Source organism: Aegilops tauschii, chromosome 7 (genome assembly GCF_002575655.3).
Source record: "Aegilops tauschii subsp. strangulata cultivar AL8/78 chromosome 7, Aet v6.0, whole genome shotgun sequence".
In the NCBI taxonomy this organism is placed as follows: Eukaryota; Viridiplantae; Streptophyta; class Magnoliopsida; order Poales; family Poaceae; genus Aegilops; species Aegilops tauschii.
In genome coordinates, this window is record NC_053041.3 from 453475776 (window position 1) to 453619954 (window position 144179).

The 144179-nt window shown below is 47.8% G+C and overlaps 1 pseudogene; it reads right to left on the minus strand.

The window, feature by feature from the left end:
* Positions 1-19842: 19842 nt before the first annotated feature.
* On the minus strand, positions 19843-85928 carry LOC141027257 (uncharacterized; annotated as a pseudogene).
* Positions 85929-144179: the final 58251 nt, after the last annotated feature.

A 144179-nucleotide genomic window follows, 5' to 3' on the forward strand; every position in this document is an offset into this window, starting at 1 on the left:
TCGACTCCCCTAGGGTTTCTAGAATATTGGGGTATTAATAGAGCAAAGAGGCGGTCCGGGGGGCACCCGAGATGGGCACAATCCACCAGGGGCGCCTGGGCCTCCTGGCGCGCCCTGGTGGGTTGTGCTATCCTCGGAGCACCCCCAAGCACAGCTAGGGCCCATTACGTGTCTTCTGGTCCATAAACAATCTTCACAAAGTTTCGTGGCATTTGGACTCCTTCTGATATTGATTTCCTGCGATGTAAAAAACATGCAGAACACAGCAACTGGCACTTGGCACTATGTCAATAGGTTAGTACCAAAAAAGATATAGAACGACAATAAAATGATTATAAAGCATCCAAGATTGATAATATAACAGCATGGAACAATCAAAAATTATAGATACGTTGGAGACGTATCAGCATCCCCAAGCTTAACTCCTACTCGTCCTCGAGTAGGTAAGTGATAAAAACATAATTTTTTATGTGGAATGCTGCCTAACATGTCATATCATATTCTTTCTTTATAGCATGGACATTTGGACTTTTATGTGATTCAAAGCAATAGTCTAGTTTTGACATAATTATTTAGATACTCAAGCATATCAACAAGCAACCATGTCTTTCTAAATATCAACACTAAGATAAGTTATCCCTAGCCCATCATGCTCAACAATTGATCCATTCATGAAACACACTTGAATATTAGCTACACCCAATACTTAAGTACGATCATATTGCCTCCTAGTTGGTGCTTTTATAAGAGAAGATGGAGACTCAAATTCAAAAATAAAAATTTCATAAAGTAAAAGAAAGGCCCTTCACAAAGGGAAGTAGGGATTTGTAGAGGTGCCAGAGCTCAAAGCAAAAAATTAGAGATAAAAACATTTTGGGAGGTGTATCCATCCCACCAACGAAAACGACCTAGAGATCCCAACACTTTCCATGCTAGATATATCATAGGCGGTTCCCAAACATAAAATAAAGTTTGTTCCTTTTTCCACCATACTTTCACTTTCCATGGCTAGCCGGATCCACGGTTGCCCTCCATACAAACACTTTCCAAGGAATTTATTATTTGACAACATAAAGAAAATTCATTTTTGCATTTTGGGACTGGGTATCCTTAAAACCTTTACCTTACTCTCGTGCAATGACAAGTCAATAAACACTCATCGTGAGAATAACACATCCAGCATGGGAAATATTAGCCACCCCTCACCGCTCTGCGAGCGAAACGAACACACAAAAGAGAAGTTTATTTTGAAAATTAGAGATGGCACATGCAAATTTTCTTAGAACGGCAAAAGAATACCTCATATAGGTAGATATAGTGGACTCATGTGGCAAAACTGGTTTATAGTAGAGATCATACTTGGTGCAAAATGAAGGCTAGCAAAAGATTGAGAAGAGACCAACCAAAAAACATATAATCTCATAAGCAAGCATTAAGCATAATTAACACCAAATAATGCACCACAAGTAGGATATAATTTCATTGCATGACTATTGGCTTTCGGGCTTGCATAGGCAATCACAAACCTTAACACCAATATTCTTACTAAAGCATAATTACTCATCAACACAACTCACATATCACATCATCATATCTCAAAACTATTACTAAGAATCAAGTTTATTTTGTCCAATGATCTTCATGAAAGTTTTTATTATATCCTTCTTGGATATCTATCACTTTGGGACTAATTTTCATGTGTTGCTTTTCATAAGCTCAAACAAATATAAGTGAAGATCATGAGCATAAAAATTTCTTTCTCTCAAAATAATTTAAGTGAAGCAAGAGAGGATTTCTTGAAAATTTTACTAACTCTCAAACAAATCCAAGTGAAGCAAGAGAGCATTTCTTCAAAAATACTAAGCACATCGTGCTCAAAAGATATAAGTGAAGCACTAGAGCAAGTCCATAGCTCATAAAATTTAAGTGAAGCATAAAGCGCAATTCTAACAAGTCATGACATAATTTTGGCTCTCTCAAATAAGTGTGTCCAGCAAGGATTGATGACTTAAAACAAAAAATAAAACAAGCAAAGACTCATATCATACAAGACGCTCCAAGCAAAACACATATTATGTGACGAATAAAAATATAGCTTCGAGTAAAATACCGATGGTCGTTGGAAGAAAGAGGGGATGCCACTCGGGGGCATCCCCAAGCTTAGTTGGTTGCTCAGCTTTGGATAATAGCTTGGGATGCCTGGGCATCCCCAAGCTTAGGCTCTTCTATCCTTCCTTCATCCATCCTAAGATAAGCCAAAACATGAAAACTTCAATCACACAAAACTCAACAAAACCTTTGTGAGATCCGTTAGTATAAGAAAGCAAACCACTACTATTAGTACTGTATCAAACCAATTCATATTTTATTTTTGTATTATATCTACTGTCTTCCAACTTTTCTACGGCAAAAACTCATCAAAGAAAACCATAGAGCCATCAAAATAAGCACACAACACAAAGAAAACAAAATCTGTCAAAACAGAACAGTCTGTAGCAATCTGACTATTCGAATACTTCTGTAACTCCAAAAATTCTAACAAATTAGGACGACCAGGGTAATTTGTATATTAATCTTCTTCAAGAAGAATCAGGGCAAAAGCACTTTTCTATGATTTATGAAAATTATTTTCGTGAGTGCATAAGTTTCTGTTTTTCAGCAAGATCAAACAACTATCACCCAAGAAGATCCTAAAGGCTTTACTTGGCACAAACACTAATTAAAACACAAAAAAGACAATCACACAAGTAGCATAATTGTGCAAACACACAAAAACAGAAAGCAAAAAGCAAAAATAAATTTTATTCATTGGGTTGCCTCCCAACAAGCGCTATAGTTTTACGCCCTTAGCTAGGCATAAAGCAAGGATCTAAGTTTTGTCATCCTTCATCTTCTTAGTTTTCTTAAAAGTGTTTGTCGGATTTCGGGTTCCGGCAAACCCTTGAGGTTCGAACACTGGGGTGCGCATGAAGAACTCTTTCTCTCCCTAGCTCGCTCACTCAATGATCCACGGCCTAGCTCGACGAACTCAAGGAACAAGAGACACGAGGGTTTATACTGGTTCGGGCCACCGTTGTGGTGTAATACCCTAGTCCAGTGTGCGGTGGTGGATTGCCTCGCGGGCTCAGGATGAACTAGTACAAGGGACGAACAACCTCAGGAGGAGAGGTGTTCTTGGGCTCAATGAGCTGGTGCCGGTCCGGAGCTCTCTCCCTTGCTATGGCCGTGGCTAGTCCTATTTATAGAGGCCCTGGTCCTCTTCCCAAATATTAGGCGGGAAGGGATCCCACAACGGCCAGATTTGAAGGGGGTCAACTAGTACAAGCTATCCTGACAAAAGTAGTCTTCGCCTGCCAAAGGCTCTGGTGGTGACGCCGCCCTGGGCTCCACGATGACCTCCGTCCTGTCGTCCTGCTGGTCTTGGTCTTGTTGCACCGATATGGAAACCTTGTCCTGATGCCTCGAGACCCCGCGCCTGCGCTTGCCCCCTTGGCACCAAAGGGGAAACTGCTACACTGCGCCCGCCTGGCCTTGGTCGTCATGGCTCACGTCATGTGAACCTCGCGAGGTGCTCCTTGCATAGATGTTTCTGCTCCTCGGGAGCCAGCCTAGTGAGGCTGCCCCTGGGGAGGTCTTGGTGTTGTCCGCCTCGCGAGGCTTGGCCCCTCGCGAGGGTCTTGAGTTGCTGCTGTCGATCTTGGGCCGTAACAGGCCGTTGGTGGGGCCACGTAGTGGGCCGCAGGCAGGTAAGTCTAGGGACCCCCGTTCCCAGGACACCGACAGTAGCCCCCGGGCCCAAGGCGCACCCGGACTTGGCTTCGAGGCGAAGCCAAGGGGCAAGTGCGGAGCGCCGCGGGCCCCAACCGCATGCGGCCCTGGTCGATGCATGGCGATTGATAGGACGTGGGCATTTCTGCTTCCCCACGCAGCCTCGGCAACCGTTCGACTAGACGAGTCCCTGTTGCGTGCAGAAAGAAACCATCATTACCTTCAATCATGGAGGCTGACGGTTGGCCTCCTTCTGGCTATAAATGGGGGAGGGGCGGAGCCCCCGTTGCTCACCTCCTCCTTCTTGCCGCGTGCTCTTTCTTCTTCCTTGCCGTCTTGCCACAGCACCCATGGCTCCAACGAAGAGGCTTTCGGCCGCAGAGAAAGGGAAGGCTCGCCAGGAGGGGCCCGGCTCACCACCGCCCAAGAGGGAGCGCGGCCGCCCCCGTAAGCATGCTGTGACTCCTGTTGTGGCCCCTCGGGGGCACGGACGTAGTCCTTCAGGGCCCGGCATCATCCTTGGCGGCCGCATCGGCGCCTCCTCTTGCGGCGGGCTACGCTTTGGGCGGAGCAGCCCATGCGCCAAGGGGGGCGCGACGTGGTTGCCCGGCCTCCTCGGTCACGCTTCCATTCGGCGGAGGTGCTTCCGGAGTTTGTTGTGTGGTCGGAGCAGTCGGCCGACACTTGGCTCCAGCTCTCGCGCTCCTTTGCCAGCAAGCTGCCATTCGCAGGTCTCGACGGCCTCTGGCTACAAGCCGATGGCTGCTGCAGCAAGTCCTCGTGGGTCACGGAGGAGGTTTCCACCACGGGCAATGCGGTCCTGGCCCGCGGCTGGCAGACATTCGCCCGCCCGCGGCCTGAGCAGGAGGTGCACCCTCTGTCGGTGTCAAAACCAGTAGATCTCGGGTAGGGGGTCCCGAACTGTGCATCTAAGGATCAAAGGTAACCGGAGGCAGGGACACAATGTTTTACCCAGGTTTGGGCCCTCTTGATGCAGGTAATACCCTACTTCCTGCTTGATTGACTTTGATGAGTATAGGGATTACAAGAGTTGATCCACATCGAGATCGTAATGGCTAAACCCTAGATGTCTAGCCTGTATGATTATGATTGCCTCTACAGACTAAACCCTCAAGTTATATAGACACCGGAGGGGGCTAGGGTTGTACAGAGTCAGTTTACAGTGAAAGGACTCTTCATATCCGAGCGCCAAGCTTGCCTTCCACGCCAAGGGGAGTCCCATCCGGACATGGGGGAACGCCCTTCATCTTGTATCTTCACGGCCCATGAGTCCGGCCCATGTCACATAGCCTGGACGCCCAAGGACCCCCTAATCCAGGACTCCCTCACTAGCCCCCGAACCAGTCTTCAATGACAATGTGTCCGGCGCGCACATTGTCTTCGGCATTGCAAGGCGGGTTCCTCCTTCGAGTACTTCAAAGGATCTGAACCAAAGGACTATATTCGGCTTTTACATCTTCGGTCTTGGTATGGTGAATTCTTCGAACAACTCAGCTTTACATTAAATGTTATACCCTTCGGCTTCTGCGCCATCGTTGCCCCGGCTTCCACGTGTCAAACGAATACGAGGGGCCCAAGCATTTTTACACATAACACCCGGGGCTATGTCGGGAAGGCCTCTATTTAAGGAGATTGAATCTCAGATGCCATTCCACACCAGGCGGAAAATCCTTAGAGCTTGCCACAAGAAACCACACAAACATGGCTAGCGTCCCCAGTTCCTCCTCCCGCCCCATGGCCCTGAAAAGGCGATTGGGAGAGCTGCTTAGTATGCCACGCTCAACTGACCAAGCTCAAGATGCAGGGATATCTCCCCCTCGTGGATCTAGACCCCGTTCGGGCGGGATTGGCTTCCATCAACGGCGAAGCCCTAGCGGAAAACTTCCCCAATCCTACCGAGGGGGAGCGAGTGTGCTTCGTTTCCTTCCTATTAAGAGGCGTTGGATTTCCAATCCATCCTTTCCTCCGAGGTCTCCTAGAGTACTATGGCCTCCAACTGCACAATCTCACGCCGGGCTCCATTCTACACATCGCGGGCTTCGTCGCTCTTTGCGAGTTGTTCCTAGGCTGCGAGGCCCATTTTGAGTTATGGAGGAAACTTTTCTGCCTCGTCCCTCGCTCCCAAAAGGGATCCATATTCGAGGTGGGCGGCGCCAAAGTGTGGTGCATAGCTGGGACAGGATACCTGTCCGGCACTCCGAAGAAGGCATCCAAAGAGTGGCCCTCGGAGTGGTTTTATATTGAAGATGTCGTTCTCTCAGACCCAATCCAACGAGGCCTACCCGAATTTTCTAATGCTCCATTAAAGAAACGCCACAGCTGGCGCCCCCGGAGCCTTGAGGAAGAAGATAGTGCGGAGGTTAAGGAGTTAATGGACAAAATAAAGATACTCGCCCGATCTGGACTGTCCATAATTGAGGTCATGGCAATTTCCATAACGCGAGGTGTTCGACCACTTCAATCCAGAGGACTCCCCATGTGGAACTACAACGGGGAGGATGACACATCTTGCTACGGGCGCAAGGGTCCAGACAACTTCGCGGCCCTGGCCGCCATGTTGGCTGATCTTTATAAAGGGGAGAAAGAAGAGTTCGCTCGCCTTAAATGTTGAGAAGGCTTTTCCATGTACAGTCCTCCCAGCTGGGTGAGCTTTTGCTTCGTAACTTTACTCAATCTCCTTCTTGAGTCATACTTATCCGAACTTTAATCCGACTATCTTTAACAGGAATGGAGGAAAGCCGTCGTGGGGATTTATAGCCCTGCTCCGCAGCCAGAGGATCATGTTTGGGACCTGGATCCCGGATTTGAGGAGGATCCAGATATATTTGTGGAGCTTAAGGAGGGGGTCTTCTATCAGGCGAGCTACGATGGCACAGAAGTGGCCATTGTAGCCGATTACCCCGGCCTTATCCCTTCTTCCCACGTAAGTACCTCGAGGGTGTCTTCTCAAAAAGAGTTTGCCCATTGCGCCTCACCCACCGCACTATCTCGTGCTTCAAAGGGGCAACGCTCGTCTCGCCATGTTGCATCAGGATCGTCCCTTAAGAGGGCGTCGCCCACACAGGGTGGGTCTTCGAAAAGAAAGGCGGACGCCGATACTGCCCGGCCTTCATCAAAGAGGTATGGTTTTAAATATGCCCCATGGGAATCATACCGTTCCTTACCGCACCATATTTCAGGAGGAGCGTTCGCCGGACTATATCCGCAGATCTCATCGGACATGCGTCCACCAATCCGACCCTGGACCCTGCCTCTAGGGCTAGAGTTGATACGGGTGCAATGCCGGATTGTCCTCTCTCCGAAGATTCAGATAACGTATCCGTCCAACTCCGAAGTGAAGAGTGCAATAAACCATCGGCATTCAATGCCTTCAGCTCGACGGATGCATACCTCCGAGCTACTCGAGATGGGCTTGCTGGAGCCACTTACCAGCTTTCAAAGGATATGCAGGTAAGATCGTACAGTGTAGATTTAATGATCATATACCAGTAGCCCCCGAGACTTGAAACAGTTGAAGCAACTGATTTAAGGATCGTTGTATAATCAGGTACTCACGGAGAAGAACAATATGCTGTCTCAGGAGCTGGAAAAGTGTCGGACCCAGCTAACTGATGTCACCGTCGAACTGGAGAAGTCCAAGGAGGCACCGACTGGTAAGGTCCCCTTTTTCCAGAAAATATAATCATGTGCCAGTAATGTTTATTCAAATAAATACTGTTGTATTTACGATGGCAGGATCATCGGATCAGCCAGAAAAGAAACTAAAGGCCGCGCAGGCGGACAAACAACATGCCGAAAGGCTTGAGGCCGCTGGTCAACGTATACTGACATGGACCAGGGATGAGAAGAACAAGCTACATGATGCCAACACCCAGCTAGGTGAAGAGCTGAAGGACGTGCGAGCCTAACTGGCGGACGCCTTGAAGGAGAATAGAAAGCTGAGAGGCGCCATATTCAGTATGCCTTTTAACTTATTTTCGTACAGCTCGGTAAAGCGAATCGTAACAAGTTTATTTCTATAGGTGTGCTGATAGGGCGGCCCGAACAAAAGGTGTCCGGATTTCAAGGCGACGTGCTACAAGAGCCGTCCAAGATGCATGAGCGAGCTCGGAAGGCAATGAGGAACATTGCTAAGGCTTTATGGCCAGCCGATTCTCCTCCAGGAAGTATGGAGGAACTCGTCAATTTATTCAAGGGAGATCGGCGCTGTTTTGTGCTATGGAAGATATCAGCATGCCGAGAAGGTGCTCGGGAAGCCCGGGCCATGGTAAAAACACGGAACACCAAACTTGATCCCAATCATATGGCGCGGGTCGGACCTCGAGGATCCGATGGACAAGAAATTCCGGTCAGCCTGGTGTACGACCAAGTGAAGATGGCCGCCAAGTATTCACAACAGGATTGTGAACTAGACAAGCTGTTAGAGGGTCTAGAGGAAGAAAAAGTTTTTGATTCCAAGTAGGAATGTACTTTCATCGACAAACTTGTCTCCAACCGAATTTGTAAAACTATTGTCATGGCAGACTTTCTGCTTCGACCTCCGAAGACCCGAGGGTTGGAGTGTCTCCGAATACTATACCGTAGGTAAACACCAAAGTATGTTCGGAAACCAGGCAGTCTGGTCATAGTTGCTTGAACAGACAAGTTGTGTTCGGGGAGTTATGTTATATTACATTTAATTGTAAGAAACATCTTCCAGGGAGAATAGTTCCGTTAAGGGTTCCTTTCCCTGGGCCAGCATGCGTTTTTTGTTTGCATGCCGAAGTTGTGATGCTAAAGATCACAATGTACGTTATAGGCTGGGGGTTGTGTATTGCAACGAGGGCAATTCGTCTTTTGCCCGCCGACCATTTATTCTCTTGAGAACGCTAGCTTTATGCCCTTGCCGAACAAGCGGGAACGTAGGGCATAAGCACAGGAGCCAGGCAACCAAGCTTGGCAAAATCTTAAATCATAAAAGGTGCATATAATGGCGAAGGAAAGACATATATGAGTGGACAACACATATATACGGTGAGCTTGATGCTCGAAAAATGAAAATAAGCTTCTGTGAAAAGAAGCCCCCAGGTATTGTGGGGTATGTACATTTAAAGATGTATGCCCCTCAAGTGTACGGTTTATCCGATCACAAGCTAGAAGTCGCATAAAAACGAAAAAGGAGGAAAAAGTGGAAGAGAGGAAAAAAGAAAAGGGTACATGTGCGGACTTAGGCATAGAATCTTTGGAGCCGGGCAGCATTCCATGTGTTTGGTTCCAAGCGATTATCCGAAGCATTGCGAAGGCGATGGGCTCCACCAGTGAGAAATTCATCTATAATGAAGGGACCCTCCCATTTGGGCTTGAGCTTGTCCTTTTTCTTCTCTGGTAGGCGTAGAACGAGTTCACCGAAATTATAAGTCGTTGCCCGTACTTCCCTGCTTTGATATCGCCGAGCCTGCTGTTGATAGAATGTGGAACGGGCCTTCGCGACATCGCGCGCCTCTTCCAGGCCGTCCAGATCGTCCTGCCGATCGAGCTCGGCTTCTCTCTCTTCGTACATGCGCACTCGAGGTGAGTCATGAATAATGTCGCAAGGCAAAACTGCCTCCATGCCGTACACCATGAAGAAAGATGTATATCTGGTCGTGCGATTGGACATGGTCCACAGCCCCCAGAGTACGGAATCGAGTTCCTCAACCCAGTGCTTGTTTGATTCTTTCAGAGATCGCACTAGTCTGGGTTTGATGCCGCTCATTATTAGGCCGTTAGCCCGTTCGACCTGACCATTTGTCTGAGGGTGGTATACGGAGGCGTAATCGAGCTTAATGCCCAAATTAGTGCACCAAGTTTTCACCTCATCGGCCGTAAAGTTAGAGCCGTTGTCGGTAATAATACTGTGCGGGACACCATAACGGTGTACGACACCGGATATAAAGTCTATCACCGGTCTGGCCTCGGCCGTTTTGATTGGTTTGGCTTCTATCCATTTAGTGAACTTGTTGACCATAACCAGTAAATATTTATTCTTATGGCTTCCCCCATTAAGGGGTCCGACCATGTCTAGCCCCCAGACCGCAAAAGGCCAAGTAATGGGGATTGTTCGTAGGGCAGTGGGCGGCATATGGCTTTGATTGGCAAAAGGCTCGCATCCAACGCAGCGCTGCACGAGGTCCTGAGCGTCTGCTCGGGCCGTGGGCCAATAGAAACCCGTACGGAAGGCTTTACTTACAAGGGCCCGAGCCCCGGCATGATGGCCACCAAGACTAGCGTGTATTTCAGCCAAGAGCTTCCGCCCCACCTCTTCGGAGATACATCTTTGAAGGACTTCGGTAGTACTTTTCTTGTATAGTTCTCCTTCATGGACTTTGTAGGCCTTTGAGCGTCGAATGATACGACGGGCCTCAGTCTGATCGTTAGGGGGCTCATTCCTAGTAAGGTAGGTGAGGAAAGGTTCAGTCCATGGGGCAATTATAGCCATGATTTCATGGGCCGAGGGCGTTATTTCGGCGTCCGAGCCCCCGATGATATCGGAGCTGTGTTCGGAACCTGGGGGTGTGATCGGCTCCGGACCAGGGTTGCCGCTCTCGTCCTGCCACACCACTGATGGCTTGAAGAGCCTTTCCACAAAGGTGTTAGGTGGGACGGGATCGCGTTTAGCGCCCATGCGAGCAAGGATGTCCGCGGCCTGATTACTCTCTCGAGCCACGTGATGAAACTCAAGCCCCTCGAACCGAGCTGATATTTTGAGTACGGCGTTGCGGTAAGCCGCCATCTTTGGATCCTTTGCGCCGAATTCTCCGTTTATCTGGGATATTGCGAGGTTGGAGTCCCCGCGCACCTCGAGGCGTTGTATGCCCATGGAGGCGGCCATCCGGAGACCGTGCAGTAGGGCCTCGTATTCGTCTGCATTGTTAGAGTCCATGTATAATATTTGTAGCACATAGCGGACTGTGTCTCCAGTGGGGGATGTCATGATGACACCAGCCCCAAGTCCAGCTAGCATTTTGGAGCCGTCGAAGTGCATCACCCAGTTGGAATATGTGCCGTACTCTTTAGGGAGTTCGGCTTCTGTCCATTCGGCGCCGAAGTCAGCCAACACCTAATATTTAATGGCTCGGCGTGGCTTGTATGTTATTTCAAATGGTAAGAGCTCAATGGCCCATTTGGCAATTCGGCCGGTGGCGTCCTGGTTGTTCATAATATCATTGAGTGGTACTTCGGAAGCCACCGTGATCGAGCACTATTGAAAGTAGTGTCGCAGCTTGCGGGATGCCATAAAGACCGCATAGGCTATCTTTTGATAATGTGGGTATCTGGATTTGCACGGTGTAAGGACCGTCGATACATAGTATACTGGTTTTTGGAGTGGGAATTTATGTCCATCTCCCTCTCGTTCGATGACGAGCACCGCACTCACCACCTGGTGAGTTGCAGATATGTAGAGCAACATTGGCTCGCCGATGTTTGGTGCGGCCAGGATTGGGTTGCTTGCTAACAGAGTTTTTATTTCTTCCAATCCGGCTGTGGCAGCATCCGTCCACGTGAAGTGGTCGGTGCGTTGGAGCATGTGATACAATGGCAATGCCTTTTCTCCTAGTCTGGAGATAAAATGGCTCAAAGCTGCCACGCACCCGGCTAGTTTTTGGACCTGCTTGAGGTCTGTTGGTGTTGCCAATTGTGACAAGGCCCGGATTTTGGCTGGGTTTGCTTCGATTCCTCTATTGGAGACAATGAACCCAAGCAGTTTTCCGGCGGGGACGCCGAAAACACACTTTTCCGGATTGAGTCGTATGTCATATGTTCGAAGGTTGTCGAATGTGAGGTGTAAGTCATCCACCAAGGATTCAACATGCTTGGTTTTGATAACTACGTCATCGACATATGCCTCCACAGTCTTGCCGATTTGATTTTCCAGGCATGTTTGAATCATGCGCTGGTAAGTGGCGCCGGCGTTCTTGAGCCCGAAAGGCATAGTGTTGAAACGGAAGGGCCCATACGGGGTGATGAATGCCGTTGCGGCCTGGTCGGATTCCTTCATCTTAATTTGATGGTATCCGGAGTATGCGTCAAAGAAACACAATGAATCGTGTCCTGCAGTTGCGTCGATAATCTGGTCGATGTGAGGTAGTGGGAAGGGGTCCTTAGGGCAGTCCTTATTAAGGTCTTTGAAATCGACATACAGGCGCCAGGATTTATCCTTCTTTGGAACCATGACCAGGTTTGCTAGCCAGTCCGGATGTTTAATCTCTCTGATAAACCCGGCTTCAAGTAGCTTGGCTAGTTCCTCTCCCATAGCCTGTCGTTTGGGTTCGGAAAATCGCCGCAGCATTTGCTTGACTGGTTTATACCCCTTCAATATGTTGACACTATGTTCGGCCAGTCGGCGTGGGATTCCTGGCATATCCGAAGGGTGCCAGGCGAAGATGTCCCAATTCTCTCGCAAAAACGCGCGTAATGAGGCATCGACCATTGGATCCAGCTGCGCCCCAACGGAAGCTGTCTTCTTGGGGTCCGTCGGGTGGACTTGAAATTTGACTATTTCGTCTGCTGGCTTGAAAGAAGTGGACTTAGGTCTCTTATCGAGGATTACGTCGTCCCTGTCCACTATGGAACGTAGGGTGGTCAATTCTTTGGCCGCGAGGGCCTCGGATAGTGCGTCAAGGGCCAAAGAGGCGGTTTTATTTCGGCGCGGAGTGCTATGTCCGGATCACTGATGATAGTGATAACTCCGTTGGGCCCGGGCATTTTGAGCTTCATATACCCGTAATGGGGTATAGCTTGAAAGCGTGTGAATGCGTCTCGCCCCAGCAGGGCGTGATACCCGCTGTTGAAAGGTGCCACATGGAAGAGTAACTCTTCGGACCTATAGTTCTCCGGCGTGCCGAATACCACGTCGAGTTTGATTTTCCTCGAGCATCTTGCTTCCCGACTGGGTATAATGCCTCGAAAGGTTGTATTACTCTGCTCAATGCGACTCCTGTCCATTTGCATTTTATTGAGCATGTCCTCATAGATGAGGTTTAGTCCGCTGCCACCGTCCATTAGCACTTTAGTGAGCCGAAAGCCATCCACGATTGGGTTTAGGACCAAAGCGGCTGGTGCCTGGACTAAGCGGGACCTTGGTTCGTCGTCAGTGTTGAAAGTAATCGCCTGTCATTCCAAGGGTTTACTATTGCTACTTGGCAGACTTCTGCGAGGTCGCGGAGCGCCCTTCTACGCCGATTATTTGATGAGAAGGTCTCGAAGACCGTGAATACATTGAGATCGTCGTCCTCTGAAGATTACTTCTCTGGGGTAGTGTTGGTGAGGATACCCTCGCCGCTCTTGGCCACTTGCTGGAGTATCCAACATGCGCGTAGGCTATGCATTGGTTCGGTATTCGGCGTCGTGTGTATTTGACAGGGCCTATCGAACCATTCCTCAAAAATGGTTCTGTGTCCCGTAAAGGGCTTAATTTTCTTGTCCACGGGACGATGGCAGGTGCCCCGTGAGGGTGCATCTTTTTTGCTCGTCGGGGAGATGGCTTAAAGGCATGCGGTTCCCAGCGGGTTGTCTGAGTTTTCCAAGCGCTTTCCATTGTGCAGTACTTCTGTACTATGTGTGTCAAATCCGCAAAGTTCAGTACGCGACGGTAGTTGAGGGCATTAAGTATTCCCTCATCAGTACAGTTGTTGCGGAATACTGAGATCGCGTCGTCGTCGCAGCAATCTTTGATCTTTTTTTTTAACAAGGAGGAATCTGGCCCAAAAGTGATGGACGGTTTCCTGAGGCTGCTGCCGCACATACATTAGATCGCATATGTCCGGTGGACAAGAATTGCTTGGGGAATATTATCTGTGGTGGGTGGGCGGGCTTAAATTCGTGCTCTGACCCACGGCGGAATCCAGAGTTTGATGAATTTCCGAGGTCACCAGCTCGCGCTCCAGAGTGTCCGGTGAGTTTTCGGACTGAACGTCCGATTCAATGTTCGGGAACAGGGAGTGTCCTGCAGGACAAGGGTGTCCGGCCCTCCGAGCTCGGAAACCTGAACATAGCTCGTTCTCAATGTAGGAGAAGAGTTATTGTTGGCCTGTTCCTCCACAATCGCTACTAGATGGGTGATCAGCGGAGATTTAATTTCTCTCTGATCGGGTTTAAGCCCAATCCGATCATAGTCAGTTGCGACTCCCAAGGTGGCGATGCGATCTAGCAGCTCGTTCAAAGATGCTACGTATGTTGGATCTATCTTGTCGGAGTATTCGGGGCCGATGCGGAGATGATTTTTGGCGGCTTGGGGGGCCGCCTTCGGCTTAACAGCCAAACGGGCGCCCATGGTGAAGCTGCCAAGCCGGAGGGTCTGCCCTAAATCTAGGGCTCCTCCAGAAGTGATGCTATCATTGATGACAAGGCGAGCCATCAATCCTTCTATCGACGACACAGAGGAACTCTCAATGAAAGCACCAATGTCGGTGTCAAAACCGGCAGATCTCGGGTAGGGGGTCCCGAACTGTGCGTCTAAGGATCAAAGGTAATAGGAGGGAGGGACACGATGTTTTACCCAGGTTCAGGCCCTCTTGATGGAGGTAATACCCTACTTCCTACTTGATTGACTTTGATGAGTATAGGGGTTACAAGAGTTGATCTACCTCGACATCGTAATGGCTAAACCCTAGATGTCTAGCCTGTATGATTATGATTGCCTCTAAGGACTAAACCCTCCAGTTTATATGGACACCGGAGGGGGCTAGGGTTGTACAGAGTCGGTTTACAGAGAAAGGAATCTTCATATCCGAGCGCCAAGCTTGCCTTCCATGCCAAGGGGAGTCCCATCCGGACACGGGGGAACACCCTTCATCTTGTATCTTCATGGCCCATGAGTCCAGCCCATGTCACATAGCCTGGACGCCCGAGGACCCCCTAATCCAGGACTCCCTCACCCTCCACTTCAAGTACGACGGCGTGGCGACCCTCTTCGTGAGGGTATTCCGGGAAGATGGTCGCCGCGCTGGGTGCCGCCCCGAGGACAGTAGCGGCGACGACGAGCTTTGCCTTGACGATGGCCGCGTCGACGCCGAGGGCGAGCTCACCCTCGGTGACGGCCGCGGCTTGTCCAGCAGCGTTGGTGCCTCCTCCGGTGACAGCTCCAGCAGCGACAGCTATGACCAGCTGCCACGTCGTCGGGCTCGCTTCGAGGACGGTGGCGGGTCACACCGTCGCCACGCCCCGGTGAAGTGCGAGGAGAGCTCCAACTGAGTCCGGGGTGGGGCGCCGAGGGCCAACCCTCGCGAGCCCCTGCGGGTGCGCACGCCACTTTTGCTCGTCCTTTCCTTTCTCCCTACACTTCAAGAAACAAGCATGGGGCCCTGCGGGGGCGTGTAATGATTCGTGATTTTCAAGTCGCTATGTTATGTTTATTGTTCTTGTGTTGTTATGTGGCACTCGTGTTTCATGTAGACGTAGGAGGATAACTTAGCTTGGTGCGCCCGGAGTAGTTTCATGTCTCGTGGTGCGCCTTCTGGGACCTGGTGACGCCTCCTTGTTGCTGGCTCAGGAGCCGTTGACCTCAGGAGTCGTCACAGAGCTGCAGAATTCGTTAGGTCGTCCATCGGGGGCTTTATCCTTCCCTGCGCGAGGCCTCAGTCATGGGCTAATCATGGCCTGGCGCACCATGTCGCGGTACCCGTGGTGCACAGACTTAGGAGGGTGCGCCAAGCACGAGCTCAATCGAGGGCGCCTTGCGAAGATTAGGAGAGCCGAAGCTTTGGAGCGACAGAGCTTTGGCGAGGTGTGTCCGTGGTTTAGGCTAGCCCAGCGCACGCACACACCTGCCCAGCCCCTGAACAAGGTGCGCGAGGGAGAGCGTCGGGCAACTGCCGCGCTCCTTGGCGTAAAACAAAGGACGAGCGAAGAAACAGAGAAAGAAGGGGAAACCCAGCCAAGCAATCGGCAGAGAACACCAGAACTCCAAATTCCATAAAAAGGGGCTGCAAACCAACTACAGAAAGCAAATGAACAGCCGCGTCCGGCACCTAGTCTAGTATTCTCACCAGCGCGAAGCTAAGTGCTGCCACTAGGACGTGGGAGGGAGCCCCCGAGGCCCGAGGGTGGCACTCCGGAGACTCCGGGGCGTGTACAACCCCACTCATTATTACGTGAGAGTGTCACGAGCGGAGACCTTCACATGCACTGGGCCTTGGTTCATGGGTAGAACTTCCGGAGGTGCTGGATGTTCCAGGCGTTCTGGATGGGGATCACGTCCTGCGTCACCACGCGCGCGGCGCCAGGCCTGGAGATGCGGGCAATCATAAACGGGCCCTCCCACATGGGTGAGAGCTTATGCAGCCCTTCCCTGGAGAGCACCCGCCTCAGGACGAGATCGCCCACTTCGAGCGTCCTGGAGCGAACGCTGCGGCAGTGGTACCAACGCAGCGCCAGCTGGTACCTTGCCGCTCGGGGCGAGGCTTGGCGGCGGCGTTCCTCCCCCAGCACAAGGTCCATTCCCGCGTGGCGTCCTGGCGTGCCTCGTCAAACGCCAAGACCCGTGCGGAGTGATGTTTGACCTTGTGAGGGAGAACCGCTTCGGCTCCGTAGACGAGGAAGAACGGATTCTCGCCCGTTGGCTTGGTGGCGGTGGTGCAGATGGACCACAGCACGGACTGGAGCTTGTCGCACCAACCCCTGCCGCAGGCCTCGAGCTTCTTCTTGAAGGTTCTCGTCTTGAGGCCTCTCAGGACCTCCGCATTAGCGCATTCAGCTTGACTGTTGCTCCTAGGGTGTGCCACTGAGGCGTAGCATATCTGCGTTCCAAGGTTAGCACAGTATGCTTTGATGAGATTGCTAGTGAACTGCGAGCCTTTGTCGGTGATGATGCGATTAGGGACTCCAAAACGGCTCACTAGGCCCTTGATGAACTTGACTGTGGAGCCGGCGGGGATGGTGCGGACTGCTTCCACCTCCGCCCACTTGGTGAACTTGTCGATGGCGACGTAGAGGTAGGGATAGCCCCCGGGTGCTCGGGGGAACGGGCCCAGGATATCCAGCCGCCAGACTGCGAACGGCCACGAGAGTGGGATAGTCTGGAGGCCCTGAGCAGGCTGGTGGATTTGCCTGGCATGGAACTGGCAGGCCTCACAGGATCTCACCAGCTCAGTTGCGTCATTGGGTGCCGTGGGCCAGTAGAAGCCGCTGTGGAATGCCTTGCCCACCAGGGTGCGCGACGACGAGTGATGCCCGCAGTCCCCGCCATGTATGTCAGCTAACAGCTCGCACCCTTGCCCCCTGGAGACATATCGCAAAGAAACATCATTCGACCGTTTTCGATACAGGTCACCATCCTGAATGCAGTACGCTGTAGCCTGCCGGGCCACACGCTCAGCGTCCTCCTCCTTCTATGGCAGTGTTCCTTGCGTCAGGTATGTCCTGAACTCTTCGGTACACACCCCCCTGGGGCTCTAGTGCCAGGAGCAGGCGGGCTCCAGAGGTTGGACCGCAGGCTGGAGCTCCTGAGGCTGGTGGTGGGGGAGGCCCCTCCTGAGGCAGCGCTGGGTTTGCTGCCGGTGGGGCTACCGAAGGCTTGAAGAGCCGCTCTTCGAAGACGCCAGGCTCCTGAGGTAGGCGCCTGGACGCCCTCTTGGCGATCTCGTCGGCTTCCTTGTTTGTGCCTCGGGGCACATGCTGCAGTTCCAGGCCCAAGAATTGTTTGTCCATTTTGCGTACCTCCGCGAGGTATGCCTCCATGTGCTCGTCCTTCGGCTCGTATACCTTGTTGGAGAAGTTGACGTGGAGCTGCGAGTCACCCCTGATGGTGAGGCATTTCACTCCCAAGGCCGCCTCAGCCTTGTGGCGGGCGATGAGGCCCTCGTACTCCGCGATGTTGTTGGAGACCTTCTCGCCTGCTGGAAGCAGAGCTGCACGGCGTAGTAGAGCTTGTCCTGGGTGGGCGAGGCGAGCACAGCTCCAGCCCCCGCGCCCTGACGCGTGAATGCGCCGTCGAAGTACATGACCCAGCCATCAGGCGCTTCACTTTCTGACGAGAGGGATCGGTCCTCGCCCGCTTCGGGTTCCAGAGCGTCGGTCCATTCCGCCATGAAGTCAGCGAGGGCGGCTCCCTTGATGACCCTGGTTGTGCTGAACTCCAGCTGGAATGCCTGCAGTTCGATGTTCCACTCGGTGACTCTCCCACTGCGTTGGGGCTCTGAAGCACCCTCTCCAGTGGGTAAGCTGCGACGACCTTAATGGGGTGGCCTTGAAAGTAGTGACGCAGCTTGCGCGAGGCCACTAGGAGTGCGAGTAGAAGTTTCTGTGGCATGGGGTAATGTGTTGTTGCGTCTCGTAACACCGTGCTGACAAAGTACACTGGGTGCTCAACGAGGGAGGGGGCGTCAATGGAGTCCGAGGCCTCCGGAGGTTGGGACGCCTCCCGAAGCCGGGGCACCTCTGGAGCTTGGTCGCCCATCAGGGCCTCCGTTGTCCCAGGAGCACTGTCTTGTGGGACTTGACCGTCTGCTGATGCCGCTGCAGCCTTAGGGGTGCCGTCTTGGTGTCGCATCGCCTCCACCAAAGATGCGGCGTCGCGTGGTAGGTCCTTGGTCTAGCGCTCCTCCCGGACAGCCACCATCGCCGCCCTGGTGGAATGAGGCATGGCGGCAAGGTAGAGCACCAGGGGCTCGAGGGGACGAGGCGCTACCATCACCGGTGGGCTGGTCAGGTTCCTCTTGAGGTCTTGAAACGCCAGGTCGGCCTCCAGGGTCCACTCGAATGGGCCCTTCTTTTTCATCAGCTTGAAGAATGGCAGGGCGCGCTCCCCCAGCTTGGAGATAAAGAGCCCCAGTAAGGTCACGCAGCCCGCGAGCTTTTGCATTTCCTTGAGAGTTTGCGGTGGGCTCATGTCTTCTATTGCCTTGACTTTCTCCGGATTTGCCTCGATCCCCTTGTGCGACACGAGGAAGCCTAGCAGCTTGCCGGAGGGGACGCCGAACACGCACTTCTCCGGGTTGAGCCGCAGATCCAGCTGGCGCAGGCTGGCAAAAGTCTCCTCCAGGTCCTGAATGAGGGTCTTCGCCTCCTGAGACTTTACCACGATGTCGTCGACGTAGGCTTCAGCGTTCGTCCCGAGCTGCTAGCCCAGGGCAATGTGCATCAGTCGTTGGAAGGTCGCCCCTGCGTTGCGCAGTCCGAACGGCATGCAGGTGTAGCAGTACACCCCACACGGGGTCATGAAGGCCGTCTTTTCCACGTCCTCCGCCGCCATCTTGATCTGGTGGTAACCTGAGAAAGCATCTAGAAAGCATAGTAGGTCGCACTCAGCGGTGGAGTCGACGATCTGGTCGATGCGCAGAAGCGGGAACGGGTCTTGAGGGCAGGACTTGTTGGGGTTGGTGAATACGACGCACATGCGTTCCTTCTCGCCCTTCCTGGGCAGGACGACGGGGTTTGCCAGCCACTCCGGGTACCGGACTTCGCGGATGACACTCGTTGCTTCCAGCTTGCGGGTTTCTTGGACGATGAAGGATTGCTTCTCCGTAGACCGTCGTCGCGCCTTCTGCTTCACAGGGCGCACATTGGGGCACACTCTGAAGTGATGTTCGATTACCCCCGTTGGGACCCTCACTAGCTGCTTGGGCTCCCAGGCAAATACTTCCCTGTTCGCGGTTAGGAATTTCACCAGTGCCTCTTCTTGGTCCCGGTCGAGGCCGGCGCCTATGGTGAAGGTGGCACCCGAGGCCCTGTCCTCCTCGACCGGTACTTGCTTCGTCTTGGCCCGATCTTGAGTGAACATCTGTTTCTTCTTCGCTGGTGCAGCCCCTTTAGCCCCCGGGGCGGCTCCATCGGCCTGGAGTGCCGCCGCGGCGGCCCTGAAGGCGAGCCTAAGGGCTGTAAGGGCTTCTTTGGTGTCCCCGGCTACGGTGAGTAAGCCTCTGCTTGTCGGCATCTTCATGAGGTTGTAGGCCGGATGGGTCGCTGCCATGAACTGAGCCAAGGCAGGGTACCCAAGGATGGCGTTGTACGGGAGACCGATGCAAGCAATGTCGAAGTTGATGAGCTCAGTTCGGTAGATGTCGCGGGTACCGAGGGTGACTGGAAGGCGGATCTTCCCTAGAGGGCAGGTGGAACGGCTGCTGACTCCGGAGAAGGGATGGTGGGGCGCAACCGTTCGTGCAGCACATGGAGCAAGCTAGAAGCTTCCACCGAGAGCACGTTGAGGCCAGCTCCACCGTTGATGACGGTCTTGGTGACCGCCATGTTGCAGATGGTGGGCGTGGCAAAGCATCGGGGGAGCACCCGAGCCCGCAGTGGTTGCTGGATGGTCCCTCGAGTCGAAGTGAGGTCGGCCTGGGGTGCCGCCCATCCCGGAGGAGCCCCCTGCTGCACACGGGCGGCACCTATTTGGTGGAAGAGCTCCTTGATGTGTCGATCTGAGGGCGGCGCTTGCGAGCCACCGAGGAGGGCTGCGACGGCGAGGGGCGCTGGTCCCACGAAGCACGCGACGAAGAGGTCACGCAGCTCCTTCCAGGAGGCCACAGAGGATCCCGGCAGGTTGAAACAGCCAGGCGTGCGGCACGCCAGTGAGGGCCATGGGGAACCAGTTGGCCATGACCTCGTCGTCGCCCCCGGCCTCCAGAATGGCCTCCTCGTACGCCAGCAGGAAGGCCACAGGATCCGCCAAGCTGTCATAGCGAGGCGTCATCTCCGGCTTGAACTTGTGCGGCCAACACACTTGCCGCTGAGTGCATCCGTCGATCCAGTTGGAGAAGCGGCGCCGTCCATGGGAGCATGTCGGGGAGGCGAAACGGGCGGAGAGATGAAGCTTTGGCGCACCCCTACCTGGCGCGCCAAATGTCGGATTTCAGGTTCTGGCAAACCCTTGAGGTTTGAACACTGGGGTGCGGACGAAGAACTCTCTCTCTCCCTAGCTCGCTCACTCAACGATCCACGGCCTAGATCGACAAACTCAAGGAACAAGAGACACGAGGGTTTATACTGGTTCGGGCCACCGTTGTGGTGTAATACCCTACTCCAGTGTGCGGTGGTGGATTGCCTCGCGGGCTGAGGATGAACTAGTAAAAGGGATGAACAGCCTTAGCAGGAGAGGTGTTATTGGGCTCAATGAGCTGGTGCCGGTCCGGATCTCTCTCCCTTGCTATGGAGGTGGCTAGTCCTATTTATAGAGGCCCTGGTCCTCTTCCCAAATATTAGGCGGGAAGGGATCCCTCAACGGCCAGATTTGAAGGGGGGCAGCTAGTACAAGCTATCCTAACAAAATTAGTCTTCGCCTACCAAAGGCTATGGTGGTCACGCCGCCCTGGGCTCCACGATGACCTCCATCCTGCCGTCCTGCTGGTCTTGGTCTTGTTGCACCGATATGGAAACCTTGGCCTGATGCCTCAGAACCCCGCGCCTGCGCTTGCCCCCTTGGCACCAAAGGGGAAACCGGTACACTGCGCCCGCCTGGCCTTGGTTGTCATGGCTCACGTCACGTGAACCTCGCGAGGTGCTCCTTGCATAGATGTCTCCGCCCCTCGGGAGCCAGCCTAGTGAGGCTACCCCTGGGGAGGTCTTGGTGTCGTCCGCCTCGCGAGGCTTGGCCGCTCGCGAGGGTCTTGAGTTGCTGTTGTCGATCTTGGGCCGTACCAGGCCATTGGTGGGGCCATGTCGTGGGCCGCAGGCAAGCAAGTCGAGGGACCCCCGTTCCTAGGACGCCGACAGTGTTTCCATGATGGGGTTTTGTAAACACAACATAAAACATATTATCCATGGAAACCTTAGCATTCCTTAGTTGGTTTTCATCATACCCTTTGATTTCCCGCAACAATCCAAGAGTAGTGTTGATTAACATTGTTGAAAACTTGTTCGATTATATCTAGAACGGGGACTTCTTTTTTAAGATTCTCATCAAAGATTTTATTATCCCCAAGCAAATGCCTTAGAGCATAGTCACTATTGTAAGGAATTTCATCTATCACAGGCTTTTGCTGATACATACCATAAAAATCAAAGATTTCCCTAGCTTGCCGTATTATGTAGTCAAACTCATTCATAAGAACGAGAGTGGCCAACTTTTTAGCCCTAGGATTCTTTATTTCGGGAAGCTCAAAAAACAATCTTTGCAAAGTAGGATGAGTACGAATAAATTTACTTTCAAATTTCAGAACTAGTGCTGAAATAGCATCCGCATAAGATCTAGTAGTTTTCAAGTATAGGAGCATCATCAAGACTTAGATTTCCAACACAATTGAAAAATTCTTCGATACGTTCTTTTCCCATAACGTTCCCTTGCCCTAAGATAAAAGTTTTAGCATCCAGACTACCTGTGCGTCCTATCTTAGGAGTCAAGCCATCATTTGTTGGTGCCTTACCAAAATCACTCATGATTGCAAGCAAAGAATAGATCTAGGGAGAAAACGGCGAACGGAAAAGAGGAGCGAATAAAACGGCAAATTTTTGTGAAGTGGGGGAGAGGAAAACGAGAGGCGAATGGCAAATAATGTAAATTGCAAGGAGATGAGATTTGTGATTAGGAACCTGGTATATGTTGAAGATCCTCCCCGGCAACGGCGCTAGAAATTGGCACATGGCCAGGAGACTATCTTGACTTGATCCTCCTCGGCAACAGCGCTAGAAATTCCTTTTGATGTTGCTTGAAGCTACGTCGGTATTTCCCCAACGAGGAAGGGATGATGCAGCACAACGGTGGTAGGTATTTCCCTCAGATATGAAACCAAGGTTATAGAACCAGTAGGAGAACCGAGCAACACAACGTAAACAACCCCTGCACACAAATAACAAATCCTCGCAACCCGACGTGTTAAAGGGGTTGTCAATCCCTTCCGGGGTACTGCGCCTCAAGATAGGCAAACAGACGTGAGATAATTTGTAGTAGATTGTTAGATCGAACGCCAAACAAAATAAATAGAAATAAAACACAGCAAGGTATTTTTGTATTTTTGGTTTAATAGATCTGAAAATAAATGCAAGAGAAAAGTATATCGCAAAGGCAAATATATGAGAAAGAAGACCCGAGGGCCGTAGGTTTCACTAGTGGCTTCTCTCGAGAAAAATAGCAAACGGTGGGTAAACAAATTTTTGTTGGGCAATTGATAGAACTTCAAATAATCATGACGATATATAGGCAATGATCATTATATAGGCATCACGTCCAAGATTAGTAGACCGACTCCTGCCTGCATCTACTACTATTACTCCACACATCGACCGCTATCCAGCATGCATCTAGTGTATTAAGTTCATGGAAAAACGGAGTAATGCAATAAGAATGATGACATGATGTAGACAAGATCTATCTATGTAGAGATAGACCCCATCATTTTATCCTTAGTAGCAATCATACATACGTGCTGTTTCCCTTTCTATCACTGGGATCAAGCACTGTAAGATCGAACCCACTACAAAGCACCTCTTCCCATTGCAAGATAAATATATCAAGTTGGCCAAACAAAACCCAAATATCGGAGAAGAAATACGAGGCTATAAGCAATCATGCATATAAGAGATCAAAGAAACTCAAATAACTTTCATGGATATAAAAAGATATAACTGATCATAAACTCAAAGTTCATCAGATCCCAACAAACACACCGCAAAAGAGTTACATCATATGGATCTCCAAGAGACCATTGTACTGAGAATTCAGAGAGAGAGATGAAGCCATCTAACTACTAACTACGGACCCGAAGGTCTACAAAGAACTACTCACACATCATCGGAGAGGCACCAATGGAGGTGGTGAACCCCATCCGAGATGGTGTCTAGATTGGATCTGGTGGTTCTGGACCCTGCGGCGGCTGGATGAATATTTCGTCGACTCCCCTAGGGTTTCTGGAATATTGGGGTATTTATAGAGCAAAGAGGCAGTCCAGGGGGCACCCGAGGTGGGCACAACCCACCAAGGCGTGCCTGGGCCTCCTCGCGCGCCTTGGTGGGTTGTGCTCTCCTCGGAGCACCCCCGGCGCAGCCAAGGCCCATTATGTGTCTTCTGGTCCATAAAAATTCTCCGTAAAGTTTCGTGGCATTTGGACTCTGTCTGATATTGATTTCCTGCGATGTAAAAAAACATGCAAAAAACAACAACTGGCACTTGGCACTATGTCAATAGGTTAGTACCAAAAAATGATATAAAATGACTATAAAATGATTATAAAACATCCAAGATTGATAATATAATAGCATGGAACAATAAAAAATTATAGATACGTTGGAGACGTATCAGCATGCAACACTGAAACGTACACATGCACGCATGCAACACTCGCACGCCTGCATGCACACAACACACGACGCAAGACACACGCTCAACCTATACGTGCATGCACCCTTTGTTAAGGACATGGATTGTTACGGGTATTAATCAATCTTATCTGTGATAAGAAGAACATTGATGTTTGCAGCGGTCTTTATGAATCACAATGTATCGAACGGGCTATCAAAGTATATATAAAATTTTTAAAATTCTCTTACATTATATAGTTGGCTTATCTACATGAAATAGATGACGTCACAGTCAATGAACAATCATCGGTTTATGAAATGCCCACAACTGACCGCCTTGGCCCACCAAAAGTTCCTCTGCCGTGCGCTGCCTGTGTTGGGTCACTGACATGCAGGCCATGTACCCAAAGATCCCACACATCAGTGGAAGAACGATGCGGTGTCATACGTCAGAGTCGAGGGCGCCACTCGCTACACGCCCGGCTGAACACGCCTCCTTGCCGCATTCAAACGCCTCGATGAAACCCGTGTGGAAGCCGAGAAACCCACTCTGGACACACGTCCGTTCATGACCGGGCCGGCATTAAATGCAACGCCGGCCGAGCTCCTCCCATCCGCCGTCTATTTAATCTCCTATTTAAACGAGGCCAGACGCCAGCCAAGAATCGCACACCTTCGCCGCTCCTTATCTCCTCCTTCACCATTTTGTCCACTCTTACAATGGCTTATGAAGAGTAGTTATCCCGCATCCAAGCCGGCTGGGCGGCCCGCCGAGCCCGCCGGATACGAGCTATGCAGCTCGCTGATCCACCTCCCTCCCCTCGCTTGACGGAGCCAGTTGTCGCCCGAAGCCGGTGCGCGGTTCAGCAACTCGCCGCTCTAGGCCAGCTCGTCGCCCCAAGCCGGTGCACGGGTGTCATCGCTTCCGTCCACGCCGCCGCCTTGTACCGCGCCTCCCGTGTCTGTGACCGCGTCTCCCATTTCTGTGGCCGAGACTCCCATGCCGGCGGTCGCGCCATGCAAGCAGAGACAGAAGCCGGGTGCGCGGAGAATGACGAGTCGGTGGACAGCGCCTCCGCGTCCGCCGCCATCATCGAGGAGAAGTAGAACACGGGAGACCGTCGCCGCTTGGGTCCCATGAAGGCCACCGCGAGGGCGACGCCGGCGTACACATCAAGTATCTTGCCGGATCCTTTTGTTTCGAGGTCCTTCGTCGACCCCGCATGGGCTCCACAGAAGCAGAGAAGCCCCCATCCACCTTTATCTTGGGCATCAGCCAACGATATCAGTTGGGCAGTGGGGAAGCAAGCCGTCCTTTGCGCTGAAGCATATACCTCCGGGGCTCCCGGTAGTCCGGTGATCATGCTGCCGGACATGAGTGACGGTGTCCTGGACTAGGGGGTACTCACCATGTCGTCTCCCAATCAGTTAGATTGGGCCGAGGACCCCCACGGCCGTATACTCATGGGCCAGTTTGGACAGCCCCTGCCGCATACAAGGAAGACTCCACAAGACTTGGCGCCCAAGACAAGGACTCTCCTAAACCCTAGGCCTCTGGTGTGTTATATAAACCGAGGCCAGGCTAGTCCATAGACAATCTCATATTCATTACTACAATCTCGTGGTAGATACATGTACTCTGTACTACACCCATATGAAAACAATCAAAAGCAGCATCTAGGGTATTATCTCTTCAAGAGAGCCCGAAGCTGGGTAAAACCCCATGTCCATGTTACCATCGCTCCAAGACGCCTTGCTTAGGACCCCTACTACGAGATACGCCGGATATTGAACCGACATTGGTGCTTTCATTGAGAGCCTGCTAGGTGATCGCCGTGGATCGATGGGATGATCAGGTTATATCTTTTAGTTGAATTCACACGGAATAAATTGATTCCTTTGTGAATAGTTTCTTCAGCCTTGCTATTCTATTTTCAGATCAGCTTTTGCCTCGCTGGTGGCGGCAATTTTCGCGCAAGATCGGACGAAGGCAGGCTGGGGTGCGCGCACAGTTCGGATGGCGCTCCTCAATCCTCATGGATTAGTTGTTAGCAACTGCCTATGTCTTCGGACAAATGCCCAAGGGCAGCATCGAGCAAGACCATACGGAAGCACGTGCGTGCACGGATCCAAGGGCATGTTGGCTGGTAAAAGCTACCCAGGCTAAGTATCCAACGCGTTTTTCTTTTTTCTCCATAGTACTCTCTCCTGCTTGAAGTAGAGATCAATTTAACCCTAGTACTGGTTCTATTAAGTACTACTTGATCTGTCCAAGTGTCGTCTGAAGTTCTAACGGCTGCGACCACGTTCGTGGGCAATCTAATTAAGTTTGTTTGAGATTGATTTTAGATCAGATCAGGAATTTCCTTTGCACTGGTGGCGGTTAAGCACTAAAAATCTGCATGGCCGAGGACCATGTGGCGGCAACGTACGAACACCAGCAATATACTGGTCTGCTGAGCGCTGGCTTCACCCGCACACGTTCTGAGGAGCCTGGAACAATCTAGTTCAGACGGCGCGACACACAGGGAGATATTCCATCCTTCCTTTTGTCTTTATACTATTGTTTAATGGCAGTCCTTCGGTTAGTGGTCTGTCTTTCGTGCAGGCATACTGCACGTATTAGAATGATTGGTTTTACCCTGCCGTGAGTAGTAGTACTACTACTTGGACTATTTGCTAACACTCGCGTGAGATGCTAGAACTCCACCGCCTTGTTTGATTTGGATTTGATGTTGATTACTACATCATCTGCTAATTGCCTCACGAGACATCTATCGCAGTACGACCTATGTTCGCATCCGCAGCCTGGCGATACATCGGATCCGGACTCAATCCAGCCCACGGTGATCCGGCCGAAGAGATAGTGCGGCGCAGTGCATCGATCAGAGCTCGGCTCGATGGCAGCACACCACAGGGGGATTTGTTTCTTCTCCTTTTTAATTCAATACCTACGTAATCGATCGCTGGTTCTCTTCTACTAACAAATACATAGAATAAATGTGCTACTAAGCACATCGAGGACTGGCTTTGCAGCATGTTCGGCACGGACCAGTTCGTCCGTTGCTTCGGTCTGCTATAGTTATCGCTGCTGGTGTTCAGGTTTTATTTTTCCAAATTATTCATTTAGCATTATTATACCCAGAATATTTTCTGTTGGCATGTACTGCATTATTTTGGTAGATACATTCTATCGACGTTTGTACCTGCCATCGGTCCGGCCAGCCTCTCGTTGTCGCCTGGGCAGGCCGACCTTCGTCGACATCACCGTGCCACGACGCCATCGCACCGTCGAGATAGCCTCAGCGCTCAGGCCATATTTACCAGACCTTTTCACTTCACATAAATTAATTATGCACCTTTCTTTTCATTATTATTATTTCTTGGTTGCACTACTTTGTGTGTGCAGGCCAACTATTTAGGTTGGGCCGTGCTAACACCTCGGCAAGACAATGTCGTCGTCCTGCCCGCGTCAATCAAGTTGTGGCGTCGCCTCGCCGCGCATTTTCGTGTCAGCATCTTCGCGCGGCCACTCTGTTGGGACGACCCCGGCGCTCAAGCCATACTTCACTTAAATGAATTAAGTAGAAGAATTTTTATTTATTTATTATTTTTTGCTATTACTTCTGGCTCGCACCATCTTATGTGTGCAGACAGAGGATTTGTGTCGGGCAGCGCTATCACCACGCCGTACCGACCTGGCATGTTGATGTCACCTCTCCGATCTACCGCGTCAACTCGGCTGGACCTGGGGCTCCGCCACCGCTTTATTAATCCACTCGGGGGACTTTGGCCTCACACTGCTGTCCTGCTCCATCACCTCGGCTAGACTGGGGCCTTCACCTCTTCGGAGTGCCGAGCTCTTTGCTCGGCCACATCGGGCTTAGGGGCTGAGACCTTGTCCCGCACCAAGCTCGGACCACGTCATCAACACCGAGCACATTAACCAGCTAAGTCGCTTTCATGCTCAAAAACCTTCAGTTTTAAATTTTGTTTGGTTCGACCAAGCATTATACTTTTTTGGCAAAAAGTTGTTTGTGAAAAACTCCCTTGTCAAAACTTCATTTGTGACACACAAATTCAAATACCCCGTTTACTTGGGGTCTTCCATTATGAAGCTTTTCCTCTTGCATATGATTATACTTGTATGGCTTCGTTCCTTGTTCGTGTATTATGCCACAATATGCACCATATTGACTTAAGTGTTCCGCAAGCTGGGTTGCCTGGCTCCTGTGTTTATCCCTACGTTCCCGATTGTTCGGCTAGGGAGTAAAGGGAGCACCTCTGCGATTGTCACGATCGGGTCATCCGAGCTCGGACCTCAGACTGGGTGAATAGCACTCTTATTGTTTTCAATTATGGTCGGTGCACAACGGAACTCATGAATACAAAAAATCTATTGCACAAGTCTCATAGTAACAATGAGCAAACGAAGAAAGGTATCGGTGGGGGTACTATTTTCTTCGAAGATGCTTCTTACACTTCGTCAGTAATATAGCATAAGTTCCCTGAGCACGCTTTGTCTGTTACAGCCTTATGGCCTGATTGCCTGGTTATCAGAAACACCGTCGATATTCTCGACAGGTGGAGTACATAACACTTTTCGGCCCTTGACCGAAGAGGGAGAAGCCGACGGTCGGTTAAGACGCGTTTAAAGTTTGGCTGAACACATATATGATATAATACTTTGGTACATACAATCATTATACATAAAATTCTTTTACCCAAGTCAATTGGGGGCTCTTAAATTTATATGAGCTGTTTTATAGTAAATGTGTTTTCTTCTTGGTCGTCGCAAAGTCTTTTTCTACCGCTCCTTTTTCCACTCGAATATATGGTCAATAGCCGGATAGCCTGTCTTCTTCTCTAAAAGCCGCTCAAGTGTAGTTCGCTAAACTGGCTTCAGAGAAGTACTCCGCCTTTGGGATAAGGAGTTTAAAGCCGTAGGCTGACCCGCGTGAAGTCTTGAGATCAGATGTGTCATGTTAAAGCACGACAGAAGCACAATTTTTTCCCAACTTTCGGATTGGCACCGAACACTTGATCTTGTTCGGACGTCAAGTTTTTACTGACGTTTTTTGGTTTTACAAGCTTATGGCACTTTTAAACTATTTGTGTGTTTCCAGCATAAGTCTCGCAGTACAACGCCGGACACCTTTAGAGATTCGGCAAAAACATTCTCGGATATTGCTATATATGCATCGGTTTTGAATTGTGTCTACGGTCAATAGTTGGGTTGCCCGGCTCCTGTGCTTGCCTCCTACGTTCTGCTTTGTTCGGCTAGGTGTGCAAAGGGAGAACCACTGCGATTGTGCTTCTAGCTCGCATGGTTAAGCACCTCAGTGGAGAAAGCCGAAAACTGACTGTCACGATAAGCATAAACTGGTCAGCGATCCGATGACTATGTCAAATGACGGGCCATTCATAACATTAGCCGAAGTGTTTACGGCTTGACCTCAGCTGTCGTCGAACACTAACCGGGGGCTCGTAGATAGCTTCCCCAGTTTAAAGCTCCTATGACTAATTGAAAGTTATAAAGCCCGGATATCTGATTGCCTCGTTTCCGCTAACACAACCGCCTTCGGGCACCGAGACGTCGGCTAAGGGTTGTCTTGTTATTGCGGAAACACCCTGTGTAGTAGCTACAAAGGGGTCGAAGCCGACGATGGGCCACTTTCAACTGATAAACGGTCGCAATGGAGTCAAAATAAGTATATATCATCAGCGTTTGCATTCGTTATACAAGCGTTGCCTTCCATAATTATCATTACATAAAGCCATAAATATGCATCAATTTGACTTAAGATTTTGGCCAAGCTGGGTTGCCTGGCTCCTGTGCTTACCCCTGCGTTCGCGATTGTTCGGCTAGGTGGTAAAGGGAGCACCTCTGTGATTGTTACTACTGGGTCATCCAAGTTAGTACTGGGTGAAGCCGAAAGCTAGCAATCTTAAAGGATCACATTGGTCGGCAACGATGGAAGTGAAAATTTTGGTTCATTAATACCCTAGAGTTTGGGAACTTTCCCCGAACTAAATCCTCAATATTTTCCTCCCACATTGATCGAAGGTGAGGTTTCATGGTCATGATAAGCATGATGACCCAAGGAAAGGAACCGATAGCGGGACTATTTTCTTTCGAAGATGTTTCTTACGTTAAAAAGTAATATAAATATCTCTCTGCGTACCTTTATTTATAAAACCGTATGGCTGGATTGCCTTGTTTGCCGTAAATCTTTGCCCTCATAAAGGCTTTATAAAGTAGGATAAACACTCCTCGGCTGCTGGCAGAGGAGGTTTAAGCCGATGGTTGGTCAACATAGTTTTGTACAATGCGGATCCGAGCATTAATGATGTAAAGTACTTGTATACATAGAATCATTGCAAATAATTTGTGATTTTACTCTGGATATCGATCCTTAATTCGGCCACTCGCGCCCACATTAAGGCTCGGGAGCTACTGGGCTTCGTGCTTATCATTTACAAATATTAAAGGGGTACATCAATCCCCTGATCTGGTGTTGCCACCCGACCAGTGTCTCGGGGGCTACTACATTGCCTATTCAATGCAGAAAATTCAAAGTGCTCAGTGTTCGCCTTGACCGAACTATGCGCAAACGCGTCTTCGAACAACAATAGGTACCATATGGACCTATCCGGCATCAAGCTGGTATATTACGATGACTTCTCAAAACCCTCTTCAAGGGTCCAACCGCCGATCACTATCTCCTCTAAAGTGCATCTCGGAATTTTAGGCCGACACATACCTTGAGGGCTACTGGCTACATATCTTGTCAGTAATTAAATTGCATCAATCGGAAATAAAATCCGCATACAATCAGCCCAAGCCCAAGGTGGTGCGTCACGTCTGAATCAGTCCGGCATAAAGCTCGGGCGCCAATGGCTGGCTCCATAGAGGGCATTTCCGACATTAAGTTCGGCTAAACTCCTTCAACTTTTTTGAACCAAGGTGATCTATGACACCTCGGATGCAGTTTGGCGTTGGAGCTCGACTGTAACAATACTCTTCGAATACATTCCGGTGGTGGAGCTCGGATACATTCCGGCGTTGGAGCTCGGAAGCGGTCCGGCGTTGGTGCTCGGATGCAAAAGATACCTCGAATGTAGTCCGGTGTTGGAGCTCGGACGCAGGAGGACACTGCCGCCCGGGAACAACTTCAAACCCGAGGTGTGGCATAAAAATAATAAGGCATTAATAAAGGCCGGAAACTTAAATGGGCTCCTCGGATACCCGATGTGTAAACTCTTCGGATTGACTTCGGCGATCCTCAAGATCGAAGATAGAAAGATTTGTTGAACCAGTTTTCAAGACCGGCGACCGAAGATGAAGAATAGTTCGGAAGAATCGAGGAGCGTCCCCAACTTGAAGACCGGTTCAGGGGGCTACTGACGGTGTCCTGGACTAGGGGGTACTGACCATGTCGTCTCCCGATCAGTTAGATTGGGCCGAGGACCCCCACGGCCGTATACTCATGGGCCAGTTTGGATAGCCCCTGCCGCATACAAGGAAGACTCCACAAGACTTGGCGCCCAAGACAAGGACTCTCCTAAACCCTAGGCCTCCGGTGTGTTATATAAACCGAGGCCAGGCTAGTCAATAGACAATCTCATATTCATTACTACAATCTCGTGGTAGATACATGTACTCTGTACTACACCCATATGAAAACAATCAAAAGCAGCATGTAGGGTATTATCTCTTCAAAAGAGCCCGAAGCTGGGTAAAACCCCATGTCCATGTTACCATCGCTCCAAGACGCCTAGCTTAGGACCCCTACTACGAGATACGCCGGATATTGAACCGACAATGAGGAACACAAATGGATCGGCGGGCGACCATTTAGGCCAGGTATTATATACCTGTGCTGTCTAGAACTAGCACCGCTTAGTTGATTTGAATGTAATGAAATCATTCAAGTTTGTATGAAAATCCGGTATTTTATATGAATTTCATCATTGTTTATATGAAATATCGCCGTGTTTGCATGAATTTCGTCCGGTTGGTTGAGTTTCTATCAGAATGTGTGCGGCAACAGTTGGATGGCGTAATTTGCGGGTCGCCGGTCGGTCTACGGCCGGCTCGGGCGGCGTGGTGGGACAAAAAAAAGCACAGCTCATGCGAGCTCATCTCCAACGTGCGCGCTGGAGGATGCATGAGCACCCGAGCCATTCCTCGTTCATCGGTGGCAAAGGCAACGGGCGACAAAAGGGTCGCCAATATTTGGGCTACCCCGGGCAAGATCCAAATAGCCCCTCCCAGCACATTCAAATCCCTCATTCGCCGTGAAATTTTACCATGGTTTGTTTTCATGGACTAGCAAGATGCCCGTGCATTGCACGGAACATCAAGATGCATTTTTTTACAAAACACTTGTTGTGATTGACCCATGCAGGAGTAATCCCATGTCTAAAAACTAATGATATCTCGAGAATTTTATCGGAAAAATGGTATCTCGAGAATTTCATCAAAAAAATGATATCTCGGGAAAGATGAGAGATAAGGTGATGAGGAGTGGGGCGTGGTGGTGACTGGTGGTCGGACTGGGCGGAGGCATGGGGATGGACGAAGCATTATGTCTAGGTTTGTATCTCTCTCACACACACCCACATAGGTGGGGGACGTGCACGAAGAGAAGAGGTGCACGCACGGCGCACATACTCCCGTCTCTTTCCCAACCACACCCGCGCAGGTACACGGTGGGGCTCATTTCTGTATGAAAAGGCAGCCCACATGGTAATTTGAAACGTGTACTGGTTGTCCACTTGATGGAGGATCATGTACCACGGGTGAACAAACAAATTGCGACTTGACGTGTTATGTTAAAAAAGAGGCAAACCATGTGGGGCCTATGTTAGAGGCAAGGCTCTATACATTGGAGTACTTTTGATGTGTCCCGTCAACTCGCAGAACGACGAGATGCTTGCTTTAGTACGCCATCTCCCCCACCCACGGGCGCAGTGGCTCGCAAAGCGAGGTGAAGCTTTCTTACTACTCCCTCCGTTTACTCCTCGCCCCTACCTTGGTTAGAGAGATTATCATATTGTTTGAAATATATGTCTTTTAGTAGTAGGAGTAGTACAGTGGTACATAGGAGTAGTACTACAGCAATTTCCTTGGAGTCCGTGGCGCAGCAAACTACCCTAGGCTATGTTACTACTCCCTTCTTTCCGGTTTATGGCTCAATTTCAAAATCTCTCCAACCAAGGTAGACGGTGAGTGGTGGAATTAATTTCGTAGTTTGCACAAGTAATTAGTACGCTCGTCTTTCTCAAGAAGTTATGTTTACCAAGGCATTAATTAGAACGAATGCATGCATGACCACTAAATTTCCATGAACTTCTACATGCATTGGTGAGTTTTCTCTTGACACTGCTTGCATCGGGTGATTTAACGCACCTCGAAATCCAAACATGTGATGGTACTACTATTACTAGTAGAATTGAGACTTATAAAACAGAAAAACGAATTTTTTTAGATGAGCCCTATAAACCGGAAAGGAGGGAGTAGATTGCTTCATTTATTAGTTCATAGACTCATTTTGCCTTGGAAAGCGCTATGTTACAGTAACATATTATGTTACCACAAGCACCTCTTTCCTCATTAAATACTTTCCACATGAGCAAAATTGTCTTGGGATATGTTAAGTTACTGGCTAAGTTATCCCCACTATGACTAGCCTAAGTAGTACTACCTCCATAGTGGGTACGTACTCCGTAAAATCAGATTTTACCAAAACTAAGTCGCTCAACCTTTATTTTCTTGTTTCCTTCCTGCCTCATTGCCTCGAACAGACAACGCCAAACTCCCCTGCCTGACGCACGGGAAAAGACCCGCCCTCGCCTTTTTTAGTCCGGGTTTGTCTTGATGGATCGCGCGAAGCAGCAAAAACCAAGCCGTTTTTTGTACTCCTCCGTCGATGCTCGCTTTTATGAATTTTGTACTTCCTGCCGCCGACATGTGGGACATATAGCAACCGGGTTGATGTGTCATGCACCAAATAACAGTGCAGAACAGCAGGGGGACGCACCCAAGTCATACCGCCCAGTAGTAGTAATGAGCAATGAGACGTCAAATCACAATGCCGCACCTTCCCAGACAGACGAAGCAACCATTATTTCACACTTTGCTTCGCCATCATCTCCTTCAAGAAAACCACGTATTTCTTCTGCCATTGTTCTGCCTCAAGAGGGACGCGCATCGCCTTGGTACATCATGACACGTGGGACCGCATGACAGGCCATGCTCCCACGCCCATTGCTCGGTAAAATCACCTCATTTTACTACTTCCTCCGTATCGGTTTACAGGGCATGCACGTCGTTCTAGGTTGAGAATTTAACTGGCTATATATGTGATGAACAGTATATGTTTAGAAACTACATCCGCTTAAGAATCCAATGATATACTTTTTGTGAGATAGTAACTCATATTTAGTTAGTCAAATAGATGGCCTAGAACTACGTGCATGCCCTATAAACCGAGACGGAGAGGGTAGTACAGTATCTTTTTAGATCATAGTCGGGATTCACCAAGGAGCAAAACCAAGTGGTAGGCTGCTCCTTTCGTGTTGGCGTAGCAACTCAAGTAGGGTCAGTCCGCACACGAAATGGCGACACACTTAAAAGGACCCCTTTGGCCGACATGTGGCTCATCCATCATCTTGTTCCATGTGCGATGCATCAAATTACAGTTCGGAGCAGCGGTTGGACTTTGAGGCACCCCGGTCGTAGTGCCGCAGTAGTAGTAAATGAGCGATGAGGGGTCAAATCACAAAGCCCCACCTTTCCCGCATTAAGCTGGACGGATGAAGCAACCATCATTTCACTCTAGGGCGCAAGAGCATAAAGAAAAGAGAAAACCAATGATGCGTGTGGTACCTACCTAGGGTAGGGGCCTCCACTACAAATCCTTTTTTTAAAGCGCCTCCACTACAAATCCGCTTCTCCCTCGTCCTCTTGAAGAAAACCAATGATGCGTGCGGCGGTAGGGTTTGTACGAGTACTACAGCGTGCGTGGCCACATCGTAGTAAACTGGAGAGGGATTGAGTTCGAGTCGACACCTTAATATGTGTGGGCCACTTGGTTTACGGGAACGAGGCAGCATTTTGGGTTCGGGGACCAGTGGAGATATACGTACAAAAATTTGTGGACGTAGGTTCGACCGAAAGTCAATGATGCATGGGCCCTGCATTTTGATATACCTGCGGCCGCGTGAAATTTGCTACTCTACTCAAAATAATGCATAAAAGTTCCTCCAAAAACATCTATAACTAATGGGAAGTGGATGTATGCTTAAAATGAAAATGTAATACTCCCTCCGTCTAGGTGTATAAGTCATCTTAGGTTCTTTTGCTAGTTAATAACATTCCATGCAATGAATTAACCACTGCATGTCATGCTTGAAAGTCTCAAGCCATTGAAAGCATGCACGACCCACATCTCTTATTGGTTGATATGTCACGAAACAAGCAACGAGGAGGGAGTTAATGTACCGTGCCTAAGTGTTTTGGGGTTATTTGGTTTTTGGAAGATGACTTACACACCTAGACGGAGGGAGTACAAAGGGAAAAAGGAATTGCAGTTAAAAGAATGACATTTCTAACAAAAATGTGAATGTGAACTACATATGTGTGCACGTGACCAACACATACATTGTCAATACAAAATCTAATGCAAGAAATAACTTATGAGTAACATGCATGAATTGATGATGTGGCGCTTGCATGCATAGAGTACAAATACAATGTGATTTATGACTTGCATGCATGACGTGTTCTTTTGCCATAGTTGCATGTCTAGGAAAAAGCTACTAGTGGGTTGTACTAGCTATTTAGGAATAGAAGATGTATGCATGGAAGTTGTAGGGAAAGAGATGACATGTATCTCAATTCCTATGAGTAGGGATTGGAAAAGAGATGTCATTTGGTTCACATCATTGGAACTTTTCTATTGAATCTAGAGATGACATGTATCTCAACTCCTATGAGGAGGGATTAGAAAAGAGATGTCATTTGGTTCACATCATCGGAACTTTTCTATTGAATATACACTAATGTTTATTTTCCTTTGAAATTATGGGAGTATAGGAATCCATTCATATGAATCAAGTGGCTCTAAAGCTATAAAAATGATATCATGTTTATTTACTTTGAAATGTGGAGTATATGAATCTATTCCTATGAACCAATTGGCTCTAAAGGAAAAAATCCTATAAAAATCATATCATATAGAGTTCCTATGATATTCCTCCACACCAAAGGATGGTTGAAATTGCTGCAGGTGATACAACGGTCTTTCATTGTAGACTCTTCCCCCATCTTTATAGTTACCTCTCGAAGATAAATGAAATGATATATACTAGGTATTCTATATGTTCATTTTGGTACAGGAAAACTCGGTAAAAGTTTGCGAGGTTCGAATTTTCAATAAAGCTATATGCACTGCATTTTGGAATGGAGGGAGGAGCATACGGCAGTTGCTAACATTCACATGGAAGATTTAAGTGTAGGAGGAGTGGTTGTTGTTAAATGACATGGCAAAGCTGATACTATCGGATGCCGATCTAACGGTTCTTACGGCGTTCGTAAGGAAACGGCTTGTGGCGAACGTTTGTCGGATAATGATTTATGGACACATGCATTGCATTGATACGTGCCCCCTCTCTCTCACGCACAGACGCACCCTCACGAGTCACGACTCTCCCGAGTCCTCTCGCACCCACCATCTATCTGCAGGTAGACGTCACACACATATGTTCTCTTCACACCCTACCCTCAGAACTTCTAAAAAACAAAAGACATCGTGCGCCTTTTATTTTAACTCACACGTCACACACTTATACTATTACTCTTGTGGCGAACGTTCATTGGGCATAGTATATTGTACTCTCACAAAGAGAAGCGGTGCACGTATGCACTAGTTCTCTCACAACCACTCACGATTACACATAGGAGCGCATTTTTTTGAAGCTGGTACAACAAAATCACTCCACTATATATATAAGCAGGAGCCTTAGAGCTTGCTTTACTAGGGTTCCTCTCTTTCACTCTATCATGCTCTCCAGATCTAAGCAAGACATAGGTGGCCACACTCTCCCTCTGCTCACGGCTGGTCACAAATCCGGCCGGACCACCTCGACCGGGGCAGGGGTGTAGGTGCATCGTTCACGCTGTCGTCGGCGGCGAGGGAGGGCCTCTGACCCCTTCTTCCTCCCTGCAATATTGGGGCCAAGATGCGGCCTCCCGACACCGTCTTTGCCTCATGCCTTCGACCCTCGGGATATATTCCTTCGAAACCTGCCTTGCTCTACTGCCCCAGCTCCCCACGTGGCTCCATGTGGATCTTTTTCTACTTCTGTTGGCCGTTCCAAAGCCACCTAGACTTTTACTATTCTTAGAGGTAAAGCTAGTTCATACAGTCGAATCTAGGACTTGGTTCTAAGAGGAAACGGGGGAAAGTAGTAGATACTGGCTACCCAACCGGTCTCTTGGTTGAAAAGGCGAAGAGTGCATGGTGGATGGCGAAGGGTGGGGGGAAGTGGACCTGTCAATTGGTCGAAAAAGGAAAGAAAGTGAGGGGTGTTGGGAGACAACGCAAATGAGAATGAGCAGGTCTAGATTTCCTGTGCTCACATAGGAAAATGTCGCCGGGGAGATAAAATGGGACAAATGCAGACATGATCCCTGAGTGTTTGCCTCTCTCGACAACCACATCTGCCTCACCACTTTATGCCCTTGCTGTCCCTACGCCCGTATCGCTACCATTAATGTGAAATCACATGAAGCATTCAGCAATGCCACCTAATGTCACTATAAGTAATGGTCTAGTGACGTCGATAAATTGAAGCAATGCCACCACCATTTTATAAAGTGCTTCCGTCTTGCTTTATTTCCCATGAATTGTGTTTTTGCAGTTACACTTAAATCTCACGCCGCTAACATTGCTTCATCCTAGTGGAACAACACAAATTTGTTTGCACATTTACTGACCATGTGCTACTCTCATGACAGTAATACTAATGCTATTGTTCTGCATGTTAATCAAGTGGCAGTATTGATGTGATGTGATGCTACTTACTTAAGGGCACTTTCATACTGTCAGTGTAGTGCCAATTATAACACAATAGATGCTGTTGTTAATCATACGCCACTGCAAATAACTGTCACTGTTGAAATAACCGTATTTCGTATTTGCGCAAACAGGGATGTCTGTCTCCATATCGTTTCTATCTGCGCAATCAAAAGTACACACCTCAGTTTTAGTACAACTGCACAAAATGAGATGGCTATTCCTAGCTGCCGTCCTCTAACCACCCGTCTTCCAGGTATTCCTACATTGGTAGTAACTAGGTAGAATGACCAACGCAATCTAAAAGAAGCTAATTCGTATGTTTTACTTCCTGATTGCAGTGCAGGGATGAGCAAAAACAACTGCATCCTAGTCCGGAATGCACTTTCTACCAGTTCATCGATGGACCAAGGACTAGCTGGCACGGATGCACGGAGGTTTTTGGGATAGGTGCACGGACAAGAGGCATTGTGGTTTGCTTATTTCTGCAAATAACGGTGCTTAAATTTATTGGAATGCACAAGAATTTCAAATGGTCAGTACACTACATGGTTCAGTTCAGCCTTCCAGCTGAGAACACAATTATAATTGGTTATTCTGGAATGAGAGAACCTAACCCTGTGTGGTGGCAACAAGAAAAAACCAGAGTGAGCTCCAGGAAATTTAAGCCTGCCAGGAGGCCCTTTGCTCAGAGAAGCCTTGCTTGATTTTTCCTGATTTGTAAACCTTCTCACAACTTTGTCTTTTGCTATGAACTAGTATATGTTTGTTATGTTCTATCAATCATTGAGATCTATAAAATTGCTTAACTTATGCTTTTCAAGTTTTTTATGAAGCCGAGTTTAATGTGAGTGTTCCACATGAACGCTGGACTAGCGTGTGAACGTTTGGAATTTACATTATGGCCTCGGTTAACTGCATGAACCACTGTAACAAGATATGTAGTTGCTTATATGTCAGACATCAGATTATTGATTGTTAGTTGGTCGATAGCCTAGTGTTGAAGCGAGCTGAGCCAATGTGCCGTGTTTTGCACAACTGCTTACAAGTGGGGTAGCACCAACAATGTTTACAAGTACTTATGTATACGTCGGCGCAAAGTTCTCAAACGAGTACTCTATTTCATCAAACACACACTGCTCGTATGATAAACCGTGACAACTTATGTATTACCATGCCATATTCATGAAAAAACTAGTGAGGACACATCTGTTTCGGCAACAATTATGATGGTTCTCACATGATTCACATGCACACAAAAGTAGCAGCAGTTCCCATAGACGGATTCAAACAGAGTACTAGCCCAGAGGGCTCGATAATAGGCAAGGTTCGGATAATTAGACACAATCCAAACTACTATTAAACACTAGCTGGGGCAACTACTTCATGCCTCGATCTAATTTGGGTTGGACACAAGAGGGACCTTGCCATGAACAGCATCGAGGACGTCTGGCAGCAGCACAATCCTGTGAACCTTCATGAAGATAACCTTGTGGCCTTGCCACTCATAAACTTGTTCGTGGAGGCATGCCACATCATCTTCATGCGTAAGCTTGACAAGAACAGTATGCCTCACAAACGAAGAAGTAGCTTTGAACTTCTTGTGCTTCAGTCCACCCTGGACAACACACCTGACAACAGTGAGGCTGGAATACAACTTGACATTGGTATAAGCGCAAATGGCTTCCAGGATCCAACAGCCTAAGAACTATGTTTTCCTAGTGCGTATATTCAGGTCATCTGCCTGATAGCGAGTGACATGTACAACCACACAATCCTTGTCTGCATCAGGGCTCTAATTGAAACAGAAACAAATTCTGAATTACTTTCCAGTATAAGAAACACAAGTTATTTAAACCACTATGTATAGCATGGCATTGAAGCTAATAGAATTTTGCATTATTCATCACCACATACCTAGATGAAAAACCACAATCGAGATCGGCAAAGAAGAAAATCACCTTGGGCAGCTCAGCGGGGGGGGGGGGAGGGAGGGGAGGGGGACACATCCTCGAAGGGGGAAAACTGCTCCTGCAGGGCCACGGGGGCTGTAACCTCAAACGGGGCGTCGACCATCTCAGTAGTGGCCGTGAGCGTATCTGGGGTCGGCTCGGTGTCTGCCTCCATCTTCTTGGAGCTCTCTGTCTCATGGGAATCAGCATCCCACGTCTGCGCCAATATTGGCAGATCTTTGCCTGGTTCTCCTTGGTCCATCATGAAACCGACGAATACTAGGAGACCACTGAAAGGAAAACACAATCGCAATGACAATGAAACAAAAAGGAGAGTGAGGATCAGTTACTGCTTTGCAAAAGTTCTTTCTTTTTCTCTGAACGAAAATATACCAACATCACAGATCCGCTTACCTTCCCTTCGTTGGGAGAGAAGAACAGTGGAAGATGCGAGTGTTGGCTTTCTTGAAGAAGGTGAGGGCGAAGGGGATTCAGTGAAGAGTGAAATGATGGTTGCTTCGTCCCTCAAACTTAGACTGCGGGCAGGTGGGGTTTTGTGATACGACGGCTCATTATTGCCGCGCTACGACCATGGTGACTCTCCGCCTGCATACTGCCTTCTAATTTGGTGGATGGCATTTGGGCCCGCGCGCTGCATGGCCCGCATGTCGCTGAACAAAAGTAAAACGACATTTAGTAGAGGGAGACGTTTCGATGACCTAGGAGGATCCAGAAGCGGTAGTGTATCCAGTGTACTAATAGTAATTGCTTTTCTGGGTAGTTGTAGAGTGTCTCCACTGTACTAGTAGTAATTGTTTCTCTAGGCCCAAGACAAAACAGCCCATCCACCCTAGTAAATAATAAAATAAATTCAAAAGCCCATATATTTACTTAATGAGAGGCGCTACCCACACCCAGCACACCTCCCCCCCCAAAAACCCTGGGTGCTCTTATTCCTCCTCACTCCCACCCACCTCACGTCAGCTCGCTCCACTCGTACCCCCAAATTCCTCACCTCACTCCTACATAAAAACCCAGCTCCCCTTCTTCGTCACTACTACAGAAAAACCCCAGCTCCCCTTATTCTTTACTCGCACTACAACTGGGCTCGTCATTCATTACTCTGCTCAAATTCGTGAGTGCGACGCGACGCCCTCGAGGAAAATGGAGTCGGCTGACCCCAGCGCCAAGAAGATGAGGCTCCTGCCAGCGGCGATGCCTGTTGTAGATCCCGCACCCGGCAGCGCGGGGTGAAGCGGCGACCCCGCCCCCACCGGATCCCAGGAACTCGTAGAATCTCGGGTGGATCGCATTAGCGATCTCCCGGACGCCGTCCTTGGGGAGATCATCTCGCTTCTCCCCACCAAGGATTGTTGCCACACCCAAGTCCTCTCAATTCGATGGCGCCCTCTATGGCGCACCATGCCCCTTAATCTCAACTGTCGTCAGCTATCTCTCTTCAATGATTTTGAAATCCCCAGAGCCATCATGTCCTCCCACCAGGGCTCCGTTCAAAGCCTCTGCATCCTGTCATGCTACCTGAGCAAGCATACCATGCCCTGCACGGTGGACGCCTGGCTGAAATCCCCTGAATTCACAGAACTACAGCTGCTTGAGTTCTACCATTCCCCTGGAAATCACCTACCAGATATCGAACGCCATGTACTTGTGCCCTCAACACCGATGTCCATCTCGTGGTTTTCCTCCTCTCTCCACACCGCCACCTTTGTGCTGTGCTACCTACCAGACAATCTGGTACTAAACCTTCGACTCCCATTTCTCAAGGAACTTTCACTTGTGTGGGTTCGTATATCGGAGGCCTCATTGCACAGCATCATCCACTCCAGTTGCCCTGCCCTGGAGTGCTTGGTGCTTGTTTTCATTGTTAGAATCGGTTATCTCCAAATAAAGTCGCCCAACCTTGTAAGAATTGGAATTTCTTTTGACGGAAGGCATCTCATCATCCAAGATGCCCCTTCACTTCAAAGGTTGATCCTTGATTCTAGTTATTCACTGGCGCAAATAACCATCCTCTCTGCGCCTAAACTAGATACCTTGGGTGTAATACATGATCTCTGTGTTCATTTCAAGATGGTGTTTGGCTCCACAGTTGTTTAGGTACTTTATACTATCATCTACACTTGTAACCATAAGCTGCATTTTAAATTTCCGCGCATAAGTTATATATCATCTTGGAGTACACATTTTGTACTAATATTATCTTCTATGCTCAATGAAGAGTTTGTCCATGTATAGCCTATCAATGGTGCTGGATTCTGTCAAGATCTTATATATCCAAATGAATAGTTTTGATCTAAACAAGATTATTGGCTTGCTGCAATGCTTTCCATGTCTGGAGAAGTTGTATATAAAGGTGATAATTTCACGCACATTGGAAGCCCGCATATAGTGTACTAGAATTAATCGTTCTGCTGTTGCTCTTTCGACACTCTTTTTTTAGACCTTAACTGTTTTCAATCTTCATGTCTATTTAGGCAACAAGATGGGGTAAGAAAGTTATAACCAATCGGTGGATTCGTAAGCACCGGGATTTTCTCACTTCTCATGACATTCGATTGAAGACAATAACGCTAGAACGATATGTAGCCAACCATGCAAACACTAGATTTGTCACATTCTTCCTACTGAATGCGAGGTTACTATTGTCCATCAGGCTTAAGTTTATCAGCAGCATGGTTTTGACGGATGGGTATGTCGAAGAGCAAAAAAAGGAGTTTCAGGTGGACAAAAGAGCTTCTGAACATGCCAGGCTTCTATTTACAACATATTGTGGTCATAATCCAGTAAATTTTACGACCCAGGATGTTCATTCTATGGACCTGATCAATCCATTTGACTGTGACTGCCGAAAACAGTGCTGGACTTAGATGTTGTTGCCCTTTCCAACCTGGGTTTTGTCTAAACCTTATGAATAATTAACCCTCGTGCTTTTGTACAGTTTGTAAGCTGGAGTTAGATGTTCTTGCCCTTTTCAACTCGGCTGCGACTGTCATATTTTCTTTGAAACAAGGCAAATGCCTTGCCATCCGTTTAATTTAGAGTGAAATATTGTAAAAAATTCCCAACCAAGGGAAATAACATCACTCTCGCCGGCTGCTTGAGCTCACTGTGCATTACAGAAGCCAAGTGATTAGCCCCCACCAGCACCCACAAACTTATTTTGAACTAGCACACCAAATGGGCTGTAAATTTTCATAGGAAAGGCTGCATGACCGTGATAGATTTGGATTATGACATTTGGGACCCACGAGGAAATAGCCTATCCAAGGTGGTGTCGACTTACTAGCTAGTCAACAAACGATTCTGCCTACCAGTCGTTGGATTGACATCCAACATCTGTCGTGTATCTTCTTTCTCTTGTCTTCTTCCTCCAGCCGCCTGGACCAAACCACCCCGTCGGCTCCGCCTGCTCCCGCCTCACATGGCTGGCTGCGCCTCTGCAACCCTACCGTACCCTCCAACGTTGGCCAGTCCCTCCCTCTATTCCCCCACACGTCCTATTATTCTCCGGCGACGTCAGCTCCAACACGCACCCGCACCCGAACCAGTCAACCCTCGTACCCCCCTCCGCCTGCGACTGGACCGACGCATCTTCCACGGCTCCTGTTCATTCCGTCCGAAGCCTCGCCATCGTCCTCCGCCTTGGTTTGCTCGCCATGCGCGGTGCGCCACCCTCTTGCGTTGTCAACGTCGTCAACAACCGAGAGGAACAAGGAGATGGATGTACGTGGAGAGGATGGCAGTAGGGACCCACCATCTGTCGGTGTCCTGCGAACGGGGGTCCCCAGACTTGCCTACCTGCGGCCCACGACGTGGCTCCACCAGCGGCCCTGTACGACCCATCTTCACCAGCAAACACTCAAGACCCTCGCGAGGGGCCAAGCCTCGCGAGGCAGACGACACAAGACCTCCTCAGGGGCGGCCTCGCTAGGCTGGCTCGTGAGGAGCGGAGAGATCAAGGTAAGGGGTACCTCGTGAGGTTCCCGTGACGCAAGACATGACGACCAAGGCCAGGCGGGCGCCAGGCGGGTGCCAGGACGCACAGTGTACTGGTTTCCTCTTTGGTGCTAAAGAAGCAGGCACAGGCGAGGAGTCCCGAGGCATCAGGCAAAAGTTTCCATACGTTGCAACAAGACCAAGACCAGTAGGACGGCAGGACGGAGGTCAGCATGGAGCCCAGGACAGCGTCACCGCCAGGACCTTTGGCAGGCGAAGACCACCTTTAGTCAGGATAACTTGTACAAGTTGTTTCCCTTCAAAATTGGCTGTTGTTGGATCCCTTCCCGCCTACATTTGGGAAGAGGACCAGGGCTTCTATAAATAGGCCTAGCCACCACCGTAGTCAGGAGGAGAGGGAAGTTCCACCAAGACCACCTCACAAGCTCACAGAGCTCAAGAACACCTCTCCTCGGGAGGCTATTCATCCCTTGTACTTGTTCATCCTCAGCCTACAAGGCAATCCACCACACCACACACTGGAGTAGGGTATTACACCACAACGGTGGCCCGAACCAACATAATCTCTTGTGTCTCTTGTTCTTTGGGTTCGGCGAGCTGAGCTTTGGGATCACAGTGAGAGTGCGAGCCAGGGAGGGAGAGATCTTCGTGCGCACCCCAAAGTTCGAACCTTAAGGGTTTTGCCGGAACCCGTGATCCGACATTTGGCGCGCCAGGTAGGGGTGCGCTGAAGATTTCCTTCCGTCGATCCGTGCTCCACCGCGTCTATGGCTGATGCCCGTCGACCCCGTGCTGAGCGCCGGGCTGCCCTTGCTGCCCGCGTCTCTGAGACAGCTCCCGTCGGTGGGCCTCCCCGTCGTTCTTCATCACCCGCTGCCAACGCCGCCACCAGCCCGGCGGGAAACGAGTAGCAAGCATCCTCGCTGCACCCCTCTGTGCGGAGGGACAGCCGCACCGCCACCCCATCGCTAACTCCGGCCGGCTCATCGTCTCACGCTCGTCGCGCCCCCATGGACACGCAAGCCGCACTGCTCACGGCACGCGAGTTCCTGCGGTACCGCCCGGTCGACGGCCTCTACTACGACTGGCTGGACCGCATCGCCGAGCTCGTAAGCGCCGCTGGGGGCTCTCCCGCACCGTCCCTCTCGTTGCCTCGCCCTCCGCCAGCTGCGGGCGACGTAGCTCACGGAGCGCCTCCGCCACCTCCTCACCAAGACGACGCCCTGGCACCAAGACGCGCGGCTCCCCGGTGCGACCCGCTGCGCCGGGCGCCCGCACGAGAAGAAGGAAGCTGCCAAGAAGTTCCCTGGCTACAAGAAAACGCTCCACCTCTACCAGCGCCGCCACGTCAGGATCGCCTGCCACGGCAAGACCGTGCAGCGCTCGCCGTAGCAGCACAAGGGCACCAAGACCAAGCTCCGCCCCACGACGGGCCCCGGTGGCCACGGCCGGCTGCCGCGCCTTCACTCCGGAACTGCATAGCGTCGTCTGGCCGGGCAAGTTCAAGCCCAACCTGCCTCCGCGCTACGACGGCACCCCTGACCCTACGGAGTTCCTGCAGCTCTACGAGTTGAGCATCGAAGCGGCCAACGGCGATGAGAAGGTCATGGCGAACTGGTTCCCCATGGCTCTCAAGGACGGCGCTCGCTCGTGGCTCCTGAACCTGCTCGTGGCATCAATCTCCTCCTAGGGCGAGATGCGCGAACGCTTCGTCGCCAACTTCCATGGCACTCGCGATCGCCCAGCGGCCGCGGGTGACCTGCGGCACATCAAGCAGCAGCCAGGAGAGACCCTGCTGAAGTACATCCAGCGCTTCAACAGAGTCGGCCTCAAGACCCCAAGCTAACAGACGAGGTCATCATCTCCGCGTTCTCTGATGGTGTCCGCGACGTCAAGATGAAGGAAGAGCTCGCTATCCACAAGGAGCTATGCACTGCGCTGGAGATGTTCAACCTGGCGACCAAGTGTGCTAGAGCCAAGGAGGGGCGCTTCTCCCTCCTCGAGCTCCCAGCTGCCGACCCAGAAGAGAAGAAGGCCAAGCCCAAGGACTCGAAGCGCAAGGGGGCAGCCGTGCTCGCGATTGAGCCCGAGACGAAGCACGGCCGGGACCAACCCAAGTTGTCCAAGAGCAGCCGTCTGTTCTGCGCCTTCCACAATGTGCACAGCCATAACACCAACGACCGTCAAGAGGTCAGGGCCACCCGCGATAGGCGCTTTGGCCGGCGCCCCGAGCGCAACGACCGGGGCTATGGCCGAGGAGGAGGATGAAATGGAGGACCCTGGGACGACCACGGCCCCCGCCAGGAGTGGCACGACCGACCTCGGGAGGACCACTGGCAGGGCCAGCCTCGTGAGGGTGCATGGAGGGACCAGCCTCGTGAGGACCGCCCTCAGGGCAACGCTGGCCTCCCTTCGCTGCCGCCACCACCAAGAAGGAACGACGACCACCATCATGACGAGGGGGCTGGGGGCTTCTAGGAGCCGCGCACCGTGGCCTGCATCTTGGGTGGCGCTTAGGCCCCAGCCTCCCAGCGCATCTTCAAGCAGTTCGCCCGAGAGGTGAATGCGACTCTCCCCAAGCTTGAGGCCACACACCCGCTCAGGTGGTCCAAGTACGCCATTACTTTCAGCTCATCCGACCAGCTCAAGTGTGCAGCGACCGCTGGCGCTCTCCCTATGCTCTGCTCACCCGTCATCAGCAACGTCCAAGTCACCAAGACCCTCGTCGATGGCGGCGCGGGGTCAATGTTCTGTCCGTCGATATGTTCGACCGCCTTCAAGTACCTTATGATCAGCTACAACCAACCAAGCCCTTCTCAGGAGTGACGATGGCTTCACCACCCCGATAGGGCAGATCCGCCTCCCTGTCATCTTCGGTGGACGCGACAACTACCACACCGAGCTCATTGACTTTGACGTCGCCCACATTCGCTTGCCGTACAACGCCATCCTTGGGTATCCGGCTCTGGCCAAGTTCATGGCGGCGACCCACCACGGGTACAATGTCCTCAAGATGCCAGGGACCGGCGGTATCATCGTGGTCGCTTGTGAAGAGAAGGATGCGGTGTGCTCCCTCGAGCGCGCCTTCCAGGCCGCTACGATCGAGGACCCCGACAACGAAGGAATCATGTACCCTCCTGAGGCCATCCCCAAGAAGAAGAAGCAGCTGCTTCGCCAAGGGCCTTAGGAGAGTGGCGTCACCAGCGGCACCACCTCAAGATTTGCGCCCTTAGATGGGGCGCCTCCCTCCCTCGCATAGGAAGGCGCGCCTGGCACCCTCCTCGGGCAAGGCTCGGGGGCTCTCTTCTGGAGGGCCTCAGACCTTGCCAACATCATGAGGGAGGCGCTCGGGAACCATGTGGAGGCATGCTTTGCTGCATGCTTCCCCCAAGCGGGCACTAGGAAAGGAGCGCCTGGTGCTCAGGAGTTCATCGCCAAGACCACCCAGGAGCTTCAGGAGGCAAGGCCCATTCGCGGCGACCGTCGACCACCACCCGGCGCAGCTCCCCATCCTGGCGAGGACGGCGGGCTGCGCGTCTGCGTTGACATTCCAGGGCTCAACAGAGCCGCATCTCAGGAGCGTTTCTGGCCTTCGCAAGTTGGCCGGTGCGAGGGCCCACCTCACAGCTATGTTCACATGCCATTTGGCCTGCTGAGCGCGGTTGTCTCCTTCCAGCGTCGCTTACAGAGCATCCTGGCGGCTCAGGAGGCCAGGCATCACGCAGTCCTGGCGGAGATGGCGACGGTCCTCAAGGAACCACCCGGGCCCCCAGAGCCTCCCGAGGCTCAGGGTCCCGGTGGCTCATGAGGAGCGACTTCTTCATCACGCACCTTCGGCTACTTCAACATCCCTTCGACAATGGTACCAGGTGACATTTCCCGGTTTTACTCAGCTGGGAGCGCCCCTCGGGCTACATCATTCCCAGGCCGCACGGGCCTGTCCCCTGCGGCATGTAGCCTTTTGCGTCTCTAGCTCACTCTGTTGGGGGCGCCCCTCGGGCTGCATCATCCCCAGGCCGCTCGGGTCCGTCCTAGTGGCATGTATCGTTCTCGCATTTCTCTAAGCTAGCTTGTCTTTTTGCGTGAGTTGCTTATGATTATCACTTACCTGATTGAGCCTCGCGGCATTCCACATTGCTAACCAATTTCCTATCCGCCTCGCGGCGAGAGCCACACACTTTGGCACGATGCTTATGCTCGGGTCCATCCCTGCAACGCTGATAAATCTGAGAGATCGAGCTCTGGCTCGCGACCTGCTCCGTGCACGTCACCTCACCGGGTCCTCAGTGCCCCTGTCTCTATACGGGACAATCTACCCCTGGGTAGCCGGCTCGGTCGCAGGCTATGTTCCTCTTCAGTTAACTTGCAGGAACCCCTGGAGCACTAACCGCAGGTGGCCCCGTTAGCTCGTTCCTCCTCTTGGGAAATTCACTTGCGCGTGAAAGGGGGGGCTCCTGAGCATCGCGCCCCAGGAGCTGTTACTAACTCTCCAGCCCTCACCCCCTGGCCTCGACTACTGCATCGCGACCTGGCTTACCAGCGGCGGCTGAGCCTTGCTCGAGGGTCGAGACCCGAGAACACAGAGCACTCAGGAGGGCATGGGATAAGGAAGAATCTAACGTGAGCCCGACCTGGTACCATCGCCATCGCCACAGATGTGCCGACGGGGAGCCGCACAAGGAATAGCCCCAGGCCCGCTAAGATAAGTAATATATGCGTGCTGGCGAGTCGCCACGGCATGGAGTTGTCAGCTTCTGTGGCCTCGCTTCGGCTGTGTCGTTCTCCTTTTCAGCCTTAGGAAGCTGCTTGCACGCCAAGGGGGACCTCTTGAGCATCGCGTCTCGGGAGCTCTTAGCGGACCTCGGGCCGCTCACCTCCTGGCCTTGACCACGGCATCACGACCTGGCATACCAGCGACAGCTGAAGCCTGCCTGAGGACTGGGACCTGTTGGCGTATTGCGCTAAGCTACTGCGAGAATGAAAGGGAGGGGGAACAAGGCCGAAGCGAGACGGGCAACTTCACCACCCTCACTAATGTGTTTCCGCATGGGCGACCTCGCCTCCCTTTCGGCCTTTGGGTAGCTGCTTGAGCGCTAAAGGGGACCCCCCGAGCATCGCGCCTCGGGAGCTCTCACCGGACCTCGGGCCGCTCACCTCCTGGCCTTGACCACGGTATCGCGACCTAGCATACCAGCGACGGCTGCAGCCTGCCTGGGGACTGGGACCTGTCAGCGTAGAGCACCAAGCTACCGCAAGGGACGCAAAGGAGCGACTAGCCGAAGCGGAACAGGCGACCACCACACTGGATAAAGGATTATATTGCATCAAGCCAAAGGCGCTACAAGATCTTTACACACCCCTATGGGGTTCATCCTGATTCCTCGCAGGGAGAAAAAGGAGAAGGCTATCGGAAGCTGTATCTACGGGCGTTGCCGCCGACGCCATCATTAACAGTGGGCCACGGGAGGCCGGCGCCGACCCCATCCAGATCAGCGGTGATGACGGGCCAATGCCGTTGTGGCCTTCCGCGCGCAGCGGGAGCTCAGGGGCATGTAGCTGTCGTCGCTCGTCTCCGGAGTCTCATCGAGCTCAGGAGAACTACGGGATTCCCAGGCTCCATCACTGCTGCTGGAGGAGCCGCCGGTGCTGAACACCTCACCGACTTGGCGGCTTCCTCCCGAGCAACACCCTTGCCGGCGGCCTTCCCCATCGAAGACCTTGAAGAATAGCGTGGAGGCGCCATCGTACACGAAGTGGATGGCGAGGGCCCCTTCCGCGTGGCAGACGTGGGCGACCTCGCCCCAACTGCGGGTCATGAAGATCTTGCCCGGGGAAACGACTTCAACCTCCGCTCCCGTCGCCGGGGCGTTGCAGTCGGCGTGCTGCAGCCACAGCTCGAGTGGCCCCCTCGGTGGCATCTCTGCGGTGAAGAACTGCGGAAATCGGATCCAGGTGCGCGGTGGCATCGCCACCCACACCACAACTTCGTGCGAGGAGCCCTCTGCGTGGGTTCATGGGATAGCAGCGCTCGTCGCCATAGTATGCCAACCGCGGCCATGGCGCGAGCGGCGTGAGCCGCCGCCTCTCTCTCCGATGCCTTGCGCCTGGTTGTACAAGGGAAGCTGGTAGCCGGGGGGAGGCCGCTCGTGCCAGGGCCTCGTCACCTCCGGCCTTGAGGCGACATCGTGAGGTTGGGCCAGACTCTTCTTCGGCTGAAGTGGCCCGAGCTCTTCGCAGGGGGACTTTCCCTTCTTAGCGGCGGAGAACCGTTGTATCGGTGCCATGGATACCACAGTGGAGCGAGGAGGAAGAAGCATGAGGAATGGAGGAAGATATGAGCAGCGGGGGCTCCACCCCTCACCTCATTTATAGCCAGGAGGAGACCAACCGTCGACCTCCACGATCGCAGGTAATGATGACCTTTTTGCATGCAGCAGGGACTCGTCAAGTCGGGCAGTTGCCGAGGCAGCATGGGGAAGCGGAGACGCCCACGTCCCGCCAGTCGCCACACGTCAATCGAGGCTGCAGGCTGTTGGGGTCCGCGGCGCTCCGCACTTGCCCTTTGGCTTCGCCTCGAAGCCAAGTCTGAGCGCGCCTTGGGCTCGGGGGCTATTGTCGGCGTCCTGGGAACGGGGGTCCCCAGACTTGCCTGCCTGCAGCCCACGACGTGGAGCCACCAGCGGCCCTGTACGGCCCATCTTCACCACCAAGACCCTCGCGAGGGGCCAAGCCTCGCGAGGCGGACGACACAAGACCTCCTCAGGGGCGGCCTCGCTAGGCTGGCTCGTGAGGAGCAGAGAGATCATGGCAAGGGGTACCTCGTGAGGTTCCCGTGACCCAAGCCATGACGACCAAGGCTAGGCGGGCACCAGCGTGCATAGTGTACTGGTTTCCTCTTTGGTGCTAAAGAAGTAGGCATGGGCGAGGAGTCCTGAGGCATCAGGCAAAGGTTTCCATATCGGTGCAACAAGACCAAGACCAGCAGGACAGCAGGACGGAGGTCACCATGGAGCCCAGGACGGCGTCACCGCCAGGACCTTTGGCAGGCGAAGACCACCTTTAGTCAGGAAAACTTATACTGGTTGTCTCCCTTCAAAATTGGCCGTTGTTGGATCCCTTCCCGCCTACATTTGGGAAGAGGACCAGGGCCTCTATAAATAGGCCTAGCCACCACCGTAGCCAGGAGGAGAGGGAAATTCCACCAAGACCACCTCACCAGCTCATAGAGCTCAAGAACACCTCTCCTCAGGAGGCTGTTCATCCCTTGTACTTGTTCATCCTCAGCCTACAAGGCAATCCACCACACCACACACTGGAGTAGGGTATTACACCACAATGGTGGCCCGAACCAGTATAAACTCTTGTGTCTCTTGTCCTTCGGGTTCGGCGAGCTGAGCTTTGGGATCGCGGTGAGAGTGCAAGCCAGGGACGGAGAGATCTTCGTGCACACCCCAGAGTTCGAAACTTAAGGGTTTTTCCGGAACCCGTGATCCGACACCAGCGTCATGGCAGTACGCAAGCAAGTGCCTAGTTATTACAAGCCCAAAAAATGGTTCCTCCTAATGGTTGGACATCTGAGGCTCACGCCATTGTTAACGTAGTCAATAAACAAGAGAATTACACAACGAGTGGCTGACATGAGGGACCCAGCAGGTCGCGCAGTTGTTATTTACTTTTTTTGGAGGAACAAGCAGTTGTTATTTATACTAGTTTTAGCGACGCATCAGGGTAACAACAGGGTTGTGCGGGGGCTGTGGCCCATCTAGCCAGGGTTTTATTTATGTTTACCACATCATAAGCCCAGTTGTGTTTTTTTCTTGCTGAAAATGGCTAGCCTAGTTCTATTTTTTTAAAGAAATACCCAAATGAGGCCTACTTGCTTTATCAGCCCTGCTGGGCTTCAAATCTTTCAAGACGAGGAGAGGTTCATTTGGTTTGCCCAGAAAATGGGCTATCAATAATGAGAAATGGGCTGTACATTTTTAAAACACATCAAACCGGGAATTAGTTTCAAATTTTTTTCACAAGATCTTAAATTCCATTGATTTTTATGCATGGACAATTATTTGGATTTTATATTTATATAAATTATTTTTCAAAATAGTTTGAATGTGACTCGATATTTCGGGATTAAAAATAGTTGACCGCACCGAAATATGCAAAATTTCGTATAATTTTTAACCGTGCCCACAATATGGGGTGTAATGCTAACAAAAATAAGATGGGCTCCAAAAAAATTCTTAAGAATTAGCAAATGGGTTGTAAATCATTAGAAATAATGGCAGATGGGCTGTATGCTGTTTTCCACAGATTTGAGGCTGACTTATGTGCCTACTACAGATTGACGCGTATGCTTTCCTAAAAAAAGGTTGACGCACATGCAACGTTGTGTCAACTTAGTCAACACACGAGAGCAGTGATTGTTGGATGTCCATCCAACGGCCGTCGTGCTTCTTCAATCTCTGCTCTTCCTGCTCCAGCCGCTCAAACAAGCGCCAGCGAGACTGCCTGCTCCCTCCTCCCGCGGCCGGCTGTGCTGCCGCACAGGCCTCACCGCCCCACCGTACTCCCATCGCTGGCCTAGCCATCCCTCTACTCACCCACACCTGCTGTTATTCTCCAGCGACTGCAGATGAACCAGTAAACCCTCGTACTCCCCTCCGCGTGGGAAACAACTGTCGAGTCTACCCTGGCTCCGTGTTGTTCCCTCCCTGGTGCTCTCGTCGCGGCGTGGTCAACGTGGTCAATAAACGACATCCATCGGAAGTGGACTATATGTGGAGAGGCTGATAGCTGGGTCCGCGGCCACAGGCAAGGAAATGCCTCCTTATTACGCGCAAAATAATGATTCCTCCACCTGACAGCTGGGACCCACCGGAAGGGCCTCTGTATTTCATGAAAAAATGTTCCCCCCGCTGACAGGTCGGACCCACCGGTTATATCTTCGCATGCAAGGAAGTGCCTCCTTATTACGCACAAAAAAATGAATACTCCCCCTGCGAGCTGGGACCCACCATAGTGAGAGTCTGACTTGTGAGCCTACTAAGTTGACGGGGACGGAGGGCTTTGTCAACTTAGTCAATATGAACGATTCTAGCTCCAGTGACTGTACGATGTGCATACAACGACCGTAGTGCTTCTTCAACCTCTGGTCTTCATGCTCCAGCCGCCCAAACCAGCGCCGGTCGTGCCCCGTGCTCCTGCCTCCCGTGGCCGATTGTGTTGCTGCGGAGGCCTCACTGCCACCTACTACTCCCACCGTTGGCCAGGCCATCCCTCTACTCACCCACACCCCCTGTTATTCTGCGGTGACGACAGCCTCACACCGCAGCCGAACCAGTGAACCCTCTTACTCCTCTCGGCGTGGGCGTACACGCCACGTCTTCCCTAGCTCCGCGTCGTCCCCTTCCTAGGCCTCGCCTTCGTCCACCGCCCTGGTGCTTTGGGCGTGGCGTGGTCAACGTGGTCAAGGAATGACTTCCATTGGAAGAGTATTGTACGTGGAGAGGCTGACAGCTGGGTCCACGGCCGCAGCAAGGAAGTGCCTCCTTATTACGCGGAAAATAATGATTCCTCCACCTGACAGTAGGGACCCACCGGATGAGCCACCGTATTTCGTGAAAAAAAATTTCCCACCTGACTACTGGGACCCACCAGCTACATATTCGCACGCAAGGAAGTGCCTGACAGTCGGGACCCACCTGGTCGAAGTGTACATAGCGTTGTCATTCTGGTCGCAAACGTGTACGTACATACTGGTCGATCGGTCTGTTTACAAGCTGCAGCGATGAACCGTGGCCGAGTAAGGAAGGGCACGTGTCGTAGTAGAGGCGCGCACGTAGCATGTACATGTACGTACAGCCAGGGTGCAAGAAAGTAAATACGACCACGTACATACATACGGGCGGGGTCTCGAACACCTACTCGCGCATACGTACAGCCAGGGCTTGTGTACATGGCTGGGTCGAAACAGAGAAACTGCGTCGTCCTGTTCATCGGGAGCCAACCGGCTTGGATAGAACAACCGATTGAAATGAGGCCTGGCATACCATAGAACGGAAGAAACGGCCTTGTGTTCGACCGGCCACGGTCGTAACGGGATCCTGTTCAACGGGAGGGGTCTGGCGTACCGCAAAACGGAGGAAACGAACTTCTCTTGGACCTCCTACGGTCGAAGCGGGGTCCTGTTGATCGGGAGGCATGTGGCGTACCACAACACGGAGGAAACGGACTTGTGTTGGAGCGCTACGGTCGAAATGGGGGTCCTGTTCATCGGGAGGGGTGTGGCGTACCGCAAAACGGGACTCCACGGGCTACTGTTCATCTCCACCGTCGACCTCCTCCAGCCTCCACGGGCTACTGTTCATCCACCGTCGACCTCCTCCAGCCTCCACCTGTGACTGTTCATCCACGGGCTCGTATTCATCTAGCCTCCACCGCTCCTCCACCGGCTACTGTTCAACCAGCCCTCTCCACGGGGTCCTGTTCAACCACCCCTCCACGGGCTACTGTTCATCCAGTCCTCCACCGACTACTGTTCAACCAGCCCTCCACGGGGTCGTCCTGTTCATCCAGCCCTCCACGGGGTCCTGTTCATCCACCCCCAACCAGCTCGATCGATCTGGGTCCTGTTCATCCAGCGGCAACACCACGGGGTCCTATTCATCCAACCCCCAACAACACTCACTGTTCATCAAGGGAAGGAGGCAACGGGTTCGATCGGCTTCAGTTAGCAGTAGTAGCAAAGGAATCGCTCGATCGGGTTCAGTTAACAGCCAGATCGATCGATCGCTCGGGTTCAGTAACCCGTAGCCTGCAGTGCAATCACTCGGGTTCAGTAGGCGAACGCCTCGCTCGGGTTCAGTTAGAGCGCAATGCCTCGCACACACGCCCGTACGTGTACGAGAGAAACACGCAAACCTCCGTGCATCGCTCGGCCCCGACCACCCACCGTACCCGGGAACTCCCCGATATTTTCCTCGCCCTCGCTTCTACCATGTTTTTTTCTGTCATGGACGGCCCAAAGAATGTCATGCAGCTGCGTCTCCGGCCCGCCCAGGATGAAAAGCCCATTTTCTGTCATGATTTTCTGGCATAGAAGTAGGAGCCCACCACATCTATGATGATACCGGGTTTTGTCACAATTATCGTCATAGAAGTGTCATAAGCATGACAGAAAAAAATTCGTTCGGCCCAAAATGTCACGGATGTGTCTTTTTTTTGGTAGTGTTTAGAGTGTAGATTCACTCATTTTGCTTTGTATGTAGTCCATATTGAAAAAGGCATAGTAGTATGCACTCTCTCTCGCCCCTCGCCCACGTGGTGGACGTGTAGCAATTCATTCGGTGTCAGATAGCCAGAACCATATATTTTAGTACCATCATTGCTCGACTTCTCGTAGAGGCGAAGAGCCATGCGCAAGGTTAGTATTTTTGAGATGCCAAGCTCAAGGTTTATAGGAGAACGAGTAGTAGTACTACTAGTAGTACATACTCTATGAGGAAGAAGGCAACAAGAATGTATGTTTTGCGTGACAGTCTCTTCTTACAGGACGTGCTAGACCTAGTGGACCTCATTGTTGCAATGGGAGTATCATAGATGGCACGATTCAGAGTGGTGGGCAACAGGAATAATATTCGGAGCTGCTTAGTCTTAAACCCCATGAAGAAGTCCCATCGAAAGGAATAGCCACCCTATACACGTCCTCCTATGTAAAGTGAGTAAATGAGAGAAAAAGAGAAAGAGACAAAGTTAAAAAAAATTACCAGCCTTAGATCCAGCCCTATTGTATCAGTGAATGATATTTCTACGTCGTGATTGACATAGCTATATTATTAACCATGCTGCAGAGGTAGCAGCGGAATTTTATTTATTTGCGGAGGTAGCAGCGGATGGATATTCAACGAGGACTGAAATAATGGCTGCTTCCTCGGTCAAACATAGGGAAAGGTGGGCCTCGTGATTTGACGACTCATTACTCATTATTACTGCCTATACTCTTTGCCCATATAATAACCGCGAGGTAGAGTAGTTGGCTATACTTTTAATAACCATGCTCGAAGAGAAGAGGTGCACTCACCCACGCACGTAGCACTCTTTGAGTCTTCCCCAACCACACGTGACACGGTGGAGCTCATTTCTGTACGATGATGCATCCCACGTGATAATTTGACGCGTCTAGTAGTAGTTACTCACTTAATGGAGGGTCGGGAACCACGCATCAACGGTGCCGCGTTATTTATAAATAAATTTTTTTCTTCAGTGGCACGTACGCAATATAAATAGGTTCATATGGAGAGAAAAAGAAACCGCTCCACTATATACATAGCAAGGAGCCTACACGGTTGCTTGCTGGGGTTGCTCTCTTCACACACTCTCGCACAAAATGACTGTGGCCACATCTGTAGTCACACATCCGGGCGGATCACGTCCGCCGGGGCAAGGGGTGGTTGCGTTGTGTAGACGCGGTCGCTGTCCTCGACGGTGAAAACCCACTGTCGGCGCGTGCCGATCTGGGGTCCCTGTCGTTCTCTCTCACAAAGCCGATGTGGTTGCCTTCATCTCTTGCACACTGTCGCGACGTGGGCAGTTGCCGCCTCCCGCCTCCCTCCTCTAGCTACATCCCGACATCCCTCAGGTACAAATTCCTTTACAGTCGGCTTGCGCCACTGCCCCAGCTTCCCACATCGCTCCATGTGGATATTTTGATACTTCTTTGCCCCGACGTACCTCTACTGGATTCTACTATATTTGTGATGAGTTTATGTCTCATCAACTAGTCCCACTAGTCTTATTCTAATCACACTTCTTCAATTTCTTTGCCATAGGGATGCTCAACTCGATTTTAGTGAAACTGCACAAAATGATCCGATGGTCAAAGGGTTGCAAACTTCATTTCTTCGGAAGGTTCGACGTCGCCATCAAATTAAAGCCTGGTTAGGGTTTTGGGTTCAAGGCCTAGGGACTGCATGGATCATTTTTTTCTTTAGTTGTCTCTATTCCAAAATAAGTGCCAACTTTAGTACAACTTTGTACTAAAGTTGGGATAAAGTTGAGACACTTATTTTGGAATGGAGGGAGTACATATTGGCTATGATCTGTGAATCATTGAGATGCAATAGCATGCATGTTAGTCTCCTTTGTATTTGATGGAATGTTGTAACGGGGAAACCTTGGATGCAAGATACATGAAACAGAAGCTGAAAGAATCATAGCATTGTACAATTTTATCTTGCTGAGAAATTATAGTACTGTGTACCAAAGAGTTAGGTGTCGCATGGTGTCCAAAAAATATTGTGATAGTGTGAGGTGGGTGCTACTTCTTGAGCTTGTGTTGGTTTTTCCCTTGAAGAGGTAAGGGTGATGAAGCAAAGTAGAGATAAGTATTTCCCTCAGTTTGAGAACCAAGGTATCAATCCAGTAGGGGGTACAAGCAAGTCTCCAATCTATGCACCTGCACAGACAATCAAACACTTGCACCCAACGCGATAAAGGGGTTGTCAATCCCTTCACGGTCACTTGCAAGGATGAGATCTGATAGAGATAGATATAAAAGATTACTAAAACACAAAACAAAGTAAAAGTAAATAAATTGCAAGAAGGTATTTTTGGGTTTTTTGGTTTATAGATATGAAAATATATGATGGAAAATAGACCCGGGGACCATAGGTTTCACTAGAGGCTTCTCTCTAGAAGAAAGCATACGGTGGGTAAACAAATTACTGTTGAGCAATTGATAGAAAAGCGCAAAGTGATGACGATATCTAAGGCAATGATCATGAATATAGGCATCACGTCCGGGACAAGTAGACCCACTCCTGCCTGCATCTACTACTATTACTCCACACATCGACTGCTATACAGCATGCATCTAGAGTATTAAGTTCATAAGAACGGAGTAACACCTTAAGTAAGATGACATGATGTAGAGGGATAAACTCAAGCAATATGATATAAACTCCATCTTTTTATCCTTGATGGCAACAATACAATACGTGTCTCGCTACCCTACTATGTCACTGGGTGAGGACACCACAAGATTGAACCCAAAACTAAGCACCTCTCCCATTGCAAGAAATACCAATCTAGTTGGCTAAACCAAACTGATAGTTCGAAGAGAAATACAAAGATATCTTAATCATGCATAAAAGATGTCGTGGGAGAACACAATCACCTATGGGGCCATCGGCCCCTTGTGGTTCGGCAAGGGGGAAGATCACGTTGCACCAAGAGCGAAGGCCATGAAACCACACGACGGTAGTGACACTAGAGGTTTTTACCCAGGTTCGGGCCACTGGGAAGCATAAAACCCTACTCCTGCTTTGGTGGATTGGATGGGGGAACATGATGAACACGCAGCACTCAAGCCCAGCAAGATGGCCTCAGGGAGAGATGCTACACGGGTACAAGTGTGCAAGGGTCCCGAATCCTTTTCTAGGTAGCCTTGGTCCTCCTTTTATAGCTGAAGGGGTTACCATAGTGGCAAAACAGTCTTTATCTAGTGATTAGATAGCTAACAGTGCTATCATACCTAACTCTGGTAGTTAGGACAAAGTGCATTAAGCGCACTGCTAGGTGTCGAGCTGACGGCGAAGCCTGGCAAGCCTGCCGTGCCGCTTAATCATCTTTTGCTTATCTGTTTGACACACCTCTGGACGGGTGTCATATGAGGGTAATTAGTCTTCAACGGGCTACCACGTGCTTAGTGGAGGCCACTTAATCACTTATGGGCTCGACACTGCACCAATAAGTGACTTGCGTCGCTGTGCGGTGGAGCGGTGGTGCTTTGGCGGGATTCCTTGCTCTTGGCGGACCCGGCAAGCTTGCCGGGGAAATCTTGGACTTGTCCTTGGGGTGGCCTCGATCTGGCCAGGTTCTCCTACCCGGCAAGGGAGGCCCTCCCAAGGTGGCATTCTTCTATCTTGCTTGGTGACTTGGTCTTCTTGATCCACTCCTTGGTCTCACAAAGAGTGGTTTCTTTGGCTTGGTCTTGCTTTGCACGTTGGTGCTAGACATGTGACACCAGCACGAATGTGGGTAAGTCTGGGCAACGAACGTGAATGTTTGCACCGACAGGAACCCCCGGGCCTGGCCCATACGTGCTGCCAAGCATCGTAGGGGTAGGCCCCAACAACTACACATGCCAGCACCTGAGCCATGCCACTATGGGATTTAAGTCTCTCTTGACGTTCTCCTTCCTTCTTCATTAACCTGTGATTGAATCAGTTTCCCGTTTTTTCGTGAGTCACGCGGAACGACGTGGGGCTATCCACGTAGTGACCCGCGAGCCGCCCACGTTCACGGGGAGGTAACTACCATTTTACTCATCCCATTACTCCTGCATGCATTGCATAGAGTTGTTGGCAGACGCGTAGGGCACGGAAATGAGTGCCATGGCAGAAAGCCCAGCGCCGTGGATAGGCGTAGGTGGGCGGTCGTTGATTCTGGATGTCGTCAGCGACACAGAGGGACTCGATTGGTGGGGTGCGGCAGTTGCCTTTTGGTGGTGAGGAGCCAGCCCCCGGCCATGCTCCCCTCTAAAAGGAGGCGCGGGCGGAGGGCTCACCCACACACATCTCCTCCTTCTTTTTGCATCTCTTCCACTATGGTGAGGGGAAGAGGACATGGTCGTGCTACACTGGCGGCGACAAGGGTCTCTTCTCGGCAGCGCCCCTGCCCCAACTGAAGATGTAGGGGCAGAATCCAGCGCACGAAGTGGTGCCGCAGGACATGGGCACGGCCGCAGCAGCACTCGGGGCTCGGGAGAATGCGGTGGCGCTCTGGTCGCTCCTCCCCTGGTCGCCCTTGTTCCGATGGAAGGCCACGTCGAGGACCAGCCATTGGATTTCATCGTCAAACTGCACGGGCCCCCGCGCAGCCGTCTTTGGCTTCCTACCCCTTTCGCAAGGGTGATGGAGGTAGAACAGTCGCCAGGGTTGAAGCTGCACATGTGGGGTTGTTGTGATGGCAACATGCGGGCAGACGTGGAGTTCACCGCACCTCATGTCATGCTCCTCCAACGTGGCTGGAAAACCTTTGCACGTACCCATAGCTCAGCAGTGGGGCACATTCTCCATTTCAAGTCAATGGAGGTAGACCTGCTCTCCATCAAGGGCTTCGGGCGTTCGGGTGCTCGCTTAGGGTGCTACGTGGAGAGCTCGACTGACGATGAAAGCTCCTCCTCGAGCGATAGCGACAAAGAGGACAGTGACGGTCATGATGACGGCACCAAGCGGGAGGATGGCGGCTCGGACTCTAGCTGAGCGCCGGCCGCACCGTCACCGTCCGCAAGGTGCCGACTGCACCATCATCTGCACCTGGTCTTCTCCCCGGCAGAGCGATTTGCCGGGGTGCTGGGTGTGGATGTCTCCGCCTCCTCCAGCTAGACTTCGGCAAGCTTCTCCGTGGACTCCGGCTTCATCTTCCCTGCTGGTGTCCCTCCTGCCGTGTTCCGGTGGTCCTGGCGATGGTGACCAGGGCATCGCCTAGTCACTCCTTCTGTCCATCGTCTTCGCCCCCGCCCTCCCGATTTTGTCAGGCTGCGTCCCACGGGCCCTGACGGGGTCAGGCTGGGATTTTGCCCAGGCGCTCCTTTTGTCCTCTTCACCTCCCCTATAGATCCTAGGAGGAGAGGGACAAGAAAGGCATTACGGGGCACTTATCTTTTTTCAACTCAAAAGATGAAGGCATCCACCAAACTTTAGTTTAAATAGTGTACCCTCCCACCCATGTTTGTACTTTGTATGATCCATACTTGTATATTCGTGTATTAATGAAAAAGAAATGCTTGCCTGGCGCTTGTGCATGTAGTATATCCATGCTGAGGAATGAATCCTCTATACTCCTAAGTAAACAAGGTTTTCCGGCAAGACATACTGTCGGTCCCTTCCGTTGCTGCCGTAGGGCTCAGCTTGACGAGTTAGGAGCGTGGAAGAGAACCGGCCCCTTGTCAACCCTTTCTCCAATTGCTACTGCAAACATCCTGATTGAAGTAATCTTTGAATCCGAGGATGGGAGCACAAATGTTTAAGGGTGACAAGGTTTTTCTACGCACAAGTTTTTCACACAGAGGTACACTATGGGGAACTTATCTGATTTATGTTTTTTTACTGTGTAGTGCAAGGCAACAGCCTCACATTTCTTTATTAAAAAAGAACCAGAGAAGTTACAAGGTTACAAATTACAAGTAAAAGAATAAAGAGGATACTTACAAAGAGAAACTAAGGGAGGGCAGCTATCCAGGAGGTTAGGCTATCCTTATATTTACATTTGATTCTATGAGCTAAAAGAGAAATGTCATGGACAAAATTTCTCCTCCAAGATCTAAAGGAAGGCAGCTCATTTCTGAAGATCTTCCCATTCCTTTGAGTCCAAATATTCCATGTGGCAGTGAAGACTACCTCTGTGAAAAATGGGAAACCAAAATCCTTTCTAGCAGATAAAGCCATCTCATAGGTAGTCTGGTTTGGTTGAAGAATCCATGAAATGCCAAGGTAATTCCAGACCCTTTGACTGAAGTTGCATGCAAAGAAAAGGTGGGCACGGTCCTCATGACAGGCAGAAATACACATTACGCATGTGTCATTTTGGATATTCCAATGACATCGCTGCATCATGTCTCTAGTGTTTAGCCGATCCATCAAAAGGAGCCATCCAAAAACCTTTAATTAGAGAGTGCATGAACATTTCCAGATCCACTTAAATATGGGATCAACCACCATATGTGAGAAGCAAGACACATAGTAGATCCTTGACTGATATCCTCCAGACTTGAATGGACATTCCCAAATGTCCTTCTCTTCCTCCAGAAGGTTGATCAGCGGCAGCAAAGATTGGAGTTGGGTGAATTCCTAGAAAGCTTCAGCTGACAGGGGCAGGTGGAAATTGTCGGTGAGGTCAGGCAGCTCCATAAGTTCCTTAATGGTGATTGTATCATCAATCACATAGGAATGAAGCCTTGGGAACCGACGATGCTTATCTGATTTATGTTGCCGGGGGTCGATACGCAAGCCTGTTCTCACTTCTCCTCCTTGGGATTTTTTCCACGGCAGGGGCCCTGTAGTTAGCACAGGGGAAAATCAGCAGCATATGACCCTTCCTAAATGATCATGGCAGAGTTATGCTAAAATAAACATGCATGCAAGTTTTAGGTGCCAACGCTATGTTTTATTATCTTTGCATAGGGTCTGTGCCTGGCTTTGTACAAAGGGTTACATGCACATCGATGATGTCTACTATGCAACTTTATTCTTGTAGACTCGTGTTGGGCCTCCAAGCGCAGAGTTTTGTAGGACAGTAGCAATTTTCCCTCAAGTGGATGACCTAAGGTTTATCAATCCGTGGGAGGTGTAGGATGAAAATGGTCTCTCTCAAACAACCCTGCAACCAAATAATAAAAAGTCTCTTGTGTCCCCAACACACCAAATACAAGGGTAAATTGTATAGGTGCACTAGTTCGGCGAAGAGATGGTGATAAAAGTGTAGTAATGATTGTAGATATTGATTTTTGTAATAGGAACAATAAAAAACAGCAAGGTAGCAAGTAACAAAAGTGAGCACAAACGGTATTGCAATGCTTGAAAACAAGGCCTAGGGTCCGCACTTTCGCTAGTGCAATCTCTCAACAATGCTAATCTAATTGGATCATATAACCATCCCTCAACGTGCGATGAAGAATCACTCCAAAGTTCTTATCTAGCGGAGAATATAAGAAGAAATTGTTTGTAGGGTAGGAAACTACCTTAAAGTTATTCTTTCCGTTCGATATATTTAAGAGTTCGTACTAAAATAACCTAAAGTTATTCTTTCCGTTCGATCTATCTAAGAGTTCGTACTAAAATAACACCATATGATACGCATCAACCAACTCTAATGTCACCTAGATACTCCAATGTCACCACAAGTATCCATGAGTTAATTTTACGATATGCATCAAACAATTACGGATTCATAATACTCGGTCCAACACAAAGAACCTCAAAGAGTGCCCCAAGATTTCTAACGGAGAAACAAGGACGAAAAGGAGTATCAACCCCTATGCATAGATTACCCCAATGACACCTCGGGAATCCGCGAGTTGAGTGCCAAAACATATATGAAGTGAAACAATATATTGCAAGACATATATCAAGTGATCTCAAATCCATAAAAGTATTCAATCTGATAAAACAAAATCTCAAAGGGAGAACACCATATGATCCAACTATATTAACAAAGCCCGTGATACATCAAGATCGTGACATCAAGAACACGAGAGAGAGAGAGAGAGAGAGATTAAACACATAGCTACTAGTACAAACCCTCAGCCCCGAGGGTGGACTACTCCTTCCTCATCATGGTGTCCGACGGGATGATGAAGATGGCCATCGATGATGATTTCCCCATCCAGCAAGTGCCAAAACGGGGTCTTGATTGGTTTTTCGTGGCTACAGAGGCTTGTGGCGGCGGAACTTCTGATATAGGATTATTTTTGGGGGTTCTTGAATATTTGGGAATTTATAGGGCGAAGAGGCGGTGCGGGAGGCCACCGAGGTGGGCACTACCCACCAGGGCGCGCTTGGGCCCCCAGGCGTGCCCAGGTGGGTTGTGCCCCCCTCGGGGCACCCCTCTGGTACTTCTTTGGCCCAAGTTGTGTCTTCTGCTCCATTAAAATACTCCAAAAAGTTTTGCTGCGTTTGGACTCCGTTTGGTACTGATATTCTGCAAAGTAAAAAACAAGCAAACAACAGCAACTGGCACTAGGCACTATGTCAATAGGTTAGTCCCAAAAAATGATATAAAGTTGCTATAAAATGATTGTAAAACATCCAAGAATGATAATATACAACATGGAAGAAGCAAAAATAATAGATACGTTGGAGACGTATCAGCATCCCCAAGCTTAATTCCTACTCGTCCTCGAGTAGGTAAATGGTAAAAACAAAATTTTTGATGTGAATGCTGCCTAACATGTTCATCACATATTGTTTTCTTTTGTAGCATGGACATTGGACTTTTATATGATTCAAAGCAATAGTCTAGTTTTGACATGAAGATTTCAATACTCAAGCATATCAACAAGCAACCATGTCTTTCGAAATATCAACACTAAAGAAAGTTATCCCTAGCCCATCATGCTCAATCATTGATCCATTCATGAAACACACTCGCATATTAGCTACATCCAATGCTCAAGTACGATCATAGTGCCCCTTAGTTGGTGCTTTATAAGAGAAGATGGAGACTCAAATAAAAATTGCATAAAATAAATAGATAGGCCCTTCGCAGAGGGAAGTAGGGATTTGTAGAGGTGCCAGAGCCCATAGCTTAAATTGAGAGATAATTATTTTAGAGGCATACTTTTCCCGTCAACAAAAATGACCGAGTAATTCCGAACTCTTTCCATGCTAGATATATCATAGGCGGTTCCCAAACAGAAAATAAAGTTTATTCCTTTTTCCACCATTCTTTCACAATCCATGGCTAGCCGTATCCACGGGTGCCTTCCATACTGATGACCCACAAGTGTAGGGGATCAATTGTAGCTCTTTTCAATAAGTAAGAGTGTCGAACCCAACGAGGAGCAGAAGGAAATGACAAGTGGTTTTCAGCAAGGTAATGTCTACAAGTGCTGAAATTGTAAGTAATAGAGTAGTTTGATAGCTAGATAATTTGTAATGGGCAAGTAATGATAGTAGTAACAAAAGTGCAGCAAGGTAGACCAATCCTTTTGAGGCAAAGGACAGGCCAAAACGGTCTCTTATAGTAAGCAAAGCGTTCTTGAGGGTACAGGGGAATTTCATCTAGTCACTTTCATCACATTGATTCGATTTGTGTTCGCTACTTTGATAATTTGATATGTGGGTGGACTGGTGCTTAGGTTCTATTCTTAGTTGAACAAACCTCCTACTTATGATTAACCCCCTCGGAAGCATCCGCAACTACGAGAAAAGTATTAAGAATAAATTCTAACCATAGCATTAAACTTTTGGATCCAATCGGTCCCTCACGGAATAGCGCATAAACTAGGGTTTAAGCTTCTGTCACTCTCGCAACCCATCATCTAATAACTACTCCACAATGCATTCCCTTAGGCCCAAATATGGTGAAGTGTCATGTAGTTGATGTTCACATGACACCACTAAGGGAATCACAACATACGTACTATCAAAATATCGAACACATATCAAGTTCACATGATTACTTGCAACATGATTTCTCCCATGACCTCATGAACAAAAGTAACTACTCACGAATAATAATCATGCTCAAGATAAGAGGGGTATTAAATAGCATATTGGATCTGAACATATAATCTTCCACCAAATAAACCATATAGTAATCAACTACAAGATGTAATCAACACTACTAGTCACCCACAAGCATCAATCTATAGTTACGGTATAAAGATTGAACACAATAGATGAACTAGGGTTTGAGAGGAGATGGTGTTGTTGAAGATGTTGATGGAGATTTCCCTCTCCAAGATGGGAGAGTTGTTGGTGATGATGATGACGATGATTCCCCCCTCCGAGAGGGAAGTTCCCCCGGCGGAATCGCTCCGCCGGAGGGCAAAAGTGCTCCTGCCCAAGTTCCGCCTCGAGACGGCGGCGCTCTGTCCCGAAAGTCCTCTCCCTATTTCTTCTTGGTCAAAATGACTTATATACTAGAAGATGAGCAACGTAGGTGGGCCTGGGTGAGCACAACCCACCAGGGCGCGCCTGGGCTCCCTAGCGTGCCCAGGTGGGTTGTGCCCACCTGGTGGGCCCCCTCTGGTACTTATTGGCTCCAATATTCCTCAAATATTCCATTAAAAATCTCTGTAAAGTTTCAACTTGTTTGGAGTTGTGCAGAATAGGTGGCCTGATGTAGCTTTTCCAGGTCCAGATTTCCAGCTGCCGGAATTCTCCCTCTTTGTGTGTACCTTGCATATTAGGAGAGAAAATGCATTAGGATTACTCCAAAAAGCATTATTATGCATAAAAACATCATAAATAACAGTAGGAAAACATGATGCAAATTGGACGTATCAACTCCCCCAAGCTTAGACCTCGCTTGTCCTCAAGCGAAAACCGAAATCGAAAAACATGTCCACATGCTTAGAGGGAGAGGTGTCGATAAAAACAAAATACGGACATAGAAGCATCATGTAGATTATTATAACAGCAACAAAATTAAACATAAAACTTCTATGATAGAACTTTTATCATAGACTTCTCACGAATAAGTGATAATTCATCACACAATCTATTATATAATTAAGACAGAAGCCAAATAAGACACCACGTTCTTCCACATTAGCTAAAATAATATACACCGTTGATTAGTAATATCTATGGCTGAGAATTAACGATATTACATTACATACAAATATTCTGGACATGCACTATTTTGCATATGTTGTCACGTACAACTACCTATGATGGAAACAATGAAAAAAAAAGAAATACGTATAGGAGAAGGACAACTGAAAGTTTGAGAAGCCAAACATCACGCAGTACACGGCCAGGCTAATCAATTCTGATTTGGATTCTATTATAAGAGGAAAAGCCTAACTTTCATAGCAATCCAGGCTACGCAAGGAACCTGACACCTTTTATTTATTCGAAGGAAGCTGCCATATTTTGGCCCAGTTTCACGCTCTAGCAAATCAAAAAAGCTAATGGGCAAATAGTACGCAGTGTCTCCAGCAAATCAAAAAAACTTATGGCTAATAGAACAAGCGAGTTGACAAAAGATTAGAAGCATGAAACACGTAGATTCGTCCAATCTATAAATGACGCCTACCAGATAAATAAATAATATATTCTAAAAAAAGATAAATACATAAAACTACTTTGTTTTATAGTACTCCATCCCATCAAAAATAAGTGTCATGGTTTTAGACCAAATTTGAATTAAAACCACAACACTAATTTTGCAGAGGGAGTACTATATATGATATTATTATAAAAAACTAGCATTTTTTATTTTATAAAATAATATTAGAAATATGTATAAAATATAATATTAAATCCGTGTAACATTTATGAATATTATATATGAATTCCATTGTAATATTAGAAACACTTGGTGAATGGATAATGATAGAACTACATTGTGTCGTGTTAAAAATGGTAACCGAAAAGGATAGTGATTTGGTAACCAAAACGGAACGATAAATAACTAGATATGAAATAGTAAGTAAATTAATAAAAACCCTGAAATTGCAGGTAAAGAATAAAAATATATGTTTATTAAATGAAATAAAAGAAAATTTTGCAAATTTCTTTTTGCTGAAACTACAAGTAAAATCCTTGGACGATAGAAGCAAAATAAATGTCTATATCAAGAAGACTTATTAGGAGTATTGTGATTACAACTCTATAGGTGTATGAATTTAGGAATAAAGGAAATCAGAGAAATTATTTTCATAAAAAATCCAAAGATAGTCTATAAATGCATGACAAACTTTTTAGTTTTAAAAAATTGGATTAATCAAGTAGCATAGTAGTATATTTTTCATTACTATTTTTTGTAATACTATCATTTATTAATTTATACTGTAACAGCGATATGAAAAACACAGCTTAATGTTGTGTAAAGATGATCATGTGAAGACCTAAGCTGACATGCACAAATTGTAACAGTTATGGTTGTAGTAATCCGCGAGTCAACACAGCCAAAAAAGTAGGGGCAACTACAAGCTATATGATGCAATTTGTGTTCATATGTAAAATGAAAGTACAATTTAGATTCCTAAATTTCCCAATATCTAATTCTATTTAGAGCAGATTAAAAAGATAATGTGAAGTGGATTTGTAAGTTGTGTTTTTCTTGCCATGGCCGCATTAACAACAAAACTTAAAATTTTCATGTGCTATCAATCTAGCCATTAGTTATAGTCACTCCTAATTATTACTACTGTTGTGAGATTTATGAACAAAAAGCTAGACGGATAGTCAAACTTAACACAAATTTTAAGAAATGAGGTCTACATGTATTATCTTGGTACAAAGAACGACAAAAAACTAGACGTACATCTCTAACAACTTAGAAATAATAGTAAATAAATTACAGACGCCAATTTCAAGAAAACACTATAAGTGTATGTAGCTAGAATATATATATATGATCTTGGTACAAAGAGCGATAACTAATGGTGTTCAATGACAAATTCAAGATGGGAATTTTTGCATCCTCTATGTTAAAGCTGGTGTTCATATATAATTAGTTGATGCTTATTTGTTAGTTACTATCATTGTATCTCCTATGACATTTTTATTGACAATCCTTGGACCTTCCAGTTCCATGTGGAAATTATCCTATGAGCTCTTTCCCATTACCAAAAACTGATGGTTCTCACAACCCAAATTATGTATTTTCTATTCCTGGCTAATGGGAGTTAGGCATATGTAAGTCGTTTGACCTTCTAGGATGGAGATAAAAAACACACCTAAATAAGTATTCACCACTAACTCAACTTACATGACCACACTGATACACTGGGTGTCGACCCACAACAGTATTCTTAGATCTGAGGTGAGTGGACAGAAAGCACAGATGATTTTGGCATGAGCAATTGATGATTAGATTTAGTTCATGTTGGAAAGCAGATGGTCATGGAGCTCGCACAAAGAAATAGTATAACAATGTGTAACCATTCTAGCCGCGCAAATGCGCGGGTGACTCTGCTAGTTGAAGTATAAAGCATAAACTCTATTATGAACCAACAAACTATGTTCTCAGTCAACTCTGCAACTACAATTCATCATCTTTTCAGGAAGGGTCACGTATCGGAGCCTTTAGGCAAGTCCACATACTGAACCATCATATAGTCTTCTATGATTGCTAACACTCACCGCATTCACATGAGTAAAACGTTTCAACCAGACGAATAGAAAGATAGGGGCTTATAGTTTCGCCTCCCAACGTACTCACCTCAAGGGTGATGTCAACAATAATAACTCATGCCACCATATTCAACTGGACATATGTGCCTAGATCTTTTCTCACCACATGATGCTTGCCAAAGGAGAAAAATAAAAAGGAATAGATAGAAGAAACTTTGACTCTTGTATAAAAGTAAGAGATAGGCCCTTCGCAGAGGTTGCCATGCGCTTATTTGTTTGTATGCTCAACCCCTTAGTGCAAATGAAAGTCACGTTATATTGCCCCTTGTGATGGCAACCTTTATTATCTAGTTTGTCGCTTTTATTCTCCACCATCACAAGTTCGTACAACGCTCAATTTTCTCTTACACTAAATGATCTCACACTTTTAGAAGCAATTTTTATTGCCTTATTGCACCGATGACAACTTACTTGAGGGATCTTGCTTGATCCCTAGGTAGGTATGGTGGACTCTTGAAAATAAGATTTGGGTTTAAGGGTTTTTGGATGCACAAGTAGTATCTCTACTTAGTGCAGAATTTTTGGCTAGCAAAGATAGGGGCAAGCACCACATGTTGAAGGATCTATGACAATATAACTTCTATGTGAATATGAACAAAATAAATCATTACGTTGTCTTCCTTGTCCAACGTCAACAATTTTGGCATATAATATTTTGATGGGAGCTCACAATCACAAAAGATCTATAGGATAGTGTATTTATATGTGAATCTTCTCTTCCCTTATTAATTCTTTCATGAGTTGCATCATTGACCAATGCTATGTTTGTCAATCTCTAATAAAATTTCCTACTTATACTTTTCCTTATGTGGTGTCATCACCTACCATAAGATTAGCATATGATCTTTTTAATTTATTTCCTTTCTATTTATTGCAACATGAAAAGTAAAGAAAGCAAAAACTCAAACTAAACTTTATTATATACCTTGCACACGATTACAAGGTAAATCACTAAGCAAACTCTCGAAAAGAAAGGATCGAACTAAACTTTTATTCATCTAAAGCAAAATATAACTATGGATTGAACTAAAATAAGTAAATGCAAAAGATAATGGGGTGATACGATACCGGGGCACCTCCCCCAAGCTTGGCGGAAGCCAAGGGGAGTGCCCATACCCGATACTCAATTTTATTTTGGTGATGAAGAAGAAGGTGGTGGTGATGAAGCAGAGGCGATCCTGTCCTTCAAGATCAAGAGGTTCTCCAATCTACGGATGACGCTCCGGAGGAAGATGATGTGCTCTTGATGCAGGATATTTTCACGAGTGAGATATTTATTTTGCACACGAACCGTTTCAATGATCCGAAAGGCTTCAATCTCAGTGGGGATAAGATGAGCATAGTAAGGTTTAAGGATATCTTTTTCTTCCTCCTCGGCCGGTAGTGCTTGCTCGACCACCGGAGCTTGATCTACGGTAGCCTCCTTCCTCTTGTCTCCCTTGATGGCTTCTACGGGCTCTTCTCTCTTCAGCTCGATCTTCATCAAGCAAGCAACCTCTTCCACGTGGTTGAAGGAGGAGGAAGACATGATGCCTGGCTTGACAGATCTGACCGAAAATAGCAAGAAAAGAGAACAGAAGATTTCTCCGCGATACGGTGGTCAATAGGTTCGGGGGGTATATAAAGATTTTTTATCTTGGGAAATAAGCAAACAGTAGAAAAACAGAGTCCGGAAGGTACCCGAGGTGGGCACAACCCACCTGGGTGCGCCTGGCAAGCCAGGCACGCCCTGGTGTCTTGTGCCCACCAGGGTGACCTTCCTGGTAGTTTTTTATTTTCCTAATTTTCTAAATATTCCAAAACTGACAAAATATATTTTTGCGGATTTTTTGGAGTCCATTTACTTACCTTATCATGTACCTCCTCTTTTTTCATGATTCTGGAGTGTTCCGGAAGGACTCTTTTATTTGTTCTTCCGGTGTCAGTGTTTGGATGATATTAGTTTCAACATTAATGGGCGTACCTGAGATATAATGTTTTATTCATTGCCCATTGACAACCTTCGGGTTAGTACCTTCGGCATTATTTATTTTGATAGCTCCAGACCGATAAACCTCCTCGATAACATAGGGTCCTTCCCATTTGGAGAGGAGTTTTCCTGCAAAGAACCTGAAACAAGAGTTGTACAAAAGAACATATTCTCCGACTTTGAACTCACGCTTTTGGATTCTTTTATCATGCCATCTTTCAACTTTTTCTTTAAATAATTTGGCATTTTCATAAGCTTGGGTTCTCCATTCATCTAATGAGCTAATATCAAATAACCTCTTTTCACCGACAAGTTTGAAATCATAATTGAGTTCTTTGACTGCCCAATATGCTTTATGTTCCAACTCAAGAGGGAAATGACAAGCCTTTCCATAAACCATTTTATAAGGAGACGTGCCCATAGGATTTTTATATGCTGTTCTATAAGCCCAAAGTGCATCATCTAATTTCTTAGACCAATTCTTCCGGGACCTACTATCAGTCTTTTGCAAAATTAATTTCATTTCTCTATTGCTAAGTTCAACTTGACCACTAGACTGAGGATGATAAGGTGATGCAATTCTATGGTTAACATCATACTTGGCAAGCATTTTGCGGAAAGCACCATGAATAAAGTGTGAACCACCATCAGTCATTAAATATCTAGGGACTCCAAACCTTGGGAAAATAACTTCCTTAAGTATTTTAATAGAGGTGTTGTGATCAGCACTACTGGATGGAATAGCTTCTACCCATTTAGTAACATACTCAACAGCAACCAAAATATGTGTATACCCATTAGAGGAAGGAAAAGGTCCCATGTAATCAAATCCCCAAACATCAAATGGTTCAACAGCAAGTGAATAATTCATAGGCATTTCTTGATGCTTACCGATATTACCTATTCTTTGACATTCATCACAAGATAAGACGAACTTACGGGGATCCTTGAAGAGAGTAGGCCAATAAAATCCAGATTGCAATACCTTGTGAGCAGTTCTGTCTCCAGCATCATGCCCTCCATAAGCTTCGGAGTGACATTTCTGTAGGATTTGTCCCTGTTCATGCTCAGGTACACAACGTCTAATAATACCATCTACTCCTTCTTTATAAAGATGTGGGTCATCCCAAAAGTAGTGTCTTAAATCATAGAAGATTTTTTCTTTTGTTCGTAAGTAAAGCTAGGTGGTAAATATTTAGCAACAATGTAATTAGCATAATCAGCATACCAAGGAGTATTATTAGAAACATTTGTTGTAGCTAACTGCTCATCAGGGAAACTATCATCAATAGGTAGTGGGTCATCAAGCACATTTTCAAGCCTAGACAAGTTAACATCTACTGGGTTCTCAGCTCCTTTCCTATCAGTAATATGTAAATCAAATTCTTGTAGCAAGAAAACACATCGAATAAGTCTAGGTTTAGCATCTTTCTTTTCCATAAGATATTTAATATCAGCATGGTCGGTGTGAACGATAACTTTAGAGTCAACAATGTAAGATCTAAATTTGTCACAAGCAAACACCACTGCTAGAAATTATTTTTCAGTAGTTGCATAATTCCGTTGTGCACTGTCTAGAGTTTTACTAGCATAATGAATAACATTCAGTTTCTTATCAACTCTTTGTCCTAGAACAACACGAACAACATAATCACTAGCATCACACATAATTTCAAAAGGCAAGTTCCAATCAGGTGGTTGCACAATAGGTGCAGAAATTAAGGCTTTCTTGAGTGTTTCGAAGGCTTCTAAACAATCATCATCAAAAACAAAAGGAACATCCTTTTGCAAAAGATTTGTAAGAGGCCTAGAAATTTTAGAAAAGTCTTTGATAAATCTCCTATAGAAACCAGCATGACCTAGGAAACTATGAATACCTTTGATGTATTTAGGACATGGAATTTTCTCAATTGCATCAACCTTAGCTTTGTCCACTTCAATACCTCTTTGAGAAATTTTATGGCCCAAAAAAATACCTTCATTAACCATAAAGTGGCACTTCTCCCAATTCAAGACAAGATTTGTTTGCTCACATCTCTGCAAAACTCGATCAAGATTGCTTAAACAATCATCAAAAGACTTCCCATAAACAGAGAAGTCATCCATGAAAACCTCAACAATCTTTTCACAAAAGTCAGAGAATATAGCAGTCATACATCTTTGAAAGGTAGCACGTGCAATGCATAAATCAAAAGCCATACGTCTATAAGCATAAGTTCCAAAGGGACAAGTGAAAGTGGTCTTTTCTTGATCATGTTGAGAAACATGTATTTGTGAAAAACCAGAATATCCATCAAGGAAGCAAAAGTGTGTGTGCTTAGATAATCTTTCTAGCATTTGATCAATAAAAGGCAGAGGGTAATGATCTTTTCTAGTTGATTTGTTTAATTTTCTAAAATCAATTACCATTCTATAGCATGTAACAATTCTTTGTGGAATAAGTTCATTCTTATCATTAGGAACAACAGTAATACCTCCTTTCTTTGGAACACAATGAACAGGGCTTACCCATCTACTATCAATTATAGAATAGATTATACCTGCTTCCAGAAGTTTTAATATTTCCATTCTTACCACTTCTTTCATCTTCAGATTTAACCGACGCTGGTGATCAACAACAGGTTTAGCATCAGGTTCCATATTAATATTGTGCTGACAGAGAGTGGGACTAATGCCCTTTAAATCATCAAGAGTATATCCAATAGCAGCTCAGTGCTACCTTAGAACTTGCAATAATCTTTCTTCTTCATGTTCTGAAAGGTTAGCACTAGTAATAACAGGGTATATCTTCTTTTCATCAAGATAAGCATATTTCAAAGTGTTTGGCAATTGTTTTAATTCAAACACAGGATCACCTTTAGGTGGAGGAGGACCTCCTAGAGTTTCAATAGGCAAATTGTGTTTAAGCAGAGGACGTTGTTCAAAGAAAATATTATCCATTTCATTTCCCTCATGCATATGTAAATCATTTCCATGGTCTAGAAAATATTGTTCTAGAGTATCAGTAGGAGGAACAGCAATAGAAGCAAGACCAATCATTTCATCCTTACTAGGCAATTCTTTATCATGAAGCTTTCTACTAAACTTGGAAAAATTAAACTCATTAGACTCATCGCCAAAACTGACACCGACAGTTTGTTTCTTACAATCTATTTGAGCATTAATGGTGTTCAAGAAAGTTCTACCAAAGATAATGGGATAGAAGTCATCTTGTGGAGAACGAAGAACAAGAAAATCAGTAGGGTATTTATTTTTTCACACAAGACTTCAACATCTCTAACAATCCCAATTTGTGAAATAGTATCTCCATTAGCAAGTTTAATAGTAACATCTATGTCTTCTATCTCTGCGGGTGCTATGTCATTCATAATTTCTTGATATAAGGTGTAAGGAATTGCACTTACGGTTGCACCTATGTCGCACAAACCATGATAACAGTGATCTCCTATTTTAACTGAGACAACGGGCATGCCAACAACGGGTCTATGATTATCTGTTTTATCGGGTTTGACAATTCTAGTAGCTTCATTAGAAAAGTAAATAACATGCCCATCTATATCTTCTTCCAAGATATCTTTGACCATAGCAACACTAGGCTCTACTTTAATTTGTTCATCAGGTTTAGGTGTTCTAATATAACTTTTGTTGACCACAGTCGATACTTTAGCATGTTCCTTTAGGTTTCTCAATATAAGTAGTAGGAACAACTGGATCAACATTATAAAGTATAGTTTCCTCCTTGACCGATACCGGTTTTTTAATTTCTTCTTTAATAGGTGGGTGATATTTAAACCACTTCTCTTTAAGGAGATCAACATGAGCAGCAAATGATTCACAAAAGGAGGCTACCATCTCAGAGTCAAGTCCATATTTAGTACTAAACTTTTGAAAAGCATCGGTATTCATAAAAGATTTAACATAATCATACTTAAGCTTAATACTTGACTCTTTACCTTCATCGAGTTCCCAATCTTCAGAGTTGCATTTAATTCTTTCCAAAAGATCCCACCAGAATTCAATAGTCTTCTTCATAAAAGAACCAGCACAATAAGTATCAAGCATGGATCGATCATTATGAGAAAGCCGATCATAAAAATTCTGGATAATAATTTCTCTTGGGAGCTCATGATTGGGGCACGAATATAACATGACTTAAGCCTCTCCCAAGCTAGAGCGATACTTTCTCCTTCACGAGGCCAAAAATTATATATGTAATTCCTATCACGATGAACTAGATGCATAGGATAATTTTTTTGGTGGAACTCCAGTTTCAATCGATTCCAATTCCAAGCTCCAATATCATCGCATAGCCTATACCATGCCAATGCTTTTCCCTTCAAAGCTAAAGGGAAAACCTTCTTCATAACTTCATCTCCGGGTAAACCTGCAAGCTTAAACCATCTCAGAGTCAAGTGCATATCAGGATGTTCGGTTCCATCTCCTGCATAAGGATTAGCTAGCAGTTGTTCTATCAAACCCGAAGGAATTTCATATTCAATATTTTCAGTAGGTGCATTAGGTTGAGGGGAAGCTAATCGTGGTTCCGTCGAGGTGAAGATACCCCGAACAAACCCCTCAAAGGATTGTTTTCCATATTAACAAGTGACAATAAATTTCAGCACACTAAATAAATGTTTCCTTACCAAATTCCACTTGCCAAAGGCGCTTCACTCCCCGGCAACGGTGCCAGAAAATAGCCTTGATGACCCACAAGTATAGGGGATCAATTGTAGCTCTTTTCGATAAGTAAGAGTGTCGAACCCAACGAGGAGCAGAAGGAAATGACAAGTGGTTTTCAGCAAGGTAATGTCTGCAAGTGTTGAAATTGTAAGTAACAGAGTAGTTTGATAGCTAGATAATTTGTAACAAGCAAGTAATGATAGTAGTAACAAAAGTTCAGCAAGGTAGACCAATCCTTTTGAGGCAAATGACAGGCCAAAACGGTCTCTTATGGTAAGCAAAGCGTTCTTGAGGGTACTCGGGAATTTCATCTAGTCACTTTCATCATGTTGATTCGATTGGTGTTCGCTACTTTGATCATTTGATATGTGGGTGGACCGGTGCCTAGGTGCTGTTCTTACTTGAACAAACCTCCTACTTATGATTAACCCCCTCGCAAGCATCCACAACTACGACAAAGTATTAAGAATAAATTCTAACCATAGCATTAAATTTTTGGATCCAATCGGTCCCTTATGGAATAGCGCATAAACTAGGGTTTAAGCTTCTGTCACTCTCGCAACCCATCATCTAATAACTACTCCACAATGCATTCACTTGGGCCCAAATATGGTGAAGTTTCATGTAGTCAACGTTCACATGACACCACTAAGGGAATCACAACATACATACTATCAAAATATCGAACACATATCAAGTTCACATGATTACTTGCGACATGATTTCTCCTATGACCTCAACAAAAAAAGTAACTACTCACAAATGATAATCATGCTCAAGATCAGAGGGGTATTAAATAGCATATTGGATATGAGCATATAATCTTCCACCAAATGAACCATACAGTAATCAACACTACTAGTCACCCACAAGCACCAATCTATAATTCCGGTATAAAGATTGAACACAAGAGATGAACTAGGTTTTGAGAGGAGATGGTGCTGTTGAAGATGCTAATGGAGATTGCCCTCCCCAAGATGGGAGAGTTGTTGGTGATGATGATGACGATGATTTTCCCCTCTCGGAGGGAAGTTCCCCTGGCGGAATCGCTCCGCCGAAGGGCAAAAGTGGTTCTGCCCAAGTTCCGCCTCGAGATGGTGGCGCTCCGTCCCGAAAGTCCTCTCCTTATTTTTCTAGGTCAAAATGACTTATATACCAGAAGATGGGCACCGGAGGTGGGCCTGGGTGAGCACAACCCACCAGGGTCCTCCCTGGCGTGCTCAGGTGGGTTGTGCCCACCTGGTGGGCCCCCTCTGGTACTTATTGGCTCCAATATTCCTCAAATATTCCATAAAAAATCTCCGTAAAGTTTCAGCTTGTTTGGAGTTGTGCAGAATAGGTGGCCTAACGTAGCTTTTCCAGGTCCAGGTTTCCAGCTGCCGGAATTCTCCCTCTTTGTGTGGACCTTGCATATTATGAGAGAAAAGGCATTAGAATTACTCCGAAAAGCATTATTATGCATAAAACATCATAAATAACAGTAGGAAAACATGATACAAAATGGACGTATCACATACCAACACTTTCCAAGGAATTTATTATTTGACAACATAAAGTAAATTTTTTTTCATTTCGGGACTGGGCATTCCTATTACCGCCATACTCTCGTGCAATGACAAGTGAATAAACACCCATCTTGAGTATAACACATCTAGCAGGGAAAATATTGGCCACCCCTACCGCTTCATGAGCGGTACGAGCACACAAAACGGAAATTTATTTGAAAATTAGAGATGGCACATACAATTTTCTTGGAACGGCATGGAAATACCGCATATAGGTAGGTATGGTGGACTCATTTGGCACACCTTGGGTTTAAGGATTTGTATGCACAAGTAGTATTCCCACTTAGTACACGTGGAGGCTAGCAAAAAGATTGAGAAGCAACCAACCAAGAAATGAAAATTCACATAAACGAGCATTGAGCATAACTAACACCGAATAATCCACCACAAGTAGGATGTAATTTCATTGCATAACTATGACTTTCGTGCTTGCATAGGGAATCACAAACCTTAACACCAATATTCTTACTAAAGCACAATTACTCACCAACATGACTCACATATTATTATCTCCATATCACAAAACTATTGCAAGGAATCAAACTTATCATATCCAATGATCTACATGCAAGTTTTTATTATATCCTTCTTGAATATTCATAATACTAGGACCAAATTCACAGCTTGTGCATATTGTCATCACTATTATCAACTCTCAAAATAATATAAGTGAAGCATGAGAGTGTTCAACAAACTACTCCAAAAAGATATAAGTGAAGATCAAGCGAGTAGTTCTGTAAATGGGTAGCTATTTGAGGACTCTCTATTATTTGAAAACTTTCAGTTCTAAGTATCTTATTAAAACAGCAAGCAAAACAAAATAAAATGACATTCCAAGGATAGCACAACTCATGTGAATAAGCAAAAACTTAGGCTCAACCGATACTAACCGATAATTGTTGATGAAGAAAGGTGGGGTGCCTACCGGGGCATCCCCAAGCTTAGATGCTTGAGACTTCTTGAAGTATTATCTTGGGATTCCATCAGCATCCCCAAGCTTGAGCTCCTTAATTCCTTTTATATCATGGTTTCCCTAAATCTTAAGAACTTCATCCACACAAAACTCAATAAGAACTCGTGAGATAAGTTAGTATAAAACAATGCAACACCTTATCATTCTCTACTGTAAAAAATCACTAAAATTATTATTTAACATTGCATACTAAATTCCTTTGCATATTTAACACTCCTATCCTCAAATAGAATCATTAATCTAGCAAACATATGCACACAATGCAAACATAACAACAATCTCTCTAAACAGAATAGTCTGTAAAGGATGAAGCAAGATCTTATTTATTTAATTCCAAAAATTAAGAAAATTTACCACACTGTAGAAAATTTATCATATCTTATTTTGCAAAAAGTTTCAACATTTTATCACATTCCGACTTTTCTAGAGAATTCACGCACTAGCGTGCAACTTTCTGTTTTCAAACAGCCACATATAGAATTTCAAAATAAGCATGGCAAAGGCTATACTTGACATATTTATTGAAATGAAAGATGAAAAACTTTATTATTAAATAGAAACAAGAAAACACAAACAAAATAAAATGACGCTACAAGAAAAACACATATCATGTGACAAATAAAAATATAGTCCCAAGTAAGGTTACTAATAGTATTGGAGATGAAAGAGGGGATGCCTTCCGGGGCATCCCCAAGCTTAGTTGCTTGAATCTTCCTTGAATATTACCTTGGGGTGCCTTGGGCATCCCCAAGCTTAGGTTCTTGTCACTCCTTATTCTCCTCACATTGATATCTCACCCAAAACTTGAAAACTTCAGTCACACAAAACTTTTAACGGAACTTCGTGAGATAGGTTAGTATGATAAAGACAAATCATTCACATTGGTAATGCCAAAGACAAGATTAATAATTGTTCTCACACAATGCCTACTGTACCTTATCATTTCCACAATTTATATTGAGCAATATAAGCCATAGAAACTAGGAAACAAGCAAATTATGCATTGAAAACAGAATCTGTCAAAACATAACAGTTTGTAGTAATTTGGACTCTAGCCAACTTTTGTAACTTAAAAAATTCTGAACAATTAGGAAGATGTAGGCAATTTGTATGTCAATCATCTGTAAAAATTTCAGAATTTTATCACGTTCCAGTGAATTTAAACAATTCTGTTACTGGAAGAAAATGTTTATGTTTTTGCACAGAATCAAGTCAACTATCATCCACACTATCCCAAAGGCTTTACTTGGCACTTTATTGAAACAAAAGCTATAAAACATGATTACTACGGTAGTCTAATCATGTAAACACACAAAAACAGTAGGGGTAAATGTTGGGTTGTCTCCCAACAAGCGCTTTTCTTTAATGCCTTTTTAGCTAGGCATGATGATTTCAATTATGCTCACATAAAAGATAAGAATTGAAACACAAAGAGAGCATCATGAAGCATATGACTAGAAAATTTAAGCCTAACCCACTTCCTATGCATAGGGATTTTGTGAGCAAACAATTTATGGGAACAAGAATCAACTAGCATAGGAAGGCAAAACAAGTACAAGTCAAAACTTTCAACATAAAGAGAGGAAACTTGATAATATTGTGATATGTAGAAGCATATGTTCCTCTCTCATAATAATTTTCAGTAGTGTCATGAATGAATTCAACAATATAACTATCACATAAAGCATCTTTTCATGATCCACAAGCATAGAAATTAATTACTCTTCAGACAAGCAAGTTTATTATCATAAATTGTTGTGGGAGTGAACTCAGCAAAATAACAATCATGTGATTGGAAATTAAAATCATGATGACAAGTTTCATGGTTATAATTATTCAATATACCATACATCTCATCACCATAATCATAATATATAGGAACTTTGTTGTCATAATCAATTGCAACCTCTTCCAAAATAGTGGATTCATCACTAAATAAAGTCATGACCTCTCCAAATCCACTTTCATCAATATAATCATCATAAATAGGAGGCATGCTTTCATCATAATAAATTTTCACATCAAAACTTGGGGGACTAAAAATATCATCTTCATCAAACATAGCATCCCCAAGATTATGGCTTTGCATATCATTAGCATCATCGATATTCAAGGAGTTCATACCAACAACATTGCAATCATGCTCATCATTTATGCCTAACATTTTATTGAATTCTTCTTCTATCAATTGAGCACAATTTTCCTTTCCATCATTTTCACGAAAGACATTATAAAGATGAACAATATGATGCAACATCAATTCCTTTTTTTAGTTTTCTTTTTATAAACCAAACTAGTGATAAAACAAGAAACTAGAAGATTCAATTGCAAGATCTAAATATATACCTTCAAGCACTCGCTTCCCGGCAATGGTGCCAGAAAAGAGCTTGATGTCTACTACGCAACTTTATTCTTGTAGACTCGTGTTGGGCCTCCAAGCACAGAATTATATAGGACAGTAGCAATTTTCCCTCAAGTGGATGACCTAAGGTTTATCAATCTGTGGGAGGTGTAGGATGAAGATGGTCTCTCTCAAACAAACCTGCAACCAAATAATAAAAAGTCTCTTGTCTCACCAACACACCAAATACAAGGGTAAATTGTATAGGTGCACTAGTTCGGCGAAGAGATGGTGATAAAAGTGTAGTAATGATAGTAGATATTGATTTTTGTAATAGGAACAATAAAAAACAGCAAGGTAGCAAGTAACAAAAGTGAGCACAAACGGTATTGCAATGCCTGAAAACAAGGCCTAGGGTCCGTACTTTCGCTAGTGCAATCTCTCAACAATGCTAATCTAATTGGATCATATAACCATCCCTCAACGTGCGATGAAGAATCACTCCAAAGTTCTTATCTAGCGGAGAACATAAGAAGAAATTGTTTGTAGGGTAGGAAACCACCTTAAAGTTATTCTTTCTGTTTGATCTATTCAAGAGTTCACACTAAAATAACGCAAAGTTATTCTTTCCGTTCGATCTATCCAAGAGTTTGTACTAAAATATCACCATATGATACGCATCAACCAACTCTAATGTCACCCAGATACTCCAATGTCACCACGAGTATCCATGAGTTAATTATACGGTACGCATCAAACAATTTCAGATTCATAATACTCGATCCAACACAACGAACCTCAAAGAGTGCCCCAAGATTTCTACCGGAGAAACAAGGACGAAAACGTGCATCAACCCCTATGCATAGATTACCCCAATGTCACCTCGGGAATCCGCGAGTTGAGTGCCAAAACATATATCAAGTGAATCAATATAATACCCCATTGTCACCACGGGTATTCATATGCAAGACATATATCAAGTGCCCTCAAATCCATAAAAGTATTCAATCCGATAAAATAAAATCTCAAAGGGAAAACTCAATTCATCACAATAAGACAGAGAGGGGGAAACACCATATGATCTCACTATATTAACAAAGCCCGTGATACATCAAGATCGTGCCATCAAGAACACGAGAGAGAGAGAGAGAGAGAGATTAAACACATAGCTACTAGTACAAAACCTCAGCCCCGAGGGTGGACTACTCCTTCCTCATCATGGTGGCCGCCGAGATGATGAAGATGGCCACTGGTGATGATTTCCCCCTCCGGCAGGGTGCCGGCACGGGGTCTAGATTGGTTTTTCGTGGCTATAGATGCTTGCGGTGGCGGAACTTCTGATCTAGGGTTATTTTTGGGGGTTCTGGAATATTTGTGAATTTATAGGGCGAAGAGGCTGTGCGGGGGGCCACCGAGGTGGGCACAACCCACCAGGGTGCGCCTGGGCCCCCAGGCGCGCCCAGGTGGGTTGAGCCCCCCTCAGGGCACCCCTCTGGTATTTCTTTGGCCCAAGTTGTGTCTTCTGGTCTATAAAAATTCTCCAAAAAGTTTTGCTGCGTTTGGACTTCGTTTGGTACTGATATTCTGCGAAGTAAAAAACAAGCAAAAAACAACAACTGGCATTGGGCACTATGTCAATAGGTTAGTCCCAAAAATGATATGAAGTTGCTATAAAATGATTTAAAAAATCCAAGAATGATAATATAACAACATGGAACAAGCAAAAATTATAGATACGTTGGAGACGTATCAATCGACAAGGCTTGTACAAAAGGTGGCTGCTGGGGCTGAGCCCGGCAACCGTGCCTTACAGGTAGAACTTGCGAAGATGCTCAATATTCCATGAGTTCTGCACCTTAATGCCATCTTCGGTCTCCAGACGGACTACGCCAGGTCTGGTGACTCGTACTACCCAGTAAGGGCCTTCCCACTTTGGTGTCAACTTGCTGGAATCCTTGGCGGATTGCACACGCCTAAGGACAAGGTCACCTTCCTCAAGACTCTGAGCATGAATCCTTGGCGCAAGGCTTGCTGGTAGCGTGCAGCACGCACAACGGCCCAGAGACGATCTTCCTCGAGGAGTATGGCATCGTCATGTCGAAGCTGCTCATGCTCTACTTCATCGTAGGCAAGTACTCAAGGTGACCCGTATATGAGTTCCGTGGGGAGCACTGCTTCTACCCCATACACTACGGAGAAGGGAGTCTGGCCGGTGGCTCGATTTGGTGTCGTATGGAGGGACCAAAGAACTGCCAGGAGCTCGTCGATCCAGCGTCTGCCGCACTTCTTCAACTTATCAAAAGTTCTTGTCTTGAGTCCACGCAGCACTTCAGCATCCATCCTCTCAGCTTGTCCATTGCTCCGGGGATGAGCAACAAAGGCGAAGGAGACCTTACTCCCAAGGTTTTGGATGTACTGCATGAAGGCGCGACTTGTGAATTGGGTGCCATTATCGGTGATCACTCTGGCGGGTACTCCAAAATGGCACACCAATCCTTTCAAGAACTTGATAGTTGATTGTGTGGTTACCTTCCTCACTGGCTCCACTTCCGGCCACTTTGTAAACTTGTCGATTGCAACGTACAAGAATTCAAAGCCCCCGGTAGCATGGGGGAAGGGGCCCAAAATGTCAAGCCCCCAGACCAAAAATGGCCAGGATAAAGGGAATCGTCTGGAGAGCATGGGCTGGTTGATGGATGTTCTTGGAGTGGAACTGGCAGGCTTCACATTTGGTGACTAGCTCAGTTGCATCCTGGAGGGCTGTGGGCCAGTAGAAACCCTGTCGGAAAGCTTTTCCAACCAGGGCTCTTGATCCAATGTGGGTGCCGCACATGCCCTTGTGTATTTCTGCTAGCAGTTTCTGCCCATCTTCCTGGCAAATGCACTTCAATTTCACACCATTTGGCCTTTTTATGTACAGGGTGTCATCGACAAACTGGTACATTTTCGACCTCCGGGCTACTCTTTCGGCTCCTTCTCTTCGGGGGGTTCTCCTGTTTAAAGGTAGTGGACTATGTGTCGCGCCCAAGTTGGAGCCTGAGGCTCGACAACAAGGATTAATGGCACCTCCTCATTCGTGGGAGCGCTCATCTCGACCGCAAGAACTTGTGCTTCCGTGAGAGGGTGCTGCTCACCAACCGAAGTGGAGTTGTTCCCGGTAGCCTCTCTACCAGCGGCTTCGGGAAGCCCTGCCGGGAGATGCTTGCCATAGTCCAACTTCCTCCTTTTTCTCGCCATCATTGAAGGGGACACTAATGGTTGAGTTAGGTGGAGGACAAAAGTCCCTGGTTCCACAGGGGGCTTTTGTGCAGCGCTCTTTGACACATGATCAGCAATGTTGTTCTGCGCACGTGGCATGTGCTCCGTTTGTAATCCATCAAAGTGCTCCTCCAACTTTCTCACTTCCTCTACGTATGCCTCCATCAACGGACTCTGGTAATCCTTATTGACTTGTCTCACCACAAGCTGCGAGTCTCTACGGATGATCAATTTCTTGATTCCCAATTCCACCGCAATTCTGAGTCCGGCAAGGAGCCCCTCATACTCAGCGGTGTTGTTGGTAGCCTTCTCCCGGGGAAAGTGCATTTGAACCACATACTTGAGACACTCTTTGGTGGGTGCAACAAGGAGCACGCCAGCCCCAGCGCCCTGTAATGAGCAAACACCATCAAAATACATGATCCACTCCTGAGGTGCTTCCTTTCCGGGGATAACTGTTTCTTGTGTTTCTTCAACTGGAGTGGGTGTCCATTCTGCAATGAACTCCGCCAACGCTCTACTCTGAATGGTTGAGGTACTTTTGTACTTTAGGCCAAAGCTTGATAGCTCTAGTGCCCATTCAACTATTCTGCCAGTAGCTTCAGGGTTCCTTAGTATGCGCTGAAGTGGGAAACGAGTGACAACTGTGATCTTGTGGGCTTGGAAGTAGTGGCTTAGTTTCCTCGAGGTCGTGACGAGGCTGAAGATCAGCTTTTGCACTCCATAGTACCTTGACCTAGCCCCCTGTAACAGGGAGCTGACAAAGTATAGTGGCTGTTGCACCACTTTCTTCTTTGTTGCGGTTTCGGGACTGCCTTTGCTAACTTTCTCTAATTTTCCTTGATCCGTGCCCAACCCTTCCCCGACTGGCTCAGTTTCATCTCCGGAGAGGACAGTTGTTGCAGCTGCTTCCTCATCTACTTTCTGCTGCGCCACTAGCGCTGCACTAACCACTTAGTTCGTTGCCGCTAAGTACAGCAGCAACGGTTCTTGCGGCTTAGGAGCGACTAAGGTGGGAGCAGAGGAAAGGTAGGCTTTCAGGTCTTGTAGCGCTGCTTCTGCCTCTGGGGTCCACTTCATCGGGCCAGCCTTTTTCAAAATTTTGAAGAAAGGCAAGGCAAGCTCGGCAGACTTGCAAATGAAACTACTTAGCGCAGCAACGCATCCATTTAAACGCCTCACATCCTTGACAGTCTTGGGTGCTTGTATCTGCTCAATCCCTCTGATTTTGTCGGGGATGGCTTCTATCCCTCGGTGAGACACAAAGAAACCAAGTATCTTGCCGCAGGGAACACCAAATACGCACTTCTCAGGGTTTAACTTCAAGTTGATCTTGCGCAAGTTTGCAAAGGTCTCTTCCAAATCTTGAATGAGTGTTGATCTATCCTTGGTTTTGACCACTATATCATCCATGTAAGCTTCTACATTTCTGTGCAGCTGAGGCTCAAAACCAATTTGTACTGCCCTTGCAAAAGTGGGTCCAGCGCTCTTTAACCCGAAAGGCATCAGTACAAAGCAGTACGTGCCACATGGAGTTATGAACGCGGTCTTCTCTTCGTCTTCCTTGGCATGAATGTCTGATGGTACCCAGAGTATGCATCCACAAAGTAAAGCAGATCACACCCGGAAGTGGAGTCTACAATCTGATCAATGTGTGGCAGGGGAAAAGGGTCCTTCGGGCACGCCTTGTTCAAGTGTGTGAAGTCTATGCAGAGCCTCCATTTCCCGTTTGCCTTGCGCACTACCACTGGGTTTGCTAACCATGTTGGATGCAGCACTCCCCTTACTAAACCAGTTTCTTCAAGTTTCTTAATTTCCTCAGCAATAAACTACTGCCGCTCCAAGGATTGCTTTCTGACCTTCTGCTTGACGGGTCGAGCATGAGGACAAACAACAAGGTGGTGCTCGATTACCTCCCTAGGAACGCCGGGGATATCAGATAGTTGCCAAGCAAACACATCGACATTTGTCATCAAGGGTGGCGCTGATTGTGAATGTACCGTCAGCGCCATCCTGCCTTGCCGGGACATTCTTCACAGCAGGTGAAGCAACCTTGGATCTCTTACTAGTGGAACTCTCCGGCAGGTCATCAACAGGTGCAGCACACTCCGAAGAGGTGCGCTTCCCGGATTCCTTGCTGGCATCTCTGCTAGCCTTCTTTCCCTTCTTTGTTTCCGTGGCGGGAGCTGCAGCTTTTGCAGCCTCAGTTGCTACCGCGTCCCGATACATCTTGTCCACACATATGATTGCATCTTTCTTGTCTGATGGGATCAAGATGACGCCCATCGGCACTGGCATCCTCAGAGTATTGTAGGCATAGTGGGACGCTGCCATGAACTTTGTCAAAGCCGGATGACCAAGAATCCCATTGTACGGCAAGGGAAGTTCAACAACGTCAAACACAACCCTCTCGGTCCGGTAGTTCAGCTCTCCACCAAACGTTACCAGCAACATAATCTTTCCCTTAGGACGGCTCCTACCGGGGTTGATTCATTAGAAAGTGCCAGTAACCTTGAGCTCTTCATCAGGGATCTGTAGCTTACTGACCACATTGGGGGAGATCAAATTCAGCCCAGCCCCGCCGTCAACTAGCATCTTTGTGACTTTAAGGTTGCGGAATGTTGGTGAAACCAACAACGCAAACACCCTACCGCAGTAGTGCGGTCAGGGTGATCCTCTTCATCAAAGATGATAGGCGTGCGGGACCACTTGGGCGGTTTCTGGGAATCTGCAGCTGTCTCCATGGCATTGACCTTACATGCCCACTGCTTGAGCTGACGCAGAGAGGAGTGCAGGGACGCACCTTCGTGAACGCACATGGCTTCAGTTGCTTTCTGGAATTCTTGTTCGCTGTTTTCTTCCACATCTTCTTCGCCACTCACATCATCCCCCTCTTTCTTCTCACGGCCTCTAGCAGGCTTCTCTTTATGTTGAGGGGCCTTGCCGTGGCGGCCCCCTCTAATGCCATGGCCTTTTCCACCAACACCTTCTTGGTGTCTCTCGCTGTCGCGCTTCTCATATTCTGGCTTTTGCTTTTTAACAAGTTGTTCGACTTGGTGGCACTCTTGGAGATCATGACCTTTAGTGCGATGAACTTTGTAGTATGGCCCATCGGACTTCCCAGCTTTCTCTGCTACCGCAGCCTCACGGCAATCAGCGCACGCGGCAGCTTGCTTTCCTGGGGCTTCGGTTTTGGCTTTCTTTCCGGTGCCGAGATCACCAGAGCCTTCAACGGCCAATACCGACTTCTCTTCGCGTTTCTTGTTACACCTTCGGCTCCTCCTCTTTGGGTTAGTGGTTTCGCCGTCATCCTTCGAATCAGCCTCGACGCCATCCTCTTCCCCGGGGAGTCGGCTTCCTTCCTCAGCCCGAGCACATTTATCCACCAAGGTGTATAATTCATTGACGGTCTTGGGCAGCTGGACGTTCATTTTGGACCGTATCCTTCTATTGCACATGTTCGAATGGAACGCGGCAATCACAGCTGCTGGGTGTATCTCTGGAATGTTACAGTGTACATGACTGAACCTCTGCATATGTTTTCGCAAACTCTCCCCTTCCTTCCGCGGAACGACTTGCAGGTCACTGGGCCGCCCGGGCTCTTGATGGACACCGTAAAGGCACCAACAAATTCATTGCACAAGTCAGCCCATGATGAAATGGGGCAGGTGCATCAGCCACGACCTCACATTTGGCTTGAGTGCCAAAGGGAAGTAGTTGGCGAACACCTTATCATCCCTACCCCCGGCGGCTTGAACAACAATTGTGTAAATACTCAAGAACTCTGCCGGGTTCAACTTTCCATTGTATTTTTATGGTGGCTCAGGCTTGAAGATGCGGGCAGATGCCAGCGGACCTGCCGTAGCTCACGAGTGAAGGAAGGGCACCCAACATCGAAAGGTAGGTAACCGCCAACACCGGGCGCGGGCTCGACATTATCTAGGCCATTGCGCCTGTCGGACTGACGGCACGCCTCTCGACGTCGCTCGATGGTGATGCGCGCATCTTCCCTTCTCCGATCCTCCAGGACCTGCCACTGATCCCGGTGGGCTCGTAGATTAGAAGAGGCCATCGATGCTTCGTCGGGTTCGTGGACATGTCACTACAAAAAAATACACTTCCGTGATGATACGTGTTTGTCACAATAGGTCCCGTTTTCTGTCATGCATGTACATCCATGACGATTTTATGACAGAATCAAGATAGTCATACATGTGTTGTCGTAGAACTGTTCCATGACATTACCAAAATTATCATCACAGAAGTGTTCACTTCCATGGCGATAAATGTCGCGTCATGGAAGTGCTTTCGTCAAGGGTGACCGACACATGGCATCCACCGTAACGGGTCGCCGTTAAGCTATCGGGTCTGGTTTTGGATCCGATAACCCTCTAACAGCCACGACCAATGCCGATTTTCCACGTGTAAAATTCTCATTGGCCGACGGAACCATGTGTCAGCTCTGCGTTGGCACAGGTGTCGCTCATCCAATGGGCGAGATGCGCCTATGATGTGTTGACACGTGGACCGGCCCAAAAGTGGCCCATAAAGATTAAATGGGCCGGCCCAACTAAAGGCCCACAAGATTTTGTGGACCATAATAGGTCGTCCCAGCTAAAGGCCCACAAGATTTTGCGGACCATAATGGGCCGGCCCAGCTAAAGGCCCACGTGATTTCGCCAACCATAATGGGCTGGCCCAGCTAAAGGCCCACAAGATTTTGAGGACACTAGTGGGCTGGCCCATTAACAGGCTGCCATGTTTTGGGCCAAATGCCGGCCCATATTTGATCCGGTCCATTAACAGCTTGCCACGTTCCGGGCCTAATAAAGGCCCATATGAGATCCGGCCCGTTAAAAGCCTACCACGTTTTGGGCCAAATTATAGCCCAGATCAGATCCGGCCCTTAAGAGGCTTTGGGCTAAATTATGGCCCATATCATATTCGACCCGTCAACTGGATACTATGCTTTTGGGCCCACTTGCTAAAGGCCCATTTAGTAATTCGGCCCGATATTAGTTTCGGCCTGTTAAAGGCCCATTTAACATTTCGGCCCTATATTTATAATCGGCATGTTAAAAGCCCGTCATATAGTTGGGCCTAACTATGGCCCGGTTTGCATCCGGCCTGCTCACAGTCGATAATCTGATTGGGCCAAACAAGGACCGAGACAATTTTGGCCTGTTAACGGCCCGTGATGTGATTGGCACAATCATGGGCCGGGGCCTATTTCGGCCTGCTGCCGGCCCATGAGCTGTTCGGCACGTTTCAGGCCCAACCTACTTTTCAGCCTCCTAAAAGCCCATTGAGTTTTCTTGCGAAAATAGGGCCGACGGTTTACTCGGCCTATTAAAGGCCCGAATCTTCCAGTGGGCCAGTTTACATTTAGGCATGTTAACGGACCAAGACGTCTGGGCCCATGATGCGGATCATACATAGTGATTTGCATGACGACCCGATTATGTACAGTAATTTTACGGTTTGGCCGGTTTACTGCGAAGACAGGATATATATACAGTAAAATAACTACAACATCGTGAATAAGAAAAAACCTAGACTATACAATAAAGAAATTACGGCATATTACATCTACTGGGCATCAAAGTTCGCCACTATGATAATAAAGCACAAGTAGACAGCAGATTACATACACTGGGCATCAAAGATTGCCACCAGTGCAAATAAACACGCCGACAAAATAATATACAAAACCGACATCACTTCAATAGAGTTCAGAAAGGTTAGCCCTGCTCGGGAGCTACAGCACAAGCAGCTGTTTGACACTTATATCCTCCGCACTCTGAAAGATAAACAAGCAAACAGATGATAGGTTTTGCACATATAAGTATCAGTGCTGAAAATTCATCATATTTCTTACTGACGAATAAAGTGACATAGTTTAAAATAGAATTAACACAATATGGTATTGTTCAGGTCAAGACATGGCAGGAAATCACATTGTGAAGGAGTTGGCAGCTTCACGACACCATTGGATTTTAGATCAAGAACTCATAAGTATCAATGGTTAGTGTGCTGTCAATTTATCCCATTTCAGATTGGCAAATAAAGAGACGGTTTAAATAATAGTAGAGTGATATGACAGTGTTCATAGTTAAGACATTGTAGAATATGACATTGTGCTGTAGTGGGTAGGTTCACCACACCACTAGATTACGGATCAAGAACAGAAGCATACATGCAGTGCAAAAGAAGATCACTTGCTCTGTATAGTTCAATTTACATGGTATGAAGAAGGAACTTGGTTGTACAACTGAAAACTTAAATTGAGAAGGACAAACTTTTGTTTATGAACTGCATAATAAACTTTAAACATGGAATTTGATGCAAACACAAAAAATAAACAGCTGTTGCAGTCATGCCTAACCAAATATACACAACAAAGTTTGAAGGCTTGAGAAGGACAAACTTACATTATTGGTGAAGACAGGCTCTATAAAACCCTTGTCCATGCTGATAGGGGGGGGGGGCAATTCAAGAAGTTTACCACAGAATCTTCTTCATAAGCATTGCCTTTATTCTATATTTTGTTAAGAGTAAATATAGATGTGATAATATAAGAAAAATGGAGAATATTTAAGATAAGATGAAGAGTGATGCTACATAACCAAGTAGCTATAAATGTAAGTACAGCGATACAGGCAAAAGGTGCAGCCAAGAGCAATGCAGAGCTAAACTTCTTCAGTACCATCGGTGTTATCCAACCTTACGGTAAGAATAAATATAGATCTGATGTGTAGAAAATGGAGGGCAAAGGAAAATAAGTTGCAGAGTGATGGTACAGGAACAACTACCTGTCAATATAAGTACACTGATAAAGGACATCAGGTACCTACAAGAACAATGCAGAGCTAAAAAAATTCATTGACATTGGATATATTCTACACTAATGTAACCATTCATACAGATCAGATAATTTGGAGCGAACAATTGATAAGCAAGCTATCATGCATACTACTGTCACATAATGAACCAGGTATGTATGCAAGTACAGTGATACAGGACAACATGTACTAACAAGAGCAAAGCAACAGGCAGCATATTTGCGATATCCCGTCGTTCTGTTCAAACCGGAATTCTTCTTCGAGCAGATTTCCTGCAAAAAAGATCCATAAGGCACATGCGGAAAAGTAGAAGTTCAAATTGTCATGTGATATCATAGACAGTACCTCATCCTGGGAACGAGACCAGTGCATAACAAGGTTTTTCCATTCAATGTCTTCTAAATTTAGCACAGGAGACTTCACCGGAAATTCGTTTATAGACTTGCCATCAAAGTGTTGATTTCCTCAGGTAACACCGATACTACTGCAATGCTTCCTTGAAAAGCGCAAGAAAGCTTTGCTCGTCATGACTATCCAGATTGACCCTCGCCTACTTACAACAATGTAATGTAAATCATTGATGTGTTCAATCAGCAGAAAACATGAAAATAATCACCATGAAAAATAGCACTTACATGTAAGTGGGACATGAAGATGAGAAATGGTGTTTGTCTTCACTATAATCTTCCCATGACGGGAATATATGCACATAGTCCCTAACAACATTGAAAGCATTGTCTTTTAAACTAGGAATAACTGGAATGGGGTTCCAATCTGCAGGAATTGGCCGTCTCTGCAGTTGGGATAGGTCTTCGGCCGGTGGACTTGCCGTACTTTTTGCTGGAGTGGGATTTTTCTGTGGTACGGCTGGTGCTATGGCAACTGAAATCGGCATACCTTTTGCTGGAGTGCAGGTCCTATGTGGTGGGGCTAGTGGTGTGCCCAGTGAAGTATGGGTACAGTCTGCTGGAGTCGGTCCTATGTTTTGTGTCACTGGTTTTACAGCCAATATAAGTGGGGTGCTGTCTGATTTCTCCGACACCACCACGTTTTTCAAGGACTTTGCTGGTGCTCCTTCAGGTTCGGCAATCACCCTCTTCCTTTTTGATGTCTGATGCACAATAACATCATTTGAGTGAAAAAACATGGTATGATGACAGATGGAATATGTATTGATAATGGATGGGCATGGCATCTCGACATATATGATGAGTAAACTATGCAGATGGCGGTGCAACAAAGTAGAAGAAATGCAAGACAACATATGCAAGATACGCGCAATCAATAAAACCTTGCCAAATTAGAACAGGCACCTTGATGGGTGAATAGGACAGGCCATCTGCCTTTGACTCCTCGAGGTTATAATAGTCATTAGGATCATATTCTGAACAAGAATCTACAGGTGGGGAGCATATGAGTTTCATTGCATCCAGAATGGCACTCAATGCCTTGGTGCCAATTTTGTAAGTCATTGCAGTGTTCCACAATATTCTTCTAATGCGCGGATTCTGATATTCACTGTAATTGCGTATAATATCTGAGAACCATGAAAACATAAATAGTAGTGAGATTATCTTTGTAATGCAGAGGATATTCTAATATAGGGGCACCCCTGTAAACCCTTGTGTGCTATCACTGGATTTTGATGAGAGAGCTCATGTGTGCTGTAATATGGTGCATGCATTAATATAATCTGGCACAAGTACACAAAAATAGGCTCCAGAAGTAAGGATAGTTGGAAGATGATAGGTTTATAATATACTGTATAGAGAGTTTATTGCCAAACCATGATAACAATAGCACACAACAACTAGGCAGACCGTAGTGTACATAAAAGGGGTACACCATAACCATGATATATAAATCGGGAAAGTGGAACTGGTTGGAAAATACGGTGTTGTATTGCCGCTACTAATTGAAAGCCTATCGGTCACGTACATGCCAGCTCTATCAGCTGTTGACTGCAGGTGTCCCTGCTCCCCTTCCTGACAAGGAACATACTGTACGTACTAAATAAAGAATAACAAAAGAGGAACATGTTAAAGAACAGAAGAGGAAGCATATTCTTGAGGTTCCGCTTCATTGCATACAATGTTGGTTGCCCACTCATGATGAATCACAGCGCCCAAAGAAATGCAATTCCATGCTGTCTCTCTATATGTGGCCACATGCATTTGGAAAATCAAGTGGGAGCATTACCTGACCAATTAAATGTGTGTCTGTTAACTAATATCAGTATCATATCACAATTCGTATTTGAAGAAGTAAGCTTTGGACTTATGATTGGTGTGTTTAGCTTCAAGAGTGGACTGCTGCTAGTGCGACACAAAGCAGCTACACAGATCATAGTGTAGATATAACGGGAAAACCTTAAGCATCAGAGTAAAATCAGCAAAGTGGAACTTGCTGGAATATATGTGCTAGTATTGCCGGTACGGCTAGAAAGGCTTCGGATACCAGCTCTCTTCAACTGAAGGTGCGATACTGTTAATATGAGTGTAACTCTCAAAGGCGACACAGCTCCCCGCATTTCCTTGCTATTCTTATAGGATTCAAGTGCGTAGGCCACTACAAATCCTATTCCTATGTTCACAAAATCCTACGAATCAAAGAGGCCCGAAGAGTACAAAGTGTCCATCACAACCGACCGTATGGACCTCTACACTGCAAATGTCCCTGCTCATCTTCACTACAAGGAACATACTGTACTACTATCATACTCCCTCCATTCCAAAATATAAGTCTTTGTAGAGATTTCCACTATGGATCACATACAGATGTATACAGATACATTTTAGAGTGTAGATTCACTCACTTTGCTCCATATGTAGTCCATGGTGGAATATACAAAGAGTTGTATTTAGGAACGGAGAGAGTACTTATTACAGAAGAACGGAAGAGGAACATGCTAAAGAAGAGCAAGTAGATTTTGGATAATAAAATGTTCGTTGCACAGTGCCCACACATGATGAACCAGCGCGCATTAAGAATGCAACTCCCTGCTGTCTCTCTATATGTGGTGCACGTGCTTTTCGAAAGTAAAGTAGGAATATTAGCTAACCAATTAAACATTATCTATTTTAGTAATATCAGCATCATATCATATTCGTATTTGAGCAACAAGTTTGGAATTATGAGTGGCACGTTGTTTAGCTTGATGGATTCAACAGCAGTGCTAAGCAGGTATGATGATGGTACTGAATATAAAGGCATGTCTTCATGCAAGTCGCGTGACTTTTTTCATTTAGGTCAGTCAACCATTTCAGGCGGTTGGATGAAGATCCTACGTCTCCTAAACCTTCTTCTTCCTCGTCTCTGATTCTTCCCATACAGAACACCGCACGGGCCGCCGGCCGAACCACCGGCCCCAACCCCCCCCCCCCCCCGCCCTCCACTGAACCGCCCCCACCACCTATGTTCGTCTGCCACCCCCACCCCCGCCCCCACCCGCGTCGTGTTTTCTTCGTTCGGCGAGGCCCCACCACCGCCCCCCATAACCACCGTCCCCACCTGAGCCCCTTCCTTCGCACCGGCGAACTCCGGCGAGCTCTGAAAAAATCGACTGACCCAATTTTGATATTTAGTCTACTGTCATTTAACTAGTGTGGAATTTAAAAGGGGAAAACCATAAGCATTGCGAGTATAGTGTTGAGCATGCCATGGCGGATCTGAAGGTGCAAACCGAACAAAGGCAACTTCGCAACCAATGTTTGGTTTCAACTAGCAAGTAAGTGATGGACAAGAAATCAGAGTAAAGCAGTGGTGATCTATTTTCTTGCTGCGATAAATAAGTTGAGCAGATACGAAAGAGTACTGCCTCTGGTGCGGCGTCGTGTATGCATCTACTGAGAATTTGATGGTGTTGCGGTAGCGATGGTTGTCGGTGGCGTGGAAGCAGATCTAGGAGGGTAGACGGTGGCGGCAGGGCGCGGTGGACGAGACGGTCATAGGAGCAGCGCCGACAAGGTGGACGACAATGGGGATGAAGCGAGAGGACAGAATGCAAGGATCCCGGTCCGAAGCCGTGGATGAGAGAGGTCGATCTCTTGTAATGGACGACAGCGTCGTGGTATCAGCTCCAGCAAGGTGGAGGAGGACGGCGGTGGATGGGGTGGCGGACGGAGGAGGCTGGGGTGGAGAGGGTGTTTTGGTGCCCACGGAGTACGAATGGGGAAATGGAGGGAGAGAGGAAGGGGGAACCATGTCTTCAGGGCGCGCTTGTATCAAATGCGAGGAAATTTACAAACTTAGGGCGAGGAAATTTACAAACTTAGCCCCCGTTTCAAATTTTCTACTGTCGAATCACGGGTTCCGGCAAAACCCTTAAGGTTCGAACTCTGGGGTGCGCACGAAGATCTCTCTCCCCCTAGTTCACGCTCTCACCACAACCTCAAAGCTTAGCTCGCCGAACTAGAAGAACAAGGGACACAAGAGTTTATACTGGTTCGGGCCACCGATGTGGTGTAATACCCTACTCCAGTGTGGTGTGGTGGATTTCCTTGTAGGCTGGGGATGAACAAGTACAAGGGAAGAACAGCCTCCTGAGGAGAGGTGTTCTTGAGCTCGGTGAGCTTGTGTGTGTGAGGATGGAATGGATCCGATCCAACCTCCGTCCTCTCCTACGGTGGTGGCTAGTCCTATTTATAGAGGCACGGGTCCTCTTCCCAAATATCAGGCGGGAAGGAATCCCACAACGGCCAGTTTGAAGGGGGACAGCTAGTACAAGCTATCTTGACAAAAGATGGTCTTCGCCTGCAAAAGGCTCTGGTGGTGATGCCGTCGTGGGCTCCGTGATGGCCTCCTTCTTGTCGTCCTGCTGGTCTTGGTCTCGTTGCACCGATGCAGAAACCTTTGTCTGACACCTCGGGACTCCTCGCCTGCACCTGCTCCTTTAGCACCAAAGAGGAAACGAGTACTCTGCTCCCACTGGCGCCCGCCTGGCCTTGGTCGTCATGGCTCATGTCACGGGAACCTCACGAGGTGCCCCTTGCCTTGATCTCTCCGGTCCTCATGAGCTAGCCTAGCGAGGCTGCCCCTGAGGAGGTCTTGCGTCGTCCGCCTCGCGAGGCTCATCCCCTCACAAGGGTCTTGACCGTTTACTGGTGAAGATGGGCCGTACTGGGCCGCTGGTGGAGCCACGCCGTAGGCCGCAGGCAGGAAAGTCTGGGGACCCCCATTCCCAGAACACCGAGAGTAGCCCCCGGGCCCAAGGCGCGCTCGGACTTGGCTTCGAAGCGAAGCCAAGGGGCAAGTGCGAAGCACTGCGGGCCCCAACTGCCTGCGGCCTTGATTGACGCGTGGTGACAAACGGGACGTGGGCGTCCCCGCTTCCACACGCAGCCTTGATATCCGCCTGGTTAGGCGGCCACCGCGACATACACAGTTGCTCCTCCGTTGCTGGCGACGCACTCCCCCAACTCTTCCCGAAACAACAGCCTCCTCTTCCAATCCGACCTGGGCTCTGTCCCCTCCATCGTCATGGTGCCGAGCGGAACGAAGAAGGGGAAGAAGAAGCCCCAGTCCTCAGCCGAACCACCTCCAGCCTTCGAGCCAGCCATCGAGCGGTCGGTGGTGCTCAACCAGGAAGCCATGGACAAGGTCCACCCAGCGCTCACCGCCGACTTCAACGAATGGGGGAAGACGGTGGCCTGGCCCGCATCCCGCGCTTCCGTTGATAGGACTGTTACTGAGGTCCATATTTTCCTTGACACCTTATGGGCCGGCCTGATTCCCCCTTTCTCCGCCTTCTTCAATGCCGTGCTTTCTCATTATCAGATCCATATGCTGCACCTACATCCCCAATCCATCATCCTTCTTGCTGTCTTCGCCTTCGACTGTGAGGCCATGGTGGGCATTGCTCCTTCTGTGGCCCTACTTCGCCATTTCTTCTCGCTGCACCTAACCGACCCTCGGTGGTGCTCAGGGTGCCTGAGCTTCCAAGCCATGGCTACGACGGCCGGCTCAGGGATTGACTTTGAGCTCCCGCCATCTGCGAGCGGGTTCTAGAGGTGGTGGGTATTCGTGGACGTCGGCGTGCTCAGCCCACTGCTCCTGCTTCCGTCGGCACCCGTCGTTCCCAGCTCTGGCTGGGGCCACGAGAGGCTCGCCGACCCGTGTCTTGCCTACGTCTGGCTCCGGTTGAAGAGGTTGAAGGATCTTTGCGTAACTGCGCCCATGGTGGTGAAGGAGTTCCTCCGGCGCCGGCGCCATTCTCGACCATGTGGACCTTGTGTGGCAGCAAGGATCGCATGAGGCTTCATGAGTCCGGGCTTCCTCTTGAGGCGCAAAAAACCGTGCTCGAGATCCTGACGGGCGACCCGTCGCCAGCCAACATGCCGGAGGAGGGCTATCTCCTGTACCGCTGCTCGAACAAGGTGGACTTCGCGAGACAGATGCCCCCTTTCGATGAGTGGGGACCTCGCCCGGCCGGTCTTGAAGGGCCTCATAAGAACCCTGTCTCTGTGGCTCCCTTGCCTGCCGCCAGCGCGGAGCTCACCCCAGAAGTGGGATCAGGGGGCGAGCACCGTCGAGCGCTCGAGACACGGCTACCGCAGGGCCGGCGCCGTTGGAGGCTCCTGAAGGGTCGTCTCACGGGCCCCTGGAGAGTCATCCTGAGGAAGCGGCCGGGGGGCAGTGCAGCCTGACACTCCCGAGGCTGAAGCCCTCGAGGCCCCGGCAGGTCACCGTGAGGCAGAGGCCAAGGTCTCCACGCAGTCCTGCACCCCTGAGGTCGCCTCCTCAGGAGCCACTCCAGCTACGCCCAGCGCTGGTGACCGCGCCCAGGGCTTCGGCCGGCTCCGACAGAACTTCAACGCACTCCGGAAGAGGAAGGGATCTCCAAGCTGCGGCGGTGATGCCTTCCGGCCATTGAAACAGAGGAAGTATATCGCCATAGATGAGTGAGTACCTTATCTTTGTAATTCCTCGAGTGCTGCTTCCCCTCCTGACCATGATTCCTCAGGGCCCTTCTTCCAAGGCGGCGAAATCTCCCGAGAAGCAACCCTCCCCTTCCTCGAGTCCTCTGCTCACCCTCGAGAGGCGCATGCGCCGGCCTGGCATCTCGACCCCGCGTTCTTGATGTTCCTCCTTCGCAGCCTTGCCCGGGGGGCGGAAGGAGTGCCAAGGGCTCCCAATCCGGTCATCGGCCGTGACTGGGTGACTTCTGCCCTGGCACCTTCTTCGAGCAACGATCCTCCGTCTCGCCGGGCCCCTGTTGAAGCCCGAAGGACGGCTAGAAAGAGGCCAGCCTCCAGGCCCCTGCTGGGAGGAGGCGAGCCTCTTCAAACTTCTTCAACGACTTCTTATGTGGACGACGAACCCGGTCGTACGTTTGAGTTTGCGCGCAAGCGGAGCGCTGTCCGCCATGAGCTTTTCCAGGAGGCGATGAGTGCACTCAGCCAGCTTGGAGAAGAGCTCGTGGATGTCGACGCCCGCCACGAAGTCGAGGGCCTCCAGCTGGTGGACGAATGGCATCAACTGAAGGTGGCCATCAACCTCGGGCGTCTCCAGCGCGAGCGCGCCGATGCGAAGGCCGAGGCATCCCTCGCAACCTCGCGCGAGGCTAATGCCCGAGCCTTGGAGGAGGCCAGGTAAGGCCGACCATCGCCGTGAAGCCGCAGAGAAGCGCATGCAGGAGCTCCAGGCCCTGAACTCCTCCCTGGAGCAGCAAGCTGAGGCGCGCAAAGCTGCCTTGGCATCGATGAAAGGGTTGCCCTTTGAAGAGGAGGAGATTTTGAAGCGTGAGGAAGCGCTGATGTTGGAGGCCACGAAGCGCAGCCTCGAGCTCGAGTGGTTGGAGATGAGGGAGCGCCAGGTCGCCCTGGCAGAAGATGCTGCCAACGCACGCGAGGCCAGAATTCAGGAGGAAGTTGACTGCAGGGTGGCAGAGGCTCGCGAGGACCTCGCTAATGAGGACGCCTTGAAGCTGAAGTTCTTGGAAGCCGAAGCTGCGGGTAGAACTGCTACCCTCCGGTCAAAGCTGAATGAGGTGGAGCAGTGTGAGAAGGCTGTTGCTGCAGCCCTGATCTCCGTTCAGGGTGAGTTGGCCTCTGCCCGTGCTGCGTTGCTCCCGCTTCAGCGGCGAGTTGCAGACACCGAGCTCCTCGCACAGCAGAGCAGGGAAGAGGCGCTCCGGCGGCATATATTGCTGCGCAAGCACACCCCCATGCTCCGGAGACCTCAGGACGAGGGCCAACCTGGCGCTCGGCACCATTTGCGATGAGCACGCCCCTCATCCCCATGCTAAGGACTACGCCGGCCGTCTTTGCTTCTTCACCGATATTGTGACGCGCCTGGAGGACCGGGCCGAGAGGGCTCGCGAGCTTGTCGAGGAAAAGAGCCGGGGCCTCCTTGGGTGCGCGTTCTCCCGCGTCTTCAGCCATCTTCAGAATGTCGACCCGAACTTCGACTTAGATGCCGCCATCACCGCAGTGCCCAGAGTCATTCGGGACAACCTGGCACGCTGGGTGGATGACAACGTGGATGCTTTGGTCAGGGCCTTTGCTACCGAGGACGACGAGGCCGTGGTCATGGTAGACGAAGGCTGCGTGGTTCATGATGGCGAAGATGACTCCAGCGACGGCGTCGACAGCATGCACGAGAGCGACTCGGACAATGCTGTGAGCAACATGTCCGAATGAACTCGCGCTCCTCTATTTTGACCCTGCACGCAAAGACTTAGAGATGGCCCCGCGGGTTGTGACAGCGTTTTGATGGGGAGACCCCCTATGTGTATAAATTGGTGTTCTACTCTTCTTTTCCCGTCTTAAAGCTGAACCTGGGACGTCCTTCGGCGAGTTGGCAGGCTCCTGAGCCGGGGCGCCACCGCGAATCATCCTGACCTACCTGGTCTTGTGTTGATTGTGGGGTAGTTGGCATGCCTTCCTCCTGAGATAAACCACTAGGGGTCCGCGGCCCTGAGCATCCTGAGCAGCATGCTACCCTGCTGCGACAAGCCTGGCCAGGGGCGTCCTGCTGACCGCGGTAGCATGCGTACGCGGCAATTTTGCGGCACATACGCTCTTGCCCCGAGGGGGTCCTGCCGAGGTGGAGTAGACCCGCGTGGTGAGATCTACCGCCCAGCCCCCGAGCCGGAGGGCCTGAGGCGCGAGCCTTAAAAACGAGGTACACGACCAGAAAGCGATAGAACCGGCAGAAAAACAAAGGAAAACTCCCCCCACTTTTTGGCAACGAGAAAGACTTCAAATTCAAGCCGAAAGGGCGACAAACGAGGTTACAAAGAAAACGGGAGAGGAAAGCAAATAGCCGCATCCGGCACCTAGCTAGTCTTCTTGTCTTCCATCAGCACGGAGCTAAGTGCTACAACTAGGACGTGGGCGGGAGCCCCCGAGGCCCAAGGGCGGCACTCCGGAGACTCCGGGGCGTGTACAGCCCCACTCATTATTACGTGAGAGTGTCACGAGCGGAGACCTTCACAGGCGTGAGCCTTACTTCATATCTCCAGACGAGGGCCCCACCTTGCGCCACCCCCGACCACCGTTGGGGCCTCCGGAAACCAGGACGAGACCAAGGGGCGAGGGGGACGCTAGCGGTGCCCCCGGCGACCACGGGCCCTCTGTCGGGGGGGGGGGGGGGGGGAAGGGCTCGCCGGCGCTCCCCCGGCAGAGGACCAACCTTCGTCCGGCGCCTTGCTCTGCGCAGCGTGCGGGAGGCCGTGGCTCCAAGCCCCCCACGCGCAGCCCCCACCGCTCTGCTCCGGTCGGGGACGGAACCGCCGCCCTTGGGTCCTCGACCACCATCGCGGCTTGATCCACCTGCAGCCCATGGTTAGTGCACGCCTGCTCCTGCGATACCTGATGTAGCGCGTCGTCATCGCTGAAGGGATCGACGGAGCCTTCTGGCGACTCGTGGAAAACTCCTGCTTCCAGCGTTCCGTCGTCCCATGCCGGCCTGAGGAGTGTATTGGGACCCTCCCCGAGCATGTACTCTAGGTTCACCATGCGGGGCACATAGGCATCGACGGCTACCCCCCGGGGACACCGCCTGAGTGCCCCACGTCTTGAGCACCCGGCCGTGGCTCTAGGCCCTGGCGGCCGCTAGGTCGCACTCCAGCATGGCCTCGTGGCAGGCCACCAGCGCTTGCCTCTGCCTGTGACGAAGTTGCTGCAGTAGGATGGATGGCGCCGGTGCCTGCGCTGATGTCTTCTGGCTCCTCCATTGCTCCGGGGGGCGCGCGAGCTCGCCGGGGCCTTGTGCGCGCCTCTTCCACAACCTGAGGTGTGGACAAGGAGCAGAAAGGTGGCGTGCCCCTACAAGCACAGTCCAGCAGTTCGGCGACGCATTCTAGCAGCGCGTCGCGGCCGCTCTCGGTCAGCCTGCACCGTAACAGCTCCCGTGCCACGATGAGCGTGGCCCGCATGTTCGTCTGCTCCCGCCGGGTGTGCGGTGTTGTTGCCGCTGCGTAGCTTGAGGCCCTCGCGGTGGACCACGCGCGCCGCAGCATGAGGGTGGAAGATGCCGGTCCGTGTCGCCTGCGCCCCGCGGTGTTCGGCGGTATGCGGGCCACCTGGAGCGCGGAGTTGAGGTCTTCCTGGGCGGACGGTGCTGCCCTGACGGGCCAAGCTACCCAGTTGTCGCCGTTGGTCCTCGGGTCGCCGGACATCGGAACCGCGGAGTGTTGGCGGGTCAGCTGACGAAGGTGAGGCTCCGGCGCACCCCTACCTGGCGCACGAAATGTCGGATCACGGGTTTCGGCAAAACCCTTAAGGTTCGAACTCTGGGGTGCGCACAAAGATCTCTCTCCCCCTAGCTCACGCTCTCACCACAATCTCAAAGCTCAGCTCGCCGAACCCGAAGAACAAGGGACACAAGAGTTTATACTGGTTCGGGCCACCAATGTGGTGTAATACCCTACTCCAGTGTGGTGTGGTGGATTGCCTTGTAGGCTGGGGATGAACAAGTACAAGGGAAGAACAGCCTCCTGAGGAGAGGTGTTCTTGAGCTCGGTGAGCTTGTGTGTGTGAGGATGGAATGGATCCGATCCAACCTCCATCCTCTCCTACAGTGGTGGCTAGTCCTATTTATAGAGGCCCGGGTCCTCTTCCCAAATATCAGGCGGGAAGGGATCCCACAACGGCCAATTTTAAGGGGGACAGCTAGTACAAGCTATCCTGACAAAAGATGGTGTTCGCCTGCCAAAGGCTCTGGTGGTGACGCCGTCGTGGGCTCCGCGATGACCTCCATCCTGCCGTCCTGCTGGTCTTGGTCTCGTTGCACCGATGCGGAAACCTTTGTCTGATGCCTCGGGACTCCTCGCCTGCGCCTGCTCCTTTAGCACCAAAGAGGAAATTAGTACTCTGTGCCCGCTGGCGCCCGCCTGGCCTTGGTCGTCATGGCTCACGTCACGGGAACCTCACGAGGTGACCCTTGCCTTGACCTCTCCGCTCCTCACGAGCCAGCGTAGTGAGGCCGCCCCTGAGGAGGTCTTGCATCGTCCGCCTCGCGAGGCTCGGCCCCTCGCGGGGGTCTTGAGTGTTTGCTGGTGAAGATGGGTCGTACTGGGCCGCTGGTGGAGCCACGCCGCAGGCAGGCAAGTCTAGGGACCCCCGTTCCCAGAACGCCGACACCTACATCACAGCAATATTAGTCGGTTGGGGATAGGATGGTAATCTTGCATACACCGAATATTTGTCGACGAGAGTTTGTTTTTGGCACCCACCGTGTATGAATCGGGGAGGGAGTCGATTTCGGCCGAGGAGACACTATGTTTTGGCGCCCACCGTGTATGAATCCGGATGAGAGGCGGTTATGTCACGTTTGAGTGAAATTACAAACCTACCCCTATCGAAACCTATAGAAATCGAGCCGATAGGCTTTGCGTGTCAGGGATAGGCAGTAATTTCCATCTCGCAGATTTTGGTTTTGGGCGGTTATTGTGACTTTCCCCACTTCGTTCAACTTTTTGCAAAGCAAGAGTGCATGTTTATCGTGCCAACTCAATTCGAATCAAGTTTGTATTCTATTTTTGTTCGGGCAGGATCCATTTTCGATTGGAATAAAATTCTATATACATCATTTTTTATATATACTTTCAAAAGCACAACAAAAGAATTCTGCTCCTTTATATGTATAATGTGATTTATAAATACAATGATTTACAAATACAAAGAATTACATGTATCATCATCTCAAATTCAAATATTTGAATCCCTTTTATGTTGACTCCTTTCACGCCCATCTCTCTCGCACGCATGCTCCTTCATGTAGCTATCACTCTCTTTTCTCCGGCTCACCCGCACGCTCACTTCATGTTTCTCCTATCTTCGCAAACATGGTCTCTCGACATCTCCCTTGAGAAGTGTCACACTCTCCCTATCATTATAGATTACACGGTTTTCATTATCTCTCATGTCTCTACCATTCTTTGGTATCACTAGGTACCTAAGCTTTCATTTTCACCGCCTCACACACAGTCTCACTCGTCTTTCACTTTGTCTTTCTCTCTATGGGGTTCTCTCACACACCCTATATGTCTCTAGATATGACTCATACCACTAAAATTACTCTCTCCTGCAGACACAACATTTGTTGCGGTCTCCTTTCCGTCTCCATCCCAGTTATAAAACTGACATTATTCATTTGTTTACCGATCAGACAAACCCCCCCCCCCTCTCTCACACACACACACAACTCCTACTTCCACTCCCCTTCCCGACTACCGTCTCTCTCTCACACACAAAACTCTCGCTTTCACACCCCTGACTCATATTTCTCTCACAAACATTTATCGACTAGCCTCTAGATAGGTTTATACACCCGCACACTCGTGCTTCCACTATCGCATACATGTCTCTCTCGCGCTCCTTGTATCTATGTAGATTTTTCTTGCCTTCTTGAGACACGCCCTCTTGATCGTGCACACACACACTATCACCTCATTTTAAGCTGATACCTCTCGCACAAACACTCTTTGTGTCTTCTTCACACATGCACTCCGTCCTCCTCCTCTCTCCGTCTCTCTCTCACACACACATGGGCTTTTTACAACAACTAGCAAGATGCCCATGCGTTAAACGGAACATCAAGATGCATTTGTATGAGTAGTTCTATTGTGGGAGAAAAGGATGAACGAGGGAAGGCCTTATTTGCAAATGTGGAGAGGGGTGTGGGTATCTTTTTGCAAAATTGCCATAGTTTCCTTCCTATCCATCAGATATAAATTGGACGGCCTATATTGCAGGATGGCAGGCACACCATCATCACCAACTCTATTTTTTATCTCTACTCTTATAGAAAGCACAGTCGGTGATGATGGTGTGCCTGCCATCTTGCAATATAGGTCGTCCGATCTATATCTAACGGATAGGAAGGAAACTATGGCAATTTACCCGCACTCCTCTCCACATTTGCAGATAAGGCCTTCCCTCGTTCATCCTTTTCTCCCACAAGATCTTGATGTTCCGTGCAACGCACGGGCATCTTGCTAGTAAGAGTAGAAATTAGACATATACCACTTCTCGAATCTTGAAACCAACAACATTCCTCCCTTATCTCATCAAAACCACCAAAGGAATATATTTTGAGTGAAACATAACATATTTTTAGTGATATACGTATTTCAAAACTAGACTCTTTTTTCTATCAAATTGATGAATATGTATTAATCTACTTTGATCGTGTGGCAACGCATTGGCACATTTCTAGTAGTTATTACCACTATATAATTTTTTGGACACCAGACAAATGGTGGAGTACATATATGAAGAGAAGAGGCGCATGCATGCAGTCGGTCTCTCGCTGTCTCGCACACATGAGAGTTACGTAAAGGCACTGTTAACAAATAAACCCTAAAACCCTAGGTGCACGATTGCTGCATGCACGGGTACCGGGTACGTGGTGGAGCGCACCTTTGTAGGAATAGTCAGCTCGCGTGATGATTTGATCCGTAGGAGTTGATGGCCGGGACCACAGGTGAATGACCTGGAGGCGGTGGCTCGCTAGTTGCCACAGATCGAGTAGCCACGTTTAAAATATCATTTTTTAGCGGGGTAAGAGTTCCGATTTTCAATGGCGCGTTATAAGTACTAAGTAGTTTTTAGAACGATTGGTATGGAGCGAAAATGGAATTCATAACTACTACCTCCTTGGCGTATGGTTGTATGGGTTTATGGTGCGAGATGTTGAACTTGGTAGTTCTAGGGCAAATACTATGGTTTAGATGCTGCTTTTCAGTAATGAAACTTAGAAGGGGGAAACCCTACTTTGATAAAAAAACTACTACCTCTGTTCTGGTTTACTAGTCCCCATCGTATTTTGGGTCAATGTTTGTCCATGAATTTTACTTGTAAAATGTGAATGGAAAACGAGATTTCGATATACCCAAACAAAAAAGGGTTGGAGGGAGTGATTGCTCTGACACGGACGCGACCTCTCATAGCGCAGGTATTGAACCGGTGCGCCGGCCAAGAGGGCCCAACTCGTTACAGGCCTCGCTGCACACACCTCCTCGCCGCATGCAACCAGCTTCAGACTGCCCCGCCTGCCTCCATTGAATACACACGTGTGCCGGCAACACGTCCTTCCGCGAGCCGGCTGGCATTTTAGAACACAAAAAATGACCAAAATATAATTAATTACGCATGGTCTTGACTTGTTGTGCTCGCACTGGTAGCAGGAACTACATGTTTTTCTTTATTTATAACTCTCCTATCATTTTTTTGGCTTTGAAGTGAATCATGGTTGTGGACATTATCTATGAGTGTGCAGATATCTGTGAACATTAGTTTGATGTGGAAGTTGAACTTGGAATGTCGGGCTTGCACATGAACTATACCATGTCCAATGCTTCGTCTGTTATTGTTTGGAAAGTAATTTCTGTTATTACATGACCCAAAAAAAATATTTTGTGCCACATCAGTAGATGCACGGACATCACAATAGGCATGCTGACTGGATAAACATTTGAACCTAGCTATTATGAAGGAAATTTTGTATTGACAATAGTTTTAGATAGCAGGAGACGCCTAGCCTGCTCTACCTCTGCTAGCTTATTTCTGGCTTCTGCCATCTCTTCTTTGGCTTGGGTGAAGAGAGCATCTGATTGCTCTTTTCGCTTCTTCAGGAACTCAGCTACATTCTCAAGGGCTGCTGCACGCTTTCTTTCAGCCTTTACTAGAGCCACGAGGACACGAACAGCTGACGACTCCAACTGGCTTGTGTGTAATCCAGCATCATCTGGGAATTTGCACCTTGTGTCTAATCCAGCATCATTAGGGAACTGGCACCTTGTGTGTAATCCAGCCTCATTTTGGAAACATGATCTCGAGGTTGACCATACTTCCCTCCTCGCAGGAACTGCATCCTGACATGAACTTACTTCTTTTTTAGATCAATACTCAGAGCAACCCAGATCCATTTAGTAGAAGCCAGATAAACATGACTCGAAGAAGTGAATTCAAAAGGAAAAAAATAAAAACAGACTACAAGGTGAGAACACCCACATCCTACATCAAGCTAAAAATGAAAGCATTAGGACGATTAAGACTCTTCTTATTACACATCGAAGAACACGAGGCTAAGAGAAACAGAAACTACAACATATACACATCGAAGAACACGAGGCTAAACGAAAGTAATTGAAAGGGTGTTACTTACCAACACTACAAAAAAATACACTTCCGTGATGATACGTGTTTGTCACAGTAGGTCGCGTTTTTTGTCATGCATGTACATCCATGACGATTTTATGACAGAATCAAGATAGTCATACCTGTGCTGTCGTAGAAGTGTTCCATGACATTACCAAAATTATCATCACGGAAGTGTCCACTTCCATGACGATAAATCGCGCGTCACAGAAGTGCTTTCGTCAAGGGTGACCGACACGTGGCATCCACCGTAACGGAACGCCGTTAAGCTATCGGGTCGGGTTTTGGATCCGATAACCCATTAACAGCCCCGACCAATGGGGATTTTCCACGTGTAAAATCATCATTGGCTGGAGGAAACACGTGTCGGCTCATCGTTGGGACAGATGTCATCCACTCATTGGACAGAAGGCGCCTATGATACGTCGACACGTGGCACGGCCCAACAGTGGCCCATTCCTGTGGAAAGGCCGGCCCGTTTGACTTGGTCAAAAGCTGGCGGGCCGGCCCATGGAAAGCGTGTTAACGGCATGTTCGCATATAGCCCATTTACAGCCCGCTAACCCAATGCCCGTTATGCCCTATCCGAATTAGGCCCAATAGCGTCATCTGGGCCATCCAATATGATTCTAGCCCATTTTCACTTCTGGCCCATGTACGGCCCATGACGTCTTTCGGCCCATATGAGGCCTTTGTAACTCTTGGCCCATTAACGGCCCGTGGTGAAACTGGCCCGTAATGAACAGTGTATCACTTTACACCCATTAACAGCCCGTGGTAAAACTGGCCCGTACTGAACAGTGTATCACTTTATACCCATTAACGGCCCGTTATTCCGTTGGGCCGTTTCCAGCCCAAGTTAACTTTCGGCCTTCTGAGGGCCCATTTATTCTTGGGCTCATTTGCAGCATTCGGTTACTTACGGCCCGTTACTGTCATTTTCTGCTTGTGGGCCAAATTCAGCCTGTCGTTACAGTAGGCCCGTTTGTGGACCGTTAATCTGTTGGGCCATTTTCATAGCATCACCAAATACGGCCTATTAACGGCCCGTTATGGTCAGCCCATAAAACGTATGATTTCCATTAAAGGCCCGTCTACGGCCCATTAAAGGCCCGTACAAGACCCATAAATGAGTCGGCCCTTACATGGCCCATGGATCCTACGAGACGTAGAAGGCCCATGGATCCTACGAGACATAGAAGGCCCATGGATCCTACGAGACGTAGAAGGCCCATGGATCCTACGAGACGTTGAAGGTCCATGGATCCGACGGCCCGTACATGGCCCATGGATCCGACGGCCCGTACATGGCCCATGGATCGTACGGCCCGTGAAGGCCCATGGTTGGGCGAGTTGGCCCCCGTTTGAATGATATAGCATATTCAAAGAAGTATCCTACTCAATACTATGACCTCTAAAAAGCATACACTATACAACAAAGAGATCAAGGCATAGAAAGGTAGAATAATCCTACACTATACAATAAAGAAATTACAGCCGATTATACCCACTGGGCATTATGGTTCGGCACAGGTGATAATAAAGCATACACAAACAGCAAATTACATACACTGGGCAAATACAACTCATACATCATGGACGCGCATCAACTTAACTCCATTTGAACTATAATCTCTTCAGAAAATAGGATTGGTCGGATTCAGATAGCACAAATTTCAGTCTGCAAAATCTCCAATTCCTTCATGGTTACCTCAGTGTCTTGTTTCATTTTTTTGACTCCTGCATCTAATACCTGCATGTCCAGTCTCAACTTGTTGATTATACGTTGACAATCATGTACACGTTGTCTTGCCACCTCTAGTTGATGCTCGAGAACATCAGCAGATTCCAATTCCAATCCATAATCATTCGGTAACGGCCATGCCGCACTGCTCGCAGATCTTTGTGTTGATGTCACTTCATCCTGAATGTTTCTGTAAGTACACATGCCTAGGGCAAAAATATAGTTACATTAGTGAAGCGAGCAAGACACTATTTTGTACTACATGGCAAAACAGGACTAACAATAATGTTACACGTCACTTTCAAAAAAATGGTTACACGTCATGAAGCATAAGCAGGTGATATTTTAAAAATTATAAAAAAGATAGTCTGTGCAGCCTGCATACAGAAATCCCTCTTAGCTCACCAGAGGAGCATGATGTTGGGGCCCAATCGAAAACACAGACAAGTTACAAATTTAGACAGCACGTTGCGTATAAGTAAGCAAGCAGTTGGCCATTCTGTACCTCAATTAATGTCTTAGGGATCATAATGAACAGCAGAGGGTTTCATACAAACATACTACAGCAGGCAAAACTATGCAATCATTAGCGTAGGATAAACTAGATTGTGAGCCTCATGCAATAATAGTTGGTTAATAGACTTCAAAGCTTCAGGCACACTTTGGCAGAGTAATTAAATGGTAAGGCCTTTAATTATGTCAACTAATAGTTATACAAGTACCGAACATCAGGCATGATTATTTGGGCATCTCATTAACTGAGGACAAATAAAGCAATTGAAAAGAGAAAATTAACTATGCCTAAAACAAACAAGGAATTGAACTGTTGAGTTGCATACAGTGACTTACCTTAGCAGGTTGAAGAGGCTCGGCGCAGCTCCTACTTCTCTTGCAAGGCTCCTTCCTAACATCTTGTACTTGGAAATCCTCAATCTTATCTTCATTGCACCCCCTCTGCAAGGTGACACAAACTAGTTACTCGTCTCCTTGGAAGATAAATATGCATACTTTCCAGTCTGTGAACACAAAAGGATGAGATTATAACAAAACAACACCACATAATGAAGCATGCCACATCTCTTGCACTTGCACACAATGAAATGAGCATTTACTATGTCTGCACTATGTAAAAACTAGGCATACCTTCGAACTGGATCTCCAGGTACTCTTGGAGAGCCTACTGTAGTGTACAGCCAAACCTTTATGTCACCTATGAGTTAGACAAGGCCCCACTACAGCAGCCATTAGTGTTTAAATTGTTGACAAGCTCTGTTAGAGTGTTAGGTCAAGAACAACAAGTAATCAAAGCAAACAGTCCTAGTATGGCTGGCTGATGCAAACAAGCAATTGAACAGATGTGTGAGCAAATCTTACATATCAAGAAAAGAAGCAAAGGAGGCTTAAAGACCATCACTTGACTGACCAGATTTAAGGGGCATTTAAACATCATGTGCAATGTATGAACTAACATAAACATTGCATATTCCAGATTCTACAATGGAATGCACATGTATTAGGTTATGCCATGTATGATGATGCCTAAATGTACAGATAGCAGGTAGGAGTGATTCATCATTGCACGCACAATTGAATTGCAGGTTAAGGGCCAGTTCGATTCCGCCCTTTCAGGGCATATTGTCAAAATAAGCCATAAAAGATGTAAAGAAGTCATTTTTGAGTTATGGGCTTGGGCTTAACTAATTTCGCTTTGGAGGGGGGTTTTCGGGTAGAACCTCACTAAAAATTGAAGGGAAGGGGAATAGTGAAATGACTCTGTTGTCTGCCTATATTACACTCAAAATGCAACTGCTGACGCCCGTGTCACACCTGACCCTCAAGTAAAAACAAACACGCAAGCATTCATTGCCCTGCCCGCTTGCATCTCCTCTCCCCTTTCCCTCTACCTCGATCCCCTGCCTGCAGCACTAGGGTTCCTCCAGCGAGCCGTCGCCACTGGTCCCATCTGGCCTGGTCCTCGACGATGCTATGTCCAGCTATGCTACATGGCCGGCGGGTAGGGGCAAATCTCCCTGGCTGCTCCTCCCTCTGGCGCCGCCCCTCATTCTCATGGTCTCCAGCAGCTGCTCCACTGTGGTTCGTCCAACGCACTACTCCGGCGGGCGCTGCACAACTACGGCTGATGCCACACTGCGGCAGAAGGCACCTTATTCCCCCTCCCCTCCTCCCAGGCCATGGCCTTGAGGTGCTGTTGAAGGATGAGCTCGTCCAACAAGGTGAGAATCTCCTCTGATTTTTTGCCAAATTTTCATTTTGATCCACTATACGATGAATTGCTATGATGTAACACCCACGATGCAGCTATATCTCCCACGTGTCGAGGCACGACTTAGAGGCATAACCGCATTGTGGTTTTGTCGCAAGAAGGGTCATCTTCACACCATCCCATGTAATGAACAAGAATGGGATAAAGAGTTGGCTTACAATCGCCACTTCACACAATACATAAATGAATTCATACATCATACAAGATACACACATAGGTCCGACTACGGAACCAAAAGAAAAGAAGACAACCCAACTGCTAGATCCCCGATCGTCCCAACTGGGCTCCACTACTGGTCATCAGGAAAAGACACATAGTAACGACCAAGGTCTTCATCGAACTCCCACTTGAGCTCGGTGGCATCGCCTGCACTGGTCTCATCGGCACCTGCAACTGTTTTGGAAGTATCTGTGAGTCACGAGGACTCAGCAATCTCAAACCCGTGAGATCAAGACTATTAAAGCTTAAGGGTAGGAAAGGGTAAGGTGGTGAGGTTGCAGCAGCGACTAAGCATATATGGTGGCTAACATACGCAAATAAGAGCGAGAAGAGGAGCAACGGAACGGTCGTCAACTAGTAATGATCAAGAAGTGATCCTGAACTCCTACTTGCGTCAAACATAACCCAAAAGCCGTGTTCACTTCCCAGACTCCGCCGAAAAGAGACCATCACGGCTACACACGCGGTTGATGCATTATAATTAAGTCGAGTGTCAAGTTCTCTACAAGCAGATATTAACAAATTCCCATCTGCCACATAACCGCGGGCACGGCTCTCGAAAGTTTATACCCTGCAGGGGTGTCCCAACTTAGCCCATTATAAGCTCTCACTGTCAACGAAGGATATTCCTTCTCCCGGGAAGACCCGATCAGTCTCGGAATCCCGGTTACAAGACATTTCGACAATGGTAAAACAAGACCAGCAAAGCCACCCGAATGTGCCGACAAATCCCGATAGGAGCTGCACATATCTCGTTCTCAGGGCACACCGGATTGTCCAAGCTTCCGATAGGCGAGCCCAGAGTTGCCCCTGGTGGCCACCGGCGACTGACAGGTTTGACCAACACTCGAAGGAGCACTGGCCCGGGGGGGGGGGGGGTAAATAAAGATGACCCTCGAGAGCGCGACTCCCAAGGGAAAAAGGCTAGGTGAGGCAAATGTAAAACCAAGGTTGGGCCTTGCTGGAAGAGTTTTATTCAAAGCGAACTGTCAAGGGGGTCCCATAAATCACCCAACCGCGTTAGGAACGCAAAATCAAGGAACATAACACCGGTATGACGGAAACTAGGGCGGCAAGAGTGAAAAAAACACCAGGCATAAGGCCGAGCCTTCCACCCTTTACCAAATACATAGATGCATTAATAATATAAGAGATATTGTGATATCCCAACATAAACATAATCCAAAATGGAGCAATCTTCATCTTCACCTGCAGCTAGCAACGCTATAAGAGGGGCTGAGCAAAGCGGTAACATAGCCAAACAACGGTTTGCTAGGAAGGGTGACAAAGGTTAGAGGTTCATGGCAATTTGGGAGGCTTGAAGAGCAAGTGAATAGGTAGCGCAGCATAGCAATAGAGCGAACAACTAGCAAGCAAAGATAGAAGTGATTTCGAGGGTATGGTCATCTTGCCTGAGATCCCGCAAGGAAGAAGAACAAGTCCATGAAGTAGACAATCGGATGTAGTCGAACGAATCCTCACAACTCCGGAACGAAACCGAAGCTAATGAGAGAAGCAACCCGGAAAGAAACAAACAACATAGTAAACAACCACCACATACACATGGCACGATGCACAAACAAGTATGATGCATGTCCGGTTTAAAGAGGCATGGCATGGCAAAGTGCAACAAACAACACTACAAATTAAGAGGAGCTCAATATGGAACGAGTTGCATATTGACGAAACACCACATCAATTGTTTAGTTCTCTCGGTTATGTACCCAACAATATTAAATGTTGATTAACATGGCAAGAGGTGAGACATAAGTAAACTAACTATTTAGGCAAGTTTAAATGAGGCCGGAACAACAAACAACAATTCCGGAAAATCCTCATATGCATATTTTGAATTTGGTACTGTTCTGCCCTAAACACAATTTTGATGTTGTTAAACAGCAAAATGAAGTGCACCCTGTTAATCTATGCATTTTTCTACCCCAATTACATATAAAGTTTATTAAATCCGAGCTACGGTTATTTAGTTATGAAATAAATCATTTTAACATGGCAATCGAGCAAATTAAACAAACGACATTTTAACATGGGATGAAAGTGGCATATTATGAAACTAGACAAAAATCCAAGCATATTTCATATATAGTTTATTTAATTCTGATGCATGATTAATTAGTTATTATATGCATGAACATGAGGGGTTTTCTGTAAAACAGACGTTTCTGGGATAATTGCTAAAATCATAGATCTGAAAAAAAACCTACACGGGCCGAAACTTGCTAGGCCACAACAGAGCAGAGGGGCTAGAGGAGCTGCTCACCCATGGGTTAAGGCCCGGATCTGGAGTTGGGCTGGATGGAGGCAGCAGCGCTGGGCTAGGCCTTGGAGAGGCTCGCAGCCCATGCTCGGAGTGGATCTGGCGGTCGATTGGACCGGGTCAATGAAGACGGGCGGGAGCAGGGTGTCCTCGCTGGTCCGTCTGACGCAGATCGATGCAGGGGCAGCGGCGCATTAACGGGCGAAGCAGGGGGGTCGCGGGCACGGGGGCGGCTACCGACGAGCAGGCGACGGCGGATCCGGCCATGGGGCGCCGGACTTGGCCGGAGAAGGGGCGGAGGCGCGCCGGGTTGGGGCGGCAGTGGCTCTGCTCGTTACAGGGGAAGCAGATCTCAGTGACAGGGAGTCGGCGGCGGCGAACGAGCGCGAGGCAGAGGAGGCAGGCATGGCGCCGCGCTCTGTTGAAGCAGGGGAACGAGCGGGCGACGCGGTTGGCCTGCAGGTGGCCTGGTTCGTTGAGGTCGCCGGCAGTGGCGCTAGGAGGTGGTGGCACCCTCGGTCTCCAAGGCGACGGGGAGGAGGCCGTGGGTGAGGGAGGCGCTCGGCAGGAGGCGAGGCAGGCAGCGGCGACGGGGACGAGGTGAGGAGGCGCTCGGGCACCTACCCGCTGGATCGAGGGCTCGAGGAGCTCCTCTCCTTTGGTGCTGGACACGCACGGGAGCCGGGAGGGGAGGCGGCTGCGAGCAGTGGGGAGCGGCTGGAGGACGAGGAGAGACGAGGGCGACGGCCTGGAGCAGCCGCTGGAAGGGCTCCGACGAGACGAGCCAGGGGAGGCCTCGGGCGCCATGGCTTTGTTCCTTGGAGGAGGATGAAGAGAGATGCCGAGAGGATTTGGATCATGGGTGCGGGCTCTGTTGGTGGGGAATCAAGGGAGGCAGGGATCGATGGATTGGATGGAGCAGGTGGAGAGGTAGTTGGCTCGGGATGGATCCCAAGGAAGATGGTGGCGGCGGAGTGGGAAGGATGGGACAAGCTTCCTAAATTTTAGGGTTGGACTATTTATATAGGTAGGGGATTAGGGTAGGGGTTTAACGCGATCCGTCCGATCGTAATCGGGCGGTCGATAATGAGTAGGCTAGAGTGTCCAACAAAGAAAACGGAGATGTTTTGTAGATGTTTGGGGATGATTCGGACTCAACGGTGACAACTGTCCGGGTTGAGTTCGGGGAAGTTTCGGACACGCACGCAAAAGGGGGGGGTAAGGCGGTCACGGACAAGAGGGAAGCGAAAACCCGATGGGACTTGGAACGGTCAACGAAAGAAAGGGGGAAACGTGGCAACTACGAGCGGATGCCAGTTTTGAAAACATGACGGCAACGGAGTGCCGATGCAATGCGAATGATGCGATAATGGATGCAACAAACAAACGAAACACATGACAACAACGAAAAACATGGAAGCCGTCTGGAGCGTCGGTCTCGGGGCGTTACAACACTCCACCACTACAAGAGGATCTCGTCCCGAGATCTAGGATGGCACCAGAGAGAAACGGAAGAGGTAAAACAAATTGCTTCTTTGACAAACGAGTGAAACCAAAGAACCATGAGAGGTCGCAAAGCTTGAAGAAATGACACGACGGAGGTGAACAAAATTTACAACACTCCGTTCAGCAAGAGGAACATGGACCATTACAAGAACCTTGTAGGTTGAAAAACAAACAAAAATGGTTAAGATGGACAAGAAGTACATGCAAGCACTCCGGTTGAAATGAGATGTATAAGGAACGATAAAGATCAATTACGACAACACTCCGGTTCAAACAAGATACAGAAGGAATAGAGTGATATAATTTGGGCAGCAGTCCGACTGTAAATGGAAGGAATTGAACATGATCTTGACAAGATGAGAGGATACTCAATGAAATCAACAACACACTGCCTCCAGAACTATTAAAAGAATGGCACAAGGGGTAAGAAAGATTTCAGACAGCCCTCCGGTTGGGGAAGGAGACAAAACTTGATAAGATGAGAGAACTCGAATGAAAACACGACACTCCGGTTAAATGGATAAGTAAGAAAAGAACACGATCCTCACAATTCGAGATGATGAGCGAAGAGAGCAACATCACCATGCCTCCGGAAGAAAAAAAATAGAAGATAGATCATTGGAATAAAGAATGGAGAAGAAAATGACAACTTCCGCCACAAATGAGCTTGGAAAGCATCCTTCCAAGAAGGTTATAACGGAGTTGTTGGGAAATAAACAACGAAAAGAACAAGCTTGTTGTGGGCTTATGGAACACATCTCAAAATTATGAGGTGACAACCCGCCACTAACAGAAGCAATTGCTTGCTTGAGATCAACGAAGAGATGAAAACTTCTCTCGCCGAGAGGATATGAGAAAACTTGGATCATTGATAGACACCACAATTAGCAACATTCCTTCGAGAAGGCTTTAAGTGAAATCTATACCAAGATAACTCCAACAAATAGATTGGTGGATTTAAAATATCTCATTCTTGACAACATGTGAATCATGAAACGCGAACTCAAATTGTCAAGAATGACATAACACCACCTCAAAAGATATTGTAGAAAGAATTGCACTTCGGAATGCAAGAAGAAGAATGCTTGAACTCCTCAATACAAACATGTGTTGAGCACCATGTTTATTTTGAAGTATGGCTTGACAGATCATAACTTCGAGAGAAATCTTGAAGAACAAATTGAAGAATGAAAAGAATCCTTGATGAAGCACCATGTAGAGCCTCCATGAAGAACTCCGGTAAACAAAAAAAAGGAGGATAGCAAGAAAGAGAAGTTGACAACACCAGGTTTAGCCTTGTGATGATTTAGATGGAGCTTCGCGACGAGATAATGCGGAAAACTTGGAGCTCCGGAAGAAGATGAACACATATAACTGAGAAATTGATATCACTACGAACTCCGGAAGAAGGAATTAAACATTTGGATGAAACAATAATAAGAATTACGTTATGCGTATCCTTCACCAATTTAAATTGATGACAAGCAACGGGTTTTGCATACTACTTATTTGCGTAGAAAGGATTAAGATAGATATTGCGCAAACTTGGAAAAAATCTTCAACGAACCGCCGGTAGGATTTGGAAAGAACGAATGAATTGATATGATAACCAAGGAAGAGAACTCTTGCACGAACCACCGTAAGAATTGAAAATGAAAGTAGCAAAGGCAAAATTCGCCAGGAAGAATTGGAAAACGAATGAAGATACTTGAGGGGATTTAGATACATGAGAACGAAGAGATCATGAACTGATTAGAGGATACTTGGACGATGCACCGGAATAATATGGAGATGAACGAAGAGACATCAATTAAGAATAATTGAAGAACGAGGCTGAAAACTTAGAACGAAGAAATCTTTCTGAAATGATGGCCTTTGGATGATCAAGAAATGAAAACAACTCTGAAATGCTCCGGATGGGTAAGAAAAGAATTACGCGATTGGAAACAATTTGAGAGGATGGCAACAAGTAAGAACCATGAATCTTCAAGAGAACGGACCAAGATTCAAGAGAAATTCTTCTTCGGTCTTCAAATGTTGAGAATGACGATGAGAAACACCACCATGAATTGTTGAGGCACTCCGGAATGAAAATTAGAAAGATTGAACCAACAATGAAAAGAATTGGAAAGATCTTGGGGAAAGACATTTGACTGATGATAATTCATTCTTACGTCAAACTTTGCAATGAATTTGAGAATAACTCCGGAAAAATTAGAAGAGTCAGGTAAGATCCTGAAAAAAGACCTGTGGGTTAGGGCCCACTCAAAAGAAACACCGTTGAAATGATTACTTGAAATGAAGATAGCACCGGTTGAATTAAATGGCTTGAATGAGATAACAACCCCAAAATAGTTTAAACTGATTAAGAATGGCAGCTTGAATTTTCTGAGATATCTTCAGCGCTCCGGATACGAATGAATGGCGAAAAATGGATGATTAAGAGGTGCACCGGCAAGAGAAAACATTTGAAACGAGGAAAGGAATATGATCAACACTGTAAGCTTGAATTGGATCCACCGGAGAAGAAACAACAATGAAGGATGATGAACTTGAAACTATTGAGCATCTTCATGAGAAATCATCGGTTAAGAACATGGAGGAAAAGAATGAAGAGACTTCACATCCATAAGATGGATACTTGATTAAGAAATCTGAGTGTTTCAAGAAAAAGGGTGGGAGGGCGGGAAAAACAAAGACAACTTGGGACGGATGAAGCAAACACCGTTGCAAAGAACTGAGAATTGATCTCGCGAATGTTGAAATGATCGGATTTACTTGAAGAGAAGCACACCGTTTGGGAAGGAATTAACATGGCAACCTCGATGATCAAGAAGGATTAGTATCCACATAGCAATATGAGAACACCGTTTAGGAAAAATATGGATTCAACATTTGACTTCGAAGCAACTCGAATACCACAAATAAAACAAAACCAAGGATTGGCTTGCTGAATAAGCCGGAACAAACATATGATCGAGATTTCGTCCGAAGTTTTCGTGGTGGGGACCACACGGGCTCGATCCTACAGCACCATCATGTACAAGGCAGTGCACATGACATACGAAGCGTCCCCGAGTCGGCATAGCCAAGGACTCTTTAAGACACTACGAGACCACTGTAAAACCAACCGTGGAAAGGCGGACCACTAGACGTCGAACCCCAATCTCATATCATGCATCTGTCGGAAAGATATCCTTGGAGCTACTTGAATTCCCACTTATAAACTCCCGAAACTTTCTGGTTATGCAATCAGGTGTTGGGGATACAGGGGACACAAAAATATATCACCCAAACTAACAATACCTAGATCCAGCTGTATCCATCCGTCAACACATAACCAAGAAATCTTCGGAAATCGTTTACCTCAACCTTCGAAAAGCATCCGTTATACGAGTTATGGAAATACTCCCGAACTCCTGCCCCAGTACTGGGTGCCGTCGAGGTGATCTCACCAACAACTGCATAAAAGAGATTTTCAATGTCGGTGAAACTCAGGTATTCCAGAACTGCAACGATAAAATTGTGACGACAACACCTCGGAGCTCAACTCCCCGGGACACTGCCACAACCCCTAAATGTCAGGAGGCACCAAGAACAATGTTCTCGTCACAAAACCATCGGAACGATTCCAAGATACCCGCGTGATCCTAAATTTTTTTTAGTGAAATTTGAGGAGAGAAAAGTCAAAACTTCTACGTCAGGAGGCCTCACCAGAGCGACGAAGGGACTAAGGAGTAAAAAGAATCCTACTCTCCGATATATATAATCCTAAGACTCAAAACATTTTTGTTCTAGACTCAACAACGCCAGCGATTCAATCAAGCAGGGGGCTCCTAAGTCGGGGATGGCTCTCATTACCAACTTGTAACACCCATGATACAGCTATATCTCCCACGTGTCGACGCACGACTTAGAGGCATAACCGCATTGTGGTTTTGTCGCAAGAAGGGTCATCTTCACACCATCCCATGTAATGAACAAGAATGGGATAAAGAGTTGGCTTACAATCGCCACTTCACACAATACATAAATGAATTCATACATCATACAAGATACACACATAGGTCCGACTACGGAACCAAAAGAAAAGAAGACAACCCAACTGCTAGATCCCCGATCGTCCCAACTGGGCTCCACTACTGGTCATCAGGAAAAGACACATAGTAAGGACCAAGGTCTTCATCGAACTCCCACTTGAGCTCGGTGGCATCGCCTGCACTGGTCTCATCGGCACCTGCAACTGCTTTGGAAGTATCTGTGAGTCATGAGGACTCAGCAATCTCACACCCGCGAGATCAAGACTATTAAAGCTTAAGGGTAGGAAAGGGTAAGGTGGTGAGGTTGCAGCAGCGACTAAGCATATATGGTGGCTAACATATGCAAATAAGAGCGAGAAGAGGAGCAACGGAACGGTCGTCAACTAGTAATGATCAAGAAGTGATCCTGAACTCCTACTTGCGTCAAACATAACCCAAAAGCCGTGTTCACTTCCCGGACTCCGCCGAAAAGAGACCATCACGGCTACACACGCGGTTGACGCGTTATAATTAAGTCGAGTGTCAAGTTCTCTACAACCGGATATTAACAAATTCCCATCTGCCACATAACCGCGGGCATGGCTCTCGAAAGTTTATACCCTGCAGGGGTGTCCCAACTTAGCCCATTATAAGCTCTCACGATCAACGAAGGATATTCCTTCTCCCGGGAAGACTCGATCAGTCTCGGAATCCCGGTTACAAGATATTTCGACAGTGGTAAAACAAGACCAGCAAAGCCACCCGAATGTGCCGACAAATCCCGATAGGAGCTGCACATATCTCGTTCTCAGGGCACACCGGATTGTCCAAGCTTCCGATAGGCGAGCCCAGAGTTGCCCCTGGTGGCCACCGGCGACTGACAGGTTAGACCAACACTCGAAGGAGCACTGGCCCCGGGTGTAAATAAAGATGACCCTCGAGAGCGCGACTCCCAAGGGAAAAGGCTAGGTGACGCAAATGTAAAACCAAGGTTGGGCCTTGCTGGAAGAGTTTTATTCAAAGCGAACTGTCAAGGGGGTCCCATAAATCACCCAACCGCGTTAGGAACGCAAAATCAAGGAACATAACACCGGTATGACGGAAACTAGGGCGGCAAGAGTGAAAAAAACACCAGGCATAAGGCCGAGCCTTCCACCCTTTACCAAATACATAGATGCATTAATAATATAAGAGATATTGTGATATCCCAACATAAACATAATCCAAAATGGAGCAATCTTCATCTTCACCTACAACTAGCAACGGTATAAGAGGGGCTGAGCAAAGCGGTAACATAGCCAAACAACGGTTTGCTAGGAAGGGTGACAAAGGTTAGAGGTTCATGGCAATTTGGGAGGCTTGAAGAGCAAGTGAATAGGTAGCGCAGCATAGCAATAGAGCGAACAACTAGCAAGCAAATATAGAAGTGATTTTGAGGGTATGGTCATCTTGCCTGAGATCCCGCAAGGAAGAAGAACGAGTCCATGAAGTAGACAACCGGACGTAGTCGAATGAATCCTCACAACTCCGGAACGAAACCGAAGCTAACGAGAGAAGCAACCCGGAAAGAAACAAACAACATAGTAAATAACCACCACATACACATGGCACGATGCACAAACAAGTATGATGCATGTCCGGTTTAAAGAGGCATGGCATGGCAAAGTGCAACAAACAACACTACAAATTAAGAGGAGCTCAATATGCAACGAGTTGCATATTGACGAAACACCACATCAATTGTTTAGTTCTCTCGGTTATGTACCCAACAATATTAAATGTTGATTAACATGGCAAGAGGTGAGACATAAGTAAACTAACTATTTAGGCAAGTTTAAATGAGGCCGGAACAACAAACAACAATTCCGGAAAATCCTCATATGCATATTTTGAATTTGGTACTGTTCTGCCCGAAACACAATTTTAATGTTGTTAAACAGCAAAATGAAGTGCACCCTGTTAATCTATGCATTTTTCTACCCCAATTACATATAAAGTTTATTTAAATCCGAGCTACGGTTATTTAGTTATGAAATAAATCATTTTAGCATGGCAATCGAGCAAATTAAACAAACAACATTTTAACATGGGATGAAAGTGGCATATTATGAAACTAGACAAAAATCCAAGCATATTTCATATATAGTTTATTTAATTCTGATGCATGATTAATTAGTTATTATATGCATGAACATGAGGGGTTTTCTGTAAAACAGACGTTTCTGGGATAATTGCTAAAATCGCAGATCTGAAAAAAAAACCCTACACGGGCCGAAACTTGCTGGGCCACAATAGAGCAGAGGGGCTAGAGGAGCTGCTCACCCATGGGCTAAGGCCCGGATCTGGAGTTGGGCTGGATGGAGGCAGCAGCGCTGGGCTAGGCCTTGGAGAGGCTTGCAGCCCACGCTCGGAGTGGATCTGGCGGTCGACTGGACCGGGTCAACGAAGACGAGCGGGAGCAGGGTGACCTCGCTGGTCCGTCTGACGCGGCTCGATGCAGGGGCGGCGGCGCATGAACGGGCGAAGCAGGGGGTCGCGGGCACGGGGGCGGCTACCGACGAGCAGGCGACGGCGGATCCGGCCATGGGGCGCCGGACTTGGCCGAAGAAGGGGCGGAGGCGCGCCGGGTTGGGGCGGCATTGGCTCTGCTCGTTGCAGGGGAAGCAGATGGCAGCGGCAGGGAGTCAGCGGCGGCGAACGAGCGCGAGGCAGAGGAGGCAGGCATGGCGCCGCGCTCTGTTGAAGCAGGGGAACGAGCGGGCGATGCGGTTGGCCTGCAGGTGGCCGGAGGCTGGACGGGGTGGCCTGGTTCGTCGAGGTCGCCGGCAGTGGCGCTAGGAGGTGGTGGCACCCTCGGACTCCAAGGCGACGGGGAGGAGGCCGTGGGTGAGGGAGGCGCTCGGCAGGAGGCGAGGCAGCAGCGGCGACGGGGACGAGGTGAGGAGGCGCTCGGGCACCTGCCCGCGGGATCGAGGGCTCGAGGAGCTCCTCTCCTTTAGTGCTGGACACGCATGGGAGCCGGGAGGGGAGGCGGCTGCGAGCAGTGGGGAGCGGCTGGAGGACGAGGAGAGACGAGGGCGACGGCCTGGAGCAGCCGCTGGAAGGGCTCCGATGAGACGAGCCAGGGGAGGCCTCAGGCGCCATGGCTTTGTTCCTGGGAGGAGGATGAAGAGAGATGCCGAGAGGATTTGGATCATTGGGTGTGGGCTCTTTTGGTGGGGAATCGAGGGAGGCAGGGATCGATGGATTGGATGGAGCAGGTGGAGAGGTAGTTGGCTCGGGATGGATCCCGAGGAAGATGGTGGCGGCGGAGTGGGAAGGATGGGACAAGCTTCCTAAAGTTTAGGGTTGGACTATTTATATAGGTAGGGGATTAGGGTAGGGGTTTAACGCGATCCGTCCGATCGTAATCGGGCGGTCGATAATGAGTAGGCTAGAGCGTCCAACAAAGAAAACGGAGATGTTTTGTAGATGCTTGGGGATGATTCGGACTCAACGGTGACAACTGTCCGGGTTGAGTTCGGGGAAGTTTCGGACACGCACGCAAAAGGGGGGGGTAAGGCGGTCACGGACAAGAGGGAAGCAAAAACCCGATGGGACTCGGAACGGTCAACGAAAGAAAGGGGGAAACGTGGCAACTACGAGCGGATGCAAGTTTTGAAAACATGACGGCAACGGAGTGCCGATGCAATGCGAATGATGCGATAATGAATGCAACAAACAAACGAAACACATGACAACAACGAAAAACATGGAAGCCCTCTGGAGCGTCGGTCTGGGGGCGTTACATATGAGCTGCTTCTGCTGCTGCTATATGATGCATTGCTATGAGCTGCTCCTGCTGCTGCTATATGATGAATTGCTATGAGTTGTTGCTGCTGTATGATGAGTTGCTATGAGCTGCTGCTGCTGCTATATGATGAATTGCTATGAGCTGTTGCTGCTGCTATATGATGAGTTGCTATAAGCTTCTCCTGCTGCTGCTATATGATGAATTGCTATGAGCTGCTCCTGCTGCTGCTATATGATGAATTGCTATGAGCTGCTCCTGCTGCTGCTATATGATGAATTGCTATGAGCTGTTGCTGGTATATGATGAATTGCAGACTATTGCTGCTGTATGATGAGTTGCTATGAGCTGCTGCTGCTATATGATGCTTTCAAGTGGTGCTGCTATATGATAATAACCAGCCACTTGGACAATCGAATTTCAATAAATAATTGTTCTTCATTTAAATGTGGGTCATGCGTTCTTCATTTAAATTAGGCAATGGGATCTCTATGGAAAACATTGACCAAAGTAGATTGTGCCAACTAGATGGTATCTTTGTATTTGCATTTTGAGCAAATAGTGATGGTCTGTTTTCCTATCATATTAATTACTGCACTGGGTTCAATTTATGATGTTTGCAAGTCAAATTAATTTCCATATGGGCAGCAAAATGAAAAAAATATAATGCAATCTAGACTTTCCACTGATCATACCAAAGATAAGCTGAAAACGCAATGAAAAGAACTGGTTGGCTTATTACATGGAGCTTATATTCACAGGTGCTTATTTTCTTAGGATAACTCGTAATAACTGTCCCTAAGAAACTTGGCAGTTGGCTAATAGAACTGGCATACAAATAACATGTCACGATGATTGCAATGGAGGAGTGACGTACCATAGCACACTGTATAGGCTCACCGCTGCCTCTCCTTTTTTTGCGATGTTCCATGAAATTGTCACATACATCTTGTACTTTTTCATTGTGTAACCCTATCTGCAAGTTTGACACGGCTAATTTCAAACATCTCTACATGATACTACATTGCATATCCCTTGCGCATATTTAAACCACCAATTAACGATTGTGTGCGTACCATAAACTAGCCATGACTCTGTATGCTGGACTAGCAGGCACTCTAAGGGAGCCTAATGTAGTGCACTGGAATTCCTGCATGCCACCTACGATTTTGTGTAATGTACTGCCCCTGTTCCTAAATATATGTCTTTATAGAGATTCCAGTATGGACCACATACAGATGTATGTAGATGAATTTTCGATTGTAGATTCACTCATTTTGCTCCGTATGTAGCCTATAGTGGAATCTCTAGAAAGACTTATATTTAGGATGTAGCGACCAGACCTCAAATGGCCTGTGCTGCTGTGCACCAGTGTCATCCCTGGATCAGTAATGCTGACACGCACAGTACAAATGGAGGGTTTATAACAGAGTAGCAATCACACACTTATTACATCGAAAATCTCCAAAGAGATTAAGTATGATAGGCATGGCTTAAGGCCATCTAATAACGATAACAGCGGAAGACTTGGAAGATAAGTGAGTCCATCAACTCCAGCGGCATCACTGAGTATAAGACCACGACCTAAGGCACCTTACTCGTCGTCTGAAAAGTTTGCAACATGAAACGTTGCAGCCCGAAAACGGGTCAGCACATAGAATATGCTGGCAAAGCAACACATAGAGAGCAATGAACAATAATAATGCTATACTATATGCATATATGGCTGGTGGAAAGGCTCTATGGTTACAGTTTTGCGAAAAGCCAATTTTATCCTACTGCAAAGGAATAAATTTTATTTAACTATCATGGTGGTTGAAACATTGAGAAGGTACCTCCAACTCAATCCCAATTAAGTGTCATCATTAACCCAACAAAATTAATTATAAGTATCACGGTGATGAGATTCAAATGGAATCCAGATACTAGATACTCAAGTTGTCCGTAACCGGGGACACGGCTAATCATGATCAGTTTGTACACTCTGCAGAGGTTTGTGCACTTTTCCCCACAAGACTCGATCGCCTCCGCTTGATTCTTGCACTGCATGATGTTTGAGAAATGGATGACCGAGACACAGTCTTTCAGAAACAGTCACTCTCTACTCTGGATGGACTGGTACACCTACTTTCCCCTACATTTGCTAGTCCACCTCTTCAAGAGATCCTGTAAACTACTCAGCTATGCTAGAGCCCATAATAGCTTGTGGCTGCACACGGAAGTTTCTAGCATGAATAATCTCATGATCCCTTTGAGCCTGGGTGGCGGACCTTATACATACAGACAACACTGGGTTCTCCAGGTGCCTCAATCCACCCAGATGTGAGTTATAGTTGCCACCTTAAGTTTGAACCATTATTAAACATCTCACATCTGTCATGAATATCACTCAAACCCAATCCACGTCTACGAGCATAGCATGGCAATATAATAGCAACGTAGAAGTAACTCCCAAGGGTTTGATAAAGAACAGGTAATAGGTACTACCTAAACTACTTCCCAATACCCATAGTTTATTAGATCCTAATCATGCAAGTGTTGAGGGAAAAAATAGATCTAATGCAATAAAACTGGGTATGAACGGGGTATGATCAAAGTGTTACTTGCCTTACTGATGATCCGCAAAACCTAACGAGTCGAAGTAACAAGCGGCACACTCCGGGTACTCTATCGCAAACAAACAAGCATACAATCAGTACTCATCTAATGCATAGGTAAAACTCGAATGAAAGATCCAACCAGAAAGTTCAACTTAAGAACTCCGGTTTGCAAAAAGAATCAACTCGAAAGAACAACGAAAGTCAAACGGCGAAAGAAAGAAACTTCGTTTGCTAATCTAGATCTTGGTCACATTTTACTGTAGCAAAAACTTGTTTGAGTAGGTTAAACGGAAAGAGAATTTCGAGACGAAACTCTAGGCGCTTGAATCACCTGATTCCGATAAACGAGCGAAAAGTTAAACAGATTCGAAAATTCGATCGGAAATCGAATCCGAGAAAATAACGAGAAAATCCGACGAAAAAGAAAAACGGACGAACGGTTAAATAACGGACGTTCGTTAACAGAGAAAAACCGATGAACGCGTTCGTTAAAACGAACGGTTCGGGGAACGCTCGCGAAATAAGAAAACCGAAAAAAAACCGATCAGGGTTTTATTTTTAAAACAAAAGGTTTTTTTCTTCAGAAAACCGGTCACAACGTAGCAGCCGGCGGCAGTACCTCGACGGCGGCTCGGCGAGGGGCTCCGGCGAGCGGGGCTCGGGCGCGAGGGGTGCGGGGCTCGGGGGGGTGCTCCGGCGGGCGGGGGCGGCGGCTCCGGCGACTCCCGGCGGCGGCGGCGAGGCAAAAAGCGGCGGCGGCGGCGGGCTAGATGCGGGCGGCGGCGGCGGGCTCCTCCGGCGGCGGTGGTGAGGAAAACGGAGGGGGGGTCTATTTATGGAAGGGGGGGTGCGGGCGGCTTGGGGAAGGGGCAAACCCGAGGCGGCGGCGGCTCCCGTGGCGTGCTCGGACTCCGGCGGCGGCGTCGTGGGGAGAGAGGAGAGGGGCGACGGGGCGGGCCGTCGGCTGGGCTTGGCCCAGTCGGCGCAGGCGCGTTTTTTTTAAAAATAAGTTCCACGGAAAATTGCGTAGAAAAATAAATAAAAATCAGAAAAATATGAAATAAATTTTCCCCGTCTAGTTAGAAAATCTAGAATAGGGTGAACATTTTTAAAATCAAAAATAAATATTTTGAAAACATGCATATTTTTAAATGCAATAAAAATTGCAAATAAAATCCATTTAAATTCCAAATAATGATTTTAACATTTTTCCTCCAGTATTTCAATGTTTTGGAGAAGTCATATTTTCTCCTCTCGTTTATTTAAAATGAAATATTTTTCCGGAGAGAAAAATAATTAAAACCAAAAATCCTCGTTTGAAAAATCAAATATGAAAATACGAGAAAATCCCCAACTCTCTCCGAGGGCCCTTGAGTTGCTTAGGATTTATCGAGGATTTGTAAAAATGCAATAAAACATGATATGCAATGATGATCTATGTATAACATTCCAAATTGAAAATTTGGGATGTTACAAACCTACCCCCCTTAAGATGAATCTCGCCCTCGAGATTCGGGTTGGCTAGAAAACAGGTGGGAGTGGTTTTTCCGTAGATCTTCCTCTCGCTCCCAGGTGGCCTCATCTTCTGTGTGGTGACTCCACTGGACTTTGCAAAACTTGATAACCTTGCTGCGGGTACTCGGCTAGCATACTCGAGAATCTTAACTGGCTTCTCCTCATAAGTCAAATCACCTTCCAACTGAATCGCTTCCAGTGGCACAGTATCTCTCAGTGGTATCTCAGCCATCTCTGCGTGGCATTTCTTCAACTGCGAAACGTGAAATACATCATGTACTCCAGACAATCCTTCGGGCAATTCCAGCTTGTAGGCAACTTCTCCCATACGTTCCAACACTCTGTATGGTCCGATAAAACGAGGCGCTAACTTTCCCTTAACTCCAAAGCGCTTCACTCCTCGAAGTGGCGATACTCGAAGATACACTCTGTCTCCGACTTCGTGAACTGTCTCCTTGCGTTTAGAATCAGCATAACTCTTCTGCCTGGACTGGGCTACCTTGAGCCTATCGCGAATCAACCTTACTTTCTGTTCAGACTCCTTAATCAAATCTGGTCCAAACAACTGACGATCTCCAACTTCGTCCCATAACAACGGTGTTCTACACCTCCTTCCATACAAAGCTTCGAAAGGGGCCATCTTCAAACTGGTTTGATAACTGTTGTTATATGAAAACTCCACATATGGCAAATTGTCGTCCCAACTAGATCCATAATCTAGCGCACATGCTCTCAACATGTCCTCCAAAATCTGGTTGACTCTCTCGGTCTGTCCATCTGTCTGTGGGTGAAATGTTGTACTAAATTCCAGCCTGGTTCCCAATGTTTCATGTAACTGCTTCCAAAACTTCGAGGTAAATTGGGTTCCTCTGTCTGATACAATGGTCCTCGGAACTCCATGCAAACATACTATCCTGGTCATGTATATCTTTGCCAACTTAGCACTGGTGTAGGTGGTCTTCACTTGAATGAAATGAGCCACTTTCGTCAAACGGTCGACTACAACCCATATCGAGTCATAGCCTGAACGAGTCCTGGGTAATCCTGTGATAAAATCCATGCCTATTTTATCCCACTTCCATTTGGGTATCGGCAATGGCTGTAGCAATCCTGCTGGCTTCTGATGCTCTACCTTCACTCTCTGACATACATCACAAACTGCTACAAACTCCGCAATATCCTCCTTCATTCCGGTCCACCAGAAAGTATTCTTCAAATCCAAATACATCTTGGTATTCCCTGGGTGAATCGAGTACGGTGAATCATGGGCTTCTTGCAAAATCAACTTCCTGATCTCCGGATCATTTGGCACATATACACGGTCCTCAAACCATAAGGTATCGTGCTCATCCTCACGAAATCCCTTGGCTTTTCCTTTGCTCATCTTCTCCCTTATCTCTTCAATCTCCTTGTCTGTCTTCTGAGCTTCTCTGGTCTTTTCCATCAAGGTAGACTGAATCTCCAATGTCGCTAAATAGCCTCTAGGGACTATCTTCAAACATAGCTCACGAAGGTCCTCGGCTAACTCCTGAGGTAATTCCCCTGTCATAAGGGTGTTGACATGACTCTTGCGGCTCAACGCGTCTGCTACTACGTTAGCCTTTCCAGGGTGATAATGCAGTCTCATATCATAATCTTTGATGAGCTCCAACCATCTCCTCTGTCTGAGGTTTAACTCCTTCTGCGTGAAAATGTACTTCAAACTCTTGTGATCCGTGTACACCTCACAATGGTTTCTGATGAGAAAATGTCTCCATGTCTTCAATGCATGCACCACGGCTGCTAATTCCAAATCGTGCGTAGCATAATTCTTCTCATGGGGTTTAAGTTGTCGTGAAGCATACGAAACAACTCTTCCTTCCTGCATAAGCACTGCTCCAAGTCCTCGACGAGAAGCGTCGCAATAAACTTCATAGTCCTTGCATTGATCTGGCAGAATCAACACTGGTGATGTAACCAATCGTGTCTTCAACTCTTGGAAACTAGCTTCACACTCCTCAGTCCAATTGAATTTGGTGTCCTTCTTCAATAGCTCAGTCATGGGCTTAGCAATCTTTGAGAAATTCTCGATAAATCTCCGGTAGTATCCTGCAAGTCCAAGAAAACTCCGGATTTCTCCAACTGTCATGGGTGATTCCCAACTGGTCACTGTGTCAACCTTGGCAGGGTCTACTGCTATTCCTTCTCCAGAAATAACATGTCCAAGGAATCCAACTTCCTTCAACCAAAACTCACATTTGCTGAACTTGGCATATAACTGATGTTCTCTGAGCTTCTCAAGTACCAATCGTAAATGCTCCTCATGCTCTTCTTCATCCTTGGAAAAGATTAAAATATCATCAATGAACACCACGACGAACTTATCCAAAAACTCCATAAACACTTTGTTCATCAGGTTCATGAAATAGGCAGGTGCGTTAGTCAGTCCAAATGACATAACGGTATACTCATACAATCCATATCTGGTGGTAAATGCTGTCTTGGGTATATCCTGCTCTCGAATCTTTAACTGATGGTATCCCGATCGTAGATCGATCTTGGAAAATACTTTTGCTCCTTGCAAGCGGTCAAACAAATCATTGATCATCGGCAGTGGATACTTGTTTTTGATGGTCACTTCATTCAATCCTCGGTAATCAACAACCATCCTTAGTGATCCATCTTTCTTCTCCACTAGAAGTACTGGTGATCCCCAAGGTGACGAACTTGGGCGAATAAAGCCTTTATCCAGTAACTCCTTGATCTGTTTCTTAATTTCCTCCAAATCCTTTACAGGCATCCTGTACGGTCTCTTAGATATTGGCCCTGTGCCTGGCAAAAGTTCAATCAAGAACTCAATGTCTCTATCTGGTGGCATGCCTGGCAACTCTTCTCGAAATACATCCGGATAATCCTTCACCACTGGTACTTCCTCCTGTACAACTCCTGATAAGGAATTCACTTGAGTCCTCCTCGGCATATGCCTGGATACATACTTGATCCTTTTTCCTTCCGGGGTGGTAAGCAAAATTGTCTTGCTGGCACAATCGATGTTTCCTCCATACAACGATAGCCAATCCATTCCCAAAATCACATCCAAACCTTGTGATTCCAAAACAATGAGGTCTGAGGGGAAAACATGCCTTCCAATGGCCAACGGTATCTGAAAACATCCTTGGGTGGCCATATACTCTGCTCCTGGCGAGGTTACTAACATGGGGCTTTTGAGAACTTGGGTGGACATCTTAAACTTGTTTACGAATCCCCTTGATATGTATGAATGCGATGCACCGGTATCGAAAAGAATGGTTGCAGTAAATGACTTAACCAAAAACTTACCTATTACTGCATCAGGCTGAGCTTCAATCTCCTCCACGCTCACGTGGTTCACATGTCCTTTGTTGAACGGGTTCGGCTTCTTCCCAGAGCTTCCATTGCCATTTCCATTTTGGGCTTCGGGACAATCGGTAGCATAATGTCCCGTCTTTTGGCACTTGAAACAGGTAATGTGACTTAGATCTCTCTTGGTTGGGGTAGATGGGTTGGTGCGGTTCTGTCCGTTTCCTCCTCCATTCCCATTACCATTCTTGGATCCATTATGGTTGTGCGAACTACCTCCTCCATGGGTATGCTGAAACTGTCCTCCTGGCTTCGGGGTAAATCGTGGCTTCTGCTGGGCTCCAGAATTGTACTTCCCTTGTCCATACTTCCTCTTGCGGTTTTCAATCTGCTGTTGCTTCCCTTCAATCATGAGAGCTCTATCTACCAGTTCCTGGTAGTTGTTGAAAGTTGCTACCATCAACTGCATACTCAGCTCATCATTCAATCCTTCCAGAAACTTCTCCTGCTTGGCAGCATCCGTAGCAACGTCATCTGGTGCATAACGTGCTAACTTACTGAAATCCTCCACATACTGACCTACGGTGCGTCCTCCTTGGCGTAGGTTGCGAAACTCACGCTTCTTCATAGCCATAGCTCCTGCTGAAACATGAGCTGTACGGAAAGCTTGCTGAAACTGGTCCCATGTGACAGTGTCAATAGGGTGCGTGGCTGTATAATTCTCCCACCATGATGTTGCGGGTCCATCAAGCTGATGTGCGGCAAAACGCACTCTTTCCGCATCTGTGCATCCTGCAGTGGTCAACTCCCTTCCAACTTTGCGGAGCCAATCATCTGCTACAATCGGCTCGGTGCTACTGGAAAACACCGGCGGGTTGAGCCTTAAGAAACGGGCTAAGTGATCAACAGGTGGTGGCGGCGGTGGGTTGTTGTTGTTGTTGCCTTGGTTCTGCACTAACACTTGCATCAGGGCATTCTGTTGCTGAATCAACTGGGTGATTTCTGGCGGGAAAACAAATCCGGTATCGCGTCTCGAAGGCATCTGATAGGTTTAGAAAAGATGAGAATTAAGAATAGAATGAGGTCTAGAGAGAAACACTACCCATATGCTCATGAGACAAATTCAATCAATATCACTCAATCAATCCAAACAAGGCAAAACAATCGATCTATCTAGCATTACAAAGTGCTTGAGCTATACTACTAAATGGGGGAAAAACTACTACTGATATGGTAGTCTACTAAAAATTCTGATCCGTTGAAGACTCCATGATGTCTGCTCCAGCTTCATCAATCCATTCGTCTTCACTTGGTTCCGAGTCGGTGTCGTCGATGATGATGTAGTTATCCGGACAAGTGCATTCGTCGACTTCTGCTTTCGGCACTGGATTTCCCACGAATGCTCCAATCTTATTTTCCAGGTCGTCAATCTTCCCTACTAGTGCATTGATTTCCTCCAAATAATCTTCGCGTGTAGTCTTGAGTTCTTCTTGGAGTTCCTTGATCTTCGTGAATGCCTTCTTCAGTTCTTCCTTGTCCGTGCACATCTGGTTCTCCTGGCGCCGAATATGTTGGTTCTGCTCCTGGATGAAAGCTACAATTGATCCATCCTTCTTGGTCTTGATCATCTCCCATTGCGCGTCTCGACGTCCACAAATTTGATAAATTGTATCCTTAAGCTCCTGGTGATAGACTTCTCCAATGCGTCCCATGGCGATGTGTGCGGCCATGCTCTTCCCTAAACTCCAAGTTGGTGCTTCGAAAACCAATCTCATGGCACTAAACATCCTTCCTGGAATGATAACTTGAATCTTCCAGCTCTCCTCTTCAGGTAAGGTGGCGTTGTAGGTTCCGGTGACGCTTGGTATTCCTATGTTCAAGTACTTGGTGACTTCCTTCAAATGTCGTCCAAACGACGTGTCTTCATCTGGTTGCATAAACTTGCTCCTTGCATTCGCCATTCCTAAAGGAGTAGAAAGTGGAGAGGGGTCAGAAATGAGAAGAGAGAAGTTTTCTAGGGCTTAAGCTTAGTGGTCGTGTCCTATAGTCAGCGTGTGCTCTGATACCAGCTTTGTAGCGACCAGACCTCAAATGGCCTGTGCTGCTGTGCACCAGTGTCATCCCTGGATCAGTAATGCTGACACGCATAGTACAAATGGAGGGTTTATAACAGAGTAGCAATCACACACTTATTACATCGAAAATCTCCAAAGAGATTAAGTATGATAGGCATGGCTTAAGGCCATCTAATAACGATAACAGCGGAAGACTTGGAAGATAAGTGAGTCCATCAACTCCAGCGGCATCACTGAGTATAAGACCACGACCTAAGGCACCTCACTCATCGTCTGAAAAGTCTGCAACATGAAACGTTGCAGCCCGAAAACAGGTCAGCACATAGAATATGCTGGCAAAGCAACACATAGAGAGCAATGAACAATAATAATGCTATACTATATGCATATATGGCTGGTGGAAAGGCTCTATGGTTACAGTTTTGCGAAAAGCCAATTTTATCCTACTGCAAAGGAATAAATTTTATTTAACTATCATGGTGGTTGAAACATTGAGAAGGTACCTCCAACTCAATCCCAATTAAGTGTCATCATTAACCCAACAAAATTAATTATAAGTATCACGGTGATGAGATTCAAATGATAATCCAGATACTAGATACTCAAGTTGTCCGTAACCGGGGACACGGCTAATCATGATCAGTTTGTACACTCTGCAGAGGTTTGTGCACTTTTCCCCACAAGACTCGATCGCCTCCGCTTGATTCTCGCACTGCATGATGTTTGAGAAACGGATGACCGAGACATAGTCTTTCAGAAACAGTCACTCTCTACTCTGGATGGACCGGTATGCCTACTTTCCCCTACATCTGCTAGTCCACCTCTTCAAGAGATCCTGTAACCTACTCAGCTATGCTAGAGCCCATAATAGCTTGTGGCTGCACACAGAAGTTTCTAGCATGAATAATCTCATTATCCCTTTGAGCCTGGGTGGCGGACCTTATACATACAGACAACACTGGGTTCTCCAGGTGCCTCAATCCACCCAGATGTGAGTTATAGTTGCCACCTTAAGTTTGAACCATTATTAAACATCTCACATCTGTCATGAATATCACTCAAACCCAATCCACGTCTACGAGCATAGCATGGCAATATAATAGCAACGTAGAAGTAACTCCCAAGGGTTTGATAAAGAACAGGTAATAGGTACTACCTCAACTACTTCCCAATACCCACAGTTTATTAGATCCTAATCATGCAAGTGTTGAGGGAAAAAATAGATCTAATGCAATAAAACTGGGTATGAACGGGGTATGATCAAAGTGTTACTTGCCTTGCTGATGATCCGCAAAGCCTAACGAGTCGAAGTAACAAGCGGCACACTCTGGGTACTCTATCGCAAACAAACAAGCATACAATCAGTACTCATCTAATGCACAAGTAAAACCCGAATGAAAGATCCAACCAGAAAGTTCAACTTAAGAACTCCGGTTTGCAAAAAGAATCAACTCGAAAGAACAACGAAAGTCAAACGGCGAAAGAAAGAAACTTCGTTTGCTAATCTGGATCTAGGTCAAATTTTACTGCAGCAAAAACTTGTTTGAGTAGGTTAAACGTAAAGAGAATTTCAAGACGAAACTCTAGGCACTTGAATCACCTGATTCCGATAAACGAGCGAAAAGTTAAACAGATTCGAAAATTCGATCGGAAATCGAATCCGAGAAAATAACGAGAAAATCTGACGAAAAAGAAAAACGGACGAACGGTTAAATAACGGACGTTCGTTAACAGAGAAAAACCGATGAACGCGTTCGTTAAAACGAACGGTTCGGGGAACGCTCGCGAAATAAGAAAACCGAAAAAAAACCGATCTAGGGTTTTTTTTAAACAAAAGGTTTTTTTCTTCAGAAAACCGGTCACAACGAAGCAGCCGGCGGCAGTACCTCGACGGCGGCTCGGCGAGGGGCTCCGGTGAGCGGGGCTCGAGCGCGAGGGGTGCGGGGCTCGGGGGGTGCTCCGGCGGGCGGGGGCGGCGGCTCCGGCGACTCCCGGCGGCGGCGGCGAGGCAAAAAGCGGCGGCGGCGGCGGGCTAGATGCGGGCGGCGGCGGCGGGCTCCTCCGGCGGCGGTGGTGAGGAAAACGGAGGGGGGGTCTATTTATGAAAGGGGGGTGCGGGCGGCTTGGGGAAGGGGCAAACCCGAGGCGGCGGCGGCTCCCGTGGCGTGCTCGGACTCCGGCGGCGGCGTCGTGGGGAGAGAGGAGAGGGGCGACGGGGCGGGCCGTCGGCTGGGCTTGGCCCAGTCGGCGCGGGCGCGTTTGTTTTTTTTTTTAAAAAATAAGTTCCGCGGAAAATTGCGTAGAAAAATAAATAAAAATCAGAAAAATATGAAATAAATTTTCCCCGTCTAGTTAGGAAATCTAGAATAGGGTGAACATTTTGAAAGTCAAAAATAAATATTTTGAAAACATGCATATTTTTAAATGCAATAAAAATTGCACATAAAATCCATTTAAATTCCAAATAATGATTTTAACATTTTTCCTCCAGTATTTCAATGTTTTGGAGAAGTCATATTTTCTCCTCTCGTTTATTTAAAATGAAATATTTTTCCGGAGAGAAAAGAATTAAAACCAAAAATCCTCGTTTGAAAAATCAAATATGAAAATACGAGAAAATCCCCAACTCTCTCCGAGGGTCCTTGAGTTGCTTAGGATTTATCGAGGATTTGTCAAAATGCAATAAAACATGATATGCAATGATGATCTATGTATAACATTCCAAATTGAAAATTTGGGATGTTACATAGGAACGAAGGTACGAGGTAGTATCATGTATGACATCTACATATCTAATTTAGCAGCCAGTAGTAGAAATCATTGTCTGCACAAAGGGATTACTGGTCGAAAATCCTAGCAAAGCACGCTGATAGGCACAGAACAATACAAGAGAGAGAGAGACGTGCTTACAAGATCATAGCAATGCCTCAGTCCAGGATCTTGGTTGGCCAAGCTGTTAGATCCAGAAGAAACATCGTCCTTGTAGTTTTTGCCAGCTGCATAACAGATAACAGGGACCGGTTAGTATATTTGAAGTACATCGGGCAAGTGATGCTGGATAGGTTTAAAGGTGACAAGTACCTAGGCCATGGCGGGTGCTTGGCATCTCTCCAGACGGTGGGAATCAGGTTAGAAATGTCAAGGGTGATGACACTGCGCTGGCTGTCGGGGTCCGGTAAGGAGATCTAGAACCGTCGAGTAGGGTGTTTGTGGAGCGGCTCCGGTAGGGTGGACTACGGTGTGGGCGAAGCGGGTCTGTGGCCATGGACGAGGGCGTATGTGAAGCTGCTCCAGTGGTTGGGTTAAGGATGGTGTCGATGACGCGGATCTGCGCCGTGGACGGGGCGTCAGAAGCTGCTTCGGTGGTTGGGTTAAGGATGGTGTCGACAATGCGGATCTGCGACCGTGGACGGGGCGTCAGAAGCTGCTCCGGTGGTTGGGTTAAGGGAGGTGTCGACGATGCGGATCTGTGGCCGTGGACGGGGCGTCAGAAGCTGCTCCGGTAGGTTGGATGAGGGTGCGAGGAAGCGGATCTGAGGCCGTGGACTTGTGAGTTGCCAAAGCGGCCCCGGGAGGGTTGAGAATGGTATAGGCGAAGCTACTCCGGTAGGGTTGACGATGGTGTCGACGAAGCGGCTCCGGTAGGGTTGAGGAAGGTGTCGGCAAAGCGGCTCCGGTAGGGTTGAGGAAGGTGTCGGCGAAGAGGATCAGAGGCCGTCGACAGGGGCGTCGGTGGGGCGGCTCCGGGGGGTGTGGACGAAGCGTCTCCGGTGGGGAGTACGAATGAGCCGCTGCAGATGCGCAGCGGTTGACGAGAGTACCGGCGAAGCAGATCCGGCGTCGTGGACAAGGCCGACACTGAATGGGCTGTGGTACAGTGGTGGATGAGCAGTCTACTTGTTTCTAAGGGAGGTGGGAGGGGTAGATGCGGCCGCAGAAGCAGATCCGACGAGGTGGACACCGCTGGCAGTGAATGGGCTATGGTATGCCGGTGGATGAGCAGTCTAGGGTTTCGAGAGGGGAGGGGAGAAAGGGCGATGAAGTACGGACGGCGTGATGTAAGATGCTCTGGTGCTGTGGAGTTGGTCTTTTTTGCGGGAGGGGGAGAGGAAATGGGGGTGCCGTGTAGTGGGGGGAACCGGAAGTTACCAAAGCAGCCCCGACCTATCATGTAGATGAGGGCGGTATTGTAACTGTTGGTCTCCGTGCACCAAGGACAAAAGGGGGATTTCGCATGCTAAAGACTAAGGTGGCGGAAATTTTAGAAGGAGGCGGGAGATTTTTCCGCCCGCGGGATCGTTCGTATCCAGTTTCAACTAATTTTGGACCATGCTAGCGGGAAGGTCATGCTAGACTGTGTACACGGGGCACGCGTCAGCAGTTAATAACTGGTGTGAAGTCCACCCCAGAAAAAAAAGACAATAACTCGGGATGATGCGCCGATAACTTGGACGTTCACACGGGCGCGGCCAATCGTATGGGTGTAGTGGCGCGTTCACAAAAAAGGGATCAAATGCTCAGCCTATGTATTTCTCGTGTAAATAGATAATTTAGTGCCATTGGTTATTTACATTAAACATAATGCATTGACGTGTTAGTGTAGAGGCGCACAAAAAGAAATGGATATTGTAGTCAGCTACTTAAAAGTGTCACCTCATATGATTACATAGCCTCCCTTTCTTAAATTGCGTACCCATTGAACTCATATATGAATATTACATATATTACTTCAAAATAGAAACTTAAATCATCCAACACTAATGAATTTGAATGCAAGAGTAACAATGGTGCATGTACATGATAGCTACATTGGTTGTTTGAAGAAACATCACTGTAACTTTGGCATGCACAACTGAAAAGATTTATTTAAATAGAAAAAATGTGATATGTGAGTGTCCAATCTTTATAGCGTTGAATCGATATTGTACCTTTGGCCACGATACGAAGTAGATATTGACTTATGTTCAAGCGATGCACGTCCACGATCGCTAGATAGTGATACGTGAATGAATTGTGCAATCTCTCTCACACGCATACATATCTCATTTCCCTGTGGGCATCAGAATCACACACGCGCACTTCGTGTATTTCTCTCCCTCCGTCAGGGTTAAATTCATCTTTCTACCCCGTCCTACAAGTCTCTCACACAGAAACACACATGCTCTCTATGTCTAACACGCCCACCCCTTTAATTCCGCCCACCCACAGCCACTAATGTCTCAATGTATAATAATGTCTCTCACACATATGCTATCTACCTATCCCTTAATATAGCTAGATATGTGTCACACAAACTCCTTCTCCCTACTAGCAAGATGCCCATGCGTTGCACGGAACATCAAGATGCATTTCTATGAGAAGTTTATCTTGTGGGAGAAAAGGATGAACGAGGGAATGCCTTATTTGCAAATGCGGAGAGGGGTGTGGGTATCTTTTTGCAAAATTGCCATAGTTTCCTTCCTGTCCATCGGATATAAATCGGATGGCCTATATTGCAGGATGGCAGGAACACCATCATCACCAACTCTGTTTTTTATAAGAGTAGAGATATGTGAGTGTCACTGCCCCCCCCCACCCACACACACCCCCACACACCCACACTTCCCAACACCGAAGGAGTAGGGTGACACCTCAATCTTGATACTAATCTATCGACTGGCTTCTCTCTCAAACATACACACACACACACACACTACCCGGCACCGAAGGAGTAGGGTGGCACATCGATCTTGATAATAATCTATCTACTCCTCTTTCAAACACACACACACACTCGCTAGTTGTGCCTCTGTGCCTACCGCGCACACTCTCGATACGTCTTTCTCTCCCCCCCCCCCAAACAATGACAGCAGAAGGGTGACAACTCGATCTGATCATAATCTGTCAATTGGTTTCTCTCTCAAACATTGTGTCTCGGTGCCTCGCTCGGTAGCCCCCTCGATATGTAGACTTCTCGCGCGCGCACAGCTGTAGTGACGATGACGCTGAACCCAGTGTGCCTTGTTTTTACCGGCCTCATGTGATAGTTTTCACCCTATTTTCTATTAATTAACAAGGCAACCTTTTCTTTGTTACTACTAGTGAATCTGAAATCATTCGGGGCAGACATAAAATATATCACTTCAACCCAATTATCGCAGCAACTATTTTAAAAGAAATTAGCTAGCTGTCCGTGCGTTGCACGGAACATCAAGATGCATTTGTATGAGTAGTTTATCTTGTGAGAGAAAAGGCTGAACGAGGGAAGGCCTTATTTGCGAACGTGGAGAGATGTGTGGTATATTTTTGCAAAATTGCCATAGTTTCTTTCCTATCCGTTAGATATAAATCCGACGGCCTATATTGCAGGATGGCACGCACACCATCATCACCAACTCTATTTTCTACTCCCTCCGTCCGAAAATACTTTTCATCAAAATGGATAAAAAGAGATGTATCTAAAACTAAAATACGTTTACATACATTTCCTTTTTATCCATTTTGATGACAAGTATTTCCGGACGGAGGGAGTATTTGTCTTTTTAGAGATTTCAACAAGTGACTCTGACCGGACCTTACCAACATACTCAAAAAAGTAGTCCATAATTTTGATGTTACCCTCTTTTCTTGGCGGTGCAGTGCCATCTGGATACCTCATACGGAGCAAAATGAGTGAATCTACACTCTAAAATATGTCTACATACACATCCGTATGTGGTAGTCCATTTGAAATCTGAAAAAGACAAATATTTAGGAACGACTGGAGTATATATAAGAGTAGACATGGAGATATATCTCCACCATGGTCTACAACAAAAATGTGCTAGGCTGGTTAGCACCGGATGCTCGCAACGCGGTGACATGAGTTCGAATTCTGTCTTTTAACTTTAGATTTTTATATTATATATTAGTCTACTTATTTAATATATACTTCTTTCGCTACTGTACTGACAGTGGAACCCACAGAGTACTTAGAATACAAGATTAAGGATGGACTTGTTTCTTTTTAACTTTCTGTACGAAGTTGTAGCCACCCTGCAAGTCACATGTACACTGTACATGCAATTAACTTTTTAAAGAGGGACAATCATACAGGCAATTAACTCAAATGGATTGGATGTCACTCTATTATTTCCAGCATAAAGAGCATCTCCAACGGCAGCCGGCAAATTTCCTCCTGCTTCCTTCCGCGGAGGACGACATCAAACGCCAGCGGCACACATTTTTACAACTCTAACAAACCAGATGAAATTCGTGCAAACACGGACTGATTTCATATAAGCATGAAGGATTTCGTATAAAAAAGCCGGATCTTCATATAAACATGATGGATTTCATTACATTTACATGAACTAAGAGGTGCCAATCTGGCTCTCTTGTATAATTAATACTCCCTCCGTCCGGAAATACTTGTCCTGGAAATGGATGTATCTAGACTTATTTCAGTTCTAAATGGCCGCCCGCGGATCCCTTTGTCTTCCTCATGTCCGTCAGACACTTCCGGGGTCGACGAAGGTCCTCGGAAGAGACGAAGCAGCAAAGAAACCACCTGAATCCGCGGTCGTCGCCTCGGCGGTGGCCTTCATGGGTCCCAAGTGGCGGCGGCCTCCCGTGTTCTACTTCTCCTCGATGATGGCGGCGGACACGGAGAAGCTGGCCACCGACTTGTCGCTCTCCATGCACCCGGCTTCTGTCTCTGCCTGCATGGCGCTGCCGCAGGCACGGGAGGCGCGCCCACAGACACGGGAGGCGCGGCCACCGTAGACACTGGTGGCGCGGTACGACGCGGCAGCGACGGCGCCCGTACCGGCGTGGAGCAACTCGCCACTCCTCATCGAGCTGAACTAGAGTGTCGAGTTGCTGAACCACGCGCCTGCTTGGGGCGGCAACTGGCTCCGTCGGGCCAAGCGAGGTTGGTGAAGCACCGAGCGGCCTTTCCCGTATCCGGAGGGCTCGGCGGGCCACCCAGCCGGGTAATATGCCGGAGAACGACTCATCGGAAGCCATCGGAAGAGTGGAGAAAATGGCGAAGGAGGAGATGGGCGAGCGGCGGAGGGGTGCGATTCTTGCCTGCTGTCTGTCTGGCCTCGTGTAAATAGAGGGCGGACGGTAGGAGCTTGGCCGGACGCAGCTTCGGTGCCTTAAGGCACCGAAGCATAGTCCAGCTTGGCCGGCGTCTGGCCTCGTTTAAACTGAGGGCGGACGGGAGGAGCTCGGCCGGTGTTGCGTTTAATTCCGGCCCGCTCATGAACGGACGTGTGGCCGGAGTAGGATTCTCGGTTTGCATGCGGGTTGAACAGAGGGGTTTAATGGAGGCGCCGGGCGTGCAGCAGGCGGTGCAGTACTATTTGATTTGACAGCAGTAATGAGCCGTCAAATCACAAAGGCCCTCGCCTCTCGTGAAACCGACCGAGCTAGACTGCCCCGCCCTCTAGCCTTTAAAAAAATGTATATACTCCTCTTTTGTACAGTAGTAGTATCGATGGATTGCGCCATGGAGCAAAACTTGAAATTAAAAAAAAGGTGGTACATATAGAGAGTGCTCATCGCCAAATTATGCATATAGTACTATTAAAAAGGTTTGTCACAATAATGGTGTCCAGCACAAGTGCACAACCCACCGCTCAAATAAAACTAAGCACCCTGGAATTCTTTGACAAAACTAAGCACCCTGAAATTCTTTGACAACTAAACTGTTGGCTATATGATGTTGGCCATATATATTGTACGTATATAATGTGAAGAAACGAGTGGTAGTACTATACCAACTAAAAGATGAAATGTAAGAAATACTAGTATGTACGTACTGAAGAGTTAAATTAATGGGAAGAAACATGGCTCAGCACAACACACCCCTCAAATTAAATTAAGCACGCCTGAAATTAAACTTTGCAACTATTCCGGTAGACACTGCATTAGAACCACCATGAGCAACGACACTGCCACCTTACTCGGAGTCCTCGTCCACGTCCTCGACTTCGTCCTTGTCCCTCTTCCTCTTGGCCGATACTTCTTTGCTTGAACCACACACTTGGCTGTTGCTCTTCATCCAACCCTTGTAGATATTGAAACAAAGGTAGCCATCCATTGCAGCGTAGTGGATGTGGTCTATATCTAGTACATTCCGCTGCCATGCATAACGATGAAACGTGTATGGAGGTTTCTCCAGTTTACCGTACGAAGGATGAACCATGGCTCCAGCCAGGGTCAGCATTGAAGGCTGACGAGAGGACACCAGCCGATTCTTCTAGAGGTCGAAGGTGTTGCCTACAACGAGGCCTATCCGACCTAGGGCTTCTTTGTCGTTACCAAAGTCTACATTAACGAATTTGACTAGGTTGCTCTCGAGGAAGTCCTTAAAATCCTGGCACTCAACGTCGGCATGGCATATGTGGTAGACCAAGCATAAGTCATGCACGCAAACCTAGATCACGGCGGGCTTGTTCCTCTCTTCGTCCTTTAGAGCCTTCTCTCGTCCCAGGACTGTGGTGTACTCAACATCTAGCCCAGCGACCCACTCATCATCTGAGTCTTCGAACATGCGTCTGAAGCGAGAAAGGCATCCTTTCACCGTCGCGGAAGAACGGGTGTAGATGACGTCAAACTCATCGCCGGTGATGGTTCTAACCTTGTACTCACCGCCGACGTGGAGATTTGGGACGCCATGGATTTGGGAGGAGGGTTAGGATTAGTGGAACTGCCGTAATGTGAATGACGGGACGACTAGGAGCGAACCGCCGTAGTATTAAAGGACGTGCGAGGACGAGTAGGAGCGAACTGCCAGCGTGCGAACGGCAGGGTAGTGGCTTTCCATTCTCCCATGATACGGGCTTCCGAGAGCCCTTGGATCTGAGATCGAACGGTTGCATGGCGTGATTCTAGACCTATGGGTGAATATCCTATCCTGGAGGGTTATTCTGCAAATTTTCAGCAACTTAGCATGCGACCGTTTGATCTCAGATCCAAGGGCTGCCAGCAGCCCGTATCATGGTCGCGCCTACCACGACCGTCGCGTCGCACGCGCGGTCGCGCCCTTGGAGATTTAACACGGTGCGTTAGGCTATCTGATGTCTGCATGTCATACATAGTCATCACTTAGTCACTCATACTACAACAAGGTTGGCTATAAGGTTGGCTATAAGTGTATTTTTTTACTTCTCTCAATCTCTTTCTTCGTACTCCCTCTGTGGCTCCGTCCCATAATATAAGAACGTTTTTGACACTAGTGTAGTGCCAAAAACGTTCTTATATTATGGGACACAGGGAGTACTAGTATTTATTGCATTTGCCAAGGAGTGACCTCTTCCAATGAAATGGTGTTGCTAAGTTTGCTTCATTTAATTAGCTATAGACTCAAAATTTTCTTTTCACCTAGGTACACGCGCTTAGCACCGTTTGCCTCTCTCCTCACTAACTACTTGCCACCTCATCATTTTTGCTTGTGTGGCATCTATGTTACTCCCTAAGTTACTCCCACTATGACCAGCCTTATGCAAGAGCCAGCCTCTACTACATGGTGGAGCATTGGGAGAGGCACCTGTATGGAGGTGGTCAGGAATCGGGAGACTCACGCCGGTCGTAGCGCCGCAGTTAAAATGATAATGCCAAGTCAAATCACAGGGCCCCACCTGTCCAGCAGTAACTCAATGTCAAATCACACAGCCCTACGTTTGCAGCAGCCTACTCCCTCGTCTTCTCGCGTCTCTGTCGAACCGACTAGGCGGAACTGCCCTGCCTACCGCGCAGGAAAAGCCCGCTTAGTATACTCCCTCCGTCTAGGTGACCAAGGTGGAGAGGAAAACGAGAGAACTTAATGTTTAGTATTTGCTAAGGCTGGTTGTAATGGTACTAGCCTTAGCAATTTTGATGAGGTGTCATAGAATTAAATGAAGAAAGAGAGAGAGTTGAGTACTATGTGTCATACATGGCAATAAATAAAGTACTACATGACGTGTGGCCGGAGTACTAATATATGATACATGGCGCAGGAGTACTAAGTATTATTAATACAGTTTTGCTAGAACTCATCTAGATGAGATATAATTTGGTCTCATTCATCTTTTATAGCCACTGGATGTGATGCTATAAGATGCGTGTGTGCTGACGTGGGTTGTATTTGTTCTTGTGCAACGAACTGACCACTGCATGTCATGTTTGATAGTCTCAAGTCATTAAAAGCATACAAGCCCCACATCTCTTATTGGTTGATTCCTCTATTTATGTTAAAAAATAAGAAACAACATGAGAGTTAATGCACCACGCCTATGTGTTTACTATTTGGTTTTCGTAAGATGACTTAATACTCACCTAGACGGAGGGAGTATTCGATTTGACAGCGGGCGGCGCAGTTCCCGATACGGCTTTAATGCAGACGAGGGAGGGAGTAGCGGTTCCCGATATGTTGAACGGCCAATGCATCCTCCTTCAATTAATGCATGAGGGAAGTAATGGGAAGAGGTCCGGGAAAAGAGGCTGCACGATGTGAATGCAACGCAGTTTGCCCTCATATAAAGGCGCCCCTCCATTCCAATGCATCTACCACATCGTACGCACCTAAGCATTTGCCTAAGCACTTACACTAAGCGCAAAAGAGCTCACTCCAGACCCATGGTGGCGATGCACGTGAGCGGCCAGCAGCTGCGCCAGATGGTCCACGACGCCGGCCTGCGGCATGGCGCCGAGGATTGTCTCCAGATGGTGTTGGAGACCGGCTGGTGGATGGCCGCCGTCGACGCCAACTACGACTCTCAGTTGGACCAGATGATCATTGCCACTAGCAACAAGTTCACCGTCCTCAAGAAGCTCGCGGACGACATCGCTGTACTCCTCCAACCCGCGTGCCCGGGCTCCTCATTGCCTGCCACCCTAATCGGCCTCCATGGCCAGAACCTCTTTCAAGCACTGGTGGCCCTGCGACTGCCCGCCGACGCCACGAAGAATGTCCACCTGGAGGTCGCGCTCGCCGCGAGGCGCCTCGCCTTGCGATAATTCGTCGACCTACACATCCACGTGTACGAGCAAATCGTGTACATAGGTATCTACAAGGCCAGTGAGGACGCTACGACGTTGGCCTTCCTCAACCGGCTGGAAGCCTTGGATGCCTTTGCTGAGAAGCACCTCGACCTCGCCACAAAAGCCGCCGCTCCTTAGCTGCCGGTCGGTGGCCTGGCGCACTAAGTTGAGGAGGAGGAGGTCGTACGTTCATGGATCCATCTTTCTTCTTGCCTTCTGTAACCACCACTGCGATCGCATTATTGTGGCCTTAATTCTTATTGTGCTGTTGCATTCTCGTTCCAGTCAATACCGACATGTGTGATCCCTTTGCTTAATTATATGCATCACTGTAACTAGTACTCCATCAGTCAATTTATAAGTTGTGCTTACCTTTTCCATCAACTTCGTGCAACGCGCGGGCATCTTGCTAGAAACACTAGAATATGTCTATATAATCCGTATGTGATAGTCCATTTGAAATCTCAAAAAAGACAAATATTTAGGTATGGAGGGAGTAATATATTAGGAGTATATCAAAACAATAGTGATTTCTTTCAAGTTTGTGAACAAATACTACTATTCTACTACTTTGGATCCGTCGCAACGCATGGGCACATTGCTAGTAAAAGGAAAAGGCCTGCCGCGTTCGCGTCGCACCCCCACACGCCCGGGAATCGGGAGTACTCCACGGCCCGTCCGGTACGACACATAGCTTAGGGAAGGCGTGTTGCCTAGCATTTTCACTTTCATGTGGGACCGCCGTTGAGCAAAC